Source organism: Caloenas nicobarica, chromosome 8 (genome assembly GCF_036013445.1).
Source record: "Caloenas nicobarica isolate bCalNic1 chromosome 8, bCalNic1.hap1, whole genome shotgun sequence".
In the NCBI taxonomy this organism is placed as follows: domain Eukaryota; kingdom Metazoa; phylum Chordata; class Aves; order Columbiformes; family Columbidae; genus Caloenas; species Caloenas nicobarica.
The window spans coordinates 3,828,986-3,950,747 of NC_088252.1; the positions used below are offsets into that span (position 1 = coordinate 3,828,986).

The 121,762-nt window shown below is 52.4% G+C and overlaps 1 protein-coding gene across 1 annotated transcript; it reads right to left on the reverse strand.

The window, feature by feature from the left end:
• Positions 1-22,082: 22,082 nt before the first annotated feature.
• Positions 22,083-94,280, reverse strand: EPHB1 (EPH receptor B1). Its single transcript, XM_065640321.1, has 17 exons — positions 94,129-94,280; positions 70,632-70,696; positions 66,250-66,931; positions 47,880-48,035; positions 45,001-45,336; positions 42,863-43,044; positions 41,763-41,925; positions 39,931-40,039; positions 39,683-39,747; positions 36,838-36,960; positions 35,558-35,805; positions 34,788-35,003; positions 33,257-33,406; positions 32,510-32,703; positions 31,455-31,610; positions 29,930-31,165; positions 22,083-22,372 (listed from the first exon to the last, which is right to left on the reverse strand). The coding sequence occupies exons 1-16, from the start codon at positions 94,184-94,186 to the stop codon at positions 31,057-31,059; spliced, it is 3,012 nt and encodes a 1,003-aa protein (XP_065496393.1). The 5' UTR covers positions 94,187-94,280; the 3' UTR covers positions 22,083-22,372; positions 29,930-31,056.
• Positions 94,281-121,762: the final 27,482 nt, after the last annotated feature.

Consider the following 121,762-nt stretch of genomic DNA (forward strand, 5'->3'; position numbering starts at 1 on the left):
GGAGGAGCCAAGGTGAACCCAGGAGGACGTGGAGCTGCAAGGCAGCGTGGCTGCAGCACATGCTGAGCACTGGAGAGATGATAAACCAAGGGCAAGGCAGAAACACAAAAGCACTTGTGTCTATTTTTTAAGTTACAGCAAAGGGTAGAAAGCGTCCTCATGGACTTCAGCATCGGAGGAGCTCGCATGCCAATACAGAGGTTGCTTCTGACCTACTGACATTTCTGCAGGTCCACGATTCGTACATGGGCCTGTCACTTTAAATTTGAATTGTCTGCTTTTTCTATCACAACAGCCTGTTATTTTTTTTTTTTTTTGCTAGCGAAGAATAAATATTTACAAACCTTAACTCTCGCCAACAAAGGCATGCTGTTCCAGAATTTTCTGGGGGTTTTGTTCCGTTTTTAAACCGTTTTGGAAATCATTGCTTTAATTTCTGTTATTAAAACAAGCGACACAGTAAAAAGATATATGAAGGAGGGGATGGGCCACGGAAGTTCACTGTTAACATTCAAGGGTTTTCAGCGACGCGTTGGAAAACGGCTGAGAGCATTCGCAGGGAACGCGGATGATAATAGCACAGTAACTCCAGACAAGGACAGGTCACCCATCTGCGGGAAACGCTAAACCAATGGGGGCTCGACAATTCCGTGCAAGAAAATGTGAGGTTGTAAACAGGCAGAAAATGAAAAGATTCGGGGCAAACAGGCACTCGAGGCGGCGGCACCTCTCCTCCAGCCAGAGGAGCCGACTCCGCGCTCCTCCAGCATCTGGAGAGCTGCAAACAAAACCCCCGAGCCCAGGGAAGAAGCCACCAGCTCGTCATCGAACGAGCGTTTGTCGTCCCCGAGTGCTTGACAACCCACGTGTGCGCAACGTCGTCTCCGAGTGCAACGCACTTCACCGGGATGGAGAGGAGGGTTGAGCGAGCCCCGTTTGGGGCAGCGAGCAAGGGTCAGGGTAGACATCTGACTAAACGCCAGCTTCCAGCATCACGCTGAGGCCAACCACACTTCATACTGGTGGAGTATAAAGAGAGATGTATTTCACCTTGCTACCCAGAACACCGTGTCCAGCTCTTGTATTCACACTTCCAAAAAAACCCGTCAGAAACGGAGAGTTCGGGTAATAGCTACAATAATAATTTAGGGTGTGAAAACCCACCCTTAAGGCGAGAACTTTCGGGAGTTGAGTCAGTTTGGTTTCCTAAGGTTAAAAAGCACCTTGACTCTGGTCCGTGCAGTCCTACGCAAAACAATTTCTGATATTAGTGGCTCTTGAATCTTGCTAGCTCCGATCCAGCAGCCTGAGCTGGAGCTTGAAACATCCAAAACCAGACCTGAGGTAAAAATTATTGCCATATGAGCCCATGAGATATAGATGTCTTTCCAGAAGAGATATCCCCACTTGATTACAAGTGGCTGTCCACACGACCAAAATTTTGGGGGTCACATCATTCTGCCTGAGTTACGCAGAAGGCAAAGCAGGGCTCCTGGATTTCCCCAAAGCCCCGTCCCAGCTCCAGAGGTGATGGTGGAAACCAGTTCGGCCCCTACCCGGCTTGCCCAAAGCAAGAGAAGGTCCGGCACGTTTGCACGACAGCCGCTGCAGAAAGGAGCAGCCAAAAGGGACAACCTGGCAGCTCCTGCAGACAGAGAGATGGAGAGACCAGGCTGGGAGCAAAGAGATAAATATTGGAGATAGATGATGCATTGCATACCCCCCCCCACAATATATAGCTGCTTGACTCTATTAGGTAGATGGATGGCAGGGAATTTAAGAGGAGAAATAGATTTTTTTTTTTTTTTTTAAACTAAGCTAATTAGCTAAAAAGGCTTGTCTGGAAACACGGGCCCCATTGTGTCTGAAGTCTGCTGACACACGGCTCAGAGCAACATTTTTCTTCCCTGTTATTACTCTGCCTCCCAGAGCATCCCTTGCAGGCACGGAGTGGGTGGTGGTCCCTGCAGCAAACCTCGGGCACCCAAACCACCCCACGAGATGCTCAAGTGACACCGTAAATACACATATGTGTGTATACATATACAGAGGCACACACTTGCATGTATATACATGCATTTGCATATATACGCAAACATACCTTGCTGATAAATATATTATATTCATGCGTTGTATATCACAGTATATAAAAAAATAAAAACCATGACAGAGCAAAGTTTGCAACCAAAACCAGTTTGCTGCTTCACATCAGCCTGCCCCTTAATTTAAAAGCAAAACAGGGGGTGTACTTGGTGAACCAGAAAGGCTGTAGATTTGAGAGAAATAAAAGAAAAATACGACTTGACCCAGCACGGTCACTTCTGGAATCCACTACCCCAGGAAGTCATGGAGACGCACACCGGTGGAACAGACGTTTTAAAGGACTGGATAATTTTATGAGCATTAATAACATTTGCAGCTATGCAAGCTAATAAAATGTTACAAGGGTAATCAAACTTCATGCTTCAATGTGTAAGTTGATCACCTGTGAGCACTGGGAAGGAATTTCCTCTCTGGTGCTGTTGCACTGAGCAAGTAGCCAGCTGCGCCACAGGGGTGCTTTTTCAAAATAAAACTTAAAAAAAAAAAAAAAATCAGTGTCATTGCCGCCACTAAATCTTTGATTTGATTTTCTCCTTCTGCAGCAGCTGGCACCCACCAAACAGGCTAAGCTCCCAATATCAGTGAGAATTTTGCTGTCAGCTTCCTAAGGTGCAGTTTTGGGACAACGTATCTGCCACATTCTGAAAATAATATCGCTTTACCCTTGGAGGGCTTACACCAAGCTTAACCTGTCGTTCCAGGACCACAGATCCCACATTTACTCTTTGGTGCTTCCATACGGCACAAGTTGCATTGGCCAACGGAGCGCTGGCTCTTCCATTGACGTTGCTGAGCCCCATCATGGCAGAGCTCCAGGTATGACCAGGTAAACTTGGCAGCTCGAGCTGTCTCCACCAAGTCAGATCTACCCAATATGTTATTTATAACAGCTGAGAAGCGACCTTGGCGTTTCCACTGTTTGCTAGTCACGGAAGTTAATGCCCTCGTAATTAATGAACCGACAGAAAAATGCTGCAATCTGCTGCCACAGGCTTCGCAAAAAAAAAAAAAAATTAAAAAAATGAATAAATGACAGACTTTGCTCCTATGCCTAACCTTCTGTTCGAGGGAACGCAGCCACGGTTCAGCCAGCTGGGGAGGAGGCTGCAGGGAGGATGGGACAGAGCAGAAGTACCAAAAGAATCCTTCCGCTTAAAAATAAGCAGCAGAGAGGTTTCCAGGTAGAAGCCCAAGGGGTTGAAGAGGACTGCTGTGTGCTGTCAGGTGCTCGGGGAGAGAACACCAAAGGCATGACGGTGCCAGCAACCAAGCGAGAGGCCTGTTCCAGGCGCTTTCTCTCTCCAAAACAAGAGGAGGTGGAGTATATTGGCAAGGCACCCACTCTGAGCTCACCACGGTCAGACCACGGCGGGGCTGGTGTGCTCTCCACTGAGGTATGGTCCTTGGAAGGCAGGATCACAGCCCCATCCATCCATCATGGTTAAAAAAAAAAAAAAAAAAAAAAAAAAAGCTTATCACCATGGTAACCACGTACCAACCTGCATCATTCAGTAAACGCGAGCAGCCAACACCCAGGCCTGGTTTTGCTGCTCGTGTTCCACCTGCCCTTGGCAGCATCCCTCCTTGGGTCCAAGAGCCAGGGGTCTTCCCTTTGGTGGAAGAGGCAACACGCTTCCCCGGGATAGCAGGAAAAAACATTTTATTAGAGTTAAGAGGTACATCACTCATCGCCCGGGCTCTTTTTTGCTCACAAGATGCCTTGTATGAGCAGAAGGTACATTCCAATGAGAACCATGGAGATCCACCAACCAACCATGCCCATATTTCCTCTCCTTCCTATTTGTCCTTAAACAACACCAGTTCAATATTCCTTTGGGAGAGGAGGCCAAGGATGAGAGGATTACATGCATCAATCGCCCTTTCATCCCGTAACAATCATTCTCACCCTGATGGTGACCTCCAGGCCACAAAACCCATATTTTTCTGAATACACAGCATCTAAGAACTGCACTCACTGCCCTCCAAAGACCCTTCCAAATTATGCTCTCTCCTCAGCAGCAGTTGGCCCAGAACATGATATGCCCCGAGAAAGCCATAACTTACCCCATCAGGGCAGGGAAGCGTTTTAAATCACAATTAGCAGAGCGCTGTCATCAGAGACCAGAGCTGACACCGCGGGCGATGTCATGCACATGAACCCCAGCATGGTGACTACAGCCGTGGGCCCAGAGAGATTTTAAAATTATAGGCAATAAAGTATGACATCATGATGACATCATGGAAGGAGGAATTTAATTCCCAGCTCGGAGGCTATCAGTTACTGCTTTGTTCTAAAAGCCGTCATTATCTGCGTGAGCAATGAGCAGAATCAATCATTTCCACGGGTCTTTATGGCCACCATAAATTTTGAACACTTACGTCTCAGCCACTTTCCCATATACGCACGAGCCCATCTGTCGGCTCTCGCGATGCTCCTGCCGCATCCCGGTGCTACAAAACCCACGAGCACATTTCGGGCATAATCGCGGCAAATAAAAGAAATTCACGGCCGGTATGAGATCACACACGTTCGGCTTCAGGGTGTTCAGGTACCCGTCAGTTCCACACGTGGTTTCCCTCCATCCGCGCTGACACGGATGGGTACACCCTAGAATAACCCCCTGACACTCGCACGACCTTAAAAAGCCATTTAAAAACCTGCTTTGACAAGCGCTCTACGCCAGATGCTTCAAGAAGATCGCCCGTCGCAGGCTGCCCATCTCACCCCCCATCTACTGAAGCACATAGCGATATATGTTAATAAAATAGTATTTTCACATATAGATAGAGCACACAGCGCAGCAGGTCGCAGCAGAGGCAGAGGTGAACGTGCTCTGCCCGCGCAGCTGAAGCAGGGGGAATATTTGGGGACGTTTTTATGAGTAGATGATACTCATCTGGCGACTCTCACAAACGCGATCTGGCTCATGTGGCCTTACAGACAGTTAACTCGCTCTTCATAAGACCTCCAGCAGTGATAAGGGATGGATTTCTCATAAGATGCTTGATATAGAAGAGATGCCCCTTGTCTCTGCCTCCTTTTTTTTTTTTTTTTTTTATTTTACCCGTTACTGCGAAAAAAAACAAAACAGTGACACAACCCGATAGATATCTCCTGGAGTATCAAAGAATATCAGCGACCCTTTGACTCCGTTATTTCCAGTCATAAGCTCAGAAAGTCCTCCATCGCGGTGAACTGCCATTTCTAATTTCCTGACCTCCGCAGTATTAGATTAGGCCAAACAGTCTGATCTTTACCAGATACCTTGGAAATACAGAAATATCCCCCTGTTCGCTCCCACCAAGTTGCAAGATACCATTCCCCATGTGTATTAAAATCGCAGGACTGACTCGTTTTCGCCAATTGCAATTGCACGTGTCCTGTTAACTGCTTATACATCTCGTGCAGAAAACTCATCACGTACAAAAGTGATACCCTGATGTTATCAGTGTGATGGGGAAATGATTGCCAGCTGCTTGGGACCCTCGAGACAGCCTGGACTTATTTGCAAAACCCCTGGCCAGGATGCTTAACAGTGGTGCCTTTAAGGGAGTTCAGTCGATAGGCAAACATGATATCAAGTTTTGACGCATTTTTGACTCTCTGTTGATACATGCAATAACCTTGTCAAGGTATAATCCCTGGAAAAAAAATTAAAAAAAAAAAAAATCACAGCGCTAGTTGGGCAGAAAATATTCAACTTCTGCTAAGGGAAACCTCAGTAGCGGTATCGGCTGGATCACAACTCGGTGCGGAGTTCACTTCATTTTCAAGATATTTCCTAAGATAGCCTTCACGCAACCCCAATTCATTACTTCTGCGGAAAGATCAAGGATAAAACTGGGGTTTTGAGATGAAAGAACTTTGCAAGTCACCTTCTCCTTTCTCGCAGGCAATGAATAACCCAAAGAACAAAGCACCCTCATTTAAGAAGGGCTGTCGGACCACTCACTTTTGCGGGAATTTGTGGGAGGTTCTTGGTATTCAGGGAGGGCAAAGAGCTGCTAAAATTCCTCACGTAACAGCCCACTTCAATTCGCAGGTCTCGCAGTCACAAAAATCACTGTATCATTTCAGATCCGCACCTCTGATTACTTGGAGGCTTTCTGGAAGTGTGACTTCGCACTAATATCCAGCATTGAGAATGATTTTCTAAAAGCCGGCGAGTTTTTCTTAACCCGATTTCCACAGCCCTCATCAGTAACACACGATTAACAGACAATTTTAGGCAACTTCAGAGACAGCAGCCTGTGTACAACCCTCTCCATGCTCGACATGGCTAACAAACCGTACAGCGACACATATTCCAACCAGGAGATGTAAAAATGGGCAAAGGATTGACTATATTACCTAAAAGCTGCTGTATAAATGTAGCTCGGAGTTAAACATTCAGAGCTTATGCAAGGCTAGCAATTACTGAATTTGTTACTGCTTCAACTGTCATGACAGGCATTGAAATAAATCTCATTTATATGACATTCAGTCGTTTAAAAATGCCTTTTTTTTTTTTTTTTTTTAAAGAAATTATTCTAGGGTGTCAACGTGCTACACATGGCTCTGCTTTGAGACCTCTCCAGACTGGAGATCAGGCAAGATATACAAACCTTTCAGCCTGCCAAGCTTCATACTTAAGATTAAGCCTGAATTCTGAACATGTTCTATATGGTGCCTCCATAAAGGAGATTAAGAAGCCTCTCTTGCCATTAAATGCAGGCTGAGCACATGCAACACAAAAACCTCTCGATTGCTGCTGCAGCCTTTGGAATCAGTGCGAGCAGGTCCCTGCCCACCACAGTGAGCAGAATACATGCGGGGAGAGGGTAAAATTAAATTAAATCTGCTTTCCTGGCTGCAGGGATTCAGAACCAGCTCTCACATCATCCTGCGGCACTCCCCAAAGGTCGGGTTTGTCCCATAGAATCGAATAGTTTGGGTTGGAAGGGACCTTTCTTTGGAGCCTAAACCAGAGCCCAGACGTTTCTCCATCACGAGCGGTGAGGAAAACCACCTGTTATGTTCCTCTATTCGAGCATCACGCTACCGCAAATTACAGCTCAATTAGTCTCTCCTGGAATCCATCACACATCTCCATAGGAGCGCGGTCCCAGCTACCGCACCATCCAGACAAGATGAGACAGTAAATAGAAAAGTCTAATTGGGGAAAGGGGGGGAAGATGCTTTTTCCTGATGTTAAAAATATCTGACACTTCCAGGAAATAATGGTATAAATAGAAAATGAAACCATTCCTCCTCCAAAAATATTTCATAATTACATGTCATAAAAATAATTAGGTTATGGCGAATTAGTACAAATGTTTACAAGAAAATTGCCATGCAAAACATTACGGGTAATAACATGCTAATTGCTGTAGAAGCAAAAGCTGATTATGTTTCAGCAATATTAAAAGTTGCCAACTCGGCGCTTCTATCCAAGCTTCGATATCTCTCGGCGGTATCTAGGGACACAAGGAAAACTGGTGACGAGTGGAGATGGCAGGTAGGGAGGTCCATGCCCTCCTCATGGCTCTGATGTCTCTGCTGGGTGGGTTACTCAGGCTCTACACCAGCTTCTCCAGCACATCACCAAGTATCTGCTCAACAGCTCTCCCGGTTGCTTCAAGTGCAGGACACGTTCCTCCTGCTCCAGCCAAGAGCTGCCACCCCACCTGCCCAGAAGGGACCAGCCCCTGCCACGGTGTGCACCAAAAGGATGCTCTTAGCCCTTTGCTCAGCCTGCTTCTATTTCTGCTGCCTGGCATAGCACTGTGGTCCTATTTCGGGGCCATGCTATAGCTGAGGAAGAGCAGAGGAGCACGCACCATGAGGAACATTTTGCACAGAGGTGCCCTCTGCTCAATGGAGCACGCCGGCTGTTTGCTCAGGTGCGTACCTGGAGCTTTTGGACGTGACGATGAGCACAACCCAAAGCGTTCTCCCTCCTGCTTTTGGGAAGAGGGGGATTGCCACAGGTTTGCTCCCACCAGCCACCACATGCCGATGCCAAGAGGCAGCAGCAAACCCTTGTCCGCTCCTTCTCGCAGGTGCTCCTGTGCTGGCCACATCAGAGCAACCCCTTTGGTCACCACCAGGCAGCCAGAGGGGTGGCCTCTGCCCATCGAGGGCTCACGAGCTGCTTTTTCAGCCCACCAAAGCCCCACACCACTGAGCTCCTGCCATGCAGGACCACAGGTCTCCGAGGTGTCACTGCGTTCATGTGCTAGAAGGTTGTGACGTGGTTTGCAGCAGCTGCTGCCTGAAGGTCTATTTTTGTGGGGCGTAGATGTCCTCCTAGGAGCTGAACTATCTGGAGCCCACATCTCCAACCTGCTGCTCAGCCAGCTCGTGTGCCCAATGCTTTTTGGGGCGGATGCGCTTGATCCAAGATATCTCAGAAGAGCTGGGGTCTAAGTAGAATCCTAGAATCATTTCGGTTGGAGGAGACCCTTAAGATCGAGTCCAACCATAACCTAGACCTAGCGCTAAACCGTGTCCCTAAGAGCCTCACCTCTACATCTTTTAAACCCCTCCAGTATTTCTGGAGCGTGGGCAGAGGTCTGTCACACGTCCAGATAAACCTGTCATGCTCCTTAAGGGCACGTTTTCTTGTCACCAGATGTGGTTAACCGCTGTCTCGCAAGGAATGCTGGGTAAAGTTTGGACATGTTAGTTGAAGGCGTGAATTTAAAGCAGATTACTTCAAAGTTAGCAAATCCCTACGGGGTGTTCTCATTCAGAATTAGAGTGACATTAATTGGGTTTACCCAACTCATTTCCAAAGCAAATTGCAATAAACCAGATTACATTTGAATGAGGGCGTTCACATAGAAATTTAACATAGTTCAACTAATCCTCTTTAAGAGCAAATTTAGCATAAACCTTCTAAGTGCCCCATATTCCAGTTTCTCCTTCAGGGGAAGGGCTGAGTTTTAACTTTGAAAACTTTATCATCTTGGTCCCCTTTTGTTTTAGGTTGGAAACGAAGTGCTTGCCAAAAGGCAGAAAAAGTCCTCATCACCCTTTTACCAGTGCCCAGAGCCGACGCAAGTCTTAGACCGTTCCAGAGGAGAGATGACTTGAGTTAATGGTCCCAAAAGCAGGCAAAACCCATCTCTTCTGAGGGGCTGGGGACCACCCTGACACCCAACCCAAACCTTGCACATCTTCATGGCCTTTGGTGATGCCCCTTGCACCGACGCTGCTAAAGCATCTCCTCATCCCAGCCTCCCAAGTTTGCAAATACTGAATGAAAGCAGCCATGGAAATGATTTTTTTTTTTTTTTTTTTTAAACAAAGCATCATTTCAGATGTTAATTCCAACGCTGGCTAATGAGAGGCTTTGCTGTGAATAGACTCTCCCTCCCGCTCAGCTCCGCGGTGTTAAACGTGTTTGGCCGCGCCGGAGCTCCACCATCTGCTGTGGCCCCTTCATTATGCACCGAGTCACACCGGGCAGCTCCCGGTAGAAAGCGAAGACGGAGGTAAACTCGTATTTGGAAACAAAGGAGGGCTCTCTCCATCCTAATTAGCGGCGGGTTGCGGGGAGCAGCGGCGGGAGGCGAAGGTCACTTCCCACAAGGCTCGGCTCGGGATGCCGAAACACCCACTTAATTCAAGCGGCTCAGCGGGCAGAGTCAGACCAGAGCAATTACGCTCCCGGGATTTCCCTAAGGGAGGTTTTAACAATGCAAGTCTTGGGAAAAGGAAAAAAAAAAAAAAGAAAAAGAAAAGATGACTGCAGGAGCTCTTTATTCTGCCACCTTGGAGTGGATGGAAGCGCAGTCTGCACTGCTGCTGACTCTGGGAATGGCTCTTTGTGCGAGCTGGAAGGGTTGGCTTTTTTTTTTCCTCCTTAAGAAACGAATAAGAGCAAATTTTAACATAAAAAACCCCCAAACAAACAAAAAAACCAAAACCCAAACATGAAGACACTTTGTAGCGGGTTGAATTCCCTCTGAGCACTCCAAGTTTCCTTCCAGATGCTGCCAGTGAGAATTAACCTTTAAAGGAACCGCCTAAGCACAAACTCTGGGAGATGCAGCTCCTCTGTTGGGATAAACTCTGCCCGGCTCAGCCCAGGAATTCAGCTGTTGTGTTAAACGATTCCCGGCACCGCAGCCACCTCGCGCACAGCTCTTCCAAAAGGTCAGAGCAGCGTTTTTAACCTCAGCTGATATTTGCCCCTTGCACACACCCAGCGACTCTCCTTTCGGAAGGACCTGCCCAGCCCCTGGCACCTGCCGATGGCAGGAACATTTTCCAGGGATGCTCCACAGGACCCCAAAGGAGTTGGGTTCATCCCTTCATCCATTCCAAAGGCTTCAGCAAGGGAAATGCATGGTAGTTTTCAGTGGGAAAGGAAGCCAGAGATATATATTTTTTAAATTATTTTTACTCCTGATAACCAAGAGACAAAGACACCGTCTGGATCCCTCCTCAAGGGCTTCAGATACAAAATGTTGCCCTGGTCCTTCTCCAGTGGCCCAGCTAACAGCAACTGGTCACCATCGCAAACCATCCAGGATCCACCCCAGTCTGCTCTCGGGTGGGAAACTCCTTCAGCCAGCGGCTCCGCGGGAGGCAGAGCAGCCGTGGGCTCAGTGCAGTTTTCTTCCAATCGTTTGTAAAACACTTCCCAGAAGACGACCTGCAGCGCTTTCCCTCTGCCGGTGCACACGCTGTTCAGCAATCATCTCCAGCACCAAGGTGTCCAGCGGACCCGCTGTGTCCCGAGCACAAGTCACAGCTGACTCGTGCTGCATAAAGCCGCCCTCTGCGCGGTACCAGCAGCCCCAACAACCCAGGAAAAATCCTTTAGAGATGCAGTTCGCCCTTATTTCCTCTCCCAGCTACATCAGCAGTAACTAATACTCAGCGCTGGCACCGAGGAGGTTTCCAGCTGTTTGTAAGCAGCCCATAAAATAGCCAGCAGTGCTCGATAAGGCTCCGGTGTTTGAGCATCATGGCTTTGCCCGCTGTTTCCAGCAAACGGAGCTGGTGCGTGTTTGCCCTGGCACACAGGTGGGGACACCAGAGCGATGGGCTCGTGGTGTGCGTCTCTGCGTGTCCCTCCTGCGTGCTCAGAGGCTGCAAAACCTTCATCTGTCCCAGCACATCCTTTGGCCTCAGATTGACTTTGCAGATCTGGGTGGCTGGAGGTGAAAAGTGTTTTTCTTCTTGCTCAGAGGTTTGCCAGGTCACTTCTGAGAGTGCCAAGAGATGGTTTTAAGCAGAGGTTCAGCCAGGCCTGCCAGAAACAGTGATGCTCTGGGGTGTGGGGGTGCCACCAGGGATGTACAGCTCTCCACCAAGCTGGTGACCCCGTTGTGCCTCCATCATCCGTATTAAAGTGCTGCAGCGTCCCGTTTGCTCTCTGGCTGTGCTTCCAGTCAGCCCAATCACCGCTCCACTGGTGCATCCCATTGAGATGTCAGCTCCTGCCTTTTCCTGCTGCTCAGGTTTGCTCTGCACACACTTGCTAAGAGAGAAAACCTACAGTCACGTGAAAGCACCAGCACCACCTCCATGCCACCCCAGCACACAGGGCACACGTGCCGTCACCTCCTGGGTTCACGATGGTCCAAAAATCAGCACTCACAGCCACCAAAACCGCAACAAGGGCACCCACGTGCTTGGCTGTTTGCCTCTTCTTGGTATTAAATGCAAACTCATAAACACAGTAAGTGCCTCGAACCAGCAATTCAGCTGCCAAAGTCGCTCTCTCCAGCCTTCTTTCTCCTGACGCTCTCTGCCTGCAGAGAGCAGATAAAGTTTTAGCTGCTCCCTCTTTCTGCACAGGGCGGTTCTTTGCCCGTTTTGTTCCTGGTCTGATGGGTTTTTGGGATATCACCCAACGGACAAGCAGCTGCTCTGCTCAGCAAACCTCCTCCAAGCATTTGGCAGAGCATCTGCTGAGCGCAACAGCCAGTCCCAGCGCAGCTCACGCTGTCGTTTTGAAGGAGCGCACCTCTCGCACCTGCCAGGCTGAAGGAGATGGGGCAAACGGAGCGGTGCAGACCAGCTCGCGCCCTTTGCACACTGCCAGAGCCAGGGAAGGTCCGTCTCCCAGGGGCAGAGGGTGCTGGCAGGACATGAGCTCCGGTAAGGAGAAGCGAGTGCTGGTGTGTCCCCACAGCACCGAGCAGCACCAACACCCCGGGGATTATAGGATCACAGAACAGTTTGGGGTGAAGGGCCCTCCCCAGCTCCCCCAGTGCCCCCCCTGCCATGAGCAGGGACATCTGCACCAGCTCAGGTTGCTCAGAGCCCCGTCCAGCCTGGCCTGGGATGTCTCCAGGGATGGTTCAGCCACCACCTCTCTGGCCAACCTGGGCCAGGCTCTCACCACCCTCAGGACCAACAATTCCTTCCTCATGTCCAGCCTGAATCTCCCTCCTTTAGCTTAAAACCATCACCCCTTGTCCTATCGCAACAAGGTCCTGCTAAAACATCTGTCCCCATCTTTCTTATCGCCCCTGTTTAAGTACAGAAAGGCGAAAATAAGGTCTCCCTGGAGCCTTCTCTTCTCCAGGCTGAACAACCCAACTCTCTCCGCTATCTCAGCAGGATCCTCCTGCTCCAAAGCCACTGGTAACCACTCAGCATGGCAACCTGTGCTCCCATGGAAAACACTCTGCTCGTGGTCTCCAGACCCGCAGGTCAGAGGACACCCCCTCATCTTCAGTGCTCTGCTGCCCAACACGACCCTCCACCCCGATGGACCCTCAGAAATGCCCCTTTACCCCCCACCAGCAATTAAGCCTTAGCTGCCTTGGCTGGGCAAGACAAACGGTGTTTGTTGGGATCACTTTCCTGCATGCCAAGCATAAAACAAAATGCCAATCGATGTGGCTGCCTCACCTGATGGTTTTATTTCTCTTATCCCCCCGCCCCCGCTTTTAATTTTGCTGTACGCCGGAGCTCTCGGTGGGGCTTGCAACGTGGTGATAAACCAACACATCCCCATTAACCCGTGGCCCGTGGGCGAGAGCAAGAATTCGCCTTTTCTCTCTCTCCCCCCTCCCTTTTTTTTTTTTTTAAAACTCTCCCTCTATCAATATTTGATGAGGGCAATTTCAAAGACTTGTTTAGTATGATCTCCGCATAAGGAGCCCTTCGGAGTGTTTATCACGTTCGAGGTATAATTACATTCAAATCCTGAGACGCAGTTGCCAGGGTTACAGCTGCTGGCGGCTCCTCCAGCTTTTGTGTCTCGGGAGGTTCTCGCCGCCCCCCGCGCACACCCCACGCTCGCGGATCCCTTTGCTGCTGGGGTAGGGGAGGAGGAGGAGGATGATGGGCAGGTTGTGGACCAGGTCACCCCGAGCATCTCCCAGGCTGCGGGAGAATGCGGCACCACCATGCAGAGCGTATGGAGGGTCTTCGATGCCACCTGGGGTGGGCTGGGGTAGAACTGAGCAGAGGGTTGAACGTCGCTGACAAAAATGTTATAGTAAGAACATCAATGGCTGTAGAAGCTCCATGGAAGGAGAGGTGCCAACATCTTTTCTTCAACCCTTGAATCCCATGTCAAAATGAAGTCTAAAGAGCAAGGACATGAATTGGCAAGGGCAGAGGGTTCAATAATTCCAAGGGAGAGGTCCGAGACCTGCTGCCATGCCAGCCTAGGACCTCCTCGCACCCTCTGCATCCCCATCATGAGGGATGGGACAACCACACAGCCCTGCCACAAGCTCCTCTGCTCTAAGCAGGCCAGGAGGAGCGCCGATGCCCAGGGACACCAGGTCTACATGAACCAAGAGGAGGACACAAACTCCATCTAACGTGTTCTTGCGAGTGTTCCTGGCATGAGCCTGGCTTGCAGCATATAGAATCATAGAACGGTTTGTGCTGAAGGGACCTTCACAGCTCATCTATTCCAACACCCTGCCATGAGCAGGGACATCTTCATCCAGCTCAGGTTGCTCGGAGCCCCATCCAGCCTGGCCTGGGATGTCTCCAGGGACGGTGTGTGTATATATATATATATATATACACACCTTATGCAGTATCTGCTGGAGACCTGGGCTTGTGGAACTGGCCACGCACAAGTTTTTATCAAGTGAGAAAGACAAATAAAACCCTGAGCTTTTGCACTGCAACACCGCGGCCCCTTCCGGCTCCACCAGCAGATCTATAGGTCAACAGCAGCACTTAATGGGGCGTTAATCACAATCATCACTAAACAGGCAACCCCAGGAAAAGCCCTTCTCGCCTCCTGCCCAAGCTCTGATGCTAAACCAAGGCTGTCCAGTCATATTTAAGATATTTAACTCCTTTCCCTGGCTCCGAGATGGGCAGAAACTCAGCTCGTACCTTACATTTCCTGGACAGTGTCTATAAATGCTATTTTACCCGTACAGAGAGGAACTGGAATTGAATTGCCTTTGTTCTAGTTCCGATTTTAAATAATATGAACCTTCGTACAATAGGCAGTGTTATCGCAAATCCCCACAGTTGAGCCCGAAATAAGCTTACAAACCATGCAGCAGGCACTGTGGGAAGAACAATTATTCAAACAAAGGGTGGAGAGGGGGGGAAACAACCATGTGCTCCTTGGGTTATACGGAGGGTGAACACAATTGTTGTCGATTCGCAACAAATAAATAATATTTAAAAAAAAAAAAAAAGCAACTGCAGTGCGAAGGCCTGGTGAAATATTTACAAATATTTCAGTAACAGAAAAAGCTACCTGCTACAGTCAATAGGTTGTAAAATGAATTCAGACGGAACCTATTGTTTACCCCTAAATCAGCTCTAATGCACCAGCAAATGTGATTATCAGCATTCTGTGGGGAGCGGCAGCATCAGCATTCATTACAGGTGTGCTCCGTAAAGGCTCTTTTGGCCACAGGTTCATTTGTAATTATTAAAATGCATCTTGTTAGCCTGCACCGAGCATGCAGCAAGTTCCAAATTCCCAGGCACTGGCATGCAGTATTTGCTTTAATTTATTATGTGTATTTTAGGTATTATTTTACTGTGTCAATGCCACAGCGCAAATGAGAAACCCCATCTCAAAGGCACCAAACGGAAAATAGCTTAGCATTTTGTGTCACCCATGCACTTGGAGTTGGCGCATCCTCTGTTCCTAAGGGAAAGCAAAGCTTTTGCATCAAGGACGAGCAGCAGAAAGCTGGCAGCCGCGGTGGCTATTCCACTGCCAGGCACAGAAAAGGGACCAGCACAGCCCCTGGGGGTACACCAAGGGGAAAATAATAATACGGAGGCACGGAAGCCTTGTTTTCTCCCTAAAGGCACAAAGCGATCCGTTGCTGGGCCACCCCGAGCAGCGTTGTTATCCAAAATAACAGTAAATACAGAGAATTAATAGAAAAGCAGGAAGGGGGAGAAGCCACAAGAGAGTTTGCGGCATCGGGTGGCGATGCAGCACACCTCACCTCACTTATCTGAGAGAAAAGCGAGGACGAAGCCACCCGAGGAAGCCTGGAGGGGAGGCTGGACGACGGGGCTGTTGGGGAGCAGCTCTCAGTGGGGCGCACCGGGAGGGCAGCCTTGGCTCTGACGCTTACAGGGAGCAGCACAGGAGATACCCGGGATCCCAACACCTCACCCGAAACCCGCGTGCCCATCGCTAAAGCAGAGGGCCAGGCGCAGATCCGATCCCAAGTGCTTCCCCGTGCCGGGGAGGGAGGATGAGGGCATTGGGATGAAGGTCCAGAGCGGCACGAGGAGCCTTGCTCTGTGTCTGACCTCCAGATGTGGTGGGACAAGGGACGCTGCTTATCAGAGGAAGGGAACGGGCACGAGATGACCACCGAGCATGTCTGAGCGCTCGGGTGACAAGCAGGGCTTGTAAGGGACGAGGTCTGACATTTAACGCCTCTGTTTGCAAAGTGCTTGACATTCACGGTAAGAGGAGCGGCGCAGACCGGCTTCTGCCTGTCTGGGAAAGCACGTGCGCTGCTCCAACCAGCCCGGCTTTCCCCGTTCGGGTCCCCGGGAGATGCGAACGTGGGGAGCTGCATCTTACGCGAGCACCTGCAGCATCCCTGGGACGGGCTGACTTCAACCTCCTGGAAAAGTCCCCTTGTCCCCTTGTGCCTTTGCTTTCCTGCCCAGAAGACGGATCATCTCTTCTGCAGGACACTTCGCACTCGGGGAGCGCACAGCTCAAAAGAGACGGGGTTTGATCTTCCCCGGGGCTCTGAGGAGCCATTTGAAGAAAAATAAAGCAGAGCACCCGCTCCTCTCCTGGAAAGCTGTGCGTTTCGGCAGGCTGGATGGAAATAACTTATTTTAAAAAGCGCCTCACCTGACCGCAGCGGCAGAGGGGGAAGGAAACCATCAGTAGTTGGTGTCTCAGGAAAGCCCGTGCTTGGCAGAAGCCAGAGCCCTGGAACTAGATTTAAAGCAGGACTCGGCTTGGAGCAACGCAGTTGCCCCCGCTGGTGTGGGGACCTTGGCCCCCAGCAAGGAGTCCCCAAGTCCCGAGAGGTGTCTGCCCTCCAAGGCTGTCTCAGTTTGAAAAACAAGATGAACCTGGTGAGCAAAATAAACGCCAAGAGTAACAGAGACGGTCTGTCAAGTAGGTTGAGCATCACCAGTGCTCTCAGCTTCCCATCCCACCCGATATTGCTTTGAGGACTGTAAAATGTTCCTGCGGGATTTCCACCCCGGGCAGACGCTGCCCTGCGAGCTGGCTCATCCTTCCTCATCCTCATCATCCTCACCCTCATCCTTCACCAGTACAGCTCTCAGTCCCACGCTGGTCTCCAGAAGCTCTGCTGAGATGTGGCTGGACGTCTCAGGGATGGTCCTCCAACGGTCCCAGGCTTTACAGGGCGGGTCCTGCAAGGCTGGGCTCAGGAAGGCTGATAAAACTAATCAGTCTTGCCACATAACAGTAATGTCACAACACATAAATAAAAACATCTTATTGCCACTGTGTTAATACCTTGCCCAGTGAGGAGACAGGACACGGGTGGGGACAGAGAAGGGAGCAGAGCCCAAGGTCCCCAGCGCACAGCAGAGATCCCTGCCCTCCATCCCATCCATCCAGCTGTATCTTCTCTTAATTACATTAAAATAACACTCTCCCACCTCGTTTTTTTATTATTAGAAATGAACAGATTTAAAGCTTTTCCCTTCAAATTATGCTTCACCTGAGTAGATAATTAAAAGACTATAAAGGAGATACATTTTTATATGCAATTACGCCTACTTCTGCTGCTGTATTAGGGCTTCAAAAATATTTGCAAAACAACTCAAAACTTTTATTTTGTCAGCGCAATAATTGCCGCTTGTCATGGCCATCCGCGCGGGTGTCTCTGCTCTAATGAGAGCGGCGTCTCGCGGGCGGCTTTGCTGGGAGAGGGAGGGCGGGCGCTGGGGATATGGAGCATCACGGACGTGCTGCTGGTGGGACAGCTGTGCCCGGTGGGACACCGAGGCGGGCTGGCCCGGAGCTCAGCCAGGGCTCAGGCACCAGCTTCAGAAAGGAGAAGGATGTTTGTTTGCGTTTTATGGGGGATGGAGGGGAGGATGCTCAGCCCCTTCCCCTGGATGGCGCGAGGTCTCTTCTCTGGCCATCGTGGTGGGGACACACATGGCCCCACGCTGCTGGATGCACCTGAAGGCTCAGGATAGAATCACAGGATGGTTTGGGGTGAAGGGACGTTCCCAGCTCCCCCAGTGCCCCCCCAGCCATGAGCAGGGACATCTGCACCAGCTCAGGTTGCTCAGAGCCCCGTCCAGCCTGGCCTGGGATGTCTCCAGGGATGGTTCAGCCACCACCTCTCTGGCCAACCTGGGCCAGGCTCTCACCACCCTCAGGGCCAACAATTCCTGCCTCATGTCCAGCCTGAATCTCCCTCCTTTAGCTTAAAACCATCACCCCTTGTCCTATGGCTACAGACACCCCCGCACCACAGCCCGGCAACACCAATTACTTGGGGCTCACAGACCTTGCCTGTCACTTAAGCTTATAAAACCCACCTGAGCAGGGTCCAGCGCTCCCAGCCCCGACCTGCGTCGTGGCTGTCACGAGTATCACACCTCAGGTATTAAACCCTCCCCGAGCTAAAACCGGTGCTGAGCTGACACCTCCTGCCCTGGTACCCACACGCTGCTCCTCTCCACAGGTCACTTGGGACTCAGCAGGAGGGAAAAACTCAAATAAATGGGTCCAGCAGAGAGACACGCACAGTGAAGCAAACGAGAACAGACCACGGCAAAAAGCTGCTGACTCAGCACACTGAGTCCCATGTAACTAACCCGCAAGGTTTGTCCTGGGTCAAAAAATAAAAATCCCACAGTGGTGGATGAAGCTGCTGAGGTGGTTTTATGCTTCGTCTGGTTGTGCTTGTTTTATGGAATGGCGTGTGGGTTGTCTGGTGACCCTGGGAATCGTCCTGCCCGTCCTGGGACAGCTGGAGCTGGCTGGGTGCTCACAGGGTGCATGGCACGCACCAGGTGCCAAATACAACCGCTCCATGGCAAACCAGCTCTCCTGGGTGCCTTCCTGGCTTTGAAGTCCCCGAATCCGTGCTGGAACTCGCTGTGTATAAAGGAGATATAATACCCCATCTCCCTCATAAGGGCATCGGGAAATAAATTCATTAGTCTTTATAAAGAACTAAGAAACTCTGATTAGAGAGCCACGGAAAAAGCCCACGAGGGAAATGAATAATTGGGCGCGCAGCGCGGTGCTGGGGAGACACAGGGTAAATAATGCATGGGCTGTGCGTGGAGACGGGGGATCTGGGGCTGGGGAGCAGCTCCAGCATCGTGTGCCGGTGGTGGTGGAGCCCCAGGGGGGCAAAACCTCCTCTGGGCTGGGGTGTTGAGGGGTCTGGAGCCAGGCACTATGGATATTTGGGGGTTTGGGGGAGGCCAGGTTTGCACTTTGCATGTTCCTTCAGTGCTGGCTGACTGGGGAGCAGACAGCAGCCTGTGCTGGGGGGCGCTGCAGCATGACAGACCCCTTGCTGACCCCCCAGGCTTTCAGCTCTCCGGCTTGTGCATCGCTAGAAATAAAGGCTTCCCCATGCTGCTCCTACACAGAATCACAGAATCACTTTGGTTGGAAAAGACCCTCGAGATCACCGAGTCCAACCGTTCCCCAGCCCTGGCACTGCCCCACGTCCCTGAGAACCTCATCTCCATCTGTCCAACCCCTCCAGGGATGGTGACTCCAGCACTGCCCTGGGCAGCCTGTTCCAATGCCCCACAGCCCTTTGGGGAAGAAATTGTTCCCCAGATCCAACCTCAACCTCCCCTGGCGCAACTTGAGGCCGTTTCCTCTGGTCCTGGCGCTTGTTCCTGGGGAGCAGAGCCCGACCCCCCCTGGCTCCAAGCTCCTTTCAGGCAGGTCAGAGATCAGAAGGTCTCCCCTCAGCTCCTGTTCTCCAGCTGAACCCCCAGCTCCCTCAGCCACTCCCATCGCACTTGTGCTCCAGCCCCTTCCCCAGCTTCTCCTCCTGCCCAAACCACACAAGGTGCACCAGTGAGATTGGTGACTGTTACTGGGAGCTTAATGCAAAATACCCCGAGACAGGCTCTGCAGAGGAGAGGTGTTGCAAGGTGAAGGTGTTGCTCATGATTTGCTCGTTCCGTGCTCATCACGCCCAGGGTGCCAGCAGAGAAGGTGCTGTGGGTGATCCCATCACTTCAAGGAGGTAACTGGAAACCAGCTAAAAGCAACGGATTGGGGTGAATTCTGTCCCAAGCCCTTTGGGGTGCAGGAGGGTGCAAGCCGTGCCTGTGCACGCATACGCGCTGGTGCACGCTGCTTCGGAGGCGCATGTGGTGTGACCTGATAAACAAGGAGTTTGGCTGGGGACAGGAGGTGGCTTTCTTGGGAGCATCCCCCAAAACCTGTCCCACGGGGCCTGGGGGAGATTTCGCCCCATAGGCAGCTTCAGCCCTGCCCCATCCCAGCCCTCCCGGCTCCGGCACCCGCCTGGCTCATCCTCCAGGAAAAAAACCCACTTTTAATAGGCGCTGAGGCATCTCCAATAATTCCAGCAGATGCTGCCACTTAACACGAGTTGGCACATAACTTTATAATCGGCCCATATTGCTCCAATTACAATTTAGCCTATAGTCCTCTTGGGCTTGGCTTTTAGTTGTGTTTCATTGCCAAGGGCGCGAGGGAAGGGAGGTGGGAGAGGACGGGGATGTGCGTCTCCGACCTCCCCATCCTTCGCTGCCACGTCTCTTTGTGCAGCCGACACCGTCCCGGCCACCTCCTTGTCCTGTGCCTTGTTTGCAGGGAGCATCTTATCCCTCTAAGATCAAGTGTCTCCCACGGGTGAGCACCCCACGCAGCATCCTGCCCCCCCCACGCTGTCTCAACAGCCGTCCCAGCTCAATTTTCTGCTTGCAGTGGAGTAAATCAGGAGTTACTCTACTCGCCGGCGATTGAGTTAGGCTGGCATCAAGCCGGAGTATCGGGTATATTGAAATTTCTGCGAGCTGCTGCAGAGTAATTGGAGCCAACACGCTGCTTCCATTTTTCAAACCTGATAGCCATGAAGGAAAGATTTTTCATTTTGAGAGGTCGTCTCTGTTCTGGCTGTGACGGCTGCCTGTATCTATATTCAAAGCTCAGGGAAAGTTTTGCGGGCTCTGCGTGGCCTTGGTAAATGACAGCTCGTTCCCACTGGGGTGCGGGCGAAACTGCTGGCTGGTTACCCTGTGGGGAAAGAAAAAATAATAACACAGAGGCCAGAGCCTGCAGCCATATAAACCCGGATCAGTGAGGGCAGGACCGGTCCCCGCTGTGCTCCAGATGTGCTCGGGCCCCTGCACATCTGCCTGGGCTTCTCAGCCCCCATGGAAAGGCTGTTCCCAGCTTTGGGAACACCAAACACCGGCTGCAAGCACCCCTTGGTTACTTAAAGGCAAAACCCTGGGGCAAGCCGTGTGAGGGACGTACCCAATCCCATTAAATCCCAGCGGCCCATTAAATCCAATATCTCCTCAGTTAAGGACGCACACGAAACTTCAGCTCTGCCCCCATCGGCTGCTGCCCATTTGCATCTTGCACGTCCAAAATAATGGATTTTATGGCTCTGGTTTCATTGGCCAAAAAAACCCCAGAACAGCAGTTACTTTGGGCTCGCCACCATAGCTCTGTGTACAAAGAGAGGCAAACCCCACTGTGCGTATGTGAGTCTGGGCTGCAGGGACCCGGAGCGTCACCACGAGCATATTGAACCCTATAGCAAACAAAATAAATAAAACAGGTCTTAATGATGCTGGAGACATAGAAGAACTCAGAAAGATCTCGGTAGCGGCCATGAGGAAGCCCCACACCAAGAATCACAGGGCAGCAAAGACCTTGGGGATGTGCCAGCCCCACCTGCAACACCCAGGGGATGCTCCATCCCTGTAAGATCACCCCAAAAACCACAGGGCGCGGGGAGCCCATACCCCCCTCCTCAAAAGCTCTCCTTTTTCTGAACCCCAAAATACCTGGCTGGTGGTTGCTAAAGCTATCCATTGACAAAACTTTTTAATTTCAGCCCACGTTGTGCGCTGGAGGACGTCCCCATGGTTGCTCGATGCTGCAGGGTCATCTCCCCTCGTGTCCCATCACCCGGACGGGCTGTGTGGTCCCGGCTGGATAAAAAGTGGCCGATGCAAAAGGAAAACTCCATTTTCCTGCAATCATTTACCCAAATCCTTCAGGTGAGTAGATTCAAGCCCCGTCAGCACTTCCAGCCCGGCTTCCCCCAGCGGTCCCTTCGAAACCCACTTCGTGGAAAAAAAAGAATACCCGTGCCAAGAAAATCCCTTCTCCCGGCTTTCTGCCGATAATAAAGTCGCTTCGTTTACAAACCGGAGAGCCAAATCTGATAGACATCAAAATGCGAGGGAAGTCAAGGAGGGCTGGAGCGCTGCCAGCTCCCCAAATGAATATTCATGGCAAATATCCACCCGGCTCTGAGCCGGAGAGCGAGCGGCAGCCGCGGGGAAGGGGAAGGAGAGGGATCAGGCTCATTTCATCGTTTTTATTGAGTGCAATTTTCTCTTTAGTACAATATTCTCTGAAAGTTACTGTTACAAACTCCGACAATTTCAACACAATCAACAAATCGGGGAAGGGGAATTGGGGGGAGGAAAAAAAAAATTACAAGGGGTAAAATCTTTTACAGACATGTCACTGGTTATGTACAGGACAGGGGACGGGCACGGGGGGGACACGGGGCTCCCGGATCGTCGTCTGGTGGGTGGCAGGGGGGACGGTCCCCAGGGACCGGTGTCCGTCCCCTCTCGGTCACTGCGATGCTGGACTCGACGTCCCTGCAAAGCAAGAGGGAGGGAAAGGAGAAGAGGTTGAGAATGAGGATGTGCCAGGTTGGGAGATGCAGCGTCTCCCCGAAAACACAGGCTGGGGGGGTCCGCACCCAGTGAAACCCAGGGGTTTCTTACAGCAGATACAGCCTCTCAAAAAAATGAAAGAATAAAATAATTTTTAAAAAGGCGATTAATTAATATGCTGTCAGAAAAGTGGCAATTTCACTGAAAACTCTCGTTTTTTTCCTCGAGGGAAGAAAAGGGAAGGGAAGAGATGCGTTTCTTTGAGATGCTTCAGAAAGTGGCGGCTGAGGCTTGATTTTGGGAGCGGGTTATCATGTCCTCCCTGCAGCAAAGATGCTTTTCTTCCCCCCTCCCACTGCAATATGAGCAACCCGGGGTCTAAAGCAGGAGCAAACCGTGAAATCGCTATTTCCAACGTAACAAAAAACCATCCATTTTCTCCTCTGCTAGAACATCTCCGAACCAAAAGAGCACCTCCTTTCTTACCCCGCCACCACCTAGTGCTGTGCAGCAGCAGCATAACCCGGTTATTTAGCCACTTTTGGAGAGGCAAAGATGCTTTAAATATACAATTGCACCTTGGAAACACAAAGGTAGCACATTAAATAACAAAGCCATTGACTGCTGCGTCCCTTCACTGGGCCACCAATAACTGGGGCTTGCCGGTGTAATTATTGCCGGGCGTCCCTGTGCCGCTCCGAACATACCGATGCTTTCAAAGAACAACCCCGGCTGTGTCTGACATTTCGCTCCTATTAAAATTCATCATCCTCCTGAATGAAAAATCTTTTTTTTTTTTAGCAAACCCAGGTAGTAATGAAACTTTTATTTAGTAATTTAGAGTTTGGCAGAGAAAGGGGCATGGGAGAAAGGGTATGAGAAACTGAGATTATCTTTAAAAAGTGAAAAAAAGAGCTTCAGCTAAGGGAAAATGTATCACTGGGTAGTTCTTATTCACCGGGGTCCATTTTTGGTGCCACATGGGGAGGTTTATTCCCCTGCAGCCCTTCCTTTTGTCCCAGCAAAAGCAATCTGGCCAACCTGAATGCTTTGGGCTGATCCCAATGGATCGATCCCAAAGGACCCGAGGGACGGGACCCCGGGGGAGGACGGGGCGCTCGAGCATCCCCCAGCTCCGCGGCCACCGCATCACCCCCCCGCCGCGCATCCTCCTCCTCGAGCCCCTGCAAAGCAGCGCGGAGGGCTTTGATCTCAGCCCGTGAGTGCTGGCGTGACACAAATGGCGATAAAAAGGCCGCGCTGGCGAGATGAGAAGGCGTCTCATCAGGGGAGGGGAGATCAGCATCGGCGCGGCCGCGGGGGGCGAGCGGCGTGGGCGGGATGCGGGCAGCGCTGGCCCTGCAGCATCCTCCCTGCCCGCACCCGCGGGAACGGGGCGGCCCGGCCAAAACGGCAAATACCCCAAGGATGGACGGCCCTGCTGCTGCTCCCGAGCGCTGCTGTGGAAAAGGGGAGCAGAGGTGGGAGCAGGGAAAGGATGGAGGCACACACGGATCTGCTCCCGGTGCTGGGAGCATCCCAAAGCCATCGCTGTGTCACCAACCGCTCCTGCGAGCCCTCCCCGGGCACCGGCCCGGCCGCCGTCCTCACCCAACCAAGCCTTTCACAAAGGGGAGTCACATCTCACCCCCAGGACATCACAGAATCCCAGAACGTCAGGGATTGGAAGGGACCTCGCAAGCTCATCCAGCGCAATCCCCCGCCGGAGCAGGAACACCCAGATGAGGTTACACAGGAAGGTGTCCAGGCGGGTTGGAATGTCTGCAGAGAAGGAGACTCCACAGCCTCCCTGGGCAGCCTGGGCCACGCTCATTGGGAAGAAGTTTCTTCTCAAATTTAAGTGGAACCTCTTGTGTTCCAGTTTGAACCCGTTACATCGGAGCAGGAGCGTCCCAGTCCCCACCTGGGATCAGGACACGGAGCTGCTGCTCCAGCCAAACCCGCGGAGCCCAGTCCCTGACCCCGGCTGTGGGCACTTCCCCAAAGTATTTACGCTCAGGAACCCGAAAAGAGTTTACCCAAAGCCTGGTGAGGAAAAACAAGCAAACGACCCGCTGTGCACACGTTTCACGGCCCGTGGAAGCCCCCGCGAGGCTGCAGCCCGTGACTCCGACGCGATGCTCACCTGGCTCCTTAAGCAGCGCTTGGCACAGGCTGCGCCTCCCGTCAGTCCCGCTCGGCGCTAATTAGCATGGATAATTGCACTGATGGCGACCGTAATTTCCCTGCCCTCTCTCCCCTACCTTCGCACGAGGGTTCAATTACCTAATGAGACCCCTGAGGATAATTGTCTAGAGACGAGCGGGGTCACCCCCACTGTGGTCTCGGCACCTGGGACACGTGTGGGGGCAGGAGAGCAGAGGGAAAGCCACAGCCTGGGCGGACAGGGAAAGCTGCCCAGGCTTCTTTACATGGGGACACAGGGAAAAGTTCGCTCCGATTAATTTTTTTAAGTGGATAGGCGTTAATCCCCCTAACACTTATCTAGAATTAGCGCAGCCTTAAGGAGATTTTTGCCTAATCCACTTCCACGCTGCCCCAAAAGGGCGCATCTGTTTTGGGAACGAGCAGATTTCTGCTAATCCACTTAAAATTCAGGCGGCTGGTTTGTTCAGATTAACCTCTTCCAGCATTTTCCCTCCAGAGACGGGCCGGGAGACCCCAGCGCTATCTCACCTCTGCCACCGTCGGGCCAGCCCGGCCATGGTCACCTCACCTAGCAACAGCCCTAGTTTCTTCTCCACTTGCTCTCTGTGTGTTTGGGAGCGCTCGGACCCAGTGATGTCCTTAGAATGGTCACTAAAGCTGAGCCGCACAGCCCTGGGATGACAACGCAACCCGTCAGCGTCCAAGGACAGACAGACAGAAGCCAGCAGACCTCACTGAGGTGTGGATGCAGAGCCAAAAAGGGCACCAAAAATGGGAGAGACACAAGTTTTGGAGGAGGCTGAGCTCAGCTGAGACAGGTGCTGGATCTTTAAGGGTTTAAGACACTCCCCTGGATCTTTAAGGGTTCCTTCCAACCCAAAACAATTCTATGAAAAATATATGCCGACATGGGAACTGTGGGGAAACGACTGCTGGGTTGAAGCATCTCCGGTGTGGACTTCGCAACCTCTCCATCATTGTTCTGGAAGCTTCTGGCTCTTCTGAAATCAAGAGGGACCTCACCGGGAACCGCTGGAGAAGGTCTCCTTCAAGCTCTATGAAAATAATTTGGAAGGCACCCAAGTTGTGATTAGACCAGCATCCATCCTGGCAGGATCTTCCATATGAGAGGCACCAAAGCAGAGGATGACACAGGCGTTAAACAACCCCCTGCAGCTCCTCGGGCAGCGGGGACATCACGGGAGCAGGGGACAGGTGGCACCTGGATGGGTGCACGAGATGGACGTGAAACCCTGACCGAACCACCCACCTTTTCGCCTGCAGTGTCATGAGGACGGGCGGCCTTGGAGCTACGGTACCTTCCTCAGAGCTTAAAATCCACCGCAGGGTCTGTAAATCCATCCCTCATCTTAGAAACCCATTGATCCTTCTTCTTTTTTTAGCAGTCAAATTCAATGTTTAAGAGTAATGATTTCCAAGTGAACATAGAGCGGCTCAAGTGTATCGGCAGCTTTTATGGCTCAGAGGCAAAGGCCTTAATTCAGACCCTAATGAACACAAATGTGTCCCCATCGTTTGTGGTGGAGCAAAAAAAACCTTCATGGGTGATGCCCGGTGATTTATCCCAGGCCAACTGGGATGCTCCCATGGAGATGTCCTCAGGCAGGCACAGATGCAGGCAGCTTTCTTAATGAAAACTCTGCAAACTAACCCCAAAACAAGCCAACAACAAACCAAACACCTCGGGGCAGCAGCCTCTCCACGTGGGGAAGATGCCGTCACCCCACGGCGGAGCAGAGGGACGATCCCGTGGGATGCCCTGGCGTGGGGATGGATGAGCAGCCCTGAGCCCTCCCAGGGAACGGAGCACCAAAAGCTGCCAGGCTCAGAAATAATGGCCTGAGCTCGCTCTTATTTAAAAACCAGCTGCCTGCTGTTTTCATCGCAAGCCCCGCTCTGACTCGCAGCAACATTTAAAATTAAATATACATAAGTGCTTTCAAAGAACTGTTAATTTGAAGGTCATTAAATGGCACAAAACACATTCCTCTTTTTCCTTTTTTTTTTTTTTTTCTAGAAAGAGGCGCATAATAACGCTATTAATACACGCTCCTCTTCCCCGTTCAAAAGCTCGCCCTGGATGTGCGAGCGGCTGAGCTCACCTTCGCTTGCAGCAGCACCGCGTCTCATTTTAATTACCGCTATTGAGAAAGCTGCCGCCTCCTCCACCGCGCTCGACGGGGACGGGATTGCACAAAAGACACAGCAAAGCCCGGGGGGAAACGACGCAGCTGAATTGCCAGCGGGGGATTTTTTTATTTTGAGGGGGGGACGAGAGGAGCAACACAGCGGGACTGGCACAGGGGGATGCTGAAAGGAGGGGACAACCTGAAGCCAGTTGGCGATACCCACTCCGGACACAACCGACTTGCCCACCAAGCTCGGAGCAAGGATTTTGAAGCAAAAAAAATCCCTTTTTTGATGGAACGCTACATGCGAAAAGACAAAGCCAACATTGATGCACTAAAAAAAAACCCTACAAAAGACACAAAAGGGCTGAGATTTTTGCAGTTGCCATAGAAATGCTGAGAAGGAGCCGACAACTGCAAAGCGTTTCTGTGACAGGACGGGACCGGGCGAGCGCGAGGTGGGATCAGCCACATCCGTCCATCGCTGCTGCCTGCAGACGTGGGACACAGCACAGGAGCCACCAAGGACCTTCTGTGGTGGCTGGGGGGCCAGGACCCTCCCCAGAGGGGTCCACCAGCCAAGGCCACCTCCCAGCACCAGCATGTGGTGGATGAAGCCACCAGGACCTTGTGTGATGGATGGATCCCAAGCCTGGAGGAAAGGTCTGTGGAGTTGGTTCGACTTTGATCAGAAACGTGTTTTTCTTCCTTGTATTCCTGTGCAAACCAAAACCTTGGGGGGAAAACTAATTTTTGAGCCATCCCTTCCACTCTGGGATCAAAAAAAGGAACGCCAACGCCGACCACAGCATGGATCAGAAGGCATGAAATGGGAGCTTTCTTTTTCAGACCACACTTAGTGGTTTCATTTTTCTTCTTTTTCCACTGTTTCTTCCCCCATGTTTGGCAGAGCCCCTCTGCATCGGCAAAGCATCCAATGGACCCAAACCTGCATCACTCCTCGGTCCACAAAACAAGCAGCAGGAGCTGAGGCAGAACCTCCTGCACAAGGTGAAGCTGGAGCATCCAAACAGCTTTTCCATCATGTCACCCGTGGAAGGGACTTCTGGAGTGACCTGGACGGCACAGTCTCTCAGCTACAGCCAAGAGCCAGGGAGGCTCCTGTTGATGCCGAAAAGCCAACGTTGGCAGCAAGTCTTGACTTGGATGTCTTCAATGGTGCCCTGGATCTCCTCCTCCTCCTGGGCATCCGATGAAGGTGAAGAGCCAGTCCAAGGACACACAACGCTGCCGTCGTGGCCAGGCAGGGATAACGCGGTCACTCCTGGATGGAAAGGCTTTGCAGTCTGGAAAACTTATTTTTCATTGAAAGGAATTGCCCTAAAGGAACAAAACGGTCCAACAGAAGTCGTCTGAATTTTTCACGTTCTGTTTTTTCAATAAAAAGCAAAAAAACCAAACCTGGCTATTTTGCACTTTCCCCCTTGTTTTCCATTATCAGATCAGATTCCCACCCCAGGAAATCAAACTAAGCAGGACTCAGCATCTCCGAGAGCATCCAAGCAGCCGGTTCATCCACTCAGTCTGCTGGGTTGGACAGGCAGGACCAAACGCTCCATATTAAAGTTTTTTATATTAAAAAAGGGCTGTAGTGCCATCGCATCGTCCCTCCAGCCCCGGCACGAGCAGGACCAGCTGCCTGGCAGGTGCTGGCACGGCCAGGGACTCATAAAGGCGGAGGTTTGATATTTAGCCCATGTCACTGTCTTTAGTTTCTTTAAACACCTTTAGCTCCCTTCTAATAAAAGAGAAATCATAAAAAAAAAAAAAAAAAAAAGCCCCACAAAGAATCCTTCACCGCCGGTGAATATCAATGCGGCGAGGCAGTGGATTAGTATGCACGGCGCCCGCTCCATCTGCATGTTGTGTTTGGTGCGGCAGCATCCCGGAATGCAGATTTGGGGCGCGAGGATCCCGAGGGGCAGCAGCGACGGGCTATCAGACAGGGCTTGGAGCAGTCCCTGCTGTTGTAAACACCGGGTGTTTTTCTCTGCCTCTTTCTCCAAGGGGAGCTCAGCAATTCGAAACAAGCTCATTCCTGCATCTTGTTCGCTCCTGTTGTTCAGCGGAGCAGTGGGTCGGCTTCCTTAGATGATTAAAGGAATAAAATGGGAGGTGGAAAGAGCACCCTGTCACCATCCGGTGAGGCATCTCCATGGTATGGATGGACGTGGGGTAATCCCAAGGTGCAGAGTGATGTGGGGCAATCCCATGGTGAGGATGGATGTGGGAGGTTGAGGTTGGATCTGGGGAACAATTTCTTCCCCAAAGGGCTGTGGGGCATTGGAACAGGCTGCCCAGGGCAGTGCTGGAGTCACCATCCCTGGAGGGGTTGGACAGACAGAGGTGAGGTTCTCAGGGTCAGTGCCAGGGCTGGGTTACGGTTGGACTCGATGATCCGGAGGGTCTCTTCCAACCAAAATGATTCTATGCAGGGCAATCCCATGGTGAGGATGGATGTGGAGCAATCCCATGGCAAGGACAGACAAGGGGAAAACCCACAGCACAGGTGGACGCGATGCATCCTCATGGCACTGATGAACACAGGGTCCCCCCATGGCGCACGGGGACACAAGTCACCCCCATGGCACAGCTGAGCGTGAGTTATCCCCACGGCACAGCTGAGCGTGGGTTGTCCCCATGGCACAGCTGAGCATGGGTTGTCCCCATGGCACAGCTGAGCGTGGGTTGTCCCCACGGCACATCTGGATGTGGGTTTATCCCCATGGCACAGCTGGATGTGGGTTATCCCCACGGCATGGCTGGGCATGGGGCATCCCCAGGGCGGGCACAGATAATTGAAGGGGACGCCTATGAGCCACCACACCATCAAACAACAACAGGCCAGCGCAGTGGCTGCGAGAGCGCGGTGATGGATCGTTACAACTCGCACACAACCGCCTAAGTAAAAGCCTTATTAAGAGTTCATTCATTTTATAAACTCTCGGCGCGATCCGCAGAGGGAAGTTAGATTGCCCAGTCTTACAATATTCTGTGTAAACACTGACACGCGTCTTGTAATTTTAACTAGATCAATTTGCAAAGGAGACGAGCGGTGGAACAAAAAAAAAAAAAAAAAAAATCAAATTAAACACAGGGAAAAATTCACTGGGAGAAGCTTTAAGGAAGCAAGATGAGAAATAAAAAAGGAGGAGGATGGATGGGTGGACAGAGAGGTACATGAAATGAATGGACCTACCTCCAAAGCCACGAAACCTAAGTCCGTAATTCAATATCAAAATCCTTAGGTCCACAAGATGGGGAAAAAAAAGTCCTCCACAGCCATCTCCACAGCTCCGGGGGCTTTAGCAGTCTGTTTCCCAGAGCATCTCTCCTCCTCCAGCGTCACCAAGCGGGCGACAGCCCCGCAGCAGCTCCTCCGCTCCATCGCGTCCCCTCGGCGTCCTCCTCCCCGCCGCAGGATGCTGAGCCCTCGTGTCACCATCCCCAGGGCTGCCGGGACACCCCCCCGGTGCCCCCATCTTCAGTGCCGGACAAGCAGTGAGTCCACGGGAGGGTGACAAGGTACACACGCGCACAAGCGCACACGCACACACATGGGAAACACCTCTTCTCCATTTTCCAGGATGGATTGTTAATTTTTTTTTTTTTTTAACTTTTTGCAAAAAAAATGCAAGCAAAAGATAAAAGCAAAAAAAACCCCAAAAACCCAAGGTTTTTCTATTGAAGGTACATCTCTTCTTCAATATGAAGACATTAACTGGATTGAGTCGGATCCCCCATGCAGCGGTCAGCCAAGTCCTTTGGTAGTCGCCAGAGCGGCAGCCGGGTGGGACGGCAGGGAGCTGCGGGGACATCTGGGGACACTTCCACCAGCCCAGGAGCAGAGAGGGGAGCGGGGTGAGCAGGAAGGGCCAGGGCAGGGAAGAAGAAAAGAAAAGGAAGGTGGTTTCTCCGGCCGGGATGCTCTGTTACGTGTCTCTCCCCAACAGCCCCTTCCTCCTCCTAATAATTGTGACCACTGCTCACGTGGTGGGATTGGAGTCTGGTCTCTAGGGTTTGGGTTTGCTTCCCCAACACACATTGGTTTGTCTTCATTGTTTTTCGTCTTTTTTTTTTTTTAAATATATGATTTGTACATATTTATATGTATTAATACGCAGTTCCCCATGACATCGGTAAGTGTGCTTCTGTTGGTGAGGAACGGAAGTCACCGGTTAGAGATGAGTCCCAGGGACACCCTTCGCCTGCGGTGACAGTCCCCAGGCAGCGGTGACACCTCTCCAATTGCTGCCCTGTGGCGTCCGTCAGCTCGTCCCCTCCTGCCTCTGCCCTCCCCGTCCCCTCCCCGTCGAGCGAGGGACGTCACGCCATCGAGGTCGGAGACTGGCTCATCTGGACTCGCATGGACTGGACGCTGTTCAGGATCTTCTTCTGGTGCCCGGCCAAAGTCACCCCTATTCTCAGGAGGTCTCTGCAAGACAGACAGACAGACAGACAGAGGGTTGGCGTAGCTGTTCTGCTGGCTCCACGCGAGGTGAGGGATGTCAGCTCGGCAGAAGAACAGCCTCAAAGCTCAAGCGCAGCCCCGTGAGCATCGCTGGGGCGAGGGGGGGACCGAGAGCAGGTGACAGCCACACGCTGACCCAGATGGTGAAGCAGCTCCAGACTGAGGGTGCTGCTGCTGGCCGGGGTGGTGGATGCTCACACCTTTCCTGCCTTGCACCCACCTTCCCACCCCCCCAGCACAGCACCCAACTCACTCGGATGTCATCTGGGCAACCAGCTGCAGGGAGGTGAAGCCGGCGGTCAGGAAGCTGTCCCGGTACTGGCTCATCTTCACGGCGCTCAGCCAGTCATCTACTGAGGTAAAGGCAGTGAAGTCGGGGATGGAGCGGTCGAGGAGGGGCTGAGAAGGCCTGCAACGGGACACAGCGCTGGGGACGAGCTCGGTTCGTGCATGGCTACAGCCCAAATCCAACCCCCGTGCTCCCTCTGGCACTGCTCTGCTCCCGGCACACACGTGAGATGAGGAAGACCACGAGGAAGGCTCGTCCCATGGGAGTTCAGAGAAAGGAACGGAGCTGGTGAGGGGCTGGAGCACAAGTGTGATGGGAGCGGCTGAGGGAGCTGGGGGTTCAGCTGGAGAACAGGAGCTGAGGGGAGACCTTCTGATCTCTGACCTGCCTGAAAGGAGCTTGGAGCCAGGGGGGGTCGGGCTCTGCTCCCCAGGAACAAGCGCCAGGACCAGGGGAAATGGCCTCAAGTTGCACCAGGGGAGGTTGAGGTTGGATCTGGGGAACAATTTCTTCCCCAAAGGGCTGTGGGGCATTGGAACAGGCTGCCCAGGGCAGTGGTGGAGTCACCATCCCTGGAGGGGTTGGACAGACGGACATGAGGTTCTCAGGGACATGGGGCAGGGCCAGGGCTGGTTAGCAATTGGACTCAATGATCTTGAGGGTCTTTTCCAACCAAAGTGATTCTGTGATTCTATGAATACGGCTCTGCCAAGCATCGCTGTGTGTTAATCCAGCTGTGGGAGCCACAGGGACGCAGGCGCCGGCAGAGCACTCACCACGTCGTGTGGTCACACGCCATAAAGAATCAATAACAAAGAATTATTGCTGTTGCTCAGCTGAAAACTATATGTTCTTTGTCTGACTGTCAGGCAGAGCAAAGACAGAAACACCCTGTGCCTGGCGAATGATTGACGAATTCCTGTCCCTCCCTCCAGCAGCACGAGCTGCTCGGGGAGCGTTTCACCAACAATTTGGGATGTCAACACGAGAGCATCCCCCCTGCACGCCACGAGACTCACACAGCGGTGATGGTAGCCACAGTTTTGAGGCTTGCCGGGTTGCGGATCATCTTGTCGAGGGTGTTGACGATCTCGGCGAAGCGCGGGCGGGTGTTGCGGTCCTTCTGCCAGCAATCCAGCATCAGCTGGTGCAGGGCGGCCGGACAGTCCATGGGCGGCGGGAGCCGGTAATCCTGCTCGATGGCGTTGATGACCTGCCGGGAAGCGGGAGGGAAAGCAAAATGTGAGGACGAGGGACTCGGAGGTCTCATATAGAAAAAAATGCGGGCAAAGCTGAGCTGCCTGTGCGGGCAGCAGTGTCACAGGCAGTGCTGCCAGCCCATTTGATCATGGGCAAAGGGAGCAGGAGGAGACGCTCCCCGCTCTGACGGAGCCGGGGCTCGGGGAGGTTAATCTCCGCTCTGATGCTCGGCGGTTCCTCCCGGCAGAGAGCTGCCACTCATTATCTCGGCGGCTGGCGTTGGAGTGCAGCAGTCCAACTAACAAAGCTCTTTCCCCCACTCAAAAACCCTCTGAACATTTTTTCAAAGGCCCTGCAGCTTCCTGAAGTCCAATTACCAGCCCACTGCCTTTTCTTCCCAGTTTCCCTCCTCACATCCTCCTGCTCGCCTGCCCGTTTCATCTCCAAAGCCCAGTGCCGCTGTGAAGGAGCCGATAGTTGTTCAGACAAGGCTTTTTTTTGGGAACGAGGCACCCCACACCCTCTAGAGCTGTACGGCTGACCCCAAACTCATCCCTCGTGCTTACATCTTGGTTGGACATGTCCCAGTAGGGCCTCTCCCCAAACGACATCACCTCCCACATGACGATGCCGTAGCTCCAAACGTCGCTGGCCGAGGTGAACTTGCGGTAGGCGATGGCCTCCGGCGCCGTCCACCTCACGGGGATCTTCCCCCCCTGCAGAAAAAACGGGAGAGCAGCTGAGAAATGGCAATTGTGGCAGAGGAGCCTGGACACCCACGAGCCAGCATCAGAGACATATCACACACCCCCGGCCACTGGTCCCCAGGAAGAGCTGGTACCCAACAGGATGAGGAGGCAGGAGCCAAAAACACCGCCATGAATTTATCCTTTACCTGCAGAAAAATATCTTACAATATCTTAAAATAACTTTACATTAGCTTATAATATCTTAAAATAACTGATATCTTATATCAGCTAAGCAAACCCAAGGGGTTTATCCAAGGGTTAATCCCACTCAGGTGTCACCCCCAAGTGACACCTCCTCTTTCCAGCTGCCTTGCAGGACCCATTACATTGGTGGCTTGTCCCCAGGTCACTTCTCGAGGAGACATCAGGTAAGGACAAGGGCTACTTGGCCTTCAACAGGAACAAGGTGTAACCCAGAGCATCCTCCACAGAACCATCTGAGCTCTCACAGGTGCTGGAAGGTCCTTCCAGCCCCACTTTTGGGGTGAGAGGCAAAAACCAAAAGACCTCTAAGGCCCAAAGGAGGTTTGGAAAGCACTGGAATAGGGAAGCGCCTTTGGCAGAGACCACCTGGTTTCTCCCAATAGCTGGAATAATAGCAAAAATAAAGCCCAGGGATGAAGGAAAACCACAGCCATGCACAGTAGTTACTCCGGGCAGAATTGCCTTGTAAATCATTTAGTGCAATTGTTTTCTGTAGCCTTTCCGACGAAGCGTCAGCTGCTCTTGAAGGATGAATGGCAAAAACTGCGATTTGAATAACTACGAATGGAGAAATTAACTGCTAGGTTGTTTTTCCTGCCTTTTCCCCAGAGCTAGAAACCTGCTGTGGGAGGCAGAGTGATGCAATCGCAGGCACAGCATCACTTCCCAGCTGCCGGGGAGATCTATTATGGCCTAAATTAAATAAAAACACAGATGAGATAATCTCTTTTATCTCTAAAGGTGGGGAAAGGCTAATTCATGCCACATCCCAGCAGTAGCTGCTGGGGTCTTGGAATAAAAAATAAATGATGGGTGTCTGGCTCAAAGGAGGGGTGTGGGCAGGTCTGGGGAGGGGGAAAGTTTCGACAAGCAGGGCAGGTAGAATGAGGGGCTGTGGCCAGGCTCTTTTAATTAATCAATTAAGTGAGGTCAACAGGTCGCTCATCCCCTTCTGCTCTGCTCATTCTTACACCAGTAAGGTGTGGTGGGGAGGAAGGAGAGAGCGGAAGGACGAAGGAGTTAATTAAGGATTAGAAGGGTGTCTGGGGAACAGCAGATCTCCCGTTAGGCTCATCTCTTTAATTAATGCCTGGAACGAGTTTCCAGCAGGGGAAGGTGCAGGAATCCTGCAAGAGGTACGTACCAAAGAGCTGGTGTAGGTGGGGTCGGACGTGTCGTCCTGCAAGTAGCGCGAGAGGCCGAAGTCAGACACTTTGCACACCAGGTTGCTGTTGACCAGGATGTTCCTGGCAGCCAGGTCACGGTGCACGTAATTCATCTCCGCAAGGTACTTCATCCCAGCGGCGATGCCTCGGAGCATCCCCACCAGCTGGATCACCGTGAACTGCCCGTCATTTTGCTGTCATCGGAAAGAGCAGATGCTGGGGTGAGCATGAAGACCTCACCATGGGACAAGAGCTGCTCAGCCCAACCTTGGGAGGACGCTGCACCTCCCCAGAACACTACAGCTGCCTGCCCTGCCTGATCAAAGCATAGAAGCTTTGGGTTGAAGGGACATTCCCAGCTCTCCCAGTGCCCCCCCTGCCATGAGCAGGGACATCTGCACCAGCTCAGGTTGCTCAGAGCCCCGTCCAGCCTGGCCTGGGATGTCTCCAGGGATGGTTCATCTACCGCCTCTCTGGCCAACCTGGGACAGGCTCTCACCACCCTCAGGGCCAACAATTTCCCTTTATCCAGCCTGAATCTCCCCTCCTTTAGTTTAAACCATCACCCCTTGTCCTATCACAACAGGCCATATGCCAGCACTGAATCACGTGTGTTTTGGGGATGTTCGGCACAGTCCAGGAGCTCCTGAGCTAAGGAAGCAGACTGGGATGTACAGGATGGGATGCCACCACCTTGTCCCCAAATCCCCTGGTCGAACACCAGCCCACACGGCCCCCCTGGCCTTACCCGCAGGAATGAGTCCAGGGCCCCGTTCTCCATGAACTCGGTGATGATCATGACGGGTCGGCTCTTGGTCACCACCCCTTCCAGCCGAATGATGTTGGGGTGGTCGAACTGCCCCATGATGCTGGCCTCGCTCAGGAAATCCCGTCGCTGCTTCTCCGAGTAGCCGGCCTTCAGCGTTTTGATGGCCACGTAGATCTCCCGTTTGCCGGGCAACTTCAGGCGTCCTTTATAGACTTCTCCAAACTCCCCTGCAAGTGCAAGAGCATCCGCTGCCACCTCCTCCTCCACGTAAAACATTGCAAAGAGCAACGGTACCCTGAGCTGCTCAGTCTCCAAACCAACTGGCTGAGAAATATCAGCCAGTTATCACTTTGGCGGTGCTCTCCTCTCTAAATCTACTTGCCTGTCCTCTTTAAAAGGGGCAAAGTCTGTTGCTGAGGACGTGGTTCGGGCTTGCAACCTTCTTCAAGGTGATGGAGCCCAGCACCGACCCAAGCAGAGGCTGAGGCCGCTCTTGCAAAACAGATTTGCAGAGCGAGAGCATCAACATTTAAAGACTAGCTCAAATACCAAGTGTCAGTGCAGATAATCTCAATTGCCTTTTTGCACATCACTTATCTAGGAATGGAAAATAATTGGGCTGTTTTCATTGCTGCCCTCTGATTTAAAATCCAAGGAAAGCATCCTCTCGTTTTCAGAAGAGGTTTTCCTTCACTGAGGCAGAATTGGCCTGTGGAGGGATTACGTTTAAGCCGGGTTTGCAGCCGCTTTGCCTTGATGAGCAGCAAAGGGTGGCTGATACATCGCTGAGCTTGATCCCAGCCAAACCAGCTCCTTCTCATTTTCTCTTCTACGAGTACGACACAGTTATTTAAAGATGGCAATCAAAGCAGCACAGATGACATGCAGATAAGTGCACGTGTGTCTGTGTATATACATATGTATGGGAATATGGCACAGACTAGAGCGAGCTCTGGCTCTTTCTTGTTATCTCATGGAAAAGCCAACTAGGAAACCCCAGGAGGCCCCGTGGTCACCCAGCAAATATGTTCATAGAGTCTTTCCCACCTCAGATGACACTTGAGAGCAGAAACCAACCTCGTGCCCACCCTCATCCATCACAAACCCAGGAAAGCCTGATGTCTCGAGGCTGCCTTGAGGTTTTTCTGCTGAAGGACCACGTGTGTCCCCCCTGAAAATTGCTCCAGGTGGGTGAGTGGCCACGCAGAAGCGGCCAAGAGTGCAGGGAGGGACAGGCAATGAGGGATGGCAAGACCCACCTGCTCCAATGACCTCCTCAATCTTCACAAAAGACACATCGATCTCCTTGGCAAACTCTCGCACCGCCTCGTTGGGGTCCTCGTAGGTGAAGGGGTCAATGTAGATCTTCATCCCTGGAGACCCTTGTTGTGGGGAAGCGACAGCAAAAGGGAGAGAAAACCAAGAGCAGTTGGGCCATGGCCAAGAACTGGAGATCCCCGTGTCCTCACGCTCTCGATACGCCCATTGAGACATCGGTTATCGCTGTGCTCACCTGAGCCACCTCCAGAGACCCTTATTGTCCTCTTTGGTCCCCCCTCACCCTCCTCTCCCTCTCCATCACCCTCCCTCTCCCTCGCCCTGTGATGGGGAGCAGCCACAGACCTGCGCTACCATTAGCTGGCTTCACGGTGAGGGCTTTACGAGGCTCCACGCATTAACGAAGAAATATTTATTTACCCAAAAAGGCCTCTGATAGTTTTGTGGCCACCGCTAAATTGACAGAGCGCGGCAATTATACCCAGCAACCTGCACAGAGACATAAAATACAGCTTTGCTGGCCTCGGTGACAATTTTCCCCTGCACGGGGGCACCGCGTGGCAGCAGGACACGGCCATGCCGCAGGGAGATGCACCAAGTGGGCTCTTGCCCTTTTCATTTTCAAATAGGGGGTAAAAAAAATAAAAACAGGCCCCTAAATGTTTCCAATGGGGTTTGCAGACACTGTGTTGGGATGTCCTGGGGCTTGCAGAGCTGCTGAGGCTGCGGGGCAGAGCGTGGCCACCGCCGCCTCCAGGGCTCAGCAAGGTGCCAGCATGATACCACAGTCCCCAAAAGGGACCTGGAACGGGCTGTGGTCCCCCCTGTGGGGGTTCAGCCTCCTGTACCATTTCTCACCCAAAAAGGGGAGTGCGGATGGTGCAGGAGCCCTTCAAAGTCACCCCAGGAGGGATGTCGCTGCCCGGTCTTCCTCCCCAAGGTACCTCGCCCTTACGGTGATTAACAGCATTTAATTACGCAATTAAGGACCTCATCGAGGGCCACAACCCGGTTGCGTTGGCGCTTCCCGGAGCCGACACACAGACAGACACATGGACCGCAGCATCGCCTCTGCGCCAGGAACCTCCATCAGCTCCCGGCTGCTTTGCAAGTTTGTCAGCGAGGAATTTGGGAGGAGGCACGAAAGCCTCAGAGCCGAGGGAGAAATGCTCACAGGGCCCCCAGGACTCGGGAGGGACCAGGCAGGAGCATCTTCATCCCCTAAAGGGGCGTTTTGGGGGCAAAAGCTCTGTGCCTCGGAGGCGGGCGGGGAAGGCTGCAATGAAGCCATCTGCACATCTCCCACTTCATAAATCCCTTTACGGCTCTGTCTTGTACGCTTTAACCGCCCCATAAATTTTTTTACAAGAGCAGCTGATGCTCCAGCCAGGATTACAAAGGGATTTACAGGATCATAACCAAGACTGACTCACTGATCAAAACATTGAAGAAGTAAAGGAGACAATAATGCCCAAGTTTCCCCACCCACTGACAATACCGGCGGGTTTTCAAACACTCTCCGATGTGCCCGCAGGCTCAGCAAACACCAGTTCAGCTCCCTGCTGACCTCCTGCACTTCCCATCCCATCGAAGGAGTGGGATGAGGGCACCTAAATCCATCGCTCAGCCCTGCAAACCTCAGCCACTGGCTCATCACCACCACGCCAGCAAAATCTGGGTGAATCACCAGGTACCGGAGCACAGCATTGAAGGCAACCTGTGCTGAGCCTGCCTGAAAACGGAGCTTTGTGCTTTTAAAATCACCCCCACGCTCTCAGGAACCAGATTAGGCCATTTACCACAACGGCAGACAACGGCAAATTATTTATCACTCTTCCAAAGTCAAAGCGCTCTGCACCGCGACCCTGACTCCCACATCACATCCCTCCCAACATCGTTTTTCCTCGGGAATAAATATTCTCGGGACAGAGAAAAACCCTTATCTGCTGAATCACCACCGCTCAGCAGGGCTTTCCCTGTTTGCCCTGTCTCAAAGCTCCTGGAAAAGCGGCGGCAGAGTTAAAACATGAGAAATTACAACCTGAGAGACCCCATTTCACCCCAAAAACCCACCTGGGGCAGCCCTTGCCAGCAGCTGGTGATCCCGGGGTGGCTCCCAGGGAGGCTGTGATTGTTCTGCAGCTAAACACGGGGGCAATTTGTTCCAGCAGATGCACTTGTTACTCCATTAGTTGCTCACCACAAATTTCCCACCTGTTTTGCTCCGGCATTTGCAATAACCGAGCGCCTGGAGGCTCAATAACCTTGAAAGGACTTTGTTGCATGACCCCAGCGCTCTCGGCTTTTGGACGCCGATCTTCATGTCGCCCAGCTTTAAAAACTAAACACAGACACCTGGTTCATTGCTTTCCTACCTGGTTTGAGCACCCTGGGGTTTGGGGTACTTGGGGCAAGGTCGGGATGCAAGGTCTAGGAAAGCGTAAATGGGATTTAAATCCCACGGGGAAGTGGCACGGAGCCTGTGGACACTGGGTGGCAACTCCTCACCCCCTGGAGCTGCTGCTTTGCTGCTTTATTATCATTTCCAGCCATGGCAGCAGCCTTGCTGGCTGCTTTTCCAGGAGCTGGAGGAGCACCTGAGCACACATTCTACACAACAGACGCCGCGAATTTATCCTGGTGCGCAGTTCCACCAACCGCAAAGGTATCCTAGGAAGAGGACACCTCTTCTCCCACCCTACGGTCCTTCTCCATCCGCCCCGTGGGGCTTTTGACCCCCCAATCACACACGTTTCGTGGTGGAGGAGTGGGGCACACGCTGGGTGCGGGTTTCGGAGCGTTTCCCACCCGCCGTTCACTGCTCACCTCGCCCGGTGCTGTAGTGCTGCAGTTTATCGCTGTACACAGCCTCCTTGCTGTAGGCGCGTTTCCTGGGAGGACAGAGGAGAAAACAGCCAGGTTTGAGTGACCAGCGGCTGGTGACAACCCCAAACCGCACTGGTGGCATCTCAGCACTCTCTCCAGCTGCAGGGGTGTCCTCCATTAATCCCCTTCCTACCCCAAATCTCTCCCAGCTGCATCTTACCCCCTCCAGCCCTCTCAGGAGGACCCACCTGCTGCAGACGATGGAGATGGCCACCAGCGACACGATGAAGACCACGCCGGCTGCCGCTGAGCCCGCGATCAAAGGCAGCTGTTCCCTCAGCTCCGACTTGTAGTCATCTGCGAGAAAACAGGGACAGGGTGAGACTTCTCCCCTGCACGGCCATGGGGTACGAGCATCCTCCTGGGACGGGGAAAGGTCCCGTGATGTCCCCTCCGATTCCATGGGTGCTGCTGGTGGGACAAGGGGGATCCAGGCAGGACCACGATGCTGCGTTGCAGGGAGGATTGTCACACTCAGCTCACACGTGCTTCGGGTTAAAACTATGGAAGAGAAAGTCCTGGGAATAAAGTCAAATCAACCTGCATGGGCCCAGCTTCCCGAAGAGATGAGGTTTAAAAGGTAGATTTGACCATGTCTCTGGGGTTTCTCGTCCTTCAACAAATTTAAACCTGCTGCTCATTTCGATTAAATTTAATGCGGAGTCTCACAGCCACAAGAAAGGGTTAAAATAAAATTCCCTCCAAAAGAAAGCATTTAGAACCCTTTTATCTGTATTTTTCTACTCTGCAGTTAATTACTAGCAACTAGATTTCTCTCTTAAACCCTGAGAAATTCTCATCTAACAATCAATTATTATTTAATAATCTACACTACCCATTCTTATTAGATTTCAATTAATTGCTTATTTGAGGCAGGATTTTTCTTCTCACTTCTCCAGCCCTGAATATACGAGGCATTGCAGGGGTTTGTTACCATTTCCTTCCCTTTGGTCACCCTGCGTGGTTTTCCTGTCCCACCCTGGCTGGCACTCGAGTGCAAACAGAGGGTGACCAGCTGTTAGGAAAGAAGGAAAAATTTCAGAAAGACAGCCAGTGGGGCTGGGACCCATGGGTGTCACGTCAGCAGAGCAGGAACCGTGCCAGCAAAGCAAAAAAAGAGGCTTCTTGCAGGGACTTCAGCTCCCCCAGTGTCTGGAGGGGTAGGAAGACCACGAAAGGAGTCTTGCTTCATTCACCGCCTTCTAGATTTGTCCCAAAGTTGGAATTAATGAAAAACCCTCCCATGAGTTATTAGTCTCTAAAGGGATCTCGTGTTTTGGATGCAGGGAAGGGCTGGGACCAGCAGAATGACAGTACGGCTCTGGCAAGGAGGCCAGAAGAAGCCATGAAGGTCGTGAGCTTCACACCACCATCCAACATACCACCTCGGGGTGGAGAATCAGCTCTTGGTGATGGGTTTGGCCCTTCCAGGTTTGCCCTGATGGCTCAGATGTGGCTCTGAGCATCCCTGGTCCTTCCTCCAGTCCCTGAGCATCCCGGGAGAGCATCCCGGGAGAGCATCCCTGGTCCTTCCTCCAGTCCCTGAGCATCTAGTAGAGCGTCCCTGGTCCTGCCTCCAGTCCCTGAGCATCTAGTAGAGTGTCCCTGGTCCTTCTTCCAGTCCCTGAGCGTCCCTGGAGAGCATCCCTGATCCTTCCTCTAGTCCCTGAGCATCCCAGGAAAGCAACCCTGGTCCTTCCTCCAGTCCAGTTCCTTCCCCTACCCCATCGTGCCAGACCCACAGCCAGTGACAAGGGGGCTCTGCCACCACGCTCGGAGGCAGGGAAGACAAAACCGCAGCTCAATAGCAGGGGAGAAAACCGAGCTAAGAGATTTAAAGCAGATTACTCCTCCAGCTGGCGATTAATAAGACACCGCTGCAAATCACCCGGCTTTTGCCACGCTGCCTGACGGGAGAGAGGTTTGCAGAGACGAGTTCGTTTAATCCAATTAGAGCCCAAAGCTGTCGCTGGAAAGAGAACCAGCCCATTCTCCCCGCTGTCACCCCACCCGGGCTCACCGTCCGTCAGCGTCTGGAAGCACATCTTGCCGCTGTACTTGCCGTAGCCGGCCACGGTGCGGGCACGGACCTGCACCACGTACACCATGCCGGGGCGCAGCCCCTCGATCCTGGCCGTGTTGGTCTGGCTGCGGGCCATGGAAGAGTTGTACTCGTTGTGGTCCTGCAAGAGAAGGGACGGTCAGGGGACAAGGGACCCTGCAGCCACCCCGATGGCGGGGGATATGCAGGGGGATAAAGTGCCATGGAGGTCCCCACACCATGTATGTCCCCCTGGTCCCACCACAGTGAGCACGGAGGAGCAACAATAAGAGCATCCAGAACAAAAACACTCATGAGCAGCAAATTCCTCCTCTTTGAAGCATGGATGTCCTGGAACATTCCAGAAATGTCACGCAGTTACGGAAACGCTGTAACACATCCCACAAAACCCCGCTCGAGGGGGTTCAAGTGCAACCGAGGCCCCAGCCCCTCCGGTCCTGGCAGGGCTCCTTGTGCTAAACCCTGGTGGAAACCTCACGTCTCGAATCTCATTTTTTGCAACGTGATTTGCCATAAAGGGGCCGCTGGTGAGATCATCTAATTATTCACATTTAGAGGAATTCATTAAAGCCGGCAAGAGGCGGGAGGGATGGAACAGCTTGGGCTCGGCACGGTTCACCGCAAGGGTCGCAAGCGTGACCCTGCGGGGAAGGACCCATGCCAGCGACAGGACATGGCGTGACACAGTGACCAGGGACAGCCCTGATAACCTTTGCTGGTCCTCGCCGTCCCCCTCACTTCCCCCTGATGCTGTCCCCATGCTCTCAACCTAGAGCCACGGTAGCAACAGGCATTGATGTGCTGGAGAAAATGCTGCTGTGGGCGAGGAATGGGTATTTGCAGCCACAACATCGCTCCCACCTTTCAGAGCCAGCACAGGCAACCTGGTACTTGTCCCACCACCCGGACCCTTCCCAGCAAAGAGCCTGGTCCAGGGCTCATCGATGTTCTGCCTCTCCCAACAAGCTCAGGAGCTGAACATCCTCCCCAGCAGCGCAGTACGAGGCTCCATGTCCCCCCAGCCCACCCTCTGGCACACAGTTTCCAGCCCAACTCACCGCTGGTGGCCTGGAGCCCACGGCGCTGCCAACGTCGGGTGTGCAGATGCGGCTCACCTTCTCGTAGTAGCGGATCTCGTAGTCCAGGATGATGCCGTTGGGCTGCTCGGGCTGAGGCCAGGACAGCGTGATGCTCCTCATGGTGGCACTCACCTGGTGCATGACGGGGACGGTGGAGGGGGCTGCCGAGGAAGCGGGGAGGGAGGGAAAATTACTGGGGAGAGATGGGGATGGGGGGAAATCTCCTGGGCATGTGGAGCATCCTGAATCTCCCGTGCCTGTGGCTGTTACCCCTATGGGACAAGCTCACGTGTTAGCAGTGGGAAAAGCAGCATCTCAGCAGCGTACATGGAGCCAGAGCTGTTAGCGACGAGGGAATTCTGGTATTTAAACCAATTACTCTTTTTAATTAGGGATTTAGAAATCCTCAGCGTTGCTTCTCCCTGGGATTGCTTGCTTCAGGGATGTCTCCCACAGAGGGGCAAAGACAGCAAAGCTCTCCCCAGTGGGGACAAACCAAGGCTCGATGATGGTCTCCAGCTCTGCTTCCCATCGTTCGCAACAACAGCCTCTCCGAGGAATCCAGCGCCCGGTTGCAGCCCCATGTGCTGTCAGCAATAGGACGTGGGTGCCAAAATCCACCCACCCTGAGGACAAGTATAGGAAACCAGGGCAGGGACATCCCAGCCCAATTAAATTAGCCAGGCGCCACTTTTCCAAAGGCTTTTTGCCCCCCAAGTTATGCTTGAAAGAGCCAGAGCCAGGCAACGCAGCTCAATCCTGCGCTTAATCCTACCAAAAAACCTCCGAGAAAGGTACCCTGTGCACCCAAAGCGGCGCTGGCTCGATCTGCTCACAGCGCTGGGCAGGGAAAAGTCGACAGTCCGGCACCGCCTCTGTTTACCTGGCGTAATTAATCCTGTATTTTTGTTTCTAATCACTCCACATCCGCTCTGAGAAGATGCTCGTGGGCTGAAATTAAACACTTAGCTTGATGGCTGCTTTGTTAATTGCCGCGTTCCCCGCCCCGTTAGCGTGCAGGCGGATGGGGCTGGGGGCAGCCGCGCGGGGTGAGGTGCGTTAACCAGCCTGGATCCAGCCCCGTGCAGGAAAAATGGGCGGAAAAACCCGCTGCAAAGCCGAAGGGATTTTAGAGGCAAAACAAGGGACAGCACCGATCCTGATGCATTTCCATTGGGTTACCCCGCAGCTCGTCCTGCGGCACTGGGAGCACCTTCCACATTGATATTCAGTCTTTCCAAGACGAAGAGGGAACACAGGGGTACGGACAGACAGACACGGCTGTTCCCAACTCCCAGGCAGCTCCGGGGTGGGAGATGAGCAAAGAAACACTCCAAAAATCCTACCCCAGAAAAAAAAAAAGGCCTGGAAACAAAAGGCAGGTTTGATTGCGGGTGGTTCAGGAGACAGCGATGCCAGCGAGGCATGAGCACAGATTCGTATTCCCAGGAGCTGGAGACTGAAATATTTACACCCGGCTTCTCTGTCGTGCTCTCCTAAGGAAGCAGTTGGCAAAGGCTGCTGGCATTACACCAGAAATTACCGTCCCCTTTCTCTGCCCAAAGCAGATGGTTTTCCACCTCCTCTGCTCTTCACTGCACCCAGGATCAGCCCCCCCTTGCCATCCACACCCCTCGTCAGCATCACAGCTCAGCCCCGAGCTGCCTGTGGCTGGTCAGGAAAAGAGAAAGGGGCAGGAGAGCCTGGAAAAGGGAACGAGAGGAAAAGGATGGGAGAGGGATGTGCCAGAGGAGACGGAGCCTGAACTCAGCCCCAGGGTGCTGGTGCAGTCCAGCTGCGTTTCAAGGCTGGATTCACCCTGTCCCCGCTCCCACCAGGGAAAAGGGGGGAAATGGCGATGCCGCTTCATCCCCGAGCAATGTAGAGGGGGACAAAAAGCAGATATTGGTCCTCCTTGCTTTGCCCAGGCCTCCAACTCCCCAGTCCCTGTTCCTCCCTCTTTTCTTGGCCTTTCTCCCCACTTTCCACCTTCCCCACATCCCACCCGTGGCTGGGTGCAGGTTTTCTGCAGCCATCGCACCCCAGGAGCTTTTTCCTTAGGGGACAGAGCTCGCAACCACAGCGTACAGCTTCAAATCCACCATGCCTGGACTCACCGGCTTGGTTGGTGGTGATGTTGACGGAGACGTGCTGCGGTGGGAAGGGGCTCTTGTTGGAAACCCCATTGACGGCCTGGATCTCGAAGGTGTAGGGCGTGTGTGCCCACAGGCTGCTGATGAAGACACGGGTCCCCGTCAGCCCCAGCTGCCTGGGGACGAAGTCCACGTTGTCATCGCAGCGGGAGCAGGCGCGGCGGTCCGAGCGGCACTTCTTGCAGACGATGTTGTAGGTGACGTCGTCCCGACCCCCCGTCTCTCGCGGCGGGTGCCACTCCAGGATGATGGACGTCTCGTTGACGATGGAGATGACGTTGCGGGGACCAGATGGGACACCTGAGAGAAAGGAGAGCGATTGAGATGGGTCCTTGCCCATGGAGGATGACACCCCATGGTTCTGTCCATCAGTCTACCTATCACCTCCTGCCTCAGGAGGGATTTGGTCTCCATGGCTTTGCTCAGTTCAAGCTCAGGCTCTCCCCATGGGCAACACTGACCACCCATAGAGAGGAGGTTTCAGGGCTCCCAAGGAATCCCAATGCCACAAACCCACTCAGCCTCCAAAAAAAAACCCCATGTGAAGCACATGCAGATCCACCTGCAAAGACAGACTCATTTTAATGATGGGGAGATGCCGAGATAGCTCCAGTGCTCACGTGGAAAAGCACCTCAAACAGATTATCACAGCGAGAGAAACACCACTTAACCAGCACCATGGAAAAATGGAGGAGCAGCGGGCAAAAAGAGAGTAAAAAATGGAAAGTGGTTGTTAATTGTTTGATAACTCAAGCCAGGAGCACAGGTTTTTAACGGCACAGAGGAGAGCCGGCACCGCTCGCTGGTTCACGAGCAGCTCAGATGTTGGATGAGAGCTTAAAATCGCATTGATTAAATCCACCAGGAGCCATCGCAAATGCTTCGGAAGATAGGAACCCAACACAGCTCCGCTTGCACGTGCTGCTGGAGCGGGGCCGGAGTCCAGAGGGAGCGACTCAGGAGGAATCCAGGCGGGAAGCATCATCGAGGCGCAAACGTGTCTGCCCAGGTCTGGGCAAGGATTTGGGCTTAGCCAGGCTGGCTCCCCAGCCAAAACCACGAAATCTGGCTGCTGGGTTATATTAAGTAAGGAAAGCAATTAATTACTCCTGCTGGCTGGGCTCAGTGCTGCACTTCCAAGGAAGAAAAAGGACTTTGCCACCATGGGGGGAGCAATAAAAATGATGGAGGACTTGACCCGCGAGGAAAGGTTAAGAGAGCAAAGCACACTCTGTCGTGAGGAAAACCATCCTGAGGGGAGCTCTCCACATGTGTGTGCTGGGGGACATCGTTAGTGCCTGCAGATAAATTAGCCCCATTAGTGTCTGAGGATGGGATGGGCAGAGGTGGCTTCATCTGCATTGGGGTGACACAGGATGGAGAGGTCGCCCTGCCCCTGCTCCCTGAGCCTCTGCTACAGATACTGCAGATAAAAGCGTTTTGTTCAAATGCCTAGAAAAAAATGTCTTAAAAAAAAATAAAAAAGTAAAAATTCCATTCCCTTTAATTCTCCAGCCACCAGTGTGTGGTCCTCACTTTCACGGGCTTGAGGCTCTACAGACATCCCATTGCGGGGCTGACATCCCATTGCAGGGCTCCCCAAAATCGCAGCAGCACATAGTGGAGATGTCAAAGAGGGTCTATGGGAGTGGGGCGGGGGACACGCTGGGGGCAGGACACCAGTTCCCCAGGGAGACTCAGCCCGGAAGACTCGCAAAGGCTGCAGATGAAGATCAATAAATAGTAAGTTACTCCCCGAAAAAGCTGCCACCCATCTCAAGGAACCTTAATCCAATCCCTGTCTTTGTACCTTAAGCAGACAACATCTTTTCAAGATTTTTTTTCAAGAAAAAGGGAGAAAACCACCTTTCTTCCCTGGCCTAGAGGCAAATCGCTGTCTTCCCAATTAATTGCAGCCCCTTCCCTCCCCGGGCTGGGGTTGGGGGCCAGACCTGCAGGCATCACCCTGGGGAAGGGCTCAGGTCGAGGGCAGCCCCCACAGCCCCGCGCTGTGATTTAACTCCCCTGACATGGAGAAACTTTGTGGGCGAACAGCTGGCACCTCAAATTAGAGGGCTGTAAAATTAAACGACGACGAGAAGAAATAAAAATCAGCAAATGAACATTTTCATGCTGTATTCCTGTAGCGCAGCAATACTGTAAATCCGCTATGTAACGAGACATAATAAAGATATATAGATTTATCTGTAGTTGTGCTACCTGCTGACTACCTCTGCTCTGACAGCTCAAGGGATCCAGTAAAATATGCAAATCCTTTCCCAGTTTTCGACGTGCATTTTGGGCACTCCCCAGCAGCGAGGGTGCAGAGCACCCTTGTGCTAAAGCTTCTGATGGGCTGATTCAAGGGGCTGCAGCATATTTGCGGGGGCGATGCTGAAGCTGAGACTCATGTCCCCAGTGAGGTGAAAAGCACAGCAGGTCTTTATTCTCTCCTGGGCTTTTTTCTCCCCAAAAGCCAGGCTCGAGGCCGCTGTGCCATCGCAGGCAGCTCGGCAGCCAGCTGCGCAGCCATGCATCGCGCACGCCGCCGCGCTGAATATCAATGCTTAACGCGCCCTATAAAAAAATTACTCCATCTGCAAGACTACGAACAAGACAGCCCCAGCGGATAACTTTAAATCCTAATTTATCCCCAGGGACTATGTCCCCACCATCACCACTGCGGTGGGGGTGAAGTATAAATTCAATGGAGGGTTGTGGGGCTGTCCCATCGCTTGGCATTTGGCGTCCCGGGAAAACCAAGCGACTGAGACGTTATTCCCCCGCAGCGGAGAAGAGCGGGACCCTGCGATGACCCCCACCAACCCCGAGTTGTTACTCACTGGTGCAGGCGGCCGCCGGCGGGTCGAAATCCGCGCGGTAGTAGCCGTTGCGGCAGGTGCAGAGCGGAGAGGCCTCGGCGGTGGAGCGGCTGTTGGGGGGGCACAGCGTGCAGACCCCCGCGCCCTGGCTGGCCTTGAACGTCCCCGCCGGGCAGGCTGTGGGAGAGAGAAGAGGGGTGGGTGCTGTCTCCTTGGAAGGGGGAAAAGGGGGGGGAAACGGGGGGAAAGTGGGGAAAAAGGGGGGGGACAAGGGAGGGGACAAGGTGGGGGGACAAGGTGGGGGGACAAGGTGGGGGGACAAGGTGGGGGGACAAGGTGGGGGGACAAGGTGGGGGAAGAAAAAAGAAAATAGGAAAGAAAACAAAAAAGAAAATGGGAAAGCAAAAGAAAAAAGAGAAAAAAGAGAGAGAAAAAAAGAGAGAGAGGAGGAGAGAGGAAAAAGGAGAGAGAGAAAAAGAGGAGGAGAGAAAAAGAGGGGGAGAGAAAAGAGGGGAAAAAAGAGAGAGAGGGGAAAAAAGAGAGAGAGGGGAAAAAAGAGAGAGAGGGGAAAAAAGAGAGAGAGGGGAAAAAAGAGAGAGAGGGGAAAAAAAGAGAGAGAGAGGAAAAAAAGAGAGAGAGAGGAAAAAAGAGGAGGAAAAACTCAGAAAAACTTCACCCCTGTACCCAAGTCAAATGGGGTGGCACCTCCCTACAAAGCCAGGATGGCCCAAATTTTCCACGCTGGCCATGAATTATTTCTGGAGGCACCAGAAAAGGGCCAGCAAGGACAGTAATTAGCCAGGCAGAGCATGGGGGCTGTGGCTGCTTCATTCCCCACCGCTGGTACCCAGGCAGGGGACGGCGGGGGCTGCGGGGCGCCCTTCCCCGCCAGCACCCACAGGGACACGGACATGCAGGGGCAGGACGGCGCTACCCTCCTGCTGAGCCAAAATGTCCCTTTCCAACACCCAACATCACAGCTCAGGTCTTTTTCCATGCAAACTTTAAATATTTAATGTAAAATTTGACACAACGCCCATGACAGCGCCTGACGGGTCCATCTCGTTAATCCCACGCAGCCTGGGGCTGAGGTTAATCACCTTCCTGGATGGGAACTCATTCATAAAGGAGAAGATGCTCCAGTTACAGCTTTAATCAGTGCCGGGGGGAGGTGTCATTCATCAGCTGTCTGCTCCGTGGTTAGAGGGGAAAGATGGAGTGACAACGATGGGTCCCTGCCCCACCGGTCCTCGCCAACAAAGGGATGTTGATCCATCCTTGATGTCTAACAAAACCCCAAGGAAACCCAAGGCTCCAGAAGGCAGCAGCTGTACTTTGGCACAGAGGGACCAGATGTCCCTCCATCCAGCTCCACCACCCGGCCGGGGGTGACGGCTCCTTCCCCACACGCACCACGGTCCCATCTCCGTGTGGCTCCCGGCTCCGCTGTCACCTCCAAGGCACGGCTCGCCAGAGAAACACCCTAAGTGTCTCATAAACACGGCGATGATCGAGATAATGGAAAGTGCCTCTTAGCCCCTGTCTGCTGCATCAGGATATGAGGCATCTTCGAGCAGCCACAAAGAGGAAATTAATAGGAGCAAGCAGGAGGAACCACTTTGATGCAATTTCCTTGGGAGATAGTGGACCATCTAATCTTTATTGGAGCCCTTTAACCTGTCATTCAAAACTCATGAAGGCCTCTTGCTCGCACAGCCTTTCCAGATATTAAAAGATGATAAAAAGGGATAAATCAAAACAATATTTTACAATTTTATTATGCAGGAGATCTCCCTCCCCCTCACGCTTAGGCACAAAACCGGCGGTGATGAACCGTCTCTTTCCAACCGTGCTAAGAGCCAGGTGGGGACATGGCATCCCAGAGGGACCAGCCACCATCTCATGCTGCCCTCCGTCCTCCCCACCACGGGAGGACATCTCTGTCCTTATGGAAGCATCTTACGGGCCATCACCCACTGCGTTGTGCAGACATATGGGACTACCGTGCATTGCAGGACATGGGGTGGGGACATGAGGGCTTGGCGGTGACAACTTGGAGATGCCACCACAGACCCTTCCCTGAGCCATGGACACTGCAAGCCCTGCACCCTGGAGACACCAAGTTCCACCAGACCCACGAGGCAGGAGACATAACCACGTGTGGACACCAAGGCTTGGAGGTGGATCTCCATTGCTTCACCTCTCCCTTCCCACCAGCACCTCCCCACACTGTCCCAGTGGCATTGTGGTCCCACCAGCAAGCGTTAGCATCCACGACACCTGCAACTTGTGGGCTCTGGAGTTGGAGAACATGCTCAGAAACGTGCTGGGTTCTTTGGAGGAATAGGACAGAGAGGGCAGCAGTACCAGGATGGGACACAGGGGAGGACAAGGGGGTGACAGCGCTACAGACACACCTTGCAGCCCACCTGGCTGCGGTAGGATGCAGGGGACTCAGCGGTCCTCCCACGGTGGGTAGGTTAAAGCGGTTTGTTAATTTTAAATTACAATTAATCCAAGTGATGCTTCATCGAAACACCGGAGCAAAGTACACTCTGCAACCCAGTGCCCTCAGGTTCCTTTCATCACTTCGCTTATCCGTAAATTCCTGTAATCTGCAGGCACGTGCCTCTTAATTGCTATTATTACCAATTAGCTTTTCTCTACTGTAATTACCCCATGCTTGCCTCAAGTCCCCCGCAGTTTCAGGGCAGGTTGATGTCCTCTCCTGCCTCCGCTCTCACCGCTGCCTGAGTCCCCCTCTTTCTGGGGGAGCTGAACCATGAACCTAAAGCCAAAACCAATGCCAAACCCCCCCAAGCCCCTGCGGGTTTTATGGACACTCGTGCACCGTGGGATCCATAACCCAGTCTGGGCGTAAAGGCTTGGATAGAGGGCTCGAGCCTGGGAGGGAGCAATAAATCACCCCACTAACAGCAAGTGCAGCGTCTGCCGTGATTTAAGGGCCGCTGCAAAAAAGTTTCCTGGAGCTGGCAACATCTGGAGCCGCAATAACGCCTGGGACCGAACGCAGGACGAGGCTCTGCCTCGGTATTCCCTGCAGGAACGGGCTCCTTCTGCCAGGGTGCAACCCGCATCCCTTCCGCCCGGAGGAGAATTAATTGATTGTTGATTGCGTGGGCTGGGTAAGATTAATGACATGCTTAACTATCCATTTTCTCCTGTTTAAGCACTAAGGGCGAGTTTGTAAATGATGAAGCAGGAAACCTGGCCATGATGCTCGGTGGATTCAGAGCTCTCTGCTCAGCACCTAAATGCCCCAAAAAACCCACCGCTGCCTGCACACGGGTCCTCCTGCCTGCACCACAGGGATGTCCCACACCCCAGGGCCAGGGGTTTGGTGGCAGGACCCCTTTCACAGGCTGATGCAGGCGTTTGGAGATGAGACAGAGCATCGCTGTGGGGCTGCTTAAACCCAGGCTTCTTGCGGCGAGATGTCATTGCTGGAGGGGGTTTTTGGGGAAAAAAAAAAAAATAGATGCAAGTCTTTCTCATGCCTAAAGGGTGATGGTGGGGATGGCAGCAAATTTGCAGCACCCCGCAGGGCTGGATAACTCCCCAAAAGCTTTGGGGTTGGGATGTGGCCACGTCCCACCTGGCAAAGGTGCCGCAGACCTGCATCCCCATCACCACGTCACTCCTCACCCTGCAGCTTGCACAGGGCGGGATGAATTATTGAACAAACAGTGAGGTTTTTTGCTGCTGAAAACTCTGCTGTCTTAACAGCGTGTACCCCACACCCTTGTATTTCAGGTGCCAGGGTTGCAAAAAGAGCCGGAGGTACGCGGGACCTGTCTGCTCATCCAGCCCCAGGCAAACCGCCACCAACAGACCTGAGCCTCAGCACAAAGAGAGCAAGCGCGGGAGCATCCAAGCGTTTCATTTTTCAGAATAAATCCTCTCGGATAACGCCTGGAACTTGCACTTTTTAATTACTCTCTCAGGGAAGCTTCAGTCAAAAGAAAAAAAAAAAAAAGAAGAAAGAAAGAAAGAAAGAAAGGAAGGAGACATCTCTTCTGTATTAACTTGCTGTAAAGCTCCCTGGGGACACAGAGTGGCATTTTTTCCTTACTGAGTTTTAAAATAGGAGCTTCTGCAAAGAATTACAGACTTCAGCTTGCGATTCCCCACCCCAGCTCCCTTCACCCGCAGAAAGCCAAGTCTGCACCACCTCATCATTCCCATGGCCCCGATGTCCCCGCTGGGGCACAGTTAACCGCATTTGCCAGGTTTTCCCAAACTCATGCTCGTTTTGGGTGCCCGTTTGGGTCCAACACCTTTGGAGAGCAAAACCTGTGTCTTTAAGCATGTGCCCATGGTCACACCAGCACGGCAGGTGATGAAAAGATGGGTTAGAAGTAATGGTGCTACACAAGATGATGCCCTTAAGGAAGATGGTGGCATGGAGAGGAACGTCACTTTCAAAGGCTCTAGAAAAGCCTAGAAAATCCAGCCTTGCTCCAAAAAGACGTGTGGCTGGCACCTACCAGCACCCCTGGGAGATGGGCAGCAGGGAAGATGCCCTGTTGGGTTTGAGGACATCATGGGCCACAAAAGAAGGAGGAACCACAGCTTGTTGTACTTACAACCCGCTGGAAAAGGATCCGGAGCCATTTCCCCACTTTCTGCAAACAATTTTTCATTAGGAAAAAAAACCCCACAACTTGTCTCCTAAACCAAATACTTTCTGCGTGAGGCTCACAATTTTGGATGAAACCTAAAAATAGAGAGGAGACACTTGCTAGAAACCCCCTGTACATTTTGCAGACGCCTTTGACACAAAATATAATTATCTTTAAGCACACAAAAAAAAAACCGTATCAGTTTTTCAGCCTTCCAAATTATGGGTATTTTAACGGCAAGACCGCCCAGGCAGCACTGAGGGGACTGGTGGCACCGTGTCCCCAAGGGACACACACACCAGGCTGCAGAGCCCCAATGTCACCACGGGCTGTGACACAACCGATGCTTTTGGGTTTCCACCGCTTTGATGTGCTGATGACACCAGGGATGCAGGCTGCAGTTTAAGGGGAAAAAAACCAGCAGAATCGGGCAAACTGTTACCCTCATGTCACCGGCGGGGTCTGCAATGTCCCCATCTTCAAAGGATGACAAGGGTGCCCTCATCATCCGCCCTGCAAACATCCAAGCAGGGAGCGGGCGCTTGTTGCCAGTGATTTAATTGCATCCCTACTTGATGCTCTCCCGTCATCCCTCCTGCATCTCTCTTGGGGGGTTGTTTTGTGGGGTTTGTTTCCTCTATTTTGACTTTTTAATGATCTGATTCCCTTTTACATCAAGCATGTAAAGCCATGCTCTGGAGAGGAGGGGAGGGAGGGCACCCAGAAACGCCCCATCAGCCACCGAACATCATTTTGGTGCAAACTTCACCAAACGCACGAATTCCTGCCATTTCGGATCGCCCAGAGCCGAGCGCTCACCCTACCTAATTACAACCAGCGCCCACCTCGTCGCGTTTCCCTGTTCCGGGTTCTGTCAAGGCAGAAATTCATGAGACAAACACGAGCTTCCCAGAGCCTGGGTTCGCATCCTGCGGGCGATGGGCCGCGTCTCTCCCCGATGCGCGGAGGGAAGAGGCCCCGGCTCCTCGTCACGCAGCCGGTTAATTAAACCAGCCCTTCACCTCGGGAGGAATAGGTTTAGATCCGCCTTGGGACACATGTAAATTAAAGTCAGCGGCTGCCACGCTCGGCTCGCCATGGTTTATTCATGGAGGGAAAGTCAAATTCAATGTGGTTTTTCCCTTCTCAGGGTTTTTTGGGTTTGTTTTTGTTTTCTCACGGATGAGAACCAAATCGAAGCGGGAAGGTATGGGGCAGGATTTGAAAGGCACTTGGGTTAAGAAGTAGCATTTCTCCTCCAGGAAGGTGGGCTTGGGAAAATTAAGGGTCTCTGGCTGCAAAAGAGCTTCGATACCAACTGTTTAGCTGGTATCTGACCCTAAAGAGCGAGTTTAAGCCCAGACTAAGGCACGGCAGAAGCCGGGTTCGGCGCCCAGGTGCCCTGCTGTGCCACCCACCTTTCCAGGCTTGCCCATTTAACCACCACTCTGGGCTCGGCTGTCTCTGTTTTTCACAGTTGGGGGGATTTTGGAGGTCTAAGGAGGAAATCTGTCCCAGATCTGCTTGTTGGATGAGACAGGAGAGCGCGCACAGGCCCTGGGCAGACGGTGCCGCGGGGCTGCCAGCTCGCTCCAAAATAGTCAACGGGGGGGGGGGGAAACAAAACAACACAAAATAACCAATTTTCAAGGTCACTTTTGCAAATCACTTTTCACCCATTTAGGTTCTGCTTTCCTTTAGTTTCCACTTTGTACCGGGCCAAAGTTGCCCAGTCTCTCACCACAGCTCACTGTCTGTCAGCATCTTCCACTCCTTTCCATAAACCAGCCAGCAAAATAGTGATGCCCATTACATAAATATATATAAAATACAAATACATAAATAACAACGACCTTCTGCTCCAGCACTTTTGCACAAGAAATCGGGGTGAAACACGGCTGGCGGGCACGTGGTGCAGCTCATGGACACCCCCAGCCCATCTCCATTTCTCCCCAGCGTTTCAGCTCTTCCCACTAGGAATTGGAGCATCACGACGGATGGAGGCGTTGCAGGGAAGGATGAGGCCGGCACTGCCTCTCCGAGCACCCACTTTCAGTGACCAAACACCAAATAGTTTGATCAAACGCCAGACAATTCATCCACATACACAGGGAGGTTTACGGCAGAGCGACCAGCGCCGTGTGCCCACGGCGGTGATTGGCACCAGATGCTCCTCATCATCCTAACGCTGCCCGAGCTGCTTATTCTGATTCAACCACTGAAGGGGGATGGCGTTCTCGGCGATGAATTGTGGCTATTTAGCCTCCTTATACTCTTCTTTAAAAGCATGTTTAGCGGCCGCAGCCTCTTCCCTCTGCCGGGGCTGCCAGCCCTGCAAGCAGGATGGGGCTGGTTTTGTCACCACCGGGTTTGTCACCGCTGCTCCAAACCCTGAGGGGCAGTGGGGCCAGGAGCTATCTGAATAGTAACCACAAATTAAATGCCACGACATAGCTCTCCCCGGGGATGCGATATAAGAAAGGGGAGATTGATTTACCGCTAAACAGACAGCAACGTCCAACCCCCTATCCCGGGCTTCCCCGCCCTGATTGGCGCTAGACAGACATTTACATCTCTGCTGTACATTAAAACCAGAGCTCAGAGCTGGGGGGCAAGCCAAGAAATCCATCCTACGCCAGTGATGAAACGCAATTTAAGGTTAGAACGGGTGAGCGGGACAGAAGTGATGCAGGAAAGCCGAGCTCTGCCCAAGGGTTCCGGATGCTGCTCCTGTCCCACCTCTGGCACCACCAGCCCCACCGCTCCACCCATTTCTAAAGACCAGGCTGGTTTATCACAGCTGGGTGCGCTGTCTTAACCACAAGCACAACCATAATCTGGATTTCAGGAAACCCTTGCAACCCGGGGCAGGTTTGGTTTTACTGAGGGCGATACAACTAAAGCTGAGCTTAGGGTGGCCGGTGCCACCAAGGCAAGCGATGCTCACGGGCCACCTTGGCGATGCTGATGTGTGTCAGATCACACCAGTTCTGGTCAACGGGGCCAAGCAGGACCCAGAGAGGGGACCACCAGGACAATGTCACCTGCAATGAACCTCCTGATGAGTTTGGAGCAAACAACCGGGGGGATCAAAATTCAAGCACGTCCCAAAAACACAAGCCCCAGAAGATGCTCTACACCCACCCCAAGCAGTGGGCTCAATAGAGGAGTCACCAGATGAGATTATTCCCCCTGTGAACTGCAGCAACGTGAGACTCCAGGAGTCAATGGACACGGGCTGGAGGCCACACGCAAGAGCCGATACTTTCATGTACCACTTAACCCAGCACGGCGTGTTCACCTCTCAACGCCCGCATGAGCTATCGAGCCACCGACCAAGCAGGAAAGCGAGCTGCCACAAAACTCGTGGTGGGTCTATCTCAAGGAGCAGCTCTTCCCCCAGGTACAGCAGTTAGAAACCCCTTGGAAACTACGCTGAGCCCTTCCGGGGATATTTCAGGAACCACCAATGTTGCTCTGTAACTCCAACCCCTCTTCTGATTGGGAAATTGGGGCGGCATCCACGGGCTCCCTGAAGCACAAACCCCTCCTGCCTGGGAAGCAAACATCTCCCCTTCCTAATAGGAAGTAATTAAGCACTTTTTCCTCCTTTGGCAGCTCACGCCACGCAGTGTCCCCTCAATCTAGAGAACATCAAGTGCTTATTAATTACGTCTGAAGTGGTTCTCATTAGTGCCGATGCCGCAAAAGGTTGAGTCACCCCGGGATGGGGTGGGGGGAGTTGTAGCCGTGGGGCAGGGACACACGGACATACGGTCTCCTCGTGTCCGTGCGACGGCACTGGAGAACACCGTGCCTTGGGTGGCACTGGAGTGGTGGGATGTCCCATCATGGAGCGGGACCCTTTCCATCTGCGGTTTGGCTGATTGCTTGAGGACCGTGCCAAGGAATGGATTCGGCGTGGGAGGATGGATTCGGCAAGGGAGGATGGATTTGGTGTGGGAGGATGGATTCAGCAAGAGAGGATGGATTGAGCAAGGGGAAGGCAGATTTGGCAACGGGAAGACGTCCCAACCAAGGTGCAACCACTCTTCCACATCCCTCACCGACCCCAAGAGCCCCACACATGGAATTAATTAGAAAAGTAATTAAGAGAGCTCCCCTATGAGTATTTATAACAGAACGAGCCATAATTACTATTCCTCAGAGGAAAGGCACCTCGTTACCCAGCCGAGGAGAGGGGACACACGGCGCTGCCCAGGGACCGGTGGCACCAGCTGCTCCCGCTGTCACACGTCCCAGGGATCTGCCACCATCATCCCACGAGGCCTGAGCAAAGCTCCCTTTCCACCCTGGGGTGGCATTTTCAGCAGCAAGACGTATTTTCGGCAGCCAGGTGCAATTTACTATTATTCCTATACATGAGCATCACATCCATATATTTTGTACAATTTCTCTCTTTTAATAACACCTCCTTTCCCACCCACTGCCATTGACTTGCCCTGCTCCTGCCAAGCGGCTCTTATCAGCCCTAACCTCCTGGAGCCAGAAAACATCTAAAAAAGCAATTTCTGAAAGTTTTACCCATCTCCCTTCCACTTACTTATTTTTTCACGTCCACGCTCTCCCGCTCCACTCTATTCTTGAAATTTTCCAACCCAAACCATTCCATGATTCTACGAGTCCTGCACCAGCTCAACCCTGTGCCATGGCAAGCAACCTGCTCAAAAACCACCAGATTTTGGGAAAAAACTTTCTGCAAATAGCATGACCAAGCTGCTGCTGCGTTAGTGCCACTGCTGGGGACAGGATTGATGCTCAAGGCAGGGGCTGTGGCGGGGACAGCCCCCAAAAACCCCACCTGTGAGAACTGCCAGCCTCTCCCCACCAAAACACCCACCGAGGGCAGCAACAAGCGGGGAAAAAGAAATAGTAACAGTCTCCTCCATCCTCAACATCTGCTACGCATAAGTCAAAGCCACCCGAGATTGCGGGGATTTACTGTACGCAGGCAGCTCTGGAAGCTTTTCTTAGCTGGGAACTATAATTTGCACCTTGTGCTCTCTAAGAATAAAGCGTCTTAAATAATAATAACAATATGTGATTAAGAGCTCGTGAGCAGATCGGATGCGGAGACGGGAGGTGTGCGATAGCTCCGGGTCTCACCCTGATGCCCCCATCCCAGCCCTGCTCACCCAACATGTTCAAACTGATGCCCATGGCAGAATAGGGACATTTGGGTTTAGCCAGACGATGACCATCCCCAGCAGCACCCAGGGAACCTTCTCGCCATGCCCAGAACCGTTTCAAGCTTTCGAAAAGATTTCCCCCTCTTGCAGCAGAGCAAAACCCACAAGCACCAAAATAATCCCTGTTCCCGAGGAGGGTGACGGGCCACTAAGGGGACACGTGTCAATGTGCATCAACCCCTCCCAAAGCTGCAGCCAGAGCAGGTTTACTGAGCAATTGGTTTTAAGCATCTTGGTGTTATCACACCTGGATGCAAATATGTAACATAATACAGTAAAAAATTTTAAAAATCAGATCAAAATATGTCAATACCAAGTCCCACCTCACAGGCCCTTTACCGTCCAGGCTGCAGATCCAGCAGAGTCAAGCTAGGGTAGAAATTCAACTCCTAATTCCCTTGTATATCGGTTCCCCAGGACACCTCTGCTTTTACAGATGAGGTTTATACAGCAAAGCCCAGAAAACAGAGCTGAGGTGGGAGCCCTTTGCCCTGCGCTTTGGCACCCTGACCCCAAAAAGCAAGAAGAGGGCAAAGCTTTGCCCGCACGGACCAGAGCATCACGGTCAGCGACGGCCACATCGAGCATCGAGGTGACCAGCTCACAGTTCTCTCATCCTAAAAAACCATTTGCATACGATAAAGATCACACAAGTAGGGCTTAACGTGAAAAGTAAGCGATGCGGTTCCACCCCGTGCCATTAATTCCATTTTCTCCATTGCTGCTTGCTGGGTGAGGCTGCCCTGGGAGGGAACATCAGTTCCCTCCTCGTGCGGGTTTGCACATCTTAATTCGAGGCGCCCACCACCGAGTACTTAGTCTGGTTTGATGCTCTGATAGACGAGGCGTGGAGCAGTTCTTGGCCAGGCGCCTGCTGCACCGGCGGAACTGGGATGGATTCTCCCCGGTTCCTCCAGCGATGCTTTGATTTTAATCACTTCGCTCCTGCTCCCAACACATCCTCTGCGATCCAGGACACGGGGTGCGACAAACAACCACTTTTAACATACCCAGGGCATCACTCCATTTGTCACCACGGGGGCTTGGAACGCGGGGGGAAAATTAAAACCTCAATAATTTGCGCTGATTGAGTTTTCTTTTTCCCTTCCATCCTTCCTCGACTTGTCCCACCAACTCCACGGCTTTTTCACAGCTGCTATTTACACCACGCATTAAAACACCATCAGCCAAGGCCTGTTTCCCAAAGCAGGAGACCCGCAAAGCCCGAATGCAACCCCAGGGCTCCTAAACACTGCCCTGCACAGAGGGATGCCAGTGAGTTATTACATGGCTTGCGAGGAGGAAAAGACCTTTTTTTTTCCCATTATAACTAGCCAACCATGGTAAAAACCACTTGTTTTTCTGATTATTACTATTATTATTACTAACCAGCTAGGGTAAAAAAACCCTCAATTTTTAATTATTATTGCCCGGTGCAGCACAGCCCCAAACACGGCTGAGATCCCCATCCCTTGCAAACAAACAGCACCGGCTGGAGCCGTTCTCAAAAGAGCTCTCTCATGACTTTTCGAAAAAAAAAAAGGAAAAAGTTATAGAAAGGCTTTAAAACTCAGCAGGCTGAGTCAGTGGGTTTGCCAGGTGCTGGCGGTTTGCAAACAAGGCTGGAACAATGCGGGCGCCCGGATCCTGCGCTTCCTCCGGCTCTGCCATTGTCCTGGAGAACAATCCCGGCCCTGGACGTGATGCTGCTGGGGTGGGAACCGGGGCTGGGGACAAAAGGGGAGGTTAAAAACCCGGGTGGGTTTTGCAGGGATGCTCGTGGCCGTGGCAGCTCCTCCGAGAGCACATTTTTCTTCCTCTTTTAATACTGGAATCAATATACCACTCAAAAATGCTCATTATAGAGCAGGGAGAAATACATAAACGGCCCATGGTACAATTTGAGGAGGAACAATATAAAACCAATACGCAGAAAAATCACGCCCTAAGTGACAGCTCAGGGGCTGCTCCGTAATCCCTCTGAGGCCCCTGCTCACCCCTTTCCCGGAGTTTTTTCCAGGTTTCTCCCTCATTTCTGCTCTGGAGGGGGCTGGATGGTGGTGCTGAGCCCCTGGACCCACTGGGGATTTGGGGGGCAGAGCCGGGGAGCAGCGCCTGGGCCCCCCCCCGGCCACAGCCAGGACAGACAGACGGACGGTCCTTCCCTATCGCCGCGCCAGGGGAGAGAGAAGGGCCCGAATCCACCAGAGGAACATTTTGGCTAATAATATCTAATTAAGACTTCCATTAAAACCCATTGCACTCATTAAAAAAAAAAAAAAATTAACAAGGTTTTCCTGGACATTTCCCTCGCGATATTATTACAGGGGTTAATGGATGCCTTCATTAAGGCATAATTTAAGAAAAATCACACATTTTTTTCCCCGTTTTCTTCCCAATTTTTTTTTTTTTTTTTTCCCGAGGCGTAGCTATTCAAACTCTTCTCCCGCACAGCGTGGCCGTGGTAAAACTGGGCTGCCTGTTCCACCCAGCGGCAGAAGCGGGGAGATGGCTGCCAGGAGAAGGCAAAGCCCCCGCGACAAAGAGGAGCATCACCCGTCCCTCCGGCATCACCCCCGGATTCGGGAAGAGCCAGGAGAGCTGCCACTTCCCAGCACAGCTCAGGGGAGAGTGGCTCGGGTGGGAGAGAGGGCAGGAAACTTGATATTGTGCAAAAAAAAAAAAAATAAAATAAAATAAAGGAGGAAGAGGTCTATTTTGAGCGAGGTTTGTGGCTTGGCTAAACATGGAATAAAACACCCCATGGACGTTTCGGCTGTTGCTAGAGGTGGGAAGTGCCCCGGTTGTGCGGATGCTCTCACTTTGGGTTAAAAGCAGCTTTTTTGATGGTTACTGTGTACCAGGCACTCAAGCCCCACGGGAACGCTCAGTGATGCCCGGGGAGGAGGCAGCCCCGACATGCCGGCCACCCCCTCCTGTGCCACCAAACAAGTTTCTTTAAGGAGAAAAACTTGAAATCCTACTTGAAATCCTACTACCAAAACATTTTTGCTTCAAAACCAGAGGAGAAGGATGCTCTTCCCAGCGAGCTGGGATGGCTCAGCTCCGCTAAACCAAATCCAAGAGCAGGCAGAAGGAGAGATGGACGCTTTCCTTTTACCTCTGTTTTTTCCCCTCTTGTTAAAGAGGAGAAAGTGTTCAAAAAGGGATCACTCACGAGTCGGGCAAGCTGGAATAAGACACCAGAGAAGAAGCTGCTTCCCTGCCGTGGGAAGTACATGGACCAGCAGCACAGAGAAAACAAACAAACCACAAAAAAACCCCAAACAAACAAACACACACCCTAAAAAAAACCCAAAAAAGGGCCTTTCTGCAGCCCCTGCAGTACAAAGGCACAGGCAAAGAGAGCAAAGAGAGCTAGTTCTCAGCAAAGGCAATAATTTGAGTGGGAAAACTTGAAGTCTCCCTTTTTTGAAGAGTTAGCAAGTTATTCTGCTACTGATTACAAAATGTTCGTAATTATTACTATTAAAAAAAAAAAAAATTCGCTTTATAAATTCTGCACTCTGCTATTGTTTCCAGCCTCCTGTGATGGATAAATGGAGGAAATGGATAATTATCACCAGGGCTGCTGGGCGGGAGGGGAGGATGATGGGGGAACTGGCACGGGGCTGCTCACTCCTGGACCTTCCACTGGTGGGACGTGTCCTCCCCGCTGCCTCCTTCCCCAAATCCAGCCCTCCACACACAAGGCAGGAGGGAGGGACAAACGGAGGAAGGAGACGAAGAAACCAAAAGGATGGACAAGGCCAAAATTAACCCCCCAGCTCTGGTGCATCAGTCGGTAGCTGAAGCAGGGCCGGGGGACAGGGATGCAGGGGATGCTCGGGATGCAGGGGGTACAAGGGATGCAGGGGACGCTGGGGATGCAAGGGATGCAGGGGACGCTGGGGATGCAAGGGATGCAGGGGACGCTGGGGATGCAAGGGACGCAGGGGACGCTGGGGATGCAAGGGATGCTCGGGATGCAGGGGACGCAGGGGATGCTTGGGATGCAGGGGACGCTCAAGGAGCAGCCTCTGCATCGCAGCCCAGCTTTGATCTTATCTTGTGAGGTGTTTTTTTTTAATTTTGCCATCCCTGCTAGCTCAGATTTCCAGCTGTTTCAAGCACACAGGTGGGTTCATTATCCTGACCATGCTACAGCGGGAATTTGCCGGGAGGGGAAAATGAAAGCAAGACAAGCCCAGGAAGCAGCCAGACTGCTCTCTTGCTCCTTCTCCCGGAGTTTATAAATACAAAGTAAAAATTGAGCATAACGCTGATTTAGACCCCAACTTTTTCCTTTGCTGGCTTCTCTGTGAAACTGAGTTATCACCTGGTACTGGGAAGGTCAGAGAGAATGTCAGCATGATTCCAGCAGACACAAACTCTGTGCCCCATCCTCAGAGTCCAAAGGGATAAAAGCTGAGAGACCCACAACTGCTGTCATTTTCTAGTGAGGAGTTGCCTTGCCATCATTAGGTTTCAGAGTGAAACACCACCCGAGAAAGAGTTTAATAATTTTGCTGAAGGAGAAGCAGCAAAATCCACCCAGCTCATGCAAAGTCTTGAACGATTTCCTCGGCCTCCCAACGATCCCCACTCCTGCTTTTCCTCCCACCTCGATGATGCATTGCACCTTGACCACGCGAGGAAGCCATAAAGCAAGGCAGAGCAAGACAAATGGATTTAATATCAACCCGAACAGAGCACAGGCTATCGCAACCCAATGAATTATTCATTTTTGGATTCAATACCAGCCTCCATCTCGCATTGACCCGCAGCTCTGACGGGCACGAGGTGATGAAGAGGACGGGGCGGGCCGTCCCGCTGGGTTTTCGGGTACGACGGAGAGCAACGCGGCTTCATGCCAGCCGGGAGCTCGGCGCCAAATCCCAACCAGCAAACACATAACGCGGCAAATCGATACAGAAAACCTCCCTCCATCTCAGCGCCGCGCTGGGAACAACCCCCCCGCCATGACTGACGGTAAGACACAGCGGCAATCTCTTCGGGCCTCGAGATGCCTCCGATGAGCACCGAGCTCTGCCTGCGCCTCCCGCGAGCGCCTAAGTGCCGATAAAAGCCGGGATTAATGAGTCCCTGAGCGGCCCCGAGCTCGGCTGTCAGCACAGACCCGCTCCGGTCTAACAGCCCCATGATGGGCACAGCCGGTGTCCCAAGGGTGGGGGGAGCTCAACAATCCAACCTTCTTCTTTTCCCAACTGCTGAGAAATTAAGCCCATTTTCTCAGCCTTAAAATACCAAGGGATTTTTTAATTTTTTTTTTTTTTTCCTTTCCTTGGTGACAATTCCCGCAGGCTCGTTAAGTGGCTCATCTCAGTTTGATGAAGGCTTTGAGACAACGTCAGGAACACGTGGCTCCCGGCAGCATCCCGGCGAGGCAAAGCCAGCGGGTGAACGCGAGCCCTTCGACGGCACAAAGACAAAGAGGAAACCCAACAAATTATTATTTCTAAACTTCGCAATGTGCCACCTCCTGCCCGCAGACCTTTGGGAAGGGCTGCAGTGGGCTCAGGTCTTCCCTCCTGGTCTCTGAGGTCCACGGGGAGACGAGGAGAAGCTTCACGGCCAAAAGGTGCACACAAGCTCCCAAGAAGCCAGAGTCCAACCCAAGGTCAGATTTTCCACTCAATGCGGTGAATTTTCCAACAGTCCTAACGAGGAGCGGGAGCACAGCTGGAGACGTCGCCACAGGACAGAAAACTCAGCAATTCCCCAAAGCACAGGGGTCTGCTGGGCGCAGCTTTGGTGGTATGAACGCATCGTGAGCGTTTTGGAGGTTGCACAAGAAGAGGAAATAAAACAAGCCACAGAGACGGGTCTGACACCAACAGGTTTGCTCCTGTGCCTGCTGTGTCCTACTGTCCCCCTTCATCTGTCCTGCCCAAACCACAAGGGCTGGGGAGATGCAACATGCTCCTCCTGAAGCACCCAAGACCTCGGCCACATCCACCACCCAGCCAGTGGCAGATAGAAAGGTCAACACCACCGAAAGCTGCCGCAGTTTTACATTATCGCCGTTTCCCTACATTTCTGGCAAAATGACATTATTTCCCAATGCCAGTCTTTAGCTAAAATGATTATTTTTTTCCATGATGAGAAAATGTCATTCTGCCATAAAACCATGTGTGCTTTCCATTTGTTTAGTCAACAGCACAGAATCACAGAATCACAGAATGTTAGGGATTGGAAGGGACCTCAAAAGATCATCTAGTCCAATCCCCCTGCCAGAGCAGGAACACCTAGGTGAGGTTACACAGGAAGGCGTCCAGGCGGGTTTGAATGTCTCCAGAGAAGGAGAATCCACAACCCCCCCGGGCAGCCTGTTCCAGTGTTCTGTGACCCTCACTGAGAAGAAGTTTCTTCTCACATTTAAGTGGAACCTCTTGTGTTCCAGCTTGAACCCATTACCCCTTGTCTTACTGTTGGTTGTCACCGAGAAGAGCCTGGCTCCATCCTCGTGACACCCACCCTTTATATATTTATAAACATTGATGAGGTCACCCCTCAGTCTCCTCTTCTCCAAGCTAAAGAGACCCAGCTCCCAGCAGAGGAACACCTCGCCAGAAACGCTCAGTTTTGCAAAGAGCCCTCCCTCCAATGGAGCATCTCAAGGACAAACCACTCCCTGGTGGGAACAAAACCACATTTAGGGTCACCTGTGAAACTCAAAGGAACCCACTGGTGATTCTGCTCAATGTGAAATCGCACAGACACTGGTGGTTTCCCAGTTTTTGGAGCCCTGGCATGGAAGGCATCACCATCCCCACCCTGACAAGGTGGGAATGTTTATTTTCACAGTGAAAACTAACAAAAGCTCCCAAGTTTACAGCAAATGAACCAATCAGTTTCTTCACAGCTTGAATCCCAGGCTTGCTATTTTCATGTATCTGGAATTACGGGCCACCATGGTGGCCACCCCAGGGAGCATCACAGCCAAGCCTGCACCAAGAGAGGTCCAAGTCAGACCTCGTCTTGTCACATCCTTCCCCAAAAGCTGCCCTAAAGCATTTTGACATATTCCTTTGACCTTCTCCTCCTTCCCGACCCTTCCTCGACCTGGTGGTGCCCATTTTCTATTCGAAAAGTGCCAACAAAATCAGGTTAGTTTCTCATGCAAAAACCCCTCTCTCTCCTCTTCTCTCCTTCCAAGCAGCGTGCAAAAACAACACCTTAATTTGGGAGAGGAGAAGGAAAGGGCAAGTCAAGCTAACAGAAAAAAAAAAAATCCTCCAACGGTATTTGGGAAATATTCATCAGAACGGCGAAAGGAGATGAAAAGCAGCAAGCACCACTTCCATATTTATAAGCCCGCGCTGCAGAGGACTCCAGCAGGCAGCAGCACCCTGGCGGCGTGGCTGGGGGAACCCAAAAAAAAACCAACAAAAAAACATTTCCAATTAATGCCAAGCAGCAGAGCAGCTTCGCTGCTGTCGGGCCCGACAGCAGCCGCCCGGCTCCCGCAGCTTTGCCGGGGAAATAACGAGGCAGATGAAAGCGGCTCGGCCGGCACTTTGAAGGCAGCGGATCACTCAGGAGGCTTCCCGCGAGCACCGGCGTCCCAGCCACGCTTTGGCCACTTGCCGAGAAGCCACAGGTTGACCACCGCTCCCAAATCCTGCCCCCCGGAGCAAAACCACATCAGGGCATGTTCAGAGCCAGTTTCAAAAGGGCTGCTTCCCAAAACAGCTTGTTTGAGGACCAACATTTTGTTAAGTTGTCGTGGTTTAACCCGAGCTAGTAATAAAACCACAATAGCCGCTCACTCACCCCCTTCTCCCTCCCAATATGGGAGAGAATCGAAAGGGAAGGGAGAAAATCGGATTGAGATAAATGCAATTTAATAAAATAACAAAATACTAACACACTACTAGTAAATATATATATATAAAATAGAAATAAAAGATACTCAATGCAATTCCCCATGAACACTGTCCATCACTCAGCAGCCAGTCCCAGGGAGCCACGCTCCAGTCCCGAAAAGAGGAAAAAAAAGGCAGAAAGGCTCAGAGGCCTCTGCAAAATGGCAAAAAGCTGAACTAAACGTCCCAAACCAAAATTCCCCTGGCTCCAACAAAAAGAGCGAAGGAAAAAAAGCACGCAAGAGAAAACGCCCGAGAGCCAGCGAGAGCGATAACGCCCGAGACAGAGCCTGGAAGGTCCTCACTCTTCTTTCACACGAAGCACGACACTAATGGGATGGAATACTCTTATTGCTCAGTCTGGATGTCAGTCAGGCTCTGCCCCATTCATCCCCCCTTCCTCGATGCCTCACACCTGTGGGCAGAGCTCAGAGTGTCCTCAGCTCTCACACCAGAGCAATTAAAAACATCAGCTCTGTGCTGGGGTGTTCTCTCTTGTTCTCAAACTAAATCCAAATAATGAGCGTGCTAGCTATGAAAAAGAAAGGTTTCTAACTGCATGAAGAATATTAACTCATTTTCAGTCAAACCAGCACATATGCAAAGCTTGAAAACAAGAAGAGCGCCTCATTGCCAAGGCCAAGCTTACCTTTGCAGGCCACGTTGTTCTCCGGCTCGTAGCCAGCCTTGCAGGTGCAGCGGCCGATGGGGACCATCCACTCGCCGTCCCCGTTGCAGTACAGTTTGATGGGCACGTCCACCTCCTCGGCGTTGGGGATGCAGGTGCCGCGGGCGGTCACCAGAGAGGTGCTCTCCGCTCCCGTCATCGTCTCCGGGAAGATGGCGAAGTTCTGCACCACGCTGGGGCACTTCTTGAAGAAGACCCTGACAGACAGCAGAGACATGCAAGCCCCGTAGTCCTGGAACGCCAGGTAGAAGCCATTGCGGGTCAGGGGCCCGAAACTTCTCACTTCTGTGTTCACCTTCATCAACCTGCCACCAAAGTCCACCTGGGAGAAGCTCTCGTCAGCAGCAATGGTGTCCACTTTGAGGTAGGGTGCCTCCGTCCAGAAGGTGGACTTCTTGGTGGCAATGACAGAGTCCGTCTCGTAGTAGTAGAGGTTGAAAGTCTCCTTGCAGGAGCCGGGGACATTGGGGAGGCTGCTGCAGTCCCGCACCGTGAAGCGCATCTCGGTGTAGATGCGATGAGCCCCGCGCCGGTTGATGAAGGTGGTGAGGAGCCAGTTGTTCTGGTTGGGCTCGAAGACGTTGCACACCTGGTATGTACGGATGGTGTTGAGGTTTTCGTCGTAGCCGCTGACTTCTTCCCACTGCGGAAAGAAGGGAGAAGCGATGAGAGTGGGGCAGAGGTGGTGACCCATGAGCTCACTCTGCACAGGGCAGGGCTGGAAGGAGAATCCCAAAGCCCCAAAGGGGACTAGGAACATGGCCATGGACACAAAACTCATGCAGAAACACCCCTTGGGCCAACATCAGAAGAAATCCTCATCTTCTCGCCCCTGCATGCCTCTCCCTACCTGATGCTAAAACATCTTTTCCACGTGGGCAACCACCTTAGCTGCCTTGAGAAGATGTAAAAATGGGATGAAAGCTGGTCCAGGCACCCCAAGATGGGAAGGAAAGCAGTGCACGAGGCTACGGCTTCATTAGAGCCCGACCAGCACATGGGCTGGAGAGCGAGCCTGACCCCAGGCTCTCAGCACAACAGGATCATTTCCCCCAGCAAAGAAAACTAACTAAATAAAACATTACCGCCGCGGAGAGAGGGAATATAGATTTGCAATTCGATTTATAGAAGGGCATTAATATAATCCAGGCTACAATTTCAATTAAGGGACAGCGGCAAACTGTGAATAGTCTATGATGGCATTAGAGTCCTACAGACAGATTTACAACCTCATAATCCATTCATTTTAACTAATCCATGTTTACAGTCTCCTCATAACAGCATTATTCATATGGCAATCTTTAAGCAGCAAGCTGAATACCATGCATAATTTCAAGGAGCGATGCTATAGCAGGACTTGCATGTATTTGTGCTTACGTGGGGACACAACGGCAGGGGGTTGACACCGATCTGCCCCAGGGTGTTGGTCTCCCCAAAGAGCTCACGCACCACAACCAACCCTACAACCAGATCTTGCCCTCTTCCATTTTCTGTTAAACAACCACCTTCCTCACCTGCTCCCCAGGCTTCCCCCCTGGAAACCACAGCCCTGCCGTAAAATAAAAAAACGTAGATTTTTGTTTTGTTTTCAAAGCAGGGTTCTCTACATGCTGCCAACAAACACAGCAGAACTTTTGCTCCCGGGTCCACCTCCTCGGCTCCGCTCAGTTTAAGCAAAGATCAGAGCTCAAGGTTGCACGCTGTTGTTGAGCAATGTTTACCAGAGCAGCAATCAAACCTCACGCAGCCAGCCGAGCGCTCTTTCTCATCCCACGCTGCAAAAAAAAAAAAAAAAACAAAACCCTCTCCACCCTGGGTAAGATGTGCGGATTCAACGCCCTTTCATTACCAGATGCCTTTTCACATCAGAAGGCTGCAGGGTCCTCCCTGAGAGAGGGGGTTGCATTGTTTCTCTTCCCACTTGGGCTTTGAATTCCAGCCCTGCCATCCAATTAAGGCCAGACAACGAGCTCTCTTCCAGCGCTCATGAAAAGCCACTTGGAAATTTCGTGAGGGTTTGGGGCTGGATCTTGATGCCTCCTTGGTATGAGCACTCCTGCAACTGGGCATTGAAGAGCAGCAGGTCCCTGTGATTGAAAGCCCCCCGGTGCCATCGATGCTCTAACAGTGCATCATTTTCACAAGATCCCACTAAATAGTTCACGAAGCGTTGGGGATTAAGACAACATTTTCCTCCATCTCCGCTGAGATTTAAAGCACGCCCAGCGAGGAGAGCAGCCAGAGAACTCAGGTCCCACCATGGCCAGTCCCTGGGGACCACGGCCCGGCCAGCATCCGCATCCCGGCACTGATGCCAGCAGCCCCCCGTGTAGGAAGGCAGGGTAGAGGGAAGCTTTCAGTTTCTTACCCCAGCTTTCAGCAGTCTGGGCTGAAAAAGAAATAGCACTGCCCTAGGATGGCTGCTTTTGGTAGCTGAAGACTAAAACCAAGAAAAGAACAAGTAAATGTGGGGTCTCTGTTGACCATAACGCAAGCAGAAATCCCCATGTCTATGTTAACATCTCCATGCCAGGCATGGGTGGTGATCTGCAAACCCTCCCTGGACAAGCCTCACGTGACTATTGGTCATTACTGCCAGACAAGCCAAGAAACAGCACAAATCTGCCCTCAAATATTTGTTGTAAACAGGACAAACCCTAAAACCCAGTGCTGCAACCGGGCCGCTTGTAAAGACCACTGCACACCTGGAGCGAGAGGAAGATATCGCTGATTTTCAGCTGGTGTCCAACCTACTCCAAAACTTGCCATGGCTGGGACATGATGCCTGCAGGGGGGTTTGCTCCAGGAGTCCCAAATACACTTTAAGATGCTCCATATCCACCCACCAAAGCGCCTGGCACTACTGAAAAACACGCAGTCCACAAGCAAGGGGACTTCACAAGGGAAGTCGTGTACTCCAACATGCACTACAGACTCACTGTGTCTTTAAATAAAGGACTTGGTATTTTGAAATACTTTGTGGAAGATCTAATATACGCTCCTGTAAAGGAGAAGACTCACCAGTAACTCTGAGAGGAGCGAGACACAGAGGATTAATGCCCGATCAGCACATGGACAGGCTTAGGTCACCCTGCAAGGCAGGGCAGGGCCAGGGATGGGGAGCTGGGATGCACGGAGGGATGCAGGGATGTGCGGAAGGATGCAGGGAGGCACACAGAGGGATGCGCACAGGGATGCACTTGGAGGGATGCAGATGGAGGGATGCAGGGATACGCACACAGGGATGCAGGGGTGCACAGAGGGATGCAGGGATGTGCACGGAAGGATGCAGGGATGCACACAGAGGGATGCAGGGATGCACACAGAGGGATGCGCACATAGGGATGGAGGGATGTGCACAGGGACGCGTACAGGGATGCAGGGATGTGCACAGAGGGATGCAGGGCTGCGCACAGAGGGATGCAGGGATGTTGGCTGCGAAGAGGTTTCGCTCTGCCGCTCCGCAGAGGACGAGACCACTGCGGCCTTACAACACATGCTCCCTGTCTGCCTTGCCCGGGCTTTCAGCAATAGCAGCTGCAGGCAGCTATTCACACAGTCCCTCACATTTTGCCAGCATTTTATTTGGGCTCAGATTTTTCTCAACGCAATTCAAGGGCCTCTGATGTGCCTGGAAAGGATTTTGCACCGGCTGCATGTCTGGTTCAGCTCTGGTGCCGCTGTGCAACCTCATTTCTCTGGAGGACCTGGCCAAGGCAGTCATAGCCCAACAAAGCCGGGGCTGGCATCTGTCCCCCTTTTGTGCCATGTCCTGGAGGCCACAGGGACGGCCCCTGCGGCTGTCCCTGTCCCTGCCCGTCCCACCGCGATGCCCATCCATCAACTCGCATCCCTCCCACCACTGCTCCTCTCCCCACCGATTCCATCTCTCACTTTCTCTGTCAGGGGAATGTGAGTCAGGTTATTTTATGCTTCCATTCCTCAAAGGCTCATATTATATAAAAAAAAGATGTTTTAAGTGCCTCAGGGTGTTTTGTTCCTCATTACTTCATAAAAGTGACATTAATAGCCAGGGAAGAGCACTGCCGAGTGCAATTACGGATGATGTTCCAGGTATGAAAGCTGTTTTGAGCTTGCTAATGTTTCCTAATTACAAGCCTTTTGGCACAGGGAGAGGGAAGGCGTGAGAGAGGGGACAGAGAGCGGTGACAGGGCCAGACCCTTCATCTGGGGCAGGGGAGGAGAGAGCGCAGGGATGGAGAAAAGCTCCATTTTCACCAAGATCCCGGGACGTTGCTGCTCCTGCTGTGAATTCCCCAGCAGCGTTTCAAGAGGAATAACGTGAACCTCGTGAGATGACGTTTGGATCGAGAGGCACTTACCCCCGACGGAGGGTTGGCAGTCCAGCCCAGCTCGGCCGTCGCCGTCCGTGTATCCATCAGGGTTTCTGAGGAAACACAAGAAAAGCAAAGCAGATTAGTTTCTCCCCGTGTTTTTGATGACGTTATAAACGCAGAGCCACAGAAAAACATTCGGTTGCCTTCAGGGAGCGCACATCCAACCCTTGGAGTTGCTCAGAAATAAAGCAGCAGGTGCCCTAATGCATCTAATGAACCAATGGCAAGACAAGAGTCTTTGCAAAAAATCAGGGCCTAAGCACAGCCCATGCTGCCAGCTCTGCCTGTCCCAAGCCTCGAAAAGAAAAATAGTGTTACCAGCTAAATAATAATAATAATAATAATAATAATAATAATGAAATGGATGCTGTGTTGCCTGGAGTCATTACACACACATACAAAACCCTGCCTAAACCTGAGCTGGAAGTTTGCCAAATGTCCCCTTTTATGCACCACATCTGCCTGCGGCCCCAAGTTGTCATGGCACACAGTTATTACCTGTCAGAGCAATTTCAAATACGCGAATAAAAAAAAAAAAAAAAAAATCACATTGTCGGAGCGGTGCTCCTCTGCTGGGGGTCTTAGGATGGAGGATTTGGTGGGAAAGATTTAAAAGCTGTAACACAGCTGACATTTCCCTACTTTCATTCTTTAAAAAGAAAACACAGAACACACAACAAGAATAATAGCGAGAGTAACAACATATAGAAACAGATGGGAAAAATCCTCCAGGTTTTATTTATTTGTTTGCAGCAAGCAGACATGCAGATAATTTCCTCGATTCCCATGTCTCGACCAAACAGGAGATGTGCCACGGGCGGCTGGGACAGCCGAGCATCCCCCGTCTCTCCGTGGTCCCAGGTACTCAACGGCAGTTTTGCAGCACCAGGAAAAGGGGCACGACCAGAGAAATAAAGGTCAGGAAATAAAACTCAGCCCAGGAATACGAACTGCCACCGGACGGCTGCTTTTAATCTCTCCACACCCAATCACGGCGATCACAAGCGGGAAACGAGGCTCCTGTTAATCTTCCCACCCCTCCCTTTGCTGCTGGAGGAGCGTGACCGGGAACTCCCTGCCCTGGCACCAGCGATAAACCTTCCCCCCTCCCAAAATCCACGACCCAGCCTGGCTCCCTGGGGTGAGCAGAGGCCAGAGACGGAGCAAAAGGCTGCGGGGGGGGCTTGCAAAGCTTCTGCACCCCCAAATCGGCCCCGGGATGCTGCTTCAAAGCCCCCAGCCCATTGCAGCCGCGCTTTGCAGGGTGTTTTGCAGGGGGCTGGTGCTCCAGACATCCAAACTTCCAGCAAGTTTCTGCTCCCACCACCACCAAGCCTGCCTTCCCTTGCCAACAGCCTCGCGCCTCCTTACACAGTCATTAATTAAACCCCCTTCAAACGAGCAGGCAGGCGTGCCCATGCACAAATCGATGCAAAGGTGGAAGCGAACGGCCAGGCAAACATCTCCCAGTGGGGTTATGTGGGAGGGATGCCAGGAGAGCCCCCCAAATCCTTGGCGCTTCTCCCCGTGGAAAGCAGGGTGTCCTCGTGCTGCGCAGGGGAAACTGAGGCAGGATGACCCAGACCCGGCTCACCCACCCTCTGCAATAAGTAAGGACAGACCCAGCTACAGGAAAGTCCCTTCTTGCAAGGGTTGGTTCAGAAAGGATTTTCGCTCCATCATCTCCCTTCCTGTCCCACGCAGTTACAGCTTCCTTCCCTGGGCGTTGCTTTTTTTTTTTTGGTGGGGCGATGACAGAGGAATGTTACTGTTGATAAAACACGGCTGCGGTGCGGGATGGCGGCACGTGAGGACCGGCTCTGCTCCCAAGTGCCACCGCTCCCCTCCCAAAAATCTCACTCCTTCCCTCCGGCTCCATCCCTCCCCAAAGGCTCCAAAATTGGGAAACAAAGCAGGAAAGCGCAGCAGCAAAGCCGGCACAGCACCGGCACCTCCCGAAGCAGGAGGCTTCAAAACAACTAAATAAACAGAGAAAAAAAGTGAATAAATTGAAAAGAACCGCAGAGAAGCTTTCGCCACGGAGCTTTCCCGAGACACAAGGGAACCGTGTGGCCTGCGGCCAGGGAGGTCACAACTTGCAAAGTTCCTACCGCAGACGCATAGAAACACTTCAACAACTCCAGATGTTGCTGGAGGAGTTTGCCAAGCAAAGGAAAAAGATCTGAGAGCCACCCACCGCTAAAAGCCTGACCCTCTGCACAACACCTCCTGCCTCGGCTCACAAGGACTGTGCCATAAACAAGAGCAGCCATAACCTGGCAAAATAGTGTGGTTTGGTTGGGTTTTTTTAATAAAATAAAACAGTTAGATCCCCCTTTCAGTTCAGATTCCTGCTGAGCTCACCCAAACCCCACAACTGCAGAGGTTCTGGCACCAGAAGGGCTGGGCTGAGCAACTTCCCATTGACCTCCGATATTTCCTCTCGGAGGAAACCTTGGGTTTTACTTCATTTTCTGTGACCTTGGGGGAAACCCCGCAGGGACAATCTATGGCCAGGCCGCTCGGGGCTAAGGCTGCCGAGCACCCTCCTTCAGCAACGGGAGGGTTTGCAGACACCGGTGTCCCTCGCCCCAAGATCCTGCGGAGAAAGGGGGGACACGATGAGGCTCCCAGCGCTCACATCTCCATCTGGGGGCTGCGAAACACCGGTGGGGGGACAGAGGGATCACCCCCAACTCCAGCCAGCCATCAGCTGGGAGCGGGCAAACACTGGGCAGGCAGTAAAACCCCTTTGCTCTGCCCGCTAACAAAGAGATTACCATGGACCAGAGCCTGAGCATCATTAATCGAGCAGAGAAGCTGCACAGACACCTCGCGCCTCTCCTACATCCTGCTGCGAGGACCAGCCCTCGTTATTTGGCACTGGGTATTAATTAAAGCCCCCGCCTTGCCTGCTTAAGGTACCGCTCCTGCCAGGTTGCCCAGGGGATGCTCTGATCGTGCAGGCATGGTGGATGCCCAGGGGATGCTCTGATGGGGAAGGAGCTCAACACACTCCCTTGGAGGAGATTTTGGGACCTGAGGCTGCACCAAAGGCAGCGGACCAGGCTGCGATGGCTGAAGCCCTCGTTAGGGAGAAGATGAGCTCTGCTACGGTGAGCTGAGCTCTCTCGGAGTGAAGAATCTTCAGCTGTATACAGTAGATTTTCTTTAATGGACACATTACTTTAAACTAAGCCTTCGCCATCTGTTCCAGTCCCTAATTATCAATACAAAAACAAACGTCTACTCACAATTACACTCGTAACGAGTAAAGATGCCAGCAATTAGAATGCACCAGCACCCTCGCCGCCGAGCAGCACGTCCATCTGTGACAGCGCTCGCGCGGTGCGGGCGGGAGGACCCGCTGCCATCCCGGGCACAGGGGTGCGAGATGCGGCCGGAGCCGATGCCCGCGGAGGGATGAGCTGCAGCTCAGAGGAGCAAAGAGTGGGCTGGTATCATTCAAGCAGCGAGGGGAAAATAAGATATTTGGGGTGAGAGCGGCCAGGCGCGGAGCAAGGCAATGCAGGATCCACCACAGGAGCCATCGTTTCACACCGGATGATGCCACCTTGCCAAACACCCTTCCCAAGGGGATTTAAGGATCTCAACCCTTCTGAACCACCCCGAAGCAAAGCTGGGCTAGTTTCCCCAAATCCCCGCTCTGAAACCAAGTTTCAGACCTCCCCAGCATAGAAGGCTCCTGCCGAGTCCCACCACGAGAAGATGCGACTTCTCCCCAGCAAGAAGCGAGCTCTGGCTATGGGCAGAGAGAAACGGAGGCAAGGAGGCCAACCTTCTTGTCATATGGAAAGAAACAGATATAACAACAAATTTTCTGCTCAGGGAGGCCACCAAGAAACTTCTGCTCCTCAAGAGATGCCTCGGGGACACGGTCCCTCTCCCAAAGCCAGCAGCTCTCGCTCCTGCAAGAAGATAACGGCAGGAGCCAGCCTCAGGCACTCGAAAGCAAATGCTTGGGCATATGTAGAGAGACGCAGGCACGCCTGAGACAACCAAGAGGAAAGAGACAGAAATTAAGCAAAATAAGGAGAGAGGAGGCTTGCTAACAACAGATGGGTAGAGGGAGATTTGGCAAGGATGCCAGCTGCTGGAAATAAGCCCCCCCGAGATGCACGGGGAGCGGAGAGGTGCGTGTCGATGGCCAAACCTTCAGAGGGAGAGAGGAGACGGGAGGGAACCGTCGGGCGAGGGGCAGGGTGTACAGGTCTGGGGACAGAGGATGCTCCATGGGTGGTTTCTTGAGACTCATTCTGACGAGGCTGAGCAAGCAGCGATGGGCTCAGGGCAAGGTCCAGCCCCCTGGGCAGTGCCAGCCCCACAGCACAACTTTCTGAAGGCAAACGACAGCAAGATTTTTTTTCCCCCCATAAGCAAAGCACCGTATTTCCCCCTGAAATTTCATGCTCATAAATGCCACGCTTTCCCTCTACCTCCTCTTTCTCCCACGAAAGCTTCAGCAAAAAATCAGCCCAAGGCAAGCGCACAGCTTGGGAAGCTTCTGTCCAAGTTTGGTGACATTACCAGGGAAAGGGAACAATAGAGAAACAGAGCCAAGACGCTTTATTACAAAGACTACTGCTAAGTAACATTAACTGCTATGATGCCACGAGTTCTGCCTCCCCCCAGCTGCCGTGGCTTAAAGCCGAGCCCAGATCGCATCACGGTTTTCATCACCGCTACCCATGGTTTGCATCACACCGCTCGATGCCAACGGAAAGAAAGTCCCGCGGGTGCTGGGGGAATAATTTCAATTTAAAATCTCACGATTCCCTATAGATGTAGGGGTTCAAGCACACACCAGGAGGCTGCCCAAGTAACTCCAGGTTGCTCCCCCATGACCACGCTTCTGACCAAAATACCTAAGGTTTCAATAAACCCTGAGCTTCGGGTTAAGCCGGGAAAAAGCAGAAACACCAGATCCATGTGGTGATGAGCTGCTGGGAGCACATCCCACCACAAAAATTCTCTTCTGCAGAGGTTTCCCCATCGGGTTCCTGCCCCTAAGTGGGATGGAGCATCGCTGCTCGCCCCGGTGCCGTGAACGTCGTGACATCTCCCAGAGGGTTGAACACTGGCGTTGGAGGGGCGGGCAGGGTAAAGCAGGACCAGCCTCTCCCTTTGATAAGCCCTGATGCTTTTCACAGTTCCCCAAGAGCACCAGCTGCCGAAAGCGCCGCTGACAGTGTCTGCACACTTTCAATCAAAAATATTACAGCAACAACTAATTACGTCCCATCATTCCCATGGCTCTCTGCCTTTAATGGTGGATTTTGCTGCTACAGAACGAGGGTGAAACTGCTCTGGAAGTGCATAACGAGCTCTCCCCATCAATCTCCTGCAGGTTCGTTATGAAGAATTACCCGCCGAGTAACAAACCCGCTCGAGAACGGAGAGGATGCGCTAAACAACAACAAAGCGAGTCAACACAAAACATGTATTTTAAAGGAAAACACTGGTGCTTTGGGGTCTGTACGAACCTTTTGGGGGAGAGGAGCAGCCGTGCCCGCTCTGCAAAGACATCTCAGCCGTGACACCACCAGCCAGCGGGAGAACACCTGCGGTGGCCAAAAAAAAACCGCTTTCCATTGGAAAAGGAAGGAATTTTTATATATTTTTATATATTTATTTGTGTATATATATATATATATATATATATATATATATATATATTAGCCAAGGCCAAGCGTGCTGTGTGGATCTGCAAGGAGATGCATTAAGCTGTGGCCGCACAGTACAGCCCCGGCCCTCCTCCGGGATCCCCCGTCAATGCCATGGATTTCATGAAGATGCATCGCAGCAGGGCAGGCAATAACTTAATGAAGCTCAGATTTGGGGAGGGTGTTTGCTCAGCAACTATATAACAACTTTATCAATAAGCCGCTGCCTGCTGTGACTGCCGGATGAAACGCTCTAATTACAAGCAGCAAACACCATCCACATCAGGATATAGTAAATTGGAATATGTTGGGTGATGTGTCTGAAAGCGCCCAATAAAATACTTGCCTAAATTTTTGCAAGTTTATGTGCAGATACACAGCGAAGCCAGCACATCAAGCAAGAAGAAAGCATTGACAAAAACCCCTCCACCGAGCCCCACACCTAACAAAAAAAAATTGGGAGGTGATGTAAAGTGTGGACCATAAGGACCAAGTCCCATTTAGCAACAGATGAGCCCCAGCCCCAGCATCTCCCCTCGGTTTTCACGCTTGACCCAGCGCAGGTACATGGTGTTGGACGAGCTCAGCCGGAGCCACACAATCCATTTATCATAATCCTACCGAGGAGAGATACAGTAAATCAAAGAGACAACCTGCCTGCAAATAAATTACAGGGAGGAGGGCGAGGGGGAGAGGAATAGAGAGGAAAAGAGAGAGAACTGCGCAGGGAGAGATAAGAGAGAGGGAAGGAAACGACAGAGAATTACCAAAAAAAGCAGGCACTACGGGGAAGAAAGACAAAGGGGACCAAATCAAATAGAAAGATAAGAGAGAGAAGATAGGGCTTTCAATACCTTTTGTTTTCCAAATTGTAAACCTATTTTAGAAAATCTGGGAACAAGTTTTTAATCCACCGAGCTCAAACGAGACATCCGAGGCAACGGGGAAAATCTCAGGATGGCATGTTACGGGTAACCCAATATTTTCCAAACACAAGGAGCTCATTTGCTGCCACAGTGACAAAGCCGGTTGCCAATATCGCACTTTTTATACTGCGCACAGGCCACGGATGTAAAAAAATCCATGCACACAATACGCACAGATCATAGTCCATACCCAAGTATTTACAGGTGAGCGCAGATGCGTTTGGTAACTCAAAGTCCAGCAGCACCAAGGGCTGAGAGAGGATTTTAGTGGATGCCCTGGCCCAAAACAGACCCAGCTCCTCCACTGTGCCACCTCCAGACCCAGGGCTGGAAGACAACAAGGCTATCTTGCAGGAGAATGTTTTCCAGAACAATGTCACTATCCATTTAAATCCTCATCTTTGCTTTCACAAGCCTGGGTTGCCAGCAAACACCACAGAACGCCGCAGCCTGCCCTAAAAATCACCATATGTCAAGTTTGGCAGCTGCTCGTTTCATCCTCCAGAAGATGTGGAACGGGAACTCAGCCACCCAGAGGCTTTCCCAGAAATCCTGCCCTCCAAAAAGCTTGTGAGGAGAAATTGCACCCTCCAACTCAAGGTCCAGCTACGTGGTGTGAGAAGGTCTGGCCCAAATGAGGGATTGCTGAGGTTGGGAAAGGGCAATTGTCCGCTCTTCACCATCCAACGTTGTCAGCACCCAGGAGCATGCACCAAAGCAGACGAAGGCTGAAGATCAGGAGCCTGAGGACACTCTATCACACAGCCGGGTGGCTTCGGCATGGGCTGGGCACAGCAGCCCCGCGCCACCGGACTTCTTGAGTGGACACCAGTTGGCTTGGACAACCATCTCACCAGCCAAGCAAACAAGGAGGCTCCAGTAGCCCAAATCCATCGCTCGTCATGCAGGAGCACAGCGCCTTAAGGGATGGTGAGGACAAACCAAACATCGGGGAGCGACATCAACAATTACTGCTACTTATCTGTACCTCGCTTGTTGGTCAACAGCCACATGGCGGTGTTGGCTGCTCATAGAATCGAATTATAGAACCACTTTGGTTGGAAGAGACCCTCAAGATCATCGAGTCCAACTGTTAACCCAGCTCTGGCACTAAACCATGTCCATGTGTGCTCCAGCCAGGTTGAATGGAAGCAAGTGAGCTCACCCAAGAGAACGACGTTCTGCCAGGAGCTCTTCTCTTAGGAACACAGGACTTGATCTTCATCGTGCTATGAGAAAGCAAGGAGCCCCAAAAAGAGGAGAAAAAAATAACAACATAAGAGTGGGATTGAGATTTCACAGACAAGGGCCATGGAAGCCTAACAGGTTCAGTGGAACGGGGCTCCTAACCAACCGGGAATGATACAGAATTAGTCGACTGAGAAGACAGAGCAGCCATAAACACCAACAGCATCCACGATTACACGTGCTAGGATAAATTAAAAGGGCGCGCAGTCTTCATGTCTGGATAGACACTGGATATTCGCTCATGGGGTTGCAGTGGGACGTCCCCAGCAGCGCGTTCACACGTGTCTTAGAGCTGCACCGCGCTCGGCTACAAAGCCAACAACCTCCAAGACAACACTGGAGCAGGTGCAAGACGCTTTGCTGAAACCATGTGGCCCCCGTCCCCGCTGGATTTATTTTGCCTCATTCCAGGACAGCACCACCTATGAGGAAAGCTCTTAAAAAAAAAAAAAATCAAAACATTTATCCTGCGTTTCCCTATCACTTCTTTAGAGATTCAGGATGAGTCACCGTCTTGGACCGTGTTCTCCAGAAAAGCTTCGAGCTCGCTACAAAAACACGCATTTCATAGAGCCCTAAATCTAAAGCGCCAGCCGTGCTGTCAAAGAGCCCTCACTACGAGAGATGCACCTGGCGTCGTCCGGCTCCTATTTACTAGATCTTATTTTAAAATGTCAAAGGGATTCTGCATGAGCGACGAGCATGACAGACGGCTCAGCGAGCACCGCCGGGGGACACGAGGTTAGCGATGGGCATCCCTTCGCCCATGCACTCCTCCCAGCTCAGCCAAGCGCTTGGTGCTTCCCCAGACACCAAAATTTGGGGGAAAAACCTCCCTTTTCACCCTGACAAACCCCCCCAGCTGCTGACAGCCAAGGCCAGACTGCCTGGTCAAGCCAGAAACCAAACCCCCCACCAGAATTAGAAGTTTGCGAAGGAAAACCCCGTTCAAGCAACAAGTGAGCGTGGGGCGAGATTCCCGGCACGGCCCCAGCGCAGATCAATCCTGTATTTTTTTCCTGCACCTAGATCGACCCTGTATTTTTTAATGCAGCACCTGACACGTCCTAAAGCCTTCGGGGACGCCAGTCAATTATTTTCAGAACCAAACAACAGCATCGTTGATCCAAGGATGCATCCTGAAGATGCCCTGCTCGTGTGTTGGGGGTCTCGGGGGAAAGGCAGGGGAGCGAGAGCGGAAAAGCGCACGGATGCTGCTGGAGACGAGCTCAGCCCCAGCCGCTGAGGGGAGGAGGTGGAAATATTGAACCTCAAAAGCAAGAAACTGCAAAAGCTCGTCGGCAAGCGGCTCCTCGCGCCGCCTCCCGCCATGCTGAGCGTCGTCTCTCCGTTTTTTGCACCATATGGAGACAGCTCGCAAGTGCAAATGAGGCAAAGAGCGTGAGAGGGAAAGGGAAATAAATCTGAGCCGCCACGGCAGCGTGGGGGAGCTTCCGCCAGGATGAGGCCAGGATGGGGAAGGCTTCGCCAAGGATGCCTGGGCAGGGAGACCCATCACCTGCCCAGCCCTCCCTGCCATGGGGCTGCACACGTGGGAAAACAAGGGGAAAAGGGATGGGAAAGCCACGGGAAAAGCGACGGGAAAAGCGACGGGAAAAGCGACGGGAAAAGCGACGGGAAAAGCGACAGGTCCCTTGGCAAGAGACCCTGTGAGCAGACCCCACATCCAAATGCCACTTCCCAAAAAGCCCTGCAAACCCACCCCTGGGCTCTCCCAGATTTGCCCGGGACTTAACTTCTATTCTTCTCCACTTTCAGATTCGGTCAGAACAGCCAATGGCCGGGATCTATAGCTACCCTGCGTCCTCTCCTGAAATTTTCACTATCAATCCGAGCTGTCTTTGTATAAACCTTGTGCATACAAGACAGCCAGTTGGTTGAGTAAATAACGAAATGCATTTGCCCTGATTTCCTGTTGCCCGCTCACGCGAGGTGCTGCACCAGCTCTGACGGGCCAGCGGGGCCACGTCAAACCCTCACCCGAACACGCCAAGGGCCACCAGCAAGCACTCCACCGACCCTTTGGACAATGCCCTTCAATAGGGGGCACTTGGGGACACCCCTTTGCAAACTGCTGTCCCACCGCATCCCCTTGAGCCAGGAGCTCTGGGATGCGGATTCTGGGAGAAGAAAAACCAACAGCTGCTGTGAGTTGACCTTAAATCGCAAGGGAAGCGAGCAAGGAGAAGTCCCCAAGGCCACCTCCGGCAGCCCAGTCGAACCCTGGGAGATGCCTACAGCCCACCACGGGCGAGGGACGGTCCCGGCGCGACCGGCACGGCTCCATTTCACGCAACGCCAGCTCTGCTCATTTTTAAAGCGGCGCCAGTTGATGATAAACTTCCCCCTAAGCTCATCTCCATCCCCACCTCTTCTCCTGATGACACTGACCCATCCTCCCTGATTGTGGTTTCCTTACGGAAATAAATCACTTTAAGTGCACGGTGTGCTCTGGGGCTCATCACTGTTCATCATCTTCCGCGCAACGGAGCTGTCACATCCTCACAAACTCTGTCACCAGGGTGACACGGGAGCGATTTGGGAGGGCAGACAAGTGGGGAGAGAGCTCCTGCAGCTCCATGGGGTACCAGGAGCTCCCCATCCCTCTTTTCCACAGCTTTCAGATGGTGGGCTCGCACCCTCAGCCCCACACACCCCTCATGGCACAAAAGCTCAGGAGAACAAAACGAAGTAGGTGCAACACGTGCAAGACCCAATTGTTGCATGCAAGCACCCAGAGGATGGCAGGAACGATGGCAGATGCACCTTGATGGTCAAAAGGGTCAGCAAGGTATGTCCCTGCAGGGAAACCTCCTCCAGAAAGAGTGGCAAAAACTCTTTCTCCTCCCCAAATTTAAAAAAGAAACATCTAAGGGGAGGAAGGAGGAAGAGCTGGGCACGGGGGCAGCAAGATGGTCACCAAACCTCCTCCAGCGGCAGATCCCAGGCAGCGCCACGTTCAATTCCTCATCACAGATGGGCACTTCCACCTCCACAAAGTTACTCCAGATTAACCCAGAACAGAAGATCGCGGTTGTCGCACTTCACACAGTAGATTAAAAGCTCCGTGCCAAAACCCCGCGAGGACTGTTCAGGCGACAGCCACACAAAGGCAGTGTTTGCCTGCCACATCGCTTGCAAAAAGCCAAACACTCAAAAAGCGAGAAAGGGAGCAATTAAAGCTGCCACTAATCTGGTAGTATCCACAAAGACAGGCCTGTTTTTCTCAAGGAGGGAGCTTAAGTGCTACCATCTTCCAGATGGCCAGTGGCCCCAGGAGAGGCTGGACCTGCTTGGCATGAACAGCCAAACCAGCTGGCTCGGAAGGAGCCGCTCACCCATCGCCACGTGGCTGATTCCTGCATCCCTGCGTCCAGCACAGCTCCCTCGGAAAAGGAGAAGCTTCCCGGCACGATATTTGGGAGGGTGCAAAGGTACAGGCTTCCCACTAAAGACAACAGCTACGTACACCCTTGAGCGTAGCCAAGGAGAAGACACGCTGCTCTCATGCCTTCCATAAGGTCACACTTGTCTCTCCATCGCCTCCATCCCATCACAACTTCATAGGAGAACACCTCTCGCTGCCCTGGTGACCATGGCAGGAGGAGAAGACCCTGGGGATGCAGGAAGAGGAGCCCCCTGGAGACGGAGGAAGAGGAGCCCCCTGGGGACGGAGGAAGAGGAGCCCCCCAGAGATACAGGAGGAGAAGACCCCTGGGGATGCACACGACAGGACATCCATCACTGCCTGGAAGGTCACCCCAGTTGGTCCCACAGCTCGGCTCTCCCAGCATCTCACCCCTCCCCAAAAACCCACGCAGCCTCCTCCATCCCAACGGGGAGCCCCAGGTCCCCCCCGTTGCCCAGGGCACTTGCACACGCGTTCGCACACGCCGGCACCAAGCAGCGGGGGAAGCCGCGCTGCAGAAATAACACAGGCACACAAACAAAAGAGCACAAGCCATTAATCTGGGTGAACTGGAGGAAATGAAATCATTATGTCTGCAGCTACAACATCCCGAAGAACAAATTTCCTGCCTGGATAATAAATGGATTCTTTTGTTTCACGTTGGCCCCAGCCACGTGACTCTCTTGGCCTATTCCCCATCCAAAACATCGTGCTGTATAAATACCCAAACGGGCTCAAATTTCAGCTGCTAAAAATGTTTTAATTATAATAATATATAATAATAACAACAACAAAAAATCGAGATCTACAGGCTCCCCTTCCCTCTGACGGCTTTCCAGCACACAGGCAAGCGAACAAAAAGTCCAAAAGTTGCCAGTTCCAGCTGAACAGCACAACTGCAATTTTTGAAAGAAAAACCGAGGCACCCAAACGACAGCCCTGCGTTAACGCTCACAATAAACAGCCCCCCTCAGAAAGAGAAACAAGGGGTGCATGAGCATTTTAAGCACCAATGGTCCCAGAAATACCTTATAAGTGTCTCCCAGCAGAAGGATGGGGACCAAAGCCACACGGCACATCAGTGACAGCTCCTGTCCTCCAAACCTCGGGTCTGCGCAGGTTTTCTTCTGCTGCCTCGCTAGGGCTTGGGCTTTATTCATTAGATGGATGGGGAAAGCAGGTTCTGACCTCCCCTGGCTTAGCGAGGGTGTTTTTTGGCTGTAGGAACAGCTCTGGGGGTCTCCAGGGATGCAGACCTCTAGGGGAGTCACATGAATTATGGGTTTCAACTGTTCCTTTAATCCACAACTCCACCGGATCGCTGGATTAAAACCATTTTTGCATCTAAACTATGTGTGTTGCTTCTGATCTCGGCCTCTTCACACTTGCCTTCCCAGCTTTGCAAACACGTACAGCAAACACCGCAACAAGTTTCAAAACAAGACACGTTTTTGAATGCAAACATCAAAGCGCCTCGGTGCAAAAAGTCTAAATTGTTTGGATGTGAAAAAGAGACCTCCGTGAGCAGAAATCGGCTCAAAAATCCCCCCGAGGTAGTGAGCAGAAGATGCAACCAAGCCCACCCTGCCGTACTCCACGTGAAAGGTCTCCTTGGTGCAGCCCAGGAGAAGACCAGCCCGTTTTGACCTCAGAACAGGTTCCCCAGCCACCTCCTCCTTTTATTTGGTGTTGGGGAAAGTGTCTTGGGCACAAACCCACCTCCAGCTCCCCCTCCTCGGGGAGGCAAACCCCGGTGGGGGGTCCTGGTCCTTCCTCCCATCCACCAGCATCATCCCAGGTGGGTGAGGGGCAGCCAAGAAGCTTCTTCCAGAGGGTTCCTCAGAAAGGAGCATTTTTCACCCCAACACTGAACGAAGGTGCATTGGAAAGGTCAGGGTTTTTCACCGAACGGGAATTTTGTTTCTCTCCAATATATTAGTCCAGCACAAAATACAAAAGGGGCTGAACAAAAGCAACCCCCGAGCCAGCTGCTCCAAGTCCTGCCCGCAGCCCACCAACCCATCCTCAACCAAAGCTGCTACTGGTTCCAGTTTGTGCTTGTTCTCCATCGCCCAGAGGCAAAACCTCGTCTCTTCAACTTCGAATATAAGCAGAGGAAATCCTCGTTTTGAAAGGCGGCTTGGTGCATTGTGCCAGCCAGCAGAACTTCAATTTCGTTTTCCTTTGCGGGCCATCTTTAATTTCAATTATACTCTGGATGCTGGGGAAAGTGTCCAAGCATAGCTGCTGCCTCATTTCAATCACTTATTGTTGCTGTTTCTTCAAGGAAGGGGAAGGAAAAAAAAAAAAAAAAGTCCTTGGAAACTAAATATTTACACACCCACATACACTAATCCCAGCAGATCCAAGGGTGGGAAGCCTATTTAAAAAAACACATCCCTAATTACTTTCCCATTTTAAAGGGAATAATCTGGCGATTAGCTAGAACGCTTTACTTAAGTAATCATGTATTTTTTTTGAAGAGGAATAATCTGCCAGCCCGCGCGCAGCCAGGACAGGGGGCTGACAGACCGTTTCGATACACTTCCCTCACATCCAGCTGCCAACAGCTGGAGGCACCGCGGGTGGCCAGGGGGTCATTAAATGCCACCCCGGGCTGACACCCACCAGGGAGAAGGACACCAGAGCCAGATATGTGTCACCGGCCCCCGTATGGCACCCCAAGGGAAAAAGCTTATTCTCCTATCAGACGGTAAGGTGGTTTCTGTTCAGGAAAATAAAAAAAAAAAAATCTAAATAATCCAAACCAGGGGATGTGCATAAGGATTTCCAAGGTCCCCCCCTGCCACAGCGAAGCAAATAGCAGCTATTTGCTAATTAGCAACAGCCGCTGCGTTGCTCAAGGAAAGGGCTGAAGACTTCAGGATGGGTGAAAGTTTGATTATGAGACTCGCATGGCAGATCATTTAGGAAGATAAAACCACGTCCGCTCCGCCGCAGCCAGCTATTAAAAGTGGGGAATGTTATTTCAGGTAATAAAGAGCAAGACCTGAGGACCAGCCTGGGAATTCAAATTTACAACTTGTATCAAATTCATATGCTGTAAAACTTCACCTAGTTTATAAGTTTCTCGCCAACTTCATAAAACATGTTTTATTATTATTGTTTTCTGACTCTCCTGCCTTAATAAAAATCCCTCTCCCAGCCTGTGTGGGTGTTGCATTATAAACATTTGCACTTTGATTCATTCAAGACTGAAGAAAGCTTTCAAGGTAACCTATTAGGAATACTTCAAACATTTCAAAGACATCCCACTTTCCCCCGAACATCGCCAGGCTTTAGAGAAATAAATAAAAATGTGCTGGGCTGGTGACTCAAGAGATGGTGTTTGGGAGCATCCCGGTGGGCTCCGTGCCTGGCACGGGGTGAGAACACCCGGGATTTTTGGGGTGCAGCCCCAGGGATGATGCCCAGGGGCAGCCGGACCATTTTCTCACAAATTAAGGACAGGACCGTGCAAAAATAGCGGTTTTGCCATCCCCGGTCAGCCCCGGCGAGCGAAGCCCGGCTCCGGCACGCAACGCCAGAGCAGGATGGTGCCCTAAGCAGCATCTTTCTCAAAGCAGCACATTTTCTCTGGCTCCGGCCAAAGCCCATTGAAGTTAATGAGCGCCTTATTATGTCCTTCGGCAGGTTTTCAGCCGGCCTTTCAGCGCAGCAGCCTCCCGCGTGCGCGCGGCGGTGCCGGCCATTTCGGTAATAACCCACACGTGGCGCGAGGAGGGATAATAAAAGGCGATTTTTAGAAAGATACCGAACACAAGCAGCTCACGACCTCACAGCTCCCGCCAACCCGTATCCGTCTCCTCTCCTTGGCAAGTTCAGCTTCGGCATCCGTGGGTCTTGGGGACGTTGGCAGCCGATGGCCAGAGCTCGGGGGGCCCTGCCCAAGCTGGCACCAAAAAAAAGAATGGAATCGGTACCTCTAATTCCTGCAGAATCAATGCTTTTCTCCATTTTGCTGAGCAAGAGTAAGGCTACCTGGTGCGACGCACGTGGCCCAAGGAGCCACACGTGCCTCCCCAGGAAACGTGGCATGAAGCTGATCTCTCTATATTTTATTCTACCAGAAATTACCACGTTACAGCGCCGTATCTGGTCCCGGTGACACCATTTTATGTCACCTCGCGGTGCCTCTGCCAAGAGCCTGACAAGCTCGAATGACTTGGAGCCCCAGCAGCAATTCCATCTCAAGAGGAAAAGCACGGACAACAGCAAAGGCCACACGTCTCCAGGGGGTTCGCCCACTCGTGTGAAGCTTCTGGACGGCTTCAACCAAATCCCAGGGGCTGGGGAGCAGCTCTGTGCTCCTCGGGGTCACCCCGTGCCCGTCATTTCCAGCATTTAATATAGGGTGCGGAGACTCGGCATCGCTGCTTTAAAAATAACCATGGCAGGAGCGCAGGGATGGAGCGGCCGGGCGGTGAGGGCATCTCCATGCTGGCACCGCGGGGACCCTACGGGAGGAAAAGGTCCCGAGCGACTCAAAAACGCAGTGGGAAGTACTTCTGGCAATGCACCGGTGAACCTGAAAAGCCAGATTTTGTTATTTTCCAACATGTTTGTTGCAAGCGAAAAGCAGAGCTGACGCCCCGTGGAGCGCTCGGGCCTGCGTGTCCAAACACGGACACGCTGCTGCCCATCTTCTTCCTCGGGTGTTTGGAAATAGGAAGATACAGGCGTCAGGGGAAAAAAATAGAATAAAATTAAGGTGCCAAGGCACCTGCCAAGCCAGCGCCCAGTTCCCCCAGTCAGACCAGGCCCCGCGGTCGGCCCCGTTCCCCTCCTGCCTCCCCAGGACGCCGGTTCCTTTTCAACTCTTCTGCTGGGTTCCCGGTTTTCCCGGGGAAGATGTAATTCACACCCCTCCGCCTCTTCCGCAGTGATTTAATGTCTTTTGAGCAGAAAGCAATTATCCTCATATCAACAGGACCCTAGCGAGGATGATAATGAGTCGGCTCCGACCCCGCGGCTAAGGAAGCGAGTGGAGGCCTCCAGTAATCAAAGGCCCATCCCTGGCCTCTGATTGCAAAAAAAACCCAAAAAAAGTGGAAAAAAACCTCCATAAAACTTCAATCTTCGCCGCTCCCTGCTCCATCCCTCCACCCACGCCATGGGTTTTAGCACCTGGAGGAAGAGGAACATCAGACCCAGGTCCCTCCGGCTTTTGGTGCATTTTGGGTGTTGCTTGCCCCCAGCACCCCACGGCAGGGAGGATTGAATTTATGCTGAAAAGCAGACGCCACAGCTCTGTTTCCTCAGCTTTTGGGGTTCAAGAAGCACCCTCACGTCCAAAGTTAAGCCTGGTAACCTGTCCTGCCCCAGGATGGCTACACAGGGCCGGTCGAAAAAAGGCAAGATGTTGGTTGGGTTTGAATAATCCAAAATTTGTGCCCAGTCGGTGCTGGGATGTGGCGCACAGGGGACTGGTGAACTGGAGAGGCGGGCAGGGCTGTGAGAAGGACTTTTTGGCAGAAAATACCCTGAAACAATCTTTTGAAGTCATGACGAAGCCTCCATCTCGGGTGGGAGCAAACAGCCCAAAATCGAGGATTTCCACAGCCTATTCCCAGCCACCACTTTTATTCGCTGCATAGCAAAGTAAAGCTTAATCAGCTTCAAACACCAGTAAAATTGACTGGATGCCTCCCCAAATATTAAACATTCTCCTCACTATGCTAACAAGCACATAACTGAGGCTTCACTAAGCCCTAATTACTTGGCATGGCCATTTCCATATTAAAAAAAAAAAAAAACCAACCAAAAAACGACTAAAAAACCAAAAATAAACTTAATACCATTAAAAAAAAGGTAAGCTTAATACTGTATTTTTTTCTCCCCCGCCCCCCCATCTGCAAGGACCTTGAAAGGACTCCACTTGCTTATTAAGGGGTACAACTTAGAAAAGAAAAACAAGGAAAAAATCGCTTTCCACCTGCCCCCAAAAGTGGATGGCACAGAGATACTGACCCCGGGGATGCTCTGAGGGCTGCAGGGACCAGCTGCTCTTGGGCTCCTCTCCTCCCCCCGGGAGCGTCCCCCCCAAATCTGGGAGCAGCCTTCTCAAACCTGGGAGCAGCCCCCCCTAAACCTGGGAGCATCCTCACCCAAACGTGGGAGCAGACCCCCCAAATCTGGGAGCAGCCCCCCCCAAACCTGGGAGCAGACCCCCCAAATCTGGGAGCAGCCCACCCCAAACCTGGGAGCAATCCCACTCTCCGGGTCTAGTTTGGAAACAGCAAGGCCAAAGCAAAGTCCCTTCCCCTTTGAACTGCTGCCTCTGTGATTTTTCCCCGCGGGGCTCCCAGCGGGAACTTATTAAAGCCAGACCCAAGCACGTACGCTTTAATAGTAATTAGGTCACCCTGGGTTGTGGGCTTAGCAGGCAAAACTATAATTATTTAGAAACATCAAGTTTAAATGCCAAAGAGTCTTAATGGAGCTGAGCTAATTAACAAATTTCAACTGAATAACTGATTAGCTTAAAAGAAAAAAAAAAAAAAAGAAATCAATGATCATAGACAACATTTTCTTTTAACAGGTTGTTTTCTTGCAGCAATTCTCGATTGCACAAAAGGAGAGCAACAACCCCCGCTAACCAAATATTATTGCAATTAAATATTCAACAGAAAGCCTCTTCAATTATTCAAAAGACTGATAACACTTGTTTATAATTGGGGTGGTGGGAGAGCAGGGGATTCTGCACATCATCGGGCTCCGGTTGCAGATGCAAACCCAGGCGGGCGGCCGGGTCGCGACATCGTTCCCATTCATCAGCGGGGATGGATGTGGCCCAGCCCAGACCAAGCAAACAGGCCATATGTTCCATACGTTTTTCCGGATTTTTGTTATTAGACCAAAGTAATTTGGGGGGCTGATGGCTGGTTTCCAGGTTTCACACCGTTTTCTGGTGGTAGCGTTATTCCCTGGGCAGAGAACCGGGAGGAAAAGCAGACCCCGGTGTATCATTATAATTCACTAAGTGGCATTACCATAGGAAATTACAAATTAGCTTTTCAGCAAAGGATACGGGGATATTTAGATTAGCTACAGAGAAACTACAGAACCGTTCAGTCCATTTATCAAAGCTCTTGTAGCTCCAACTTCCAGGGAAATGAAACAATAATAAATATTGAGCAAGGAAAGTTAATCTCCGCTGAACGCGCTTTAATAATTCAAAAGTTATGAGAAATAAATAAATAAAGCACGGGCCCTTTAGCTCCTACAAACACGCATCCTGTGCGTTGCTCGTGATGTGAATGTGGGGAAAATAGTGACCAAAAAAGAAAAAAAAAAAAAATTCAGCTGTGGGTGGGTGCGACCACATCTACAGTGCAGGAGGGAGCCCAACCACATCTGCCACTTATCTGGAAAGCTGTAGAGCTGATTTGGGTGAGAGTTTGCTCTTGTTGTCCCCAAAAAAAGGGCTGTGTTGCCTCTACTGGGTGGTGCCTGTACCAGCCCCATACCCACTCCCAAGCAGCCGCTTGCTTTTAGAAAAGCGGCATTTTTAGCCCCTAAAAGCTGGTCTGTGCAATAACCAGCTCGGTGTCCCGTGGCCACCCAAGGTCCCAGCTCCCCCCTGACATTGCCCCGTCCTTTTCTGCGCATTTCTGCTCCCGCACCGACCTTCTGCATTCACGTTCATTCCCCCAGCACCCAGCATCACTTTGCAAGGCGCTCCCGGTCACCAGCCGACCCAAATTCCCACCGCCCGGGTTATCTGCACCGCTTTCATCGCGTCCGGCGACTCTGTGAGCGATGTGGGTTCCAAACGGCCCAACCCAAACCGCTCCCCAGCAAACATCCCAGCTTCGCATTTGCCTGGCGCAAGTATTCGTGCGTGCGACGCCCGATGGCTCGAATGTTTGCAGAAAAACAAGGTCAAATGGAAACGCATTTCCCAATTCTAATGAATATTTGGGGAAAACGTCGCCTCCCCCAACCCCAACTATTTACTCACCCTTGCTGTGCTGTTAAAGGACTCCGTACACCGACCATGTCTGTTTAGAGGGAACGGAGCCTCCAAAACTCTGCTGACCTGACTAGAATTGAGTTACCCGTCGCCTAAGGTCCTATTTTCCCCCTTCTCACTAAATCTGAGACTTTCTTTAGCTTGCAGAACCCATCCCTGCTAGAAACATCTATTATTCAGCACCGTGGCCTGGATCCAGAGCCAGGCGAGGACATTCAGGCTACTTCATCACCAAACATCAATATTTTCTTCTGATTTTTAAGGTTTTTGCTCTGCCCTGGGATGGGTGAGAGGCCACCTTGCAAACCCCCCTGTGACAGCAGACGGGCCACTAAGCACATGGGAGCACAGGGCAGCAATCCAATTTCCACATGGAGATGGTGAGCAGAAAGAGCAGGAAAATAAAAATATATATATATATATATATATATACACACACCACAGACTCCACCTTCTCCGCGCCTGCCTTTCCCATAGCTCCTTCAGGGCCCTTATTTGCATTAACTGCTCCAAGACCACCTTCAGCATCAAATAAATACTAATAACAACAGCCCAACAAGCAAGGTTCGCATTTTCAGTGCTGTTTTTCTATCCTCCATCATTGCTGGCGCTCGTTTTCATCTCTAATGGGCTTCCCTGGCCCCGCCGCCAGAGCGCTGTAAGTTATCCAACTTTCAGCTGCGTTACGTTCAGAGAAAGCAAAATTCGAAGCTTTAATTAAGGCAAAAAATAAATCAAGGAGACCAACATGAAATCAAGGTGAAGCATCCGCGAGACGGGTCCGAGTGGGACCGCTGCCGATTCAGGGACAGCCACACCACGGCCATCTCAACCAGGACTTGAGCCACATTTGCACATCCCAGGGACAAAAATCCTCCTTTTTGGGTTTCCCAGCACTTTGTCACACTGTGTGGCCTGAGCCACCGAGGTCACCAGCAGCTTTGGGCCAGCGGGACCTGTGGAGATGTTGCCTTTCCTTCACCTGCATCTCCGAGCCCGAAGCACGAGGGGATCGGGAAAGGAGGAGGAAAACCAAGGCATAATGAGTCAGTGATACCAGCAATTAGTCAAAAAAAAAAAGCAACACAGGCATCTGCAGTCTCAGGCCCCTTTTCCATGACTTGACAAAACGCTTTCCCTTCAGGCTGACAAGATCTGGGCTCGCTCATCACGCCAAGAATAAGGTTTCTTTCCCCCCCTCTTAGGGTTGTTGGTTTTTTTGGGTTTTTTTTTCCCCAGACAGTTTGTGCAAAAGATGTAAAAGCACAGCTAGATAACAGTGCTTGCAAATTCTCTCTTGAAAACACTTATTCCTCGCAAACCGCCCTGCTGGGGGTGAAGCGGCCGGGCCAAAGGTGGGAGCTCTCGGCAGGCACCGCTCCGGCGCCGGGCGGCAGCGCAGGAAGCCCGGAGGATGCCGGCAAACAGATGTGAGCATCCCCAGCCAAAACGGGAGCAGAGAGGGCACGCAAGGAGCGGCAGCCAGGGATGCCCCCCCATCCCCGCTCCTCTCCCGGGGTTTTGTTTCCAAAGGAAGCGAGCACGGGAAGCAAAACTAAGCTGGATCCGCCAGCCCCGAGCTGGGCTTTTCACCTCCCTCCCCTGTGGCTTTGCTTATCGTGATGCGGCAAGGAGACGGAGAGAAAAAGCTGGTTTTTAAAAACCTGGGTTTAAAAGAGCAGGCGCAAGGCGGGGGGATGATGGATAGGTAAGCAGATTACATGGAGGAGCTGCACCAAAATGGACATCAGCCCCTTCCAACCTACCGACACCTCAAACTCCAGCAGCTCCCGAGTTTAAATGTGGAACGTCGGCACATTACCACCCTCTCTATATGCTAAATGTGATTATATTTGGTTCAGCTAACACGAGAGAGAGCACACGAGCAGCTCCTGAGTGATTGCAGGGTGTGGGAGAGATGGAGTATTAATATTTGTTCCTGTCATCTTCCCGTGTCTCTGCTCCTCTGCATAAGCCACAATAAAAAAAAAAAAAAAAAATTAAAAATTACAATAAACATCCAGGTGTTGGGCAGAAAACGGTCAGCTAAGCCACAGGATTTGGTAAAAAATAAAAAAAATCAGGTAAGCGTAAGAAAACTCAGATAAGCAACTCTGCTATCTCCAGGTTCGCGTTCCGCAGGCAGTGAGTTAGCAAGGTTTTATGGAGGATAAAGAGATTTTTACAGGCAGCCCTGGCCCTGACCCCATCGGCATCCTCCTCCCCCTTCAACCGGGTTCAGACCCCAAACATCTCCCTCCCACCATCCCAGAAAAACAGACGTTTTGTCTCGACGGCTGCTTTGGGATGCAGGGATGCATCCCTCCCTGTCCCAGCTGCTTCTGCAGCCCGTGGCAGAGCCGGGCTCCAGCCGTGGCTTTGCCGAGCTGCCGGAGAGTTGCTGGCAAAACCGGTCTCGTGGCTGCCCCAGGGGAAAGCCAGACCCTGGAGTAGGTCAGGAACCAGGAGATGCTTCGGCTCGGGTAGAGAAACCCACGTTTAAACCTAGCAAATTCAAGCCCTGCACCGGGAGGATCCATAAGATTTAAATAAGCTCCATAAAAAGGTGTTTTCTTTGTACGACCACGCCAGGAGACTGTTGCCTTACCTCCAAATCGGACTCAACTGCTCTGCCTCAGAAATTCCCCGTGCACGATTTTCCCTTAAATCTGAGATCTTTCCCAGGACACAACTTTGCTATCCCAGTAATTCCCTTAGTAGAGTAGAAATAGCACCAATTTTCAACAGGTTCGGTCCCCGGCGGGGATGGAGGCTCTGCCAGCCCAGCGTGTGGCTTGGGGCAAGACACGGGGACACAGCCACAGCACCCACGAGCGCTCTCAGACAGGGACCCAGCCGAGGTTTCCCAGCCAGCCGTGATTTCGGCCGCGCCTCAAGCAGCTGACGCTGCAAAAGCCGGCCAGCAAAGCGCTGCTAACAGGTCTTGCTTCTTCACACACGGCTTCACAACCCGGCAAACACGCGCCTGTTTGCATCACGCTTAGGCAAGGCACCCGCGTTTCCGCCTCCAAGTTATTTCCACGGAGATGCGACGAGGGACGAAGCCCGAGAAATAAGAAAAGCGAACGCCGGGGTCAGCCAAAAGCCGGCGGAACGCAGACGGCGCGGCGAGTGGGCCTGCCCGCGGCGATCCGGCAGGCACGCTTGCCAACGGAGGGCAACCACAGCCAACACCGCTCCCACCTCACCGGGGAATATCGCAGCCGCGTTTCGGCTCCTCAACCAGCTCCACAACACCCGGAGCCAACCTGCTGCTCTCCAGCCGGCTCCGGCAGCTTCCAGCTCAGCCACAACCGTGCTCACATCAGCTAAATCCCCCCCAAGGAGAAGCCAAGCCCCACGCCGGCCAGCAGCTCGGTTCGCCCACGAGATCCTGTGCATCATCTCTCTGCAACCACGCGTTTCTCGCTGCCAACAGCCAAGGGGCTGCACCACGTCCCCTGCTCGAGCGCTGGGCAAGCCCTGCTGCAAGCCTTCTCGCTTGCGTTGTACCGGAAAAACAGGAGGCAGCAGCACAAGAAAAAAAAAAAAAGGGAAAAATAATAATATAAGCAATACTTCTGAAAGCCGACAAGAGAGCAGAGATGCGCCAGCAATGCGAGCCTGGGGTGAGCCGGTGGTCCCGCCAGGCCCAGCGGGACCATCCCGGTGCACCCTGAGTCCCGGGACCGGGCAGGTGATGGGAAAAGCCCCCGGCCCGACGGCACCAACCTTGCTGAGGCGATGGCCACGCATCCGCCCCGCGGCTCCATCAACGGGCCAAGCAGCCCTGGCCCAGCCCGACCCCAGGGAAGGAGCCCCCCGGTGCATCCATCCTCCTCCTCCACAAAGCTCCGCTGAGCTCCCACGGGTGGCGGGAGGCACGGGACGGCCAGAGCGGGCCCCCCACGGCCCCTGGAGGTGTCCCCCGGGGAGGGCTCTGCCGGGAGGGGCTGCACAGGGGCCGCCCGTCCCACGCACACCCGGACGGGCTCCCCAGCGCCGTCCCCTGTCCCTTCCCGACGCCACCCACGGCCCGTGGACGAGACGGGGCTGCCAGCACCGCCTGCGGGCCGGTTCCGGGGGGGTCTCCGCGCCCCGTGAAGCAGCCGGGCGCCGGTGCGCGGCCCCCGGTACACTGCGCGGCGGCGGAACCGGTTCGCGGTGCGCTCAGCATCCCGTCCCGGCGCCGCCTCACCTTCCACGGCGGCCGCGGCGGCGGCCAGGCAGAGCAGCACCACCAGATCCGCAGCCATCGCCTCCCCGGGCCCCGCGCCTCGCTGCTCCGCAGGCGTCAGCCGCTGCCGGCGGGCGGCCGTGAGCGGGCATGGGGGTGCGTCCGCGGGCCGGGACGGGGCCGGGCCGGGCCGGACGGGACCGCGCCGCTCCCCGCGCCGCCCGGGTCACATCGCCGCCGCGAGTGGGGAGCGCGGCCACGCCGCCGCCGGCCCCCGCGCCGCCCGGCCACGCCCCCAGCGCCGCCCCGCCAATCGCCGCGCCGCGGGGCCGCCCCCGCCCCGCCCCCAACACCGCCCCGCCAATCCCCGCGCCGCGGGGCCGCCCCCGCCCCGCCCCCGCCGCGCGCCGCCTGCCCGTCCGAAGGGGAACGGCGCCCCCTGGCGGTTCGCCGCCGCCCCCCCCACGTGTGTCCCGTCCGCCGGACCCCGACGGGGCGGACACCGGGTGGCCCGGGCCACCGCAGACCAAACGGCCTCTTTTGCTCCCAAACAGGCAGCCCCACGCCGACGCGTGACCCCCTCGACCCGCCCCAAAACACGGCCACTCCCAGCTCGGGGCCACACAAACCTATGCTGGGGACTGCTCTCCCCGCACTGTCCCCCAGCACCATCGCCCTTCGCAGGGCATCGCTCCAGAGCCCGAGGCCAGGCAGCAGGCTGCCCTCCCTTCCACAGGTGACACCAGTGTCCCCCCACAACTGCTGGCCCACCAAGGCCACTCACCCGCACCAGCAACCCCGCAGAGGCAACGACCGCTGGAAAATCATCAGCTTCTCAGCAAAAGAAAGCACGCACGCACAAAAACTCAGCAGCACCACGGGAACAGGAGTTTTCTTTCACGGTTGTGCAAAAAATACATTTCAAGCAGCTCCTTATTCAGCTGAGCAAATAACAGAAAAAATTGCCAAGAACGTTCTGGCTAAGTTTTAAGGAAATTTGCTTTCATCTTGACAACCCTTCTTCATTTCCTTCCCATGAATATCTCAGCAAACCAGTTTACTCACTCACAGGATCACAGAAAGAAAACTGTGAAGTAAATGTCAGTATTATTTGCATCTTTATCCAGTCTGCCACAAAAGCAACACCATGTTATTTATCTGATCCAGCACAACTCGGTAACAGCTCAAGTATAGAATATTCATGATGTGCAAAGGAAAAAAATGTTAATCGTTTGAGAATACAAGAGACGAAGAGCTGAGTTATCCAGGCCTCGGTTCGCTGGGTTTTTTTCCCGCAAATAATTGTTATCAAGTGAAAAACTTGCATTCAGAAACTAACGTTTCACCAAAAAAAGCCTGACAATTTTTGTATGGGGTGGAAAGAAAAAAAAAAAAATACATCAATATTCTTCTGATTTCTTTTCAGCTGGCCAAAGAGTTGGCTGCGCTGGGCGAAAGCCAGCTGTGTTTGTTCAAACAGCTTTCTATTCCCTCAGCTTCGCTCCCGGCCTCCCAACACAACTTGGCTTCTCCTGGGGAAAGCTGCTCAGAAAAAGCCCCTCTGCACGTCGCCATCCAGAGGGCAGGTTCTTCCCACGGGACCGCGGCCACTGGCCACCCCAGAGCTGTCCCCGTCATTGAGTTGTCCCCACCGTCGTCCCTTTGGAGAAAGCTCCGAGGACACTGAATCCGGCCCTTTTTTTGGTGCATTTTGTTCCGTTTCCCCGCTCCGAGACAGCCGTTGGTGGGAATCCTCTCCCACGGCATCACCCGCTCCCCACCCCAGGACCACAGGACCACCAGCAATGCCCCATCTCGTTTCCTTCTCCCCAGGCCCCGCCGTGTCCCCAAGTTGCCACCGTCCCCAGCACATCACAAGTCCCCAAACCCCGGGCAGCAGCAGCAGCACGCCGCGGCTCTCAGCAACCTGCAGAAGGCAAAACCACCCCCTTGAGCCACGAATAACCTCCGGTCCTGCCCGCCGGGCACCCGTGCAGGAAGGACACGGGGCAAAGCCCTGCCCAGAGCAGGGACACCCCCCGGGAAGGCTTTCGGCAGCCCCGTGCACGGCCGGTTCCTCTGTTCCCGCAGCCGGCAGCACGTGGAGATGGCGGCAGTCGGCTGCCAGAATTAGCTCTGTCTTAATTAACAGCCTTTGCCTTTGTTCTCTGATGATGCTTCAGGCGATGCCAAACCCTTTCTGGAGGATGAAGATCTGGGATCCCAGCGAAAAGCAACATCAAGAGTTATCATACGCCGTGGCACAGATCTCCTCAGAAATAAAAATATCCCTTGAAATTGCTTTCAGGGCCAAAGATGTCACAGCCTGTGACTGTCCCCATCCTCCCCCACCACACTGCACCAGCCAAAGCACCAAGATGAATCCCAAGCGGGCATCGCTGTCCGTGCGGTGGCGGGTACCACACTGCAAGGGGGTTCTGGAGGGGGTCACCCCAAATCCTTGGAGCTGTGAAGCAACAAGCTCCATCCCTGGGAGCCTGACACCCTGTGTGACATGAGCCGCGTCACCCAGGGGGTGACCAAGGCTCCTGTCCCGCGCCAGAGCTAAACCTGTCCCAGACCAGGGGCTCACGGGGAAGGCGTCCTTGGTGGCAGGAGGTCTCGACAAGCCGCTCGCTAACGTAGGAGCAGCGCAAAGGTCAGAAGAACCTTCCCCTGCACCACCCCCATGGAGCAGAGAGGCTGGCAGAGGCCACGGGAGCCTCCCCCAGCCAGCACAAGCACTACAGCAGCCCTGATGCTCCCGGCTTGTTTTCTAAGCCGAGGCCAGGAAGATTTCTGCACAGCACGAAACCCGTCCTAGGCAGAGCTGTCGCATCCCTGACCCTGCCAAGGCGGCACAGGCTGCTCCCAGCTCTGTTAATCGCAGGGAAAAAGCCTGCATGTACAGCAACCTCCCAGAAATCAAAGCCTGAGGAGCTGATAAATCCACTCCTTGAGAAGAAAAGCAGATTCCTCCAATTTGCCAGCGTTTCAGACTTGTTTAGTGTGCTGCAGCGCACGAGAAGGGTGAGACAGGTAAGGACGGGCAGCGCTGCATTCAGCCCCTGCAGTCAAACCCCCTCCCGCGAGTCCAAATAAATGTAATATGATGTAATAACATTAATTAGCACCAGTAAACGCTCAGTGTATTCAGGGCACAACTCAGTCACTTGGCGCAGTGCAGTCCAAACCGCTCACTCTGCTCCCAGGGGAAACAACCTCAGGGAGACTTCTGGACTTAAAATACCCTGGGGAAACTAAAGGGAGGGAGAGGAGTTATTCTGCTCTTCAGGTGTTCACAGAAAATTCAGATTTCTCATCAGAGCAGAAGAAGCAGCTGTAGGAAGGACGACTCCTTTGTCATGTGAACAATTTGAGGACTAAATTGAAGCGAAACGTGAAGAAAAAGTAGGTGAGTTGAAGGTTAATTTGGCAACCGGAGTGAGAACAGAGGGAGCGAGGGTATGGAAGAGTCTATTAATTCCCTGGGGAAAAGAGAGACGCAGTCAGAGCCAGGACTCGGAGTAACTCCCCGCACACCAGCGAAAGATAAATTGCAAGTTCTTCTTGTGGAATATTCTGTTTATTAAGTACAGAAATAGGAGACAGTCAAGTGCCAAGTGCCTCGAGCCTCTCAGCGCCTGAGAACATATTAATCACCACACATGATTGAACAAAAGATGAGAGCGGCATTAAGACGGGCTCTGGTGCAGCATCCACCGCGAGGGAGCCGCGGCTTTCGCCACCAGTTATGGAGCCAGGGAAGGCAGGACAACCTTTCTGTGCAGGACAAGGTAAAGATCGGCAAGTTCTCCTCTTAGGAGAAAAAAAAAAAGAAAGAAAAAAACCACTTCGATTTCATATACACTGCTGTTTCCGCGTCCCAAGTTTTCCCTTTAATTGGGTTTTTCAGGATGGTTGCAAGCGGTAGTAGACGTGCCAGCCGCAGGACAACACAAGTGCAGATCAAGAATGCCACTTGCTCCGCTTTTTTCCTTTTTTCCCAGCCTCTCCGGGTGGATCTCTTTGTTCCCTTTGAAGGGAGAGGATTAACAAAGGCAAATGCAAAAGAGAAAAACAAAAAACTCCTTTGTCTGAGGATGGATGACTTCTTTTTATCTGTTTCTAATCCGGCTTCAACTTTCATTTCCTCAGGATGAAAAAAATCTGAAGATTAAATTTTATGCCGAGGCAAGCCATAATAGGTGACAGGAACACTCCATCTCAGGGCCTCTGCTGGCTCTGTGAAGTCAGAACATTCACGGTGAAGAAAGCAAAATATAGACAGACAAACACTTTCAAAATGGAGATTCAAAATAAAAACTCTTCTCATGTTCCCAATGCAAAAGCTACAGAAAAATACGTCTCTCCTCCAAGGAAATTTCATTATCTTGAAGCAAAACGCAATTTATCTTTGGAAGCTTTAAAAAAAAAAAAAAGGCGAGCAGGGAGGGGAACCTGTCACGAGAGTTTCACTTTATCACAGCATTTGGCTTGTTGCAGTCTGGGCTGTGTTCCTACCTCTGGAAGCAAACAAGAGATGTGAAGTTTTGAAGGTACAAGTCTGCCCATGGAAGAATGATCCAACCCACCCCGCATCTGCTGCTTCAAGGCCCCATTCTGGTATTTTTCTGCATAAATCACCCATCAGAGCGCACAAAGCGGTGCTGGTTTGGATGGGGTTCCCACCTCACGCACAGGAAAGTTCTCATTTTTCCTACTCTGCTGTGATGAATTTCCAATTGTCACCTTGATCAATGGTTCCACGAACACCATCATAAGGGCAATATGAATTTTTTTTTTCCCCGCTTTCCTCTCGCTCACAGGGTAATTACACGGATGACTGCACTCAAGGGCAAGAGCACACGTCCTGCACCCTTGCACAAACACATGGTGCCTGGTGCTGCCGGCTTCACCGGGGCAAAATAACCCAAGTTTTTCCCCAGGTAGAGGGAACAAGACCGGGAATCACAACCCTGCTCGTGACCTGCACAGCAAGCAGATGTTATCTCATGACAGGAGAGGGGGTTTATCTTCAAGAGGCGCGATAACCTCGCCGTTCTCAGCTCCCGGCCCTCCGCTTTACACAGCTGCATCCGAGCGCAATTCTTCAGGCGAGGGGCTGGAACGAAGCGAGTCTTCATCGGGCTTGATCAGCAAGAGACATCAAGAACCCTGCAAGGGGGAATTCGAGGAAGCTTTGCATTTCAAACAGGGCAGGCAGAGGTTTGCGCGGAGCAAAGAGTGGGGCAGCGAGGCTGGTTTTTTGCCGTTTTGTCGGCTAACATCTGGCAGCTGCAAAGCTCCGAGATAATGCTGCCTCCGTCCTCCAGGGAGTTGGGATCTGGGAGAGATGCCAGAGACGCGGCAACCGAGAGGGGATGAAATTCCTTCACAGAATCCAAAACAGGCAAACGTCACAATATTCTTCCTCCCTTTAAATAAGTGACTCTTGGATGCTGATTGAGCCTGTGGAAATGTTTTTTCATCTAAGTGGAAGCGAGGAGGAGAACAGAGGAGGAGACGCAGGTGGGGGAAGGGGAAACACACACAACAGCTTTTCTGACCAAAATCACAGCTTTTTGATCAAAACATGCAGACTTGGATCAAAAGTCCTTGCAAAGAAAGCTTTTAACTGTTACCTATACCTCCGTTTTAAAAAGCCAACAAGGAAACCAAATTATTTCCATTTGGAAATACCAAGGTTTGGTTACAGAAAAATCTGCTTTTGGCTAAAAAGCAAGCTCAGCCTGCTCTGATCTTTCAGCCAACACTTGAAACTCATTCAGGGGTAATTCTGAAAATTAACAAGCATGTGCTACAGCAGCTTGTGTAAGAGCATCACTTGCGACCAGATTATTTCTTTGTGGGCAAAAGGATAACCTCCAGCAGAGCAGCATCCCATGGCCCAAGGTGACCACAGCCAGCAAGGGAAGGTGATGCTCTTCACCACGAAGGGCTGACAGAGCAACAAGGCGATATTTTTAATTAGGTTGAGACCAGCACCCTGAGTCCCCTCTGGCCACGCAGGTGACCGAGGTTTCTCCCACCAGCCTCTGGAGGTCAGTAACCAACAGCACTGGGGCTCCAGTGGGAAAAAATAAATCAAACAAGCCAGGACAGACACTAAACACAAGGAAGAACCCAGTGGTTTGGGCACAAGCTGTTTCCTCCATACCACGAGTGACCCCAAATATTGGCGGGGGGCAGGCACACGTCCCCACAGGACTGCAGGACCTTCCTCGTTAACAGGAGATGATTCATTTCCAAGCTTTGCCCGTTTAAAAGCGACGGGTCTTGCGCCAGTTTGTCCACAAGCACGTCCCCTTTCGGGGAACAGGAATGAACCCGCGCTTCGCTCTGCCAACTTCCAATGTCATCTTTTCATTCTGTATCCGAAGGACACTACGGCAAAGCCTTTACATCTAAATCACTACTGAATTTACAGAGGTTAGGAGTAGTTGGTAATGTAAAAAAAAAAAAAAACCACACCTCTTGGTAAATTTATTACATAGAATCTGACATAGTACTGCATAAATCTCAGTGTTCTTGGTAAATACAAAAATTTCCAGTAAAAGAAAGACACCAACAAGAGCGCAGGCAAGTGAAGCGGGGGGTCACCAGGTCTGGAAGGGATGCAGGGCAGAAACCACATCCAGGTCCACTAGAAACCCCAGCGAAACCCACTGTGCAGAGCAAGAAAGGGAATTATCTCCCTCACCTGCTCCAGAAAGGTAAAAACTGCAGGAGGAAAGTGGGAGAAATCCTCCCTGACATCTCCCAGGGACATGCGTCCTTAAAGCAACCGGCCAGCACCCCTCAGAGCCAAGAGCTCTGCTATATACCAGGAGCCAAATATTCACCAAAAAGGACGATTCTCCCTCAAGATGAGGCTGTGGCAGGGTGCAAGGGCTCCAGGCTGGGCTACAACCCACTCTCTGCTGGCTGGAAACAAGTTTTCCTACCCACGGGGAAAGAGTTTTCATCGCTGGTTTTCATCCAGCTCTCCAGGAAAGCAAAAGCTTTACCTTGGGGTGAGGATCATTAATCTCATTATTTTTAGATGACATTTCTAGATGTGTTCACAAAGCTCCGGGCTGATGGCAATAGTACAAATAAGAGGACGGGTCCATCATGCACCGATAGGACATCGCTCCCAAAAATGCGCGGAAACAGATAAAAGGTAACAAGGCTGGGACTGGGGAAATCAAAGACGAGAAATAGAGGATATCTGGCAGAGAACAGCCACCTGCTCCCCCCTGTCCCCATCAAGGGAGGAATATGACACCCCAAAAACTCACCAACAGTCAGCACAAGCAATAGGACATGGGGTCCAAGCAGCCAAAGCCTCTGTGCTGCACCTGGGTCCCTATTTATGCCATGACCACATCTCAGCTGTGGCTCATTCCTCCCCGACAGGGCTCAGCTGGGCTGCAGCCCCCAGGCGGTCGCCATCCCTGGAGGGGCCGAACAGACCGGAGATGAGCTTCTCAGGGACGTGGGGCAGTGTTATGGTTGGACTCGATGAGCTTGAGGGGCTTTTCCAACCAAAATGATTCTGTGATTGCTCCCGCTTTCTCTCCGGGAGCTTCCAGCATCCCCTGGTGACACCATGCTACACCCCCTTCCTCCCCCTGCCGTTTCATTTCTCTTATTAAAGTTTCTTTTCATCTCCCACTCCTCGCTTTGGGGGGGTTCGTTGTTGCCGTCTTGGCCACCGCTGTGCTGGGATGTGCTCTGTGCCCCACACGGAGCCGGGGAGCAAACGCCGACATCGGCGCAGCTCAAAACCCCCCCAGGCTCCCCGCAAAACCTGCAACCAGAGCTTTACACCAGCGTTGCGTGGGACGAGGCGCGGGTCCACGTCTATCGGGCAAGCACGTGCATGTAACGAGAAAGACACAACACGGGCTCAAAACGCAGCATCTAAATGCCGAAGGAAGAAACGGGGAAACTGCGGGCACGCAGGGTGAAGATCCCTGGGCTGGACGGGCAGGCGCAGCACGGGGGTTATCTCCAGATTGCAGGTACGTTGCTCATTCTGTCTGGGTGCAGAGACGGCACAACATGAGCGCAAGACCCAGGAGAGGGAGAACAGCTTGAGAGAAGCGACGCTTTTCAGCCTCTTTGGCAACAGCAAAATCGTCCCTTCATTTCAGATTAGCTGATTCTCGTGTCTGATTTTCTTTAAAAGGTCAGAACATCTGTGCACGTTTGTGTGGGTGTGTTTGAAGCAAAACACTGACCCCTTTTTCAGGCTGTTCAGTGTTACATCTAGTTTGCTCCCTTCATTGCTCTCCAACTAACTTGGGAGAATCCAAGTCCCCACAGTTGGTTGTAAATCATCCATCAATCACAATTTTTTTTTTTAAAAAAAAAAACCCTTTGCTGCCTCTGGGCATCAGAAAGCCGGGCCGGTGCTCACCAGGGCACGGGCGCAACGCTGCTGCCTTAGAGCTGACACACGCCAGCCCCAGCTGTACCTACAATTTTACAAACTTCATAAGTGCATGTATAAAATAACCTACTTATTTCTTTAAAAAAAAAAAACAAAAACAACAAGCTGTGAACCGCGGCACAACAGACAACCTCAGCTGTGAGCCGTTGATTTTTATATGATATATTATATCCAAATATGCCAACGCAATGAGTGGAACACACCAATTTGGGTAATTGGTGAGGGCCTGAGAGCCTGTACGCACTGCAGCTCTGGTTGCCTTAAAAATGTATGTACATTTACTTGCTTGTTTGCATTTCTGATGACCTGAACTGCCGCGAAGGTAATCAGCTCTGCAATCAGCTCCGCAGCGCTCCCCGCTCTGTGGCGGGTGAAGCCGCTACGACTGTAATTCTAAAGCTGACAAATGTTTTAAACTCTTAAACGGAGCAGGGGAAGGCGGCTCCGGGGACCGCAGCCCGTGGTCCCTCCGGCCGGGGGGACACCCAGGCGTCGCGGGGAGATGGAAGGGGTGAGAATTAACGCCAAACCCAGGGGCTGACCCATGGTCACCACGGCACCGTGCCAACGCTTTGAGGCTGGTTTCAATTTAAGCCTGAGCGCTGGCTCAACTCTTCTCGCTGGATGTCAGCATTCCCGTTCCCCCACCTAAAAATCCACTTGAGTAATCAACTGTAAAGCTAACGACTCGGGCCCCAAATCAGCAAAGTACTTGAGCACATGCTGAAGTCCCATTGAAAGAAATTAGACCTAAGCAGACACTTTGCTCCAAGAGGAGAGGGGCTTGACATAAAAAGTAGCAAGAAGGGGGCTCAAAATAGGTGTATTATTCTATGGAAACCAGCCATACCCGCTCGGGTGGCCTCCGAGACCCTGCTCAGCATTCGCGGGGACCCGTGGGAAAGGTAAAGCCTTAGACCTGGCTTTATTTTGTTGGCAGCCGAACCTGACAAGGCTTCAGAGAGCAGTCCTGGGACTTGCAGGCTGCGCCCAGGTCCTGTGCCCTGCACCCGTCCCGCGAGAGCATCTCCGCGGTGCCGCGGGACGGCGGGGATGAAGGTCACGGCATCTTGGTCACCGCAGGCAGGACCAGCACAACCAGCATCTCTCAGGCACTGGGATCCCCCAGCGAGCCCCAGACAGGCTCCCTGCAATAAGACAGAATTTGGATATCTCTATTACGGTGAATTACTCCGGTGAAAGCCCCAACTTGTGTAAACCAGCACTGCTCTGCTGAAATCAATTCCCCTACGCCGGCTTCTCCTCTTTGATGAGGTGGCCCAGGATCTCTGTTGGTTTTACAGTCTTGTGCCATCATCTGCCTAGTTCCCATCTCAGGGCCTCTCGCTGAAGTTTGTCTTTGGAAAAAATTTCAAGTGGGATACACATATTCAGGCTAACATAAAGCGTAATTAGGGCTGGCGGAGAGGAAAAAAGAGAACAGATATGCTGGTTTACCCTCTGCAAGCCACGGAACCACATCCTGAGCATCCCCAGGCTCTCGGGAGCCAGTTCTGTGCAGAGACACGGGATAACGGGGCGGATTTGGAAGCGATAAGGACTGAGCTGATGCTGCAGAGGTTGAGCGGAGCTGGGGCCCGGCTGCAGCAGGAGGACACGGCAGCTGCCTGGGCTCTACACGCAGGTTAGAAAGCAAAACGCAAGCCCGTTCTTTCAGCTAAGCCATCTGCAAGCACTCTAAGCCAAACAAAAGGCTGAATATTGAGTTAACGATTTTTAAAAGATACTCTGATTCTTTTATTTATCTGCTAATTTCAGTTTTGTTTGCAGAGTCCTGGGGCGAGGGCGAACGCTGCAAGCAAAAGAGCGGACAAAACCGGCTTTACTTGCAACTGAGAAGCTCGGTTGCATTCGCCGTCTCGGGAAGGGTTTGCTTGCTTTGTGTCTCCCAGCGCTTTGGAGGTCGATCCTCGGTTTCCTGGAGATCCCCAGGTCCAACACATCCCCTTAATCCCTTCTAAAGAGGTGTCCAGCCCAGGGACTGAGCACGGGGACAGCCTGACACAGCAGACATGCACGCCAGGTAAAAAGACATCTACAAAAAAACCAGGAAAAACCCCTTTATTAGAACGGCCTCGTGCCGAAAGTCAAAAGCGAAGCCACATCGGACATCTTTTAGAGAGGCAGCTGCAGCCGGCAGGGTAAAAGCAAAGGCCACGCTCGGCCTCCGCAAAACTGAACCAGTTCACGTGCTAATCCCAGTGCGAGCAACCGGAGCTGGCACCGGCCACCGCCAGTTGTCTGACTTCAGCATTTGGCAGCGAGGGCCGATGGATGAACAAAAATCTGTAGCGCAGGCGCTGGCTGCCCGAAGCCACGGGTTGTTCGCTGTCAGCAAACGGAGCCCGAGGGAAAAATAAATACGGAGAACATCTTGAATTTGGAGAGCGATTCCCGGCAATACCACTGCCTTGGCTTTGTAGTGCCTGCAGCAGGTTTTATGGCGTGGCCAAGGGCAGGGAGAGAGCTCGCACGTGCCTATGCAATGCCTCCAAGCTCGGGGATATTTCATTCAACGTGTGCTATTTCTGAAAACAACACCAAAAAGCATCATTATCCTGAGGGCAGAGCAGAGGAGAAACGAGGGCAAAGAATGGATTTTGGCAGGAGGGTGGTGCTGTGAAGGGGTTCTATTCCAGGGGACGGCAGCCCGACGCTCCCGCGGGACCAGCCCGCCCCGTCCTCGCTGACAGCCCGGGGCCCACGTGTCCGTCCCCACGGATGCTTTTGGAAACGCCACCTGTACATGTGCAACATCGCGACGGGAGACGCCGCTGTGACAGGGCTGGCACCCGCCCGGGAGATGCTAAATAAGGCCACAGAGGTAAGGGCAGGATCAGTTTAAACAGTTAAAGTTTCATTTTAGGACACCACAGTGGGGAAAACATCCCCGGTGGCAGAGGGTGAAGCGTGGACTTTTTTTTCCCGCAGGACAGGTTTTGCAGCCGGCCTCCCTGACATGATTTGTATGTCAAACTCCACCACTAAGCTTCTCCAGCTTGAACAGCCAGGATCTACAAGCATCTATCTTCCCAAAAAATTATTATTATTAGCATTTCTGGGACAGGATCAGACAGCTATCTGCTGGAAATAATAAGGCAAAAGCAGGTGGTGCCTTGGCACACCTGATGCCTCATCCGGCCCTTGTTTTACGAGCCTGTGCTTTGCATCAGGGTGAACTCACAGCCACTTAGGCAGATTGGCTCAAGGACAGCTAATTAAATAAGGCCGAGCAAACTAGTCCTTGGAAATAATGGCTCCAGTGAGCCTCGCATCTTTACGTCCTTGTGAAGTGATTGTGAGCTGGTCCATTTTCTCACTGGGGAAAACAGAATCTATCATTTTCCACACCACCACCTGACCCCAAACCTTCCTAGTTCAGCAGATGGAAAGGTTTTCTAACTCCTTCCGAGGCTGGTAGGACTCTGATATCGGCTGCAGATTCCAGCATCCCACCTTACCGGGGCGAGGAAGGTGCAGGTATCCACGGGGAGAGACACCAGGCGAAACCCCTACGTGTCACTGAGCAGAAGCCCAGCAGCGATTGCTTCGTAATTGGTTTTTTCCTGCTCTATTCTGCATCCCCTTTGGATTTGGGGCTGGAGGGGCCGCAGCTTGGCCCAGCTCCTGTTGCAGTCCCACTGGCATGGGGGACTTAACAATAATTACTAATTAAACGTGGACCAGGTGAGGAGTAGCAGGGCTGGAAAGCAGCTGTAATATTTCCCTTTTAAGAGAGCGGCAGGGCAGGAGCTGGGAGCTAAGTGGCAATTGATCTTCTATTGAACAGCATTTTGAAGCAAATGATTAGGGATGAGCCGGTCCTTGCCATTTATGTTTCGCTTGGTTGACGGGAGGCTCCAGCTCCCCCAGAGGCAGGAGAAACAGCCCAGTAAACCACCAAGAGCACAAAATATATTCGTGAGAGCAGCGTGTTTGGGAGGAGACCCTTCTCAGACAGACGGACAGAGCCGCTGCCCGGCCATGGGGTTTCTCGGAAGCCTTCAGCAAAAACCAGCTCTAAGCCTCCCAGCCGCTCCCTCCACCATTTGGTCCAGCCTAAGTCAGGCAACCCCAGGGCTGGTACCGGCGTGAGCTGCAACACAAGCCACACAGCCTAATATTAATAAACCTGGTGGCTAAGCCCATCAGCCCGGCTTCGGACACCATCCCGGGGTGAGGGCAGGAGCACTGTTATCAAAGCTGATGTGTCCCCAGCCATTTATTCTGCTGCTCCTACCTCTGTGTGTTTGGACGCAGCGGGAATGCAGCTGGAAATCAAGTTTTGCCCTTGGTGCGTTTAACAGCCGGCACCTCTCCGGGTGCCTGCGCGCAAAGACAGGCAATGTCATCTTCCCGCGGCTCTCTTAACTGCTTATCGATCCCAAAGAGCCTTCGAATGGATTTCTCTGGCTAGCTATCATCCTCCACAGCCTGGGAGATCCCCTCTATATTATAAAGTAGACATCTCAGTTATTGCTTTATTTACTGCGAATGAGCAATTAAGCCATCCCGGTTCGATTGATGGCCAGCACAGATAACTCCTCTTAACACAAGTCAAGGCCAGTTTAACTTTTAGATGCTTTCCTCTTGCCAGGTGCTAAAAACCAGCTTCGTTTGTGCATTTTTTTAGTGCGTCCAGCCCAAATTCAAACCTCATCTGTCATCAGTCCAGACCAAGCTGGGGAATTATTCCCCAAAAGTGCGTTTAATGGATTTCCACTGTGCTCATCGCAGTCACGAAGTCAGAGCTCAACTCATCCCGCTTTATTTTCTGAGAGCCGCATCCTGAAGCCGGTATTTGGGATGTTGGTGCTTTTGGTACCCAACACTGCGGGGTGCAGCACGACAGCCGGCATCCCGCAGACAAAGCGGGTCCGAGCTTCGGCTGCTGTGCCAACAGTTTTCGACGGATAACGTTCATACTTTACCAAAAATCACCCAGATTGATACAGATCTGCACTTTATTAATTTTTCCTACAACCAGCAGCAGATTAACCCAGTTGGAGACCAATCTAATCTCTCAATGATGCCCGGATTTTCCACATTGTCAAATTCATTTCTCATGACCTATTAGGACAGGTGGAGTTTCGGTAGCTGGGTAGATCACCTCGACATCGCTGCGTAACGCTCCTTCCAGACAGCCAAGCTGCCGACAACCCACTAAAATATGCCCCACTGTGCGCTCCCCTCTCCAGCTGACAGTTTGTGGTATTTAAAGAAAATCTCTTTTCAACTAACTTCATGTCTTGGCAGGACGGAGCATCAAGACTGGGGAGAGCTGCAACCCAGGGGAGTGGGAAATGTCTCAACATGCTGCTTTTTCTTAGTTGTACTCTTAGAAAGGTTCTAAATAATATAGAAATCAATAGAAATATCGACAATGGCTATTTTTGAGCTCATCCTTGCAAAGAGAGATGGGCTGTGCTCTGCACACCAGCCCCGCTAACTCAGTGTTGCGTCCCACCTCTAGTGCGTGACCGAAATGAGATTAATTTGGTTTTTAATCTTATCCGTGTTCCCGGAGCAGGATTTATGGGGTGTTTGCAACGAAGCACCCTAGTAATAACCCCAGGGTGCTCCGACGGCAGCCACAGCCTCGCTGGGTAAACACCTCCTGGCACAATTGCGGGTGCCACCACCCACCAAACCCGCTTTCCCTTTCGCTTTCCAGTCGCACACCCAGAGTATTTCCCTGGTGGCTCCCTGGGCTCTATGGCAGCACCCGCGTTTCCCGACGCTTTCGGTCAAAAAAACCCCACGAGTGACTCAAAGTGCAAAGCTCAGCCCCGGCGGGGAGCACATAATTCATCGCGTTTCCTCCTTTTGCCACAACTCATTTACTCCAAGGAAAGCGAATCTGCCACCTGTTCCATCGAGTCCCAGCTCGCGTCCTCACCTGCATGGGGAACATCAGAAGCTTCTGCATCGCCTGGGCAAGGAGGTAACAACAAACCCAGCTGGCTCCTTGCTGGTTTTTAGAAAATACCGCAGTATACATCAGCTCCCCACAGAGATGAGGTGGCAGCACTGGGATGGGAGGTGTGCTGGTGGAGACTGGGGACACTGGGACAGTCACCACAATCCCAAGGGGAGATTGCGGATTTATACTCTTATTTGGCTGTTTATTCTCAGACATAATGAGAACAAGTGGGGGGAAAACTAAAGACCTATATCCCTTATATTTTTTCCCCTTCTCGCACTTCAGATGATGTCTGCATATTAATTTAACAACTTCCAGGCAGGACAGTAGCCTTATTTTATTGTACAGTGACAAATTAATTTAGGGGGGGAAAAAAAAAGCATTCAGCAGCTGAAATATGGTATTATTCCTCGCAGCATTAATTGGTGGCATCAGTACTGTGTAATTTGTTACTGGTAGCATATTCCTGTACAGCTTCATTTCCTTAAAAGCATGGGAATTAATTAGATGTTTGCAGCGGCAAGGGACTGGCGGGCACCGAGCATAATGTGGGCAACCACCGGCGAGGCTGCCCGGCCGCACGTGTGCGTTACAGGGTAATAAACCACTGGTGTAAATACCACAGCTCCCCTGACTTACAGGGATTTATTTATGCCAAGGCAGATGTGAGAGTTTACACCAGCTGAGCACCTGCCCCTCTCTAAGCGCAGAAGAAGAATTCACCTCGTCTAAGTAATAAATGCCAACATTTGATCACCGGGGTTGGTTTCTAAGTCACTGAGGATGCCTTTTCCCAGCTCGGTAATTTCTGACGGGAAATCGGGCAGCATCCAGCCCCGTGATGTCATCAACCTCTGCGATGTCATCGGTCTCGTGAATCACAGCCCTTCTGCTAACACCATAATTGTATTTTTCCTCCTTTACTTTTATTTGCTGAGTAACTCCGGGTAGGAAACACCCATTGTAAAAGCAAACAGCCCTGGGGAAGAGCTGCTTGGGGGTTACTCCCCCAGCTCAGTGTTTGTTAGTCTAATTTGGAAGCACATTTGGGCCATTTACTGGAAAAAACCCAAAATTTAACATTTCCATGAGCCAAAAAGCGCGAGTTACTGTATCTTGGGCCTTTATTGTAAAGTGCAGTCAATACTTCATTATGGGGTCAGAATTAAAACAGACAATGGCTCTGATATCACCAGCGCGATGAGTTACAACATTTCCCGACAACCCTGTCACCGTCTTTTATCATTTTAAGCAGCGCAATATGTGATACAGCCAGGGCAGGAGTTTTTCTGGAAGTTCAGGAGCCTTTGCTGGGATCCGATAGCCCAAGGCACGGCTTGAGCACCAACAATTTCAGCTCCTTTTGGCTCCTTTCAGGCCAGAAAAGCTTATAAATCAAAACAGAGCATGTCCAGGGGTCCTCTGACCTTGCACTAAACAGGGTTAACCTCAGAAAACTGTCCCGTGTTTTACAGTGGTGCAGAATTTATCCTAAAACGATCTATTTTATACATATGCATGATATATTTATTATAAACTTGCCCTTCTAAGCGCTGCCCTGCGCACTTGTTGAGCGTTACGCATAAACCAAATACGAAATATTTCAACCAACAGCTTCAAGATGACGTTTGGGCTGCTCAGCAAATAGCAGAAATGTTACAGGAATTAAGGCAAAAATTCTCCAGTTTCCTACTTTCTCGTGAGCCTTGTATAAAAGAACTTTCCTGCAGGTAAATTGGTAACTGTTATCAAAGCTCCACTAAAGCAGATCAGAAACAACTTCAAGCTGGTAACTGGTGGCAGCGAATTTCCCAACACAGGGCTGCGGTATTAACATTTAAGAAAAAATCACGAGACCCTCAAATATCACGACGCTAAGTCTCATGACCTTTAAGCCAACTAGATTCAGGTTTCTTTTTCTTTGACTCTCTCTTGCTGTGCTTTTGGGTTGGAAATAAAAGACCTTGGTAGGTTTAGGGAACGTTGCAGGGAGTCACCATCACCCATTTCTTCCCAGGTTTACATTTCTGGTCCCCTAAATTCAGTTATCTTAAGTGCCAATTTATTTTTAAATAGTTCATTTCGGTGCTGATGCATTTTGATAATCCTTGGTTTTAAGCCAATTTGTGAAAGACTTAAAAGCTCGGTTGAAATTAATCTCCTTTTGAAGCTCAGTCTGAGCAGAACCAACATTAAGTGGGTCCTGCAGTCTGTCCAAGTCGTCTCAGAAAGAAAATCTCTTTCCACCGAGCTAGGAGCAGCCTTATGCCTTTCACAAGTTAAAAGGAAAGGAGAGGACTAAGAGTCAAAGACAGAATATTAAAAAATTCCCTAATACTGACGTCCCAAAGCACAGCCCTGCACCATGTCCCTGTGTGCACAATACCCAACAGTCCTTATTCAATCTTTTTGCCACGTTTCTGCCTTTGATAACACGTTTTCCCGAAAAATCAAAACGGAGTTCAGAGAAAGCCTTGCACTAATTTTGTTGGCTGAAATCAAACCGCAGAGTCAGGCGTTTGATGGCTACTGCACCGCGCTGAGCAAAAGCCCTTTCCCGCTGCATCGCCAAGGTGTGGACTGGAGATAAAAGTCCCGTTTCTGACCGAGGCACTGGCTGCAGCTCCCGTAAGCGAGGGGGCGGGCTCCGCTCCTGCTCTCCCCCGTATTTCTCAGCATCACGAGGTGCCTCGTGGCTCCCGGCCCTCGGCTCTACAAGCTGCCACCAGCACCAGCGCATCCTCGGGTCACCCCGCAGGCTGAAACCGTGAGGATTTCAGGGGGGTCCCTAACAGGCGCAGAAAACCACCCAGCCCTGCTCCCCACGTTCAGCAACCTCGCTGGCTGCTGCATCGCAAACCCCTCGGCTGCTCCGCATCGTGCCGAGGCTGGATGGAGCCGGAGACGGGGGGGATGCTGGAAGCCAGCTCAGCGTGACACCCAACCGCCTTGGCCAGCTCTATTTGTACATACAGATAAATATACACAAGGCAGAGCTGAAAAGACAAGAGTCAGCTCCTCTCTGAAGCCCTGCAGCTCCTGTTACCAGCAGATCCCCCGCGGCACGCACGCTCTTTATAGCAGCCAGCAGGTTGGCACGGCGCGGAGCAGATGGTCAGAGCAGCTTGGCCCGGGGCCGCTGTCAGCCCCCGGCTCCTCGCCTCACATGATGCTCACCGTGCCACCTGGGACACCGCGCAACCGGGGACAAAGCCAGAGCCACAGAATCACAGGATCGTTTGGGTTGGAAAAGACCTTTAAAATCATGGAGTCCACCCGTTCCCCCAGCCCTGGCGCTGCCCCATGTCCCTGAGACCCTCATGTCCGTCTGTCCAACCCCTCCAGGGATGGTGACTCCACCACTGCCCTGGGCAGCCTGTTCCAATGCCCCACAGCCCTTTGGGGAAGAAATTGTTCCCCAGATCCAACCTCAACCTCCCCTGGCGCAACTTGAGGCCGTTTCCTCTCGTCTTGTCTCTCGTTCCTCGGGAGAAGAAATTACCTATGTATGGTGCTCAGGTGTTTCCCCCACAAACTACAGGTTTTGCACCGTCACCAGCAAAGTAGGGGTTTTTTGCCAAGAGCAATAGCTGCTCCAGGCACTAGCAGGAGAGCCCCAGTGGGGCGGGTGCAGGAGGGGCTGAGCCCCTGAGCAATGAGTTGGTTAAGGAATTATTGCAGCATTAACAGAGCCGTGAGCAGGTGAGAGCCTGAGCCGCTCTCCTCCAAACTCTACACTGCGCTCGCTCAGCGAACACCGAGCTGCGCACGTCCGTGGAGAGGAGGGACAGCAGCGTCCAACTTCCTGGCACTCGGGGAATCCTCCTGGATCCCCTTACGTTCATGTGTCCTTGGCTCATCTCTGTACAGTTGAAAAACACTGTAAGGGGAGCCAGTTAATGGAGACAGCCGGTCTCACGGAGCAAAACCCAGGGAAATAGCTCCTTCTTGTTATGCTTAATTGGAGACCTGTTGCTTTAACCAAACCAGCCTTGTCCTGCTTTCTGGAGATGCTCCCCAGCTTGCATGATCCTGCCGGTTGGGATTAGAGGGGCCACGGTGCCCGCCAAAGCTGCACATCACTCCGGGGCTGCTCCGCACCATGGTCCCCAACATTTCAACTCCCCCAATTAACCAGAACCAGGGAAGTATTAACGGCGGTGGGTGGATGCTGCCGTGGAAGCAGGGGCTGCAAGGAGGCAGCGCTATTGCGATAACACTCAGTATTTACTCCGCGATGCATGTCGCGACCCGCGCCGCGTTAGCGTACAACAGTTCCTAGGCACTGCCACGATACAAATAAATAACGATGATAGCACTTGGGGCCGGGCTGTCATCTGACCCAGCGCCGATGGAAAGAGCAAGGCGCTGGCTGCCCGCGCTCGCCGCCAGCGGCTCGGGTCTGCTGACACTTGGCTGCGGTGCGGGGAAAGGCCGGCGCGGGTTCCGCAGGAGCGGCCGCGGGCGGCTCTGCGGCGGTGACGGGGTGTGCGGCGGTGACGGGGTGTGCGGCTGCACAAACCGGAGCTGTGGCACCAGAATTTACTGGTGCAAACCATCCCTGAGCAGACGAAGTGCGAACAGCGAGTGTACCGTGCGCAGCCCCCACCCAGGAGCCCTTATCTTACCTTTTTTGTGGCTGCTTGTTTAAAAAATACCTTTAGAGTGATGAAGATGTTTTGTCTCTTCGGCGAAGTGTTTTCCCTTGTTGAACAGGGACTGGTCCTCACTCTCTCAGCTCTGCGGGGGTGGTAGGAGGGGTTGGGTCTTCTTTTGCTTGAATAACCCTAAATCAGACAGGGCCAGCAATAAGGAGAGCAGGACATGCCCCCAGCCCAAAGGCAGCGGCTCCTGACACATTCCCAAGCCACGGGGCAAGGAGAAGGTGAAGATGCTGCCCCGTGCGTGTCACCAATGGTTCCCCCTTGAGAGAAACCATGTGAAAGAAGCAAAATGCAAATTTGAGAGAGAACTACTCGCCGGAGAGCTGGGAGCTGAGGGTAGTGTTGTCCTTGCAGGCTGTGCCGGTGCTGTGGAAGTGAAGACGGAGGCAAAGAAAACGACCTCAGTAAGTCGGCTGTGCGACCAGCACTAGATTTGGTGGCGCTGGTGGTTAAAATAGCAATCCGAAGTATGGCAGGCTGGGAGGGGTTGGTTTGGGGAGGACACTGCCTTATTCTCTCCTGTTTTTCCACTTTCCAGGGGTCTTGGGGAAAGTAAAGTAGCTTTTGCCGATCTTACCAAGCAGGAGGGATAAACTCCAAGGGAAGGTGTATCAGGGAGTGGTACACAAATTACCACTGTCACCTTCGCGGTTCCCTCATTTTCTGGGAACTAATAAATAGCATGAATGATTAAACAAGGTCTTTGATTTGGGAGCAATGCCGTGGTACCGCACAGCTTTGCCGCTTGTGTTTCAGTACAGTTTTGTACTGCACCTCTGAATATGCTCTTCTTTTATCTCTCTGGAAGTATATCAATATTTAATAAAATTTTTCTGTAAAGGAGAAAAAAATACTATTCTTGTTTGCAATGAAGTGGCTGACCCTCCTTCCCGCTGAGTTGGGCTGCACTGAACCTAAGCACGTCTGCTCTTGCCTTTAATGCTGATCTACGTGCTCGGCTGGGTTCATAGGGAAGGGAGAGTGGCTGGTGGTCACCAGCTCATCTTTGAAAGAACCAAATTATGGGCTTTGCTGAGCAGAGCAGCTGTTCCAGCGCTGTGGTAACCCTGGGACTTCTCTGAGCAATCGGAGGGTGCTGGCGGGAAGGGGAAGGCAAAGCCAAGCATCGTTCCTGGGGTCACGGTCCTTGCTCGCTTCTCGTCTCCAAAGCTGAGGCTCAGCAGGAGCTGGAAGGAACTGAGCCCATCACGTTTCCAACGGGAAAGCTCTCAGCACTGTCCTTGCAACTGCCTCAATGACAGGAATAATGTGCTGCAGAGCTACGGGGGACAAATGGTAAATCTCCAGCTAAGAAAATGATAATGCAAGCACAGAAGTGAAAATTCATTACTTGAGTCTGCTCAAGAGCCGGCCTGAGGTACCCTCTTAGGCTTTCTGAGTTGCTTCAACCTTTGGGTCTGGCTCCCACACTCGGGCCCACGGGCTGTGCCACTGACTGTGCTTTTCTTACCCTTTTTTTCCCCCTATTTCTTTATCAAAACAACTTTCTCCTTCTCCAAACAAAGCGCTGTGCGTCCCACCAGATCCGCAGCATCGTGCCCTTTGGCACTCAGCTTCCTGAAACTGTGGAAGCGGAACAAAAAGCATAATGTGATTTTTGGTCAGCTGCTCGAGGAAAGGTTCTAATGACATTTTCTCCTACTTCCAACAGCTGATGTGGAGGCGGGAGCAGCGACTGGACAAGACAGACAGCCCGGCTCCACAGGTGAGCTCATTCCTTCCCGAGTGGAGAAGTCTTTCCTGACTATTTTGTGGTCTCCTGGAGCAGGAGGGTTTTATTTCAGCGCTGCTAATGCCGCTGAGGATGCCCCGGCATCCCGCCAGCTCTCTGCAAAGTTAGAGATGCCCATCAGGCATCTCCATGGCAACCGCGGGATGCTCATTCCAGCCAGACGCAGTGCCCGTGTCGGAGCTGCAGGCTGTCGGGTTCATCTTCTACCGCTTTTTGGAAGGGCAACGGGAATCGAGAGGGTGTCCGGTCCCTCCCAAGGCACTGCCAGGCTGCTGGGGGAACCGGCCAACTGGCTCTCCCGAGCTGGCAGCAAAATACCCGGCAAAGCGTGAAGGTTTGGCCGGTGCAAAAATGCTTTGGTGTTTCGGATGTGTCTCATGACTGTGGTGAGCAGCAGGGAGTGCAGGCAGCTCATACCTGGCAGGTGTTGCATGGCACAGCAAACGGCCCGTGTCTGCGGCAAGCACCCCGCTTTGGGTGGGGATGGCTGTATTGTGGTCACCCTGAGAAAAGGTGTGACCCTCAAGGAGGGCAGCAGAGGTGGTGAAGGAAAGAGTCATCATGTGTTTGCCTCCTGGCCCTTGAGTAGCATCCCTGCCCACAGCGCAATGCGAGGAAGTGCAGCTCCAAGCAGCACTTACCTTCTGGTCCTTGACCAAAAAAGAGGAGTTAACGTGTGGAAGAAACAACCCTGCCTCCCTTTGGACACATTTTTCCTGCCAGCCAACTTCACGTGTTGTGAGGGACACAGGAGAGCTCCTTCGTGTCCCTCCTATTGCTGGGAACACACCAGCACTCCTGGTTCGAGGACCCCCATATAGCAAAGCCAGGCCCAGCTCACCCTGAATTAAGTGTATCCATCTCCTACTGGCATCCTAACAGCTCATTCGGTCCTGACAAGCACCACATTCTTCATTCAGTGGCACCTAAGATCACACTTTGGTAGATGCAGTTCGGAGAGGTACCCACCGAAACACCCGGGTTACTCCTCCAAACACAGGTCTCACAGCAAATTCACCTCAAAGACGAGACCGTTTCCTCAATAGCTCCCCTAATCCATCAGTATACCTGCTTTTGTTGCACCCGTTGTGTCATCAGCTCCTCCAATAGCTCAGGTGTCCGTGACCACCACGTAGAGCATCCAGCTCCTTCCACAGCCTCCTGGTACCTTGGGTTCAGAAGAAATACCCCCGGTGAGAACAGTTTCCTGACCTCACCTCCAACTGACAGGTCCTTGAGCTGTAGCTCCCTGGAAATGCAACCAGAGAGCGTGCATACCCGCGGACAAATTCCCCAGGAACAACAAACCCACTCTTAGAGTCTCTCAGGAAAGAAGGTTTGGGGGTTTAGTGCCCCAGGGTCATTGTCACTCCAGAAGGTTGATTACTCCCATATCTGTTTCCCCTCGAACACCGTTACTGAGTTGCACATATTTTTTCCAAACTTGCTTTCCATTTACATTTACCATTGTATTAGAAAATACCAGGTTGATTGGGGAGAGGAGATAACTCATTTGTCTACTTAGTCAGCCTCAAGAAGGGCTTTGCCCTTCGCTGCAGCAGAGAGATGTTGATAAAGCGCAAAGACAACGCTCGGTCTAGCAAAGCACCTCCTGCATCTCCCAGGAAGTGACATGCTGCTTATTTAATTAGAAGGGGCAAGGCTCCCTCCTGAATTAAACCAGAAATAGCCTTTCAGGGGAAAAAATAAACCTGCCCGTTTATTCTGGAGGACTCTCAGAAATAAAAGTTATACAGTCTCCACCAGACTTGCCCAGTACAAGAGCCAGAGTTTTGCAGAAGGGGTACGTTGTGAGACTCCCTTCATATTTAATACTGGTGTAAGTAGATATATTATACAACAGCATGGATTTCTCCCCCTTCATTTCTTCACCTCCGTCTCCCAAACCATTTGTAACCATCCCACCCATCTCAGACGCATTTCGCGTCGTGCATTAACCTGGCTTGTCTGAGGGTAATTTTATGGTAAGTGGTTAACAATAAAGCACGTCGCCCAAGGGCAGGGCTGATGCATAATTCAGGTTACCAGGACACCTTAACAAATTATCCCTAAAGCCTCTGCAGGGTATCCGAGGCTAATGCAGGAAAAGCTGGTCTGGGGGTGGCTGGGAGAGGACGAAACCTCTTCCAGGGACCAGCAGCAGCCGGGAGAGCTCAGCAGCCTCACAGTGAGGTCAGGGGAAGGGGTCTGTCGTACTGGCCCCCACCGCCTTCGAAGAATGCGTTATTTGCAGATTATAAAAGGATTAATGCCTTAACGACCGCACACGGCCCCACCAGAGCCGCTCTCCCCGTCTAGAAAGGCCAGCAGCTAAACCTAAGCCAAGCGGCAGGCTGAAGGTCAACAGATCCGTGCTCTGACAGACAAGACAGCACAGCTCTCCCGCCCTGGCAGCCCTGGGTGGCAAATGTCCTGCCAGCAGCCCCGTCCGTCCGTCCGTCCCTCCCGCAGCGCTGCCTTGCTGCAGCCGGCTGCCACCGCGCCAGGGACCCACCCCGAGGGGACAAGGACACTCCTGCAGGTCTCTGCCGCCGGGCATCACCGTTTGCATTTTTAAGAAACCTTAGCAAAACATCTGCTGAATCTTCAGTTGCCGAAAGCTTGTTCTTCAAGCGACAAAGAGCAGCGATGGTCACGATAAGGTCATTTTTCACAACTAAAAGGGAAAGCGGCAGAAACCTGCAGAAATATTTGCAGCCCTCTCTCTGAGCAGGGAGAGGTGACACATGCATTCTCCAATCCCAGCCTGGATGGGTCGAAGAGCCCTCTGGAGACCCCCCAGTGCAACCCCCCTGCTCACGCGGGGTCACCAGAGCAGATCACACAGGTCGGTCCAGGCGGGTTTGAATGTCTCAGAGAAGGAGACTCCACACCCGCTCTGGGCAGCCTGGTCCAGGCTCTGGCACCTCCCAGCAAAGAAGTTTCTCCTCATGTTCCGATGGAGCCTCCTGGGTTTCAGTCTGTGCCCATTGCCCCTCACCCTGGCACTGGGCACCACTGAATAGAGTCTGGTCCATCCTCTGACACCCACCCGGAGATATTGATCCCATTGATCAGATCCCTCTCAGCTTCTCTTCTCCAGCTCAACAGCCCCAGCTCTCTCAGTGTCTCCTCAGCACAAAGATGCTCCAGACCCCTCAGCATCTTTGTGTCCCTCCGCTGGACTCTCTCCAGTAATTCCTTGTAATTCCTTGTCCCCAAGCCCTGCTCCACTCCTCACCCAGCTCTGTGCACATCATACGGCTGCTCCAGCATCCCTGTGCAGCAGCCAGGACAACGGTGTCCCCACGCTCCCTGGTGGCACGAGTGCTGTGCCATCCCAGCAGCCAGGGACCAGCAGGTTGGCTCGTACGGACCAGCAATCCCAGCCCCGATGCCCGCCCAAGGCAGGGAGACTCCTGCTTCAAAGCATCGCCCCCACCAGGTTTCTTCCTGGAGGCTGTGGCATTCGATTTGGTTCTGCACCAGCCCTGCAATTGTCTCCCTGCAATCTAAATACGTCCTGACCTCTCCTCGCAGGACTATCCAAGCCGTCAATTCGCTTCCCGGTTGTGTGGATACCAGGAAACTGAATACACGGGTTTATAGTTCAGTGGAAAGTTCTGCTGCCGTCTTAAATCATAAAGTGCAGCTGCTGACACAGCAAAAGCTGCAAAACCAATGGAGCATCTGAGCAACCCGCCGTTTGGAAGCTGCTGGGAGGAGAATAAGCGCAGAGCCTTGCAGCTCTGTCAGAGGGAGGAAGAAAGGACAGGCCAAAAGAGGAGATTAAAACTCATCAGAGTGCAATTGTAACATGTTATGCAACATGAATGCATCCCAGCGCTCCGAAGCTAACTTGTAATTGAGGCAGAAAATGGAAGCTGAGTTTCAATATCTACGAATGCAAAGTAATGCCTGGAAAAAAAAAATAAATAAACTCCAAATATATACACACACGCACACAATAATGGGCTCCAAATGAGCTATTCTGAGTCAGGAGACAGATCTTGTGGATAGTTCTGTGAAAATACCCGCTCAGTGGTGGGCGAACAAAGCAAAGCTGGTGCTGGGACAGGACTTTAACAGGAACGGCACGGAGAACAAGGCAGAAATCATTAGTGCACCTGCACGTGGAGCAGCACATCTGGCCCTGGTCCCTTGTCCCCAAAGGGGTACGGTCCGGCTTCCAGGGGCGCAGAGGAGGAGCAGCAACAGGAGCAACTCCTGCACAAAGGCTCCACGGCCTGGAGGTGACAGCTGCTGATGGACTGCACGGATGGAGAAACGAGGATATTATTTGTCATAACGCAAGAACCAGCGAGGAGAAGACCCCGTCCCACCAGGGTGTGAGCCATCTCCACAAGGTGGGCAGCTCGAGCAGGTCAGAACATGCCCCGTGTCTTGTGCACCATGGAAAGCGGCAGCCCCACCACTTTTCCCAGGTGTAGGCATCTACAATAGCCTTGGAAAGGCATTCAGGCACCTCAGCCGGGTCCCTAGCAGGACCCAGCAGCCACTCCTCAGCATAGCAGAGGTTGGGCATCTTCCCACCCCGCTTCTGCTGCGAGGGCAAAACACCCACAGAAGAGTTAAAATGCTTTCTTGGGGAATGCAGCCTGCAATTTTCCTCTCTCCCCAATGGGATTCAAATAACCTAATTCTTGCTCTACATTTGTACGGTCTCTCTCTCCCCCAGATCACCCCTGGAGAAATGACAGCCATGTGGTAAATACATGTAATCACGCCACTCTGATAGCTTCTCTTGTTCTCTGGCCATTAATTCATCTCCCTGGAACTTAGGCGAGCATTTTAAATCCTGCAGTAAATTCAAAGAGCTGCCTTTATTTTAAAATCAACACAGCAATAAAAGGCTTTCTCCTTTCCCTCCTCAAAATGTAAATTTTTTTTTTTTTTGGCTTCAAAAATAGCCTGGCACACAGATGCTGCTGGTCGTGACCTTATCCCAGTGACAGGCTCGGCTACAGAAACCTCTCGGACACAGAGGACTTGCTGGTGCAGGGGCAGGCGGCAGCACCTGCATCAAGGAAAGCCTTTGCCTTCGTGCTCATGGCACTGTCACCAAAACAGGATCAGAAACAGCTTTTGGCTGAAGCAGCCGAGGACAGAGAGCGGAGCTGCGTTGTGCTGAGCTGCAGCGCTGCTGCCTGCAGGCTCCTGGGCCAGCCGCAGCCACCTCGCCGTTCAGCGAACTAAAATAAGACCCTCCCCGATTTTTGCAGCCTGCCAGGAAGGAAAGCGCCGGCAGCAGCCGAAGCCGCGGCCGCCACGTGCTCGGCTGTGGCGGCTCCAGCCCCGAGCTGCCAGGGGAGAAATGCATCGGCTCAACATCAGCTGCTGCCACCACGACATTTCTTTGGGTGTTGCTCAGCTCATGTTCTCACCGTGACTTGGGTTGCACCCGCAAAACCTTCTTTTACCAATGTCCCCAGGCAGATTCTTTTCCTTCTTTTTGTCACCTTTCTGGAGCTAGAGAGGAAGGAGGTTAAAGAGAAGATCTGGAGGAGGAGCGAGCTGTTTTGCTGGAAGAGCAAGGCCAGGATGTGCAGGGAAATCATAGAATCATTTTGGTTGGAAGAGACCCTCAAGATCATCAAGTCCAACCACAACCCAGCCCTGGCCCTGCCCCATGTCCCTGAGAACCTCATCCCCCTCTGTCCAACCCCTCCAGGGATGGTGACTCCAGCACTGCCCTGGGCAGCCTGTTCCAATGCCCCACAGCCCTTTGGGGAAGAAATTGTTCCCCAGATCCAACCTCAACCTCCCCTGGCGCAACTTGAGGCCGTTTCCTCTCGTCTTGTCTCTCATTGCTTGGGAGCAGAGACCAACACCCGATCACTCTCGATGGGAGGCAGCAGCAGAGCGCAGCGGGTCGGTGGGAAGATGCATTGGCCAGAGCAGAGTTTGGTGCAGGACCTGGGCGACAGCAGAATTAGGCTGCAGCCGAGCCCAGGAGCAGGTCGGGAGATCAGACTGTCCTACCTGGGATGATAAGGGAGCAGGGTCCCACAGGAACACGGGCTGCACCTCAGACGAGTGGCAGGTGCAATGGGGAGGAAAGGGTGCTCCTGGCCGGGGGGTACAGGCAGGGCTTGGTGACAGGTGACAGGGGGGTGCTAAAGGCCACCGGGCAGATGGTGAAACTGTGATTAGAAAGTCACTGCAGCCATAAATCTCGAGGACCTGAACCGGAGACGGGCCAGCCCCAGCTGGCTTGGAAAGGCTGCCTGGCAGAGCCCAGCGCCTCGCAGCCGCATCTGTCCCTCCTCCTCCTCAGGTCCAGCCACCTCCTGACAGCCAGGGCTCAGCCAGGGACCCCTGAACTCAAAACTGCTCCAATGCACAAACCAAAGAGCAAAACCGCTACCTGGACCCCAACAACAACATTATCCAACCCCAGCACAAGACTTTTGCTGTGTTACTGGGGGTCACACGCAAAGTCCCGTCCCTGACGCTCCCCTCTCAGCAGGGATGCTGTGGACACTGGGGGTCACAGAGGCTGTGGGACCATATGAAGGTGCACCAGCAAAGTTTGGATGGGCGAAGGTTCCCCACAGCCACATACGCTATTTCTGGATCTGCTGAGGAGCTGCTTAGGGCTGGATTTGCAAGCAAGCGCGGGGGCGTATCGGCTGTCCATGCTTTGGAAGGGGCTCAAGAACAGCAAAGGGGCAGGAGATGGCGAGGGAACAGGATTTATATAGAGATCCACGGGGAAAACCTGTGTCTCCGAACACGAGTAACCTAACACCGGGCAGCAGTACCAGCTTCTGCCTGTGGATGCAGGACAAGCACCTCCCCAGCCCGCAGCC

Excerpts from the sequence above, each read along its gene's own strand:
- EPHB1 (XM_065640321.1), bottom strand. The coding sequence starts at position 94,186 with ATGGCTGCGGATCTGGTGGTGCTGCTCTGCCTGGCCGCCGCCGCGGCC. Across the intron at positions 45,337-47,879 it reads GCCGGCGGCCGCCTGCACCA|GTGTCCCATCTGGTCCCCGC; the intron begins GTGAGTAACAAC and ends CCTTTCTCTCAG. Across the intron at positions 35,004-35,557 it reads CCCTGGACTCATTCCTGCGG|CAAAATGACGGGCAGTTCAC; the intron begins GTAAGGCCAGGG and ends TTCCGATGACAG.